The sequence below is a fragment of the Pezoporus wallicus genome, unplaced genomic scaffold (genome assembly GCF_028554395.1).
Source record: "Pezoporus wallicus isolate ANWC-B61680 ecotype Strahan unplaced genomic scaffold, APGP_CSIRO_Pwel_v1 scaffold_7392, whole genome shotgun sequence".
NCBI classification, from domain to species: Eukaryota; Metazoa; Chordata; class Aves; order Psittaciformes; family Psittacidae; genus Pezoporus; species Pezoporus wallicus.
The window spans coordinates 1,495,018-1,637,824 of record NW_026639923.1 but is presented as its reverse complement, the minus strand read 5'-3'; the positions used below and the strand labels follow the sequence as shown (position 1 = coordinate 1,637,824).

General features: G+C 48.5%; 2 protein-coding genes and 2 long non-coding RNA genes across 6 annotated transcripts; 1 reads left to right on the top strand and 3 right to left on the bottom strand.

Annotated features, from left to right (window-relative positions):
* Positions 1–11,883: 11,883 nt before the first annotated feature.
* LOC130603321 (uncharacterized) lies at positions 11,884–13,980 on the bottom strand. Its single transcript, XR_008973127.1, has 3 exons — positions 13,778–13,980; positions 12,781–12,841; positions 11,884–12,076 (listed from the first exon to the last, which is right to left on the bottom strand). It is a non-coding gene; the product is annotated as an uncharacterized LOC130603321 (long non-coding RNA).
* Positions 13,981–45,169: 31,189 nt separating this feature from the next.
* On the top strand, positions 45,170–55,967 carry LFNG (LFNG O-fucosylpeptide 3-beta-N-acetylglucosaminyltransferase). The gene is made up of 8 exons (XM_057416974.1): positions 45,170–45,666; positions 52,600–52,648; positions 53,497–53,596; positions 53,738–53,891; positions 53,983–54,068; positions 54,303–54,468; positions 54,693–54,778; positions 54,867–55,967. Exons 1-8 carry the CDS (start codon positions 45,280–45,282, stop codon positions 54,931–54,933), a joined length of 1,095 nt encoding a protein of 364 aa, XP_057272957.1. The 5' UTR covers positions 45,170–45,279; the 3' UTR covers positions 54,934–55,967.
* Positions 55,968–63,186: 7,219 nt separating this feature from the next.
* LOC130603318 (uncharacterized) lies at positions 63,187–67,181 on the bottom strand. Its single transcript, XR_008973125.1, has 2 exons — positions 65,439–67,181; positions 63,187–65,297 (listed from the first exon to the last, which is right to left on the bottom strand). It is a non-coding gene; the product is annotated as an uncharacterized LOC130603318 (long non-coding RNA).
* A 1,495-nt stretch (positions 67,182–68,676) lies between these two features.
* TTYH3 (tweety family member 3) lies at positions 68,677–141,722 on the bottom strand. Of its 3 annotated transcripts, XM_057416964.1 has the most exons (15): positions 141,439–141,720; positions 102,071–102,240; positions 94,850–94,961; positions 93,982–94,202; positions 93,097–93,192; positions 90,509–90,581; positions 90,085–90,160; positions 81,972–82,027; positions 80,649–80,741; positions 80,436–80,528; positions 79,511–79,647; positions 77,334–77,510; positions 76,321–76,396; positions 74,142–74,243; positions 68,677–68,769 (listed from the first exon to the last, which is right to left on the bottom strand). In XM_057416964.1, the coding sequence occupies exons 1-14, from the start codon at positions 141,559–141,561 to the stop codon at positions 74,163–74,165; spliced, it is 1,584 nt and encodes a 527-aa protein (XP_057272947.1). In that variant the 5' UTR covers positions 141,562–141,720; the 3' UTR covers positions 68,677–68,769; positions 74,142–74,162. The 3 variants fall into 3 exon arrangements, with proteins under 3 accessions (XP_057272947.1, XP_057272948.1, XP_057272950.1); XM_057416965.1 differs by lacking the exon at positions 74,142–74,243 and having other exon boundaries at positions 141,439–141,716; XM_057416967.1 differs by lacking the exons at positions 74,142–74,243; positions 76,321–76,396; positions 77,334–77,510 and having other exon boundaries at positions 141,439–141,722.
* Positions 141,723–142,807: the final 1,085 nt, after the last annotated feature.

Sequence of the window (142,807 nt, the reverse complement as noted above, 5' to 3'; positions counted from 1 at the left end):
TACCTCACTCGGGGCACGGAGCAAAGAAGGCGTTCCGGGAAAATCTGGGCTGTCGGATGAAAGGCAAGCGGTTAACTCAGTGCCTTTTCTGTGCTGGCTTTCCAGTCCCGGCTTGCACGGGCTTCCTTGCGGACATCTGGCAGATGGGCTGAGCGAGGAATGTAATGAGTTGTGCAGATGGGAGGTACCGCGCTCAGGTTGCAGCCCGTGGGGCAGGGAGTCAGTGTTTTGTTTATAAACACAGGCGGGATGATAAAGATAAGAAGGGGATGGTAATTAAATTAAATTAAGGTTCTGGAAGTCGTTAGATGAGCCTGAAAGCATCACCAGTCACTTTAATTCCTACTTCTGCAGGACAGGGGCTCACTGTGATGGGGAATTGGAGGGTGACGGGGGGACCAGGAGACCCTTTCATCAGCTCAGTGGGGGAGAGATGGGAGGGAGTCAGGTGAAAGGAAAGCACCAGGGCATCAGGGGATGGAGGGAAAGTCCTCAAAGGTTTCCCCCGTGACCCTGGGAACAGTGTTCCTGGAGCATGAATGGGGAACTGAGGCACGGTGGGATGAACAGCCAAGGTTCCCACCAGGATTGCTGATGGTACAAAGAGGAGTGTCGTGATGTTTGCAGATGTGGAGACCTCAAAGCAGCCTTCCAGTATCTGAAGGGGGCTTATAAGGATGCTGGGGAGGGACTCTTCATTAGGGACTGTAGTGACAGGACAAGGGATGATGCGTTCAAACTTAAACAGGGGAAGTTTAGATTGGATATAAGGAGGGTCCTGATACACTGTAAGGGTCCTGAGTCACTGGAATGGGTTGCCCAGGGAAGTTGTGAATGCTCCATCCCTGGCAGTGTTGAAGGGCAGGTTGGACAGAGCCTTGGGTGCCATGGTTTAGTGTGAGGTGTCCCTGCCCATGGGAGGGGGGTTGGAACTGGATGATCTTAAGGTCCTTTCCAACCCTAACTATTCTATGATTCTATGAATCTATGTTAGTTAGGTTGGAAATTCCCATGCACATCCAGAACATCTCAGCAGGTGCTTGGGAGCATGTTCATGAGCACCAGGATGAGTAGGGACAGCAGGATCAGGAAAGGCATCCCCAGCCTAAACTGTCTTGGGTGGCAAAGCCAGTTGCCCACTGAGTGAGGGGCAGGACAAGCTTGGAGATAAAAGGGTTAGGAAACATGACAGCTGATGTGCAGGTTCTGGATGTGGTTATGTATCCAGCATGGACACTGCAGCTGTACGTGTGCCAGCTTGAAGCAAATGATGGCAACACACCCAAAGCCTAACAAACCCATCCTCCTGGGGCACCAAGGGCTGGTGGCTCTTCTCAGGGCTGCTGGTTTGCTGACATCCTGTCCTTGCTTGTTTTTCTTTCCTGCTTGCAGTGGCCCTGATACACCTCTAGGCCTTAAATGCTTTCCCTGGTGCACAGGATGGGGTAAATTGGTCCTGGGAGCTTTAGTACCATTTTGGGATGAGGGAATGGGGTGAGAAGGACCGGATGCTGCTGGGCAGGCTGGGTAGGGGGCTGGAGCAGCTATCACTTGGGTAAAGGATGCTTCATTGACTGCTCGTGACCCAGAGACTTAGATCAACTGCTGTTCCAGCTTGGGAACCTGGCCCAGGAGTGCACATATGCTTTTGAGCTTAGGAGATCTTCAGCTTCGTCTTCTGGTGTCAGTCATTGCAAAGGGCGATTGGGAAGTACGGAGGAAATTATCAACAACCTTTGCAGCAGTAATCACGGCCAGGATGGTGAAGACAAATAAAAGGACCCTTGGCTGGATCCTTGGAGATGGGAAAGACCCTTTTCCCACCAAGTGTTCGCAGGGTGGTGACTGATGAAGGCTGGGCTGGGGAAAGGTTTGTCTCACAGGTGTGGAGGGAAGAGCAGGTAATTGGTGGCTATTGTTTCTGATTAGGGGAGAATAAAAGCCATCAGGCTGAGCATCCTGCTGATGTTCCTTAAGGTAGAGGTGAGTATGGGTCTCTAATCCTAGTTTAAGACCTTGGGAAATCACTGAAATGGCTTGCACCCATTTTGGAGGCTGGCTGTGCATTGGGAACTGGAGGAAGGTGACATTTTGGAGGGATGCTGATGGAACAGGAGGGACCACACCAGTGAAGAGGCCAATGTGGCTGGAAGGATACACAGGAGGTTCTTACGGATGGGGCTGCTGTGATTCCCCCAGCAGTGCAGGCAGGTACACACCACAGGGCAACCAATTCACTTCCAAAGCGGCTTCTTCAACACCTATTAAACACAGCAGCTGACTTGCTTGCACTGATGGATCTTCTCCTCTTTGCCTGCCAGCCTTGTGAAGCCCTTTTCCTTCCCCTGGGCTGTGGGGCTGAAGGCAGCAGGCTGGTGATGGGGAGAGCACGGGAGCCACCAGCCCTGCAGCGTGCCGGGCTTGGGGCCAGCATTCCTGCTGCTGCTCTGCAAACAGCCTGCATTTGTTCAGGCTGCTCACAGCTATGAGGCATGAGTGTGCCAGGGCTTAAAGCTGCACAGCTGAGGTCTGGATCAGGCTCCTGGCACGGGCTGAGTGCGTGGTGGGAGCTCAGCACCCCCGGAGATGCAGGAGGTGCAGATCTGCAGCTCCAGGTGTGCACTGGACTACAACCCTTGGTCCTTGTCACCCCATCCTGGCCACTGGGACACTTGTTCTGCCTGCTGTGGCCCTAGGGACAGGCTGAGCTCCTTATGGAGATTCCCTGAGCTCTCCAAGGGAGAAGCTGATTCCCCAAACGCTGGCTGGGGCTCTGGTGGGGAGTACATGCTGGCCTTCGTCCTGCTGATCTCCCCAATTAGTTTCCCATCTCCTTTTTCTCCTCTTCAAAGCCCTAAGCGTCATTAATCTGCTAGGGGGATTAATGCTAGGCTGAGCCGGGGAGGATGGTGCCTCCCCGACCCTCTTGCCTGCACAGCCATGCACACTAAGAGTTTTTGGCCGTGCCGTCACAGCTGTTAGGGCTACAAAAGCCCTGAGAAATGTGATCTCTCGTGGCCCTTGTCTGCTAGGCCCAGGCACCCCAGACCCTTTTGAAGGCAGGAATGAAGCTGAGCATGACCAAGTTTGCCCCAGCGATGGCCCTGTGCTCTGCTCTCTGACCATCCCAAGGGGGAGTTAACAATGCCTGAAGAATCAGATCAGCCCTTGGGACCTTCAACCCCCAGTGCCCCACTTCCATCCTCCATCTCCTGCGACCACAGAGGATGACAGATCCCAAAGGTCAGGGATGGGTGGCACAAGACCCAGAAAGTTGTGCTGGAGGCCACAAAAGGGATAAAACCCTGATATAGGGCAATAAGCTTGGCAAAAGCATAATTATTGTAGACCTTTGCCCACTATTGCTTTCTCTCAGGGGACAATGGGTTGAATGTACACTGGAGGAGAGGTTTTGCACAATAACTGGTGAGGGACATGCAAAAGGGACCAGGGTGCATGGGAATGCAAGAAAGCGTCCCTGTGCATCACTCACCAGGACTCAGGGTCTTTTCTGGTCCCTTAAGGGAGATGGGTAATGGCCATGAATGATGCAGGAGGGTGCCGGTTGCTCTGGGGAGCTGTGGGAGCCCTGCTCCATATCCAAATGCCTTTTTCCCTTATGCCAGGGAGCTCCAAGCCCATGGTCCCCTCCCTGGTACCCAGGGTGCTGTGTCCCAGGAGGCAGGAGCCCAGCTGTTGTTTTAAGCACTGCCTGCTGGAGACACTCCAGTCTAGATTTCAAAGCAGTTGCCGATTCTTTCCTTGGATCTGAGGTGGCTCAGTGGGATCGGGGCAGCTTTGTAATCTGAAACAATGGGGTTAGGGGGGATTGTGCTGCCGGCAGCCCTGGCCATACAAGGAAAGAGGATCTCACTGTTTGTGCAGCCCTGCATTCCCCATCCTCCCCTGCCCCAGCCTGGGATAAGCAGCCCCCAGCGCCCACTGACATCCAGGATTGCCCCTGTAGCACCGGATAGCAGAGGATAGATGAATAACACTGTGATAGGGACCAGGCACAAGCTGGCTCCTGTCTGTCCCCATGCTGCTGCAGGTTGGGTTTGGGTTTCTCTTCCTCTTGTTTTCTTCCCAGGGCTGAAACTCTATGCCGGGGTGGGAGATGCTCAGGGGAATTTGCAATGGCAGATGGTGGGGAAAAGAGAAAAGGATGGAGCACGCTGCCTGGAGGCACAGGAATACAACACCCTGGGAGGGAGTGCGGAGTGAACAGCCAAAGGTGACCAGCCTGAAATGCTTTTAATGTCACAAATGTATGGTGCTGCCCTGTCCTACACACTCACACACCTGCAGGCAACAATCCCACTCCGGATGCCTTTTTCCTCTCTTTCTTTCTTCTTTCTTTTTTCTCCCTTTTGCTCTCTTCCCCCTCTAAAACAAAGATGTTTCCCCAGATGCACTGGTCCCCATCCAACAGATCCCTTTGTCTTGTCTCTTTGAATTATTTTTCTTTGTACGCATTCACCATCTTCCCAGGCTCAGCACTGGATGTCTCATTATAAGGGACATGCTGGTGTGCAGTGCCAAAACTCTTCATGATGCTGACACAGAGAGATCCTTCCTAGGGTGAAGATTCTAAAAGCTAAATCTCAGCCAAGGGAAGGCTGTAACATCAAGTCAAAGAGGAGGGATACCCAAAGGGGAACCAGAAATATTGGAGTGATTTTAGGGTTATAAGGAGTAAAATGGATGAAGGGAAATGGCAGAAGCAGTGCCAGAAGACTTCCCAACCCAAGTGTATCTTTTCCCAAGCCAAATGTGGTATTGTCCCCTGGGTCTGTGGCGCCAGGTTTGCTTTCCGTGGATGCTGTACGCTGGGGAGGAGTGCAAGAGCTGCTCTAGCATGGACCACACACAGCCTTGCATGATGACAGTCCTGTTGTCCCTTGCTCAAGGGTGTGATCATAGAATGGTCTGGGTTAGAAGGGACCTTAAAGACCACCTATTTCCAACCCCCTCCCATGGGCAGGGACACCTTCCACTACACCAGGTTGCTCCAAGCCCTGTCCAACCTGGCCTTGATCACTGCCAGGGAGGAAGCATCCTCAACGATGCTCCATCATTGTGATGTCCTGGGCTGCCCATGTCTCCCAGGGAGGCAGGTCCTGCTGAGCAGCCCGGCTGCTTGACCAAAACCACTGTGCAGTGATTGAGGACTGGCTCTGTGCTGGACCATGGCTATCCTATTCCAGTAACACCCTTTGCTTTTGCAAACTTGCCACTGGCTTTGACCCACCTCCAGCCACGCTCAGTCTTGTAGATGTTTGGGCTCCTGCTGTTTCCTGCCCCTTTACTCCAGCCCTGAAAGAATACCTGGGTGCTCAAACCCAGACCCGTTTCTCTCAGCTGGCTTGAGCTGGTCTAGGAAAAGAAATGAGCTCTCCCTGCAGGCCTGCCCTCACTTAACTTTGCAAGAGGAAATTTTCTCCCGAGCTCCAGGGATTGCAGGACATTTTTGATGTGAGGGAGATATGGAAAGCAAACCTGACCTTTTCAACCACAGAAAGGCTGCTTCCCCACAAGTCTGTGTTGCAAAAAAATGTTGGGTTTTATTTTCCTCCCAGTGCAGCACTGAAAACAAACATCCAAACCTCAAGCTTTGCTACAAAGCACAATTGTCTCTCCAGACCAGCTCTTACACACTTCTATCCGGCCCTGCTTCCCTGTGCTGCTCCCTGCCTCTCTGCAGGCTCAGGGAGTGTGGTAGGATCAGCCTGGGAAGTTATTTTGTTCCCACCAAACACCTTGGCTAGCAGTGGAGTCCTTTTATTGCTGGGATGTCATTCACACTGTGCTTGTTTAACACACATACCAGCTGCCTCTTTTCATGCTACTGCTCTGAGAGCGGAGATTCACGAGGGCTGAGCTCATCCGAAGTTCACAGGAAGATGGGCTCAGATGGGGATGTGGGATGTAAATCCCCTCGAACACTGCATATATTTGCATCTGCATCTGAATGTACATCCTCTCATGGAAAGAGTCCCTCGTCGTGGTGCGTTGGGGAGATGCAATGCGTCCCTCATAGGTTGAGTTGTAGAATCATAGAATAGATAGGGTTAGAAAGGACCTTAAGATCATCCAGTTCCAACCCCCTGCCATGGGCAGGGACACCTCACACTAAACCATGGCACCCAAGGCTCTGTCCAACCTGGCCTTGAACACCACCAGGGATGGAGCATTCACAGCTTCCATGGGCAACCCATTCCAGTGCCTCACCACCCTTACAGTAAAGAATTTCTTCCTTATACCCAATCTAAACTTCCCCTGTTTAAGTTTGAACCCGTTACCCCTTGTCCTATCATCACTACAGTCCCTAATGAAGAGTCCCTCCCCAGCAATTGGTTTTCACTGTTGGTGACTGGTTTACTTTGCACTGATGTGCTTTTTTTTTGTTTTAGGGTCATACAATGACCAAACACGGACTTTTTTCAAACAAAGAAACTGCTGCTCAACCACCACGTGGCCCCCAAACCTGCAGCATCTGGAGTGTCACCATCTCCTCGGGCAGCCACAACGTGGCACATGCATGGAGCAAGCTCTTCCTCAGTCGCTGTGACTGTTTTCCCACTTTGGGACATAACAGAAGATCCTTTCAACAACATTTCCTTTGAAAAATAATCCATCTAACTCTGTTTTTGGAAAGTGCTCCATGCTCTGCACAGGAAGAAGTTAATTACTGTCCGGGGGGTGAGGGCGTGTGTTCTCAAATGTTTTAAATGTTTAATTTTCTTGAAAGAAAAACCAGCTCTGATCTCTGTTGGATCCTCTCCCTGTTTATACAGAGGGTTTCTATTAGCAGGGCCAACAGTACATCCCTGACAGCCACGTCCGTGGCCTTTTCTTCTTCCCTCAAAACAGGAACTCCTCCCAAGGGGTGTGTGTCCCACCTCTCCGTGCACCTCTCTCCAGGGAGCAGAGGTGGCTTGAGCCCTCCTGATGGTCTCTGCCTCCAAGAGCTGCTCTATCCAGACCCCGAGCTGGGCTGAAGCTATCCCTGACTGCTGCAATTGTTCCTTTTCTGCCCGTTTTCTAGGCAGATGAGGAAGGAGGGGTGGGTTATTCCCATTCACAGCCCCTTTTGGTGCTGAGCAAAACATCACTGAGACCTTTGCTGATGGGTTCAAGTCAATTCCTGCTCACATCAGCTGGAGATGGGCCGTGATGCTGAGGCATCCTCAGCTATTTCAGCTGAGGTTTCCAGGCAGAGGTTTTCCTGCAGACATCTCTGTCTTGCTGTCACAGGGGAAAGTGCTTGCTGTAAGGACATCATTAGCTTTGCTTAGTCCCAGCCTCTTCTAATGGGCATTGGAGTCTCTCCTCCATCCCGTTGGCACCATGGAGGAGCACAGGCACGCAGGACCACCCAGGGGATCCCAGGTGCTTGCCTTCAGCTTTCTGGGGTCCTTTCTGGGGTGCTGAGCATCTCTGGTGTAGAGACCATGAGGAGATGGGCTAATTGGTGGGGTTTCCTTGAGTGCCTGGCCCTGCATTCTCTGCCAGGATACCCCAAGCCCTGTGGGCTGCCATAGAGGATTGATTTCCCTTTGTTATTGTTGCTTATCTCAGCCCTACTGGTGCCTCTATCAGGGCATTGTTGGGTTGGCTAATTTAATGCTGATGAGAGGATAATGAGCCATAATACCCATTTGATTTTTAATTTATTATGGTAAGGAAGAGGTGACTAAGAGGAAGGGCTGGGGAGCAGCGATCAGGGTGAGCTGAGTGTGCCGGCTGCATGCTGCGGCATTTCCAGACTGTGCTGGAGGTGGGCAAACCATGCTGGGGCCTCCTGATTTCAGAGGTTGTTCCATGAAGAGCTCAGGGCTCAAGGGGGTCTTGTATGACACCACTGCATCGGGGTGGTTGATGGTCTCAGGATCCTATCCACTTCCAGGACATCGTGGGCTAGTGTTGAATGGGGTCCCATGGGAGAGCAGATGGACAGGGGTTCCTCTTTATCAATGAGTGTGGAGATGGAGAGGATTTGATGTGGGGCTGCTGAAGCGTGGAGAGGGGCTTTGGCACTTGGTTGTGGGGCTGGAGCAGGGGGGCTGTTGGATGGGTTGAGGAGCAAGGAGGACTTTGAAGGCTCTGCAGGCTGGCCCTCATGGCTTTTTCTCCTGGTGTGGCTTCAAACCTCTCCCAGCCTTAACTCTCAACTATCAAGTTCCATTGGAGCCCTTTCCCAGCACAACTGGTATCTCACACCATGGCCTGTGTGCTCAAAAGTGAGAAAGCCCACATACCCCATGCTCCAACAAGGTGTGATATACTGTGTAGTGCTGCGAGCTGAGGAGCAGCCTCAAAACCAACCTTCAAGCTGCCCTTCTAGGCCAGCCATATTTTGGACCCAAAGCATCCATCCTGTGCTCAGGATGCTCCAGCGTGTCCGGCTGAGCCCATGTGCTTGCTGCTGCTTGAAACCTGCTGTGGCTGAAGAAAGGGGCTGCCTGGGGAGCACTTAAATGTGCCTCTGCTGGGTCAGGGCTCCTCACAGCTTTATTTTGGCCGTGGGGGCAGCAGCGATGCTTTGCAGCAGGCTGTCGGGTGGCTGGAGGAGCACCAGGATGACTTGACTTCAGAAATATGTCCCTGCGGAGCACTCAGTGTCCCTCGGTCATCCTAGCCCAGAGCTGGTGAAGCCGCTGGGACCTGCTCTGCTTCTGATTGCACTCGCCCTGTCTCTTATCGCTCAGCTGGGAAAAGAGCTGGCGAGAAAGTGAGCCAAAGCACACGCACTGTCGCTCCCTTTGGCGCGCTCGAGCCAAAGGCTGGTTTCTTACGCCCTTTCTTTTTCCTTTCTTTCTTCTTTCTTTCCCAGGCACTTCTATCACGATGAAGAGAGTGATAATGTGGTAGGGCCTTGGCCAGGAGTGCCAAGGGGGGGACAATGTCATGATGTTTGGCAGGACCATCTCTGCCGTCGAGCCAGCCGGGTGCCAGGCAGGAAAGGGCGTCCCCAGCCCCGCATGGAGTGGGACGGGGAGGAAAGGAAAGGGATGGGGACAGGAAGGGCAAAGTGGCGCCTGGGGCGGGGGGGGGTCAGACCAGGTGGGGAGAGCACACTCAGACCTCCCCCAGGCAGGTTGTGCCCTTCAGCCTTCTCATGGGCCAGGGCTTGGGGTTGGGGTGGACAAGGCGCTGTTGAATCTGGCCCAGAATAAACAGCCTCCTGCCGCTGGAGAGAACAGCCGGCCTGTTTTCCAGGCGGACAGGGAAGTGGTGGAGCCTTTTTCCTCTGGCCCCATTCCAGCAGGGAGGCGCAGCCACATTAACCCACTCAGCCCGGCTCAGAGCTCGTCCCAGGGCTGCCACTTGCTCCCCTGGGGATGGGGCTTCTCCCATTTGATTTAGCAATGTTTGCCATTGCCACAGGGTTTCCTGCTCTTACCGTGTTGATCATAAATCCTCTTGGATGCTATGGATTAGAGACCTGCTGCCTCAAGTCATGTTGTTCCCATGGTGGTGGTCGTGACCTGCTGGGAGGATGGAGGAAGCCAAAGTTGGGTCAGGCTGGATGTTCTTATCTCAGGGATGAGATGGCACCACCTTCCATGGGGGGGGGAAGGACAGCAAAGAGCAACTCCCATCTTCCCGAAGGACTTGAGCTTTAAGTAAGACACCCAAAGAACTATGAAGTCCATCATCTAATAGTATTATTGGTGCCAAAACCAGATCCTTCCTTCTTATGGGACATGGCAGCCCCATGAAGTCCCCATGTGTTTGCACTCTGGAGCAGAGCAGAGCTGAGCACAGGCATGTGAGCGAGTTGGCTGCAGATCCCCAGGAGCCGGCGATAGGATGCCTCCCCACGGGAGGAGCAGCTTAGCATAAATATTTAATAGCTTCAGTAAATATTTAACTTCTCCAACATGAGTGAGGATGGAAAAAATAGACCCTGGCGGGCAACCTCTCAAAGCCCCTGGGTGAGACGCTTCTGAGCTCTCCTTCCAACTCTCAGCCTGTTGTATGGGCTTCTAAGCAGGACCTGGCTCTCATTAGGTGTATGTGCAGAGCCCAACATAAGGAGGCTGTGATCTGAAATCAGCTCATTATAAAAATAGCATGCCCTTTGCATGAGTCAAAAAACACCCGCTCCCAATTAAACAGGAACATCATCCATCTGAAGTTTAGACCGGCACTTTTGCTGGCTTGTGCTTGGCATTACAATCGCCTCTTTGGGCATTTCTGTCTTGAGAGAGTGCTCCTGGGAGAGAGGCTTTTTAGAGGATGGGCACAAACTATTGCAGCAGAGCAAATTCTGCTCTTCTTTGTTCTTGAGGCTGCTTAATGCTGATGCTGACATTAACAGAGGGGTTTCTGCCCTCCCCAGCTATGGACAGCACACGGCAGATTGCGGTCAATTCAAAATGCCTCCTCTCTGCGGAGGGATCAGGTACGCCTGAAGCAGACCTGAATGGCTGTGCTGTGAACCCAACCCTCTTGTCTGGCATATTGAGCCTCAAAATTTGCTTGTCAGCATCATTTCCTCTCTTTTTAGATGAAACGCCGCTTCCTGAAGGGATGTCCCACATATGCAAGATGCTAGAAAGCCCTTGTCCCATGTGTCCTACTGCCTCGGCGCAGCAGTCTGGGATCGCAGGGAGCAGCGGGCAATCCCGGAGCTCCATCCCAGCCTATTTTATTCCTAAGAGCCAGTTTTGCACAGCAAGATCTAGAAACTTTGCCATCTGTTTGGATGTTCCTGTGCTAATAATAGTGCGGCTAAATATTTGCATGTGGGCCTCTTTTAGCACTGCGGCTCCCAGAGGAATATGGGCCATGTCTCTGGGGTTTTTAATAGAAAGCAAGCAAGACCATGAAGCCAGAGGAAGGAAAGGTGTCAGAAAACACCAGGTCAATGGGACAGGGCAACAAGGGGATTCCAGCATGAAGATCAGTCCTCCAAAGGCTCTGCATGACCAGCTCCAGGAGATGGTATGGGACTGGTGTGGTGCCATGTGGGTCTGAGCTTGGGTGAAGCTCTGCCTCGTGCGAGGGAGGAAGCCTTACAGGTCAGCAAGCTAAAACCACTCAGACTCATCCTTCCTGAGACACACTGCCCGATACTGGTTCTCTGAACTGTGGTTTCCTGATGCAGCTCTTTGATAAATATTTATCTCTGCTCGATTGCAAAGCAATTAGAGCAGCCTCAGAAGTGGGTTTACTCAAGAGGCACCACAAAAATAAGACAATTTGGATAATGAATATATCCATTTATTTTGCACTCATGAGGACTCTCCTGAAAGCTCCTGCGGAAGCAGGCATTTCCCAAAGCTTCGAGTATATGTCCGGAGCTTAAAATTCACATCTAGAACAATCCTATGATTCTATGGTCTCTGTTCTCACTCACCTCGTACCGGTTCTACCCCAGTGTCCACCCACTGAAGCTGCCAGCTTGCACTAGTATAAGGCAGATCTGGATGGACTTTAATCAGGCCACTGGCTGTGATTTAGGAGGATCATCCTTTAGTGTCCACGCATCCTCGCATCTTCAGCCTGAGAAGGGAGGACCTTCTCCTGGTGCACGTTGTTTGGTATCACTGTAGGTAAACACCCAGTAAGAGCAATTAGGCTGCAAGGGATTGGTTTTACTGCCTGATAGGGGCATGGTCCCAGGCTGGGATCTCATACAAGGTGCTTGGTCATGGGGAGGACAATGAAGGAATTTAGTCTTCAAGCTGTGAGATCATGAGAGAGATGGGGTTTAGCTTTCTACCTTTAGCTTTGACCTGGACAGAAAATGTTCTGGGGCCGTTCCCAGGCTGCAAACCCTATGGTACAGGGTGGATGCAGGCAGGTTATTCTGACTGATCAGGAGTCAAGCCCTGATTTCCTGCTCTTGCCTGCAAGGAGCCTGATCTCTTTCCAGCCCCAGGCCACCACTGCTAGGTTCCACCATGGCATTCCTCATGTCCTGATGTCAAACGTGCTTGCATTGTGCGCGTCCTTGGGGATCAGCCTCAATGTCCCATCTTTGGAAGAGGTGTGGAAAGAGTCTGCACACCCTTTGTGGAGGGCCTGAAGAGTCTGCACACATTACATGGAGGACTCAAGAGTGCTGCTTGCAGAAAAAGGAGCTCTTTTTATGGACTGGCAGCACAAACCAAGCGAATCCTCCATTTGTTGTGTCCGGAAGATTAACTGGGACCCATTCCTGGGAGGGGATGAGCATTCTTCGTGAAATTTGGGAAGAGCTAAACCCTGCACTCTATGGCACTGCTGCCTCTTGGATGGCTTTCCTCCCCAATCCCTCCAACTGCTTGCTCAACACAAGCCTCCCCAGCATTCGGGGCCATCCCACCCCCTCCTGATGCCCATCACCATCTGCTCACCACAGCCCAGCCTTGATCCCTCGTCCACCACAGCTCCAGCCACCCTTTGTGCCATTTTATCCCCTCGCTGTAACTCTGCCTCTCGCTCCCTCCTCCTCGGCTGGAAAGGCGAGAGGTGGGGAAGGGAAAGGTTTCCCCAGCTCTGTGCAGCAATGTTCAAGTGTGTCAAAAGACAAAGCCTGTCCCCTTTGCAACCCACCAGCTGCTGCTGCCACAAAAGCAGGGAAAGAAGGGGGGGGCCGGGAGCGTGGGGGGCACTTTGTGACCCGAAAGGAAAAACCTTGAGAAAAGAACAGAATAAATATCCCCTCCTTCCGCCCCTTCTTAACAAGAGGGGACAGAATTAAACACTTTTGTTAAGTGAGGGGCTGTCCCCCACACCAGTTAACACGGCTCCTGCGCCCTGTCCTGGTGTCGGACTTTAACTCACTCTGTGTCGTGTCTTTCTCTTCACAGGCAGAAAATTCAATTAGTCTCGAGCAAATGCCTTCCTAAAGGACACAGAAAACGAAAATAAAGAGGAGAAATCTGCTTTCATCCTGTACAGAAAGAGGCTTTGGGGGGGAAATACAGATTAGGGAGATAAAGAGGCAGGTTTAAGGCTTTCAAAAGGGGTTCTTTTTCCCCTCTCTCTGTCTCCTTTTCTCTTTTCTTTTCTTTTCTTTTCTTTTCTTTTCTTTTCTTTTCTTTTCTTTTCTTTTCTTTTCTTTTCTTTTCTCCCTTCCCTTCCCTTCCCTTCCCTTCCCTTCCCTTCCCTTCCCTTCCTTTCCCTTCCCTTCCTTTTCTCCTCCCCTCCCCTCTCCTTTTCTCCCTTCCTTTCTTTTAGTTTCCTTCCTTTTCCTTTCATCTCCTTTCTTACCTTTTTCTTTTCCCACTCCTCTCTTCACTCTCCTCTTTCTCTCCTGCAGCCATCTGATGGCCAAAGCCTATTCCCACACACACAAACCACCACTGAATCAATCCAGACCCCTACGTAAGCGGAGCTGTGTTTGACTCGCAGTGAGTAAGCCTCCAAACGAACCCCAGTGGTTTTGCCTGTCTATACAGCTCCTCCACCCAGGTATACACCATCCAGGTACAACCATACCTGGGAAGATGCTGCCAGTGGCTCAGTGGCCAGGACCTGCTCCCTGTGTGCGCAGGCCTCGGGTGCTGCCTACCGGGCGCCCTGCCAGGGGGGCACGGAAGGGCTGGGTGCCTCCTCCGTGGGGCACTCGGCACCTTATCACACAGGGTAAGAGGCGAGCATTTCCTGAAGATCATGCTTCCTGCCTCTTGATTGCAGACGCTGGTGTCTAATCACCGCTTCCTCCCCTGCCTCTCACCCTTGCGCTGGGGCTTGGGGCTCCCTTGCAGCCCAGGGCAGGTTGGCATCATCCCATCCTCCAGGTTCACCTCCCACAACTGGTTTTCCCCACGTTGTTTACCTCCTCCTCTTCCAACTAGTTCATCTTCGTGTGCTGGGCTGCTCCTTGGCTGCCAACGCTTTGGAGAGAGGGCTGGTGCCTGATATTGCTGCCTGCCAGAGATAAGAGCTAATCTCTGTTTATGGTCACAAATACAACTTGCAGATCAGAGTCTCTGTACAGAAATCAGGACCATACAAACACTCGCTGGAGAAGGGAGGGGGCTGGCAGCACATCCCTTCTATTGAAGATGTTTGTTTGTTGTTTTCTTGCGGGCCTGCCCCTACAAAGTACCAGGCTTTATTAGCAGGGAGGTACAGATTCAGCAAGCACTGGGTAAGAGGGACCAAACACATTGGTGGGGCAGAAGGCTTTGGTTTTTGACTCATCAGAGCCTGAGCATGAGGAGTTCATCCACAAGCTTCCCCTGAACACAGCCTTCTCAAAGGTACCAGGGGGAGAAGGAGCTGTAGCAAGTGATAACCTGATTGCATGATGAAATAGCTTGCAGGAGTCCTGCACTGAGATTTTAAGGCATTTATAGTGTCTCTCAAGGTCAAGCCTTAGAAGAAAAGAGACTCACAAACAACATAGGAATTGCCTGAAAGGGAGAAAAGCTGTCTTTCCTTCCAGCATCAGCCACTGCCATCTCTTTATGTGCCCCCAACATCTGGCAGGAGACTTTGGGGTTTAACTTTCATCCTTCTCCCCCAGCATCTCTCTCTCTCGCAAGCTCCCTGCCACACAAGCAATGGGTATACTTGCTTTTTCTGCTGGCACTGGCTCCATTGCCCAGACCACAGAGGATGATGGACTGGACCATTTTCAGGTTGCTTTTGGAGATGAACGTGTAACTGTGGCCTCCCAACATTTCCCAGTCAGAAGGAGGGTGAGCCAAGTCTCTAAAGTGCCAAAGGACAAGACCACAAGGGATGGAGCGAGGAGATGGAGGAGTCCCAAAGGAAAAGAATGGAAGAAAAGGAAGTAGAAAAAGAGACAGACTGAAGATCTGGAGGGAAAAAATCAGCTTGAAGACAGGGGTTTGTGTCTTGGCTTTTCCTGATGTGCAGGTCCCCCCAGTCTTGTCTTGCTCTGGCTGAAAGCTAAAGAGGGAAAGAGCTATGCAGAACCAGCTCAGTGGCTCTCACAGCGTCTGCAGTATCTGCAGCACTGGTTAATCAGTTACTCGCTCATAGCTCCAAGCTCCTGTGAGCTGCTTTCATCTCTGAGCCAAAGGAAAGGACGGATCATCCTTCAGCAGCTTCCTCTGCAGCATCTGGGCTCTGCGAGAACTAGCTTTGCCTCACCAGGAATAGCACAGTCACCGCAGCCCCCCCGGGGACAGGATGCTCCTGCCTTCCAGTGACATGGGTGCATCCAAGAGGGCTGCTCCATCCTTGGCATAGTCTTGGTACCACCAAGCCAACTATGGTGCCAACAGCCATTGCTCTGGCTCTGGCTCTGATTCAAGCTGTGGGTCTCTCCAGTGTGGACAACCCGGTGGACTCCATCCTTCTACCCTCCTGCTGAGGTCTTGGGCCATGCACTACCTGCAGCTTAAATAGTCCAAAGGGGATGGCAGACTCTACCTCATGGCATCTTCCTCATGGCCTCCTTGACCATTGCCCTGGACTCTTGTTCTCCTGAAGTCTTTGTCTTCCTCCCCTTTAAATAATGCTTCCTTTCCTGCTCTTCATCCCATAAACAGGGCTACCAGGCTCCATGCTCCCAGGAAAAAATCCCACTCCTGTTCCCCTTATGGTCTGATGAGACAAAGTAAGAAAAAATGATCAGAGGGCAGAAGAAAGGAGCTGGTTTTGAAATGAATAGAAGCTGCTGGTCAGGCTGCCACCGAACAGACAAAGGCTTTCCAGCGTGTAACTGCTTGTCTATGCAGGGAAATTAATTGGAACAGCTTTTCCAAATTAGCTGCATCTGATGATGATAAAAATAATAAAAACAAATAGTGGATTAAGTTAAATTAGGAAAAAGCAGCTTTATTCTGGAATAGGCGTGTCTGCATTCCAGCATATTTTATTCCACAATAGCAGCTTTGCTATGCTCCTCTGTGCCGACAAGCCCTGACACCGGCCCTGTGCACGCTCCTGTTCCTCCTCTGCAGGGCAATCCTGCCTGCTTGCCCTCCCCTCCTGCTTCCAGAGGCTCCTCCAGACTTTTTTCCTTCAGGCTGCCATTTTCCAGCACCTCTCCTTGCTTGAAAATCCTCTAGGAACCTGGCCCAGAATGTCTTGTGGCGTTTGGTGTGTGTCATCCCAGCGAAAGCTGCCCCCAGCCCTTCCCAAGCGCGTGTATGACCCTGATCTCCTGCTGCCCGTGCTCCCTGCCACAGCTTCCCAGCCTAATTCAATGGTATTCCCACTTGGAAAATTCATGTGTGTCCTCCTTTTAGCACCCAGTGCTTTCTGCTTTGCCTGCAGTCCTGAAAGCTGGCTCCCCTGTCGCACAGGCAGCTTGTCTGCCCTCAGCTTAGCTCCCAGATGACATTTGCACACACATACAAAAATCCCGGATTTATTTTGGATGGGGAAATATGAGAATCTGGCACGTCCAACCAAACAGCGACCTCTCTGACCACACTGCAGAGCCCGGTTGCTGGATCCCATTTCCCTGCTGACAATTCCGTGGGCTCAGTCTCCAGTGGGGCAAGCAGGAGTGACTCCACTGACCGTACTGAGCTACAACAGCTTGTATCAGATGAGGATCTTGCCCTTTACTGTTAGAAGAAAGCCATAATTTTAATTATCTGGACATGTTTATCTCTGTGAGCCCGGGCCCGTTATCTCCATGGGTTCATTCTCAAACATGCAGAGCCAGAAGAACACGATTGTCTTTCATTAAAATCCCGTTTGAGGTATTCCTGCAGCTGCACTTTGTGTCAGAGGATAAAGAATGAGCAGAGTGATTTTCCTCGCATTGTTAACCGGGAGTAGCTGTTGTGTGCTGTGAGCCATTGCCTACACAATGGGGCTTCAGCTACTGCAGCTAATTTATGGGTCTTCATGTGTTTTCCTTGTCAAACCTTCTTGCAGGGAGGGTTTTAAAGCCATTAAAAAGTGGTTTGTGTTGGTTTGCGCAGACTGAAACAGAAGAGCTACTGCTTTGCTCTGCATCATGTTGACTCCTGACCCATACAGCAAAGCTGGGAAGCATCCTGGGGGCTGGCTATGGCCTGTGAGAAGGGCAGCATTGCTTTGCCCCCCCCCCCCCATCCACCCGTGGGAGCACGTGTGATTTAATGAGTTGCCCACTGTCACCCAAACCCAGTTCCCCTATCTCCCTCTCTAGTATGCCCATAACAAGATGCTATCCCTTCTTCTTCTTCTTTGACCTTCATTTCATTTCCACAAAGGTTGGGTTGTTTTCTCACTGACATTATCCATGCATATTTGGAATAGACTTTAAACATCTGCCTTGTTGTCTGATGAGTTACTGGCACAGTTCTGCATCCATCTCGCACTCAGACTGACCAAAGTCATCCCTGCAGATTTCCTTCTCCCTGTTTGAACAGCTGGAGAGTTTGTATCAGACATAGTAAATTCCTGGTGAATCGTTATTTGTATTTATTCTTTCCTACACCAAAGAGCTCAGGCATCCTAGGCATGGGGTCCTTGACCAACGCACAGGAATGAGCCTCACTCTCCCACCAAGTTTTACGATCGAAGGACAAAACACAAGATAACTGGGGCTTGTCAAAGCGCCCCAGACCACAGTGTCAGCCAGCCCCTAAATAGTCTCAGCATCATCAGCAGGGCTAAAAATAAGTTTAGTGGGGTTTATTTTCAGTATTATTCTGCCAGAATATGCCTCCTCCAGCTCACAGCCTCAGGCCAGCCCTGCTCCAAAGCTGCCAGGAGCAGCTTTCCCTCCTTCTCTTCTTCCTCATCCCTGTCCCCTTAGGGACACCCACTGCATCCCAGAGGTTGCAGTGGCAGATGGCAGCCGTGAGGGCCTGATGACCTGTCAAACCACCACCGGCCACTGCCCATGAGCTCCTGTCATCCCCAGCTCTATGTTTGTTTGTCTAACGTGGCCGAGAGCACTGGTCCTGCCTGGATCGTGCTGCCGATCCCCAGGGATGGGAACTTGCTTTCCCTGGATGGCAGCTTTCTCCACATTCTTCTGCCAAGGGTCTGTGTAGTGCAATGCAAGGCTGCCAAGGCAAAGCCTTGTCAAACCCAGCTCCAGCAACTTGGAATAAAGGACTAAAGCAGCAGTAACACACCCAGAATTATAACTCTGCTCCTCGATGAGCCTGGGAGAGCATCGTATAGAAGTGGCTTTATTCAGCAACGTGGGCATACGTTACTGCCCCATGTTGGTCCATGGGGACCCATCTTGGCCTCCCAGAGAAGCATGGGGGGAATGAAGGACCGTTTCTCAGCAGGGTGGGCAAATTGCTACCATGAAATAGTGGAGTGAAAAGGGAGGGTGGCAATGAGAAAGAGCCCATGGTGACAGAGGACATGCAGGACTGTAAAAGCACAGTGCAACGTGTAATTATCAGAAGGAGGTTGGGGAATCAAATACAGCAAGTGGGTTATGAGAAGGTGAAAAGGAACAATGATGTGGCCAACAATTTTAATTATTCCTACAACAATAAGGGGAAACTAATCTCCAGGCTCAGGGTGCAAATTTAATTTTCCCCTTTGCTCCCCTTCCCATCATTCAGCTGAGCACAATGGCACAGATGCAGCCTGGGAATGTTTCTCCTTCCCAGAGGGATGCCTGCCTGCTCTGGTGTGGCAGAGCCCATATCCTGGGATAAATGCCCTAATCCCAAAGCTAGAAGAGGAGATTCCCTTGGTTGGCTCCTGCCTCATGTACCTTTCAATTCACTGTTACAAATTTAAGGGGGAGTACCGCAAATCTCACCAGCACACTATCGTGCTAAGCACTGTACAGAGCTGCTCTGGCAAAAAACTCTTTAGGGTTTATATACACCCTTTAAGGTGTATATATGAGAAATGCCTATTTCTCAGGCATAAGGCAGAGAGAAAACTAAGGCACAAAGCAGGGACATAACGTGGCCAAATCCCCTTGGCAAGGGGGGGGGGGCAGAGGCTTGGTATCAGCTATAACTCACTTTGCAGTGGTGCCAAACCCTATGGCAGCACTGAAGCTGAGCTCAGTCCACTCACATCACAAAGGATCCTCATCAGAGGGAGTATGGGGGATGCCATGGGGGGCACAGAACAATCAGCCCCAGGACTCATCCCATAGGCCATGCAAAGCACGACATCGTGTGAAGAGAAGCCTTCAAGAAGCAAACCCCTTTTCCCTTTGGAGCAGGATTGCTTTCATAGCTGTACCCCAGCACATCCCAGACTCTCTGTCCTTTGCTTAATTAACTCCAGAGCTTGCATGGTTTTCTTTTTGAGGAGGGGGGCGGGAAATAGAAAGCAAAGCAGAGAAGAATGCGATGTTTGAAACGCCTCCGCAGGGCAGCGATGGGTCTGCAGCCCCGCGTTCCTCCACCGCCCATCCCCGCAGGACACCGGCGCTGGCCCGGCTCCCGCACACAGATGTGGGCTTCCCCCAGGCCCCCGGTGCTGTGCTGGGAAAGGCCAACCCTGCCACGGCCCATTCACAGCTCTGCCAAGAGCATCAGCCCCCTCCTCACCAGGGCATCCCTCGCACACCGCATGGTCCCCAGAGTGGCAGCCTGAGGGGGTGGGAAGTGCTTTTTCCCCCCACTAAATCTTTCCTCGGTAGGAAGTATCCCGGGTAAATAAACAGCAGCTGCTGGTGAACTGAATCTGATGGCGTTTTCCCATTCTCCGTCCGGCTCTGTGATTGCGTCCAGGTGCAGGGAGCCGAGGCTGGATGCTGAGTGTTGAGATGCTGGGATAGATTTGGCATCGTTCTGCTTGAACATGTTGGATGCAGTGGGATGACTCTGGGATGACCCTCAACACATATATTGAAAGACAAGACACTGTGGGGTGAGAGCGGCCATGCTTTGAGCCCATGGACTGTCTGCAGTAGGGGATCTCACGAGGCTTCTCACCATCCCCAGTGCCCCCTCCTCTCACTGACCCAGTCCTCACAGCCCTCCCCATGGAGGTGGTTCCTGTCACATCAGGCTGTGCCGAAACCAGAGGTGGCCCTCAAGCTTGGTGAAAAGTTGGTTTGAGACAAAGGAAACCAAATTCAGTTTCACTTTGGGTTGTGTTTTATTTTTAAGCACTGAGTTAGACCTACAGACCTGAGAGCAACCCAGGTTCAAGGACCTTTGTGGCCTGGTCTCCATCCGTGCCTGGGGAGCACCCAAGGGAGCCTTGGTGTTGCCTCCCAGTGTTGGTGGCTGTGCTGGCCCCTCAGAGCCACAGGGAGCTGACTGAAATGAGGAGTGAAAAGGCTCATCATGGCTCACCCTGTGGGCAGTAGCTATGTGCTGTCCTGCAGGTACCAACATCAACCCATGGGTGAGAGTGCGTTTTCACTCACTAAGCTCAGTCACAGATGAAAGGAGTTGGGGTGGCCCAGGAGGTACATGTCCCATGACTGAGAAAGTTGGGGCTGTTCAGCCTGGAGAAGGCTGTGTGAAGACCTCATAGCAGCCTTCCAGTATCTGAAGGGGGCCTATAGGGATGCTGGAGAGGGACTCTTCATTAGGGACTGCAGTGATAGGACAACAGGTAACGGGTTCAGATTTAAACAGGGGAAGTTCAGACTGGATATAAGGAAGAAGTTCTTTACTGTGAGGGTGGTGAGTCACTGGAATGGGTTGCCCAGGGAGGTTGTGAATGCTCCATCCCTGGCAGTGTTCAAGGCCAGGTTGGACAGAGCCTTGGGTGCCATGGTTTAGTGTGAGGTGTCCCTGCCCATGGCAGGGGGGTTGGAACTGGATGATCTTAAGGTCCTTTCCAACCCTAACTATTCTATGATTCTATGGCTGTGCCTGATGCCACCTCCTCTCCTGACACCCACAAACCACCCGCCTTCATCATGATGACTCCTGCAGCAGGGACTTTCCCACGCTGGGTGCAAACCACAGCCGTTCTCTGCTATGGAGCCAGACCCAGACAAAACCCAAAGCATCCCCATGCCTGCTGTCCTCCCGCCATCCAGGGGACACTTTGGCGCCTTCTCTCTGCGCCTGCCCTAGGAATGGCATGGTGCCTCTGGGCAATGAATCACTGTCTGTCGTGGACAGCATCCCTCTCCATACCACACCTGCCACGCTTTGGTTTGCCCTTCCCCTAGACAAGTTTTTCCCCCTCCCTTTGAGAGTGGCTCTTTTCAGCTTCCCATGGAAGGAGCCTGTTCATCCCATGATGGATTGCACCTGATTTCAATATCAATGAGGGCATTGGCTCTGCCTGCACAGCCCCAAGCAGCTTATTTAGCCAAGGTTTGTTAACTGGGTAGCTTTCCTCCTCCTTTCCTTCTCTGCTGCATTGAGGAGCTGAGGCAGTTGGATGATCCCATCCTTGGGAATGGATTCTTCTATCAGCCAGGTGGGCAGCACTGGCAGTGGGTGCATGGGGCAATGAAGTCAGGGGTTTGCTGTGGGGTATATGGTCAGAGAAAGGTGGTTAGCCTGGGGCCTCCACTGCAAGCATCCTGCCCAAGGAGTTTGACGTTGCCATGGTGCCTCCTCTCCCTTTGCTTTAAAGGCAAAAATGAAAGAGGAGAAAAAAAGATGGTCTTTTCTTTTCTCCCAGCCTTTTATCTCCCCTCTAAGGCTGTTGCTTTGAGTCTTCTGTCAAAAGCATCCATTGCTAAAGGAGCCAGAGGGTGCCATAAATTCAGGCAGCCCCAAGCGATGCTTTTTGCCCCCCACCCCATCCAATGAAGTGCCTTTGTTCTTCCCCTGGGTGTGATTTATGGCCTTAAAGCCAAGGCTGTTCTTAAGAGTGCTGCCTGCCTTGTCCCCAGACTGGCAGATGAGCCATTGAGGAGGCACTGGGTGAGCTTTGGCAGTGCAATACTTGCCCCCCAAACCTCAGCCATGCTACCTGCTAAACCCAGCCTGATAGATGCCTGTTGCTCTGCATGTTACATGTCATGTGGGGATGAGAGTCATGATGACAGCTCCCTGCTAACCAGCTTTTTAAAGCTATTCTGTGTTTTGGAGGTCCTCAGCTTAATTCCCATCACATATCCCAAATGGGTGCCGGTTTCCTGGAGAGCTGAAGGGTACAGGCTGAGAACAGGCTTCCTAACTGCAAAGCAGCAGTTCACTGAGAGCATCTTATAGGTTTCTTTAGAAATCAAAATCCCCCGCTATACTAATATCTTACTTGAGAGGGCAGAAAAGGATGAAACTGTTGATACACAACCTCCTGCGCTGAGCAAGTGCAACTGCAGCTATCAGAGAGAAATACACCCTTCCAGGCCATCCTGGCTGCTGTGCATGGCCAGATCAGAGCTCAGATGAAGAGACTGGAAAGTCCCATGGAAAAGATGAAGAAGAGCAATGGGAATTACTCACCCAGCTCTGGCTGGCCTGGAGGGTAATCCCCTGGCTCTCCCTCTGCCTGCACCCTGCAGGGCTCTTAAAACCATGCCTGATTCCCTGGGGATCTCACAGAAACACTGAGCCTCTCTGGACTTTGGTTAAGCTTCATGTCATGGAGAAGAGGAAAAGGAAAGCAGAGGGCAGTGGGAAGCAGTGCAAACTGTAAAAACAGAGAAGGACTCCTCTAGCACCCCAGGGAGCTCGGGAATGGAAATGAGGGTCTAAATTTTCCAGCCGGGAAAACAAACCCTCCCGATGAGCCGGAGAGGTGAGTCCCTCCAGAGGAGGTCAAGATGATCTGAATGTCTGGAGCAGCCAGATGGCTCGTCCTCCTCTCCAGTCCCCCAAATTTGTCCTGTTGGGGCCTGGGCTTGTGTCTCCCGTGTCTTTGGCTGAGTTTTGGGTTTCTGTGGTGGTTTCTGGCTAATGCTGCTCGCAGGGCTGCAAGCAAGAGCCACTGTAGCAGATGTGGATACTACTGCTGAGGTAACATTCCGTACCAGCTCTCACTAGAACATGGTTGGTACAATATGATCCCATAAACACCCTGCCTACTGCCCTACTTTTTTTATTAACTGGTATCTGTTGTCACACACCACACAACGTGGCGGCACAGTTGATTGCGTTGCCTCCAAGCCCTGTAGTGACGCCCCATGACGGCACCCTACGTGATGAGGGCAAAGGCATGAAGAAGGGTCTTTAGTATTCATCCATCTTCTTGATTGACCAAGTCAAGCTTTACCCCTGCTCTTCTCTCCCTGAGGCAGGAGAAGGCTTTTTCTGGCTTTTGTTGAGATTCACTTTCAAGGCTGGGGCTGAGCAAACATCTGGGGTGGTGCCAAAGCCCCTATTTCGGAGACCCATCCTCCTTTGGAGCCGCGGGGGCTGTTGGCAGCGGGGCGAGCAGCTGCGCAGCAAGACGTTGCATCACGGAGGTGGATCTAGGTGTGGGCCCGGTGGCGGGCTGTTCGTGCCCTCCGGCTCCTCTTTACTGCGGTGTCTGACAGATGCTGGCAGGTAAGGGCTGGCCGGCAGGATCCGCGCTGTCTGAAACACAAACGCACACCAGAAAAAGGTGCCGGGAGGCAGGGATGGGTGAGCGCGCTGGAGTCGTCTTGACAGCTGGATTTCCTGTGCCTACGCCAGCTCCCTGCCGCAGGTCTCTCCCCAGTCCCCAGTCCAGCTCCTCCTCCCCTGGAGGTGAGAAGCTGGAGAAATCCAGGGTGCAGTGAGGGGTCTGCAAATCTCCTGCCACCCGGATGGATCTTTCCTGATGGATTTGCACCGGTGCAGGGGCTTGGAGCAGAGCTTCAGCCCTCGACTAGAAACTGGGTGTGATGGAAACACTCTAGCAGGTCTCTGGTAGGAAGGAATGCCCCTTCCAAGCCCAGCTCCTTGCAAAGGCTGTATCAGGAGCTAGCCTTGCTTGAGACCTTCTGCACCAGCACCATTGTCTCCCACCAAGCTGCAGTCCACAAGAGGCAGAAGGAATAGGTATCATATAACCCTATCTCAGTGGGTTTTCTGAGCAAAGTCCTGGGAAGACTAAACAGGTTGATTTCTCCCTTTTCTTGTCTGGAAATTCCCTATGTGTATGGGATTTTCCATCCAGGCTGCACATAGAATCATAGAATAGTTAGGGTTGGAAGGGACCTTAAGATCATCCAGTTCTAACCCCCGTGCCATGGGCAGGGACACCTCACATCGTAGCCAGGAATCTGGTTTTGGTAGCTCCTGCCCTTCTGGCCCATCTCTTGTGGGAAGTGAGAGCTTAGCTCATACAATGACACCAGGTTGCACCGTGTGCCCATCACGCACTTTTGGCACGATCTGGAAGTGAGTAAAACCAAGAAACGGGCGTAGGGCTGACACATAGGGAGATATCCGTAATATTTTCCTGGGCAGCTTTGTGGCATGCAGGGCATCAGCGTTGTGGTTAATTAAACTGTGGTCTCCATAGCAACTGGGCAGGAATAGGAGGAATTATATATTTACTTTCATTTATAGTGGCAGCCTTCATCCTGAGATTAAATGGGAACCAGCCCCTCTCCCTTCACACACAGCAGCTCCAGGGCAGCTCCGGCAGCAGGAAAGGGAAGAAAAGGCTGCTTGTTTCTCAAGACGCCCTTTACTATTCAAGCTCCTTCTACATGGTTTTATTCAGCTGCATCTTACACCAGGCATCAAACAAGCCCCAGACTATTATGTGCTGAAAGCTTTCCCCATGGAGAAAGCTGCTTGGATGTGCCTTGTATTTTCCAGTCCATCTCCCCAGTGAGACATACAGACAAGTTAAAACAGGCAGATTTCGACAGGGCCCAGAAGGAGGACGATGGAGGATCTGCCAGGCATGGAAAGGCTGCCTCCCCTTGCTCCCCGCCCTTCCCAGACATCGGGAAGGTCGTTGCTTTCCCAGCTTCTGGAATAGGAGGTTTCTTCCTCATCAGCACCCATCAGCTTGCTGTGAAGGAGCCAGTCCTTGGCAAGGAGGAGGAAACTCATCCCGCTGGCGGTGGAGTGGGGAGGTGACAGGGCTCCACGCAAGGGTGGGAACTGCTAATGTGAGCTGAGGGCTGATTAGGGGAGGGCTGCTCATAACATCCCCATGTGAGTGAGTCTGCCTGCCCCACTGCTCCCTTGCACCCAGCCTTAAGCCATCCACAGGGCTCAGGGAGTGGGGACATAGTTGGGACACCTCTTTTCCAAGGGAAAACTTTCCCTTATCCAGGGCTGGAGAGTATTTTCAGTGGCTGAGAATGGTCCTTATGCGGAGATTACTCCATCCTTGGGCTTTATGGTTTCCAGGCTCTCCAGGGCTCCAAGAATTTGCATCCAAGCCTGGCAGCAGCATTTATTCACTAAATGACAGATGTTTAGGTGAGGGGCTGGCCTAAGCATCGAGGCAAAAAGAGAAGAGATAGTGCAAGAAAAAGGGGGACAGGAATGGGGAACTTTGTGGTCAAAGTGGGGCATTTTGAGGTCCTTTGAGAAGAGGATCTTCACCTTTGTCCAGACCAACCCCTTAGCCTGTCGTTCTGAAAGTTTCTGCTTACAGAAGCTTGGCCCCAGAGCTGAGCTGAGCTGCTTTTTTGGTGAACGGGGCTGAGTTCACTGAAAAATGTGCCCTTTTGTGGGGAACCAACAATGTGCAAATCCAGGTCAAATGCAAATGCAGGGCTTCAGCCAAAACAAGTGAGGGAGATCATTTGGAAGATGTCGAAACGTCTTGTTTCAACACTTTTCAAAGCAAAACATATTCTTTTGCCTTATTTCGAAAGAGCTTTTCCTCTTTGAGCTGTGCTGCGAGCCCAAAGGAGAAGGGTTAAAAAGGTGCAGAAAAGGAAGACCCCAAAAAGGGAAGAAAACCTTGTGGGTTTGGTTGGAGGATTGTTTCAGGTTGAGCTGAACTGACTTTTGTTGATGTCTTGCCAACATTTTTTTTCCCCTTGGTGCAGAGAATGAGCAGAGAAACCCCATCCCATAGAGCACCCTTACGAACCAGGGATGGACTTTGCCATGCAGCCACCCCAAAATACCCCTCTACTGCTTAGAAAACCCCGGTTTTCCCTTCTCTCTGCCAACCTTTCAGACCTACAAATGCAGCATCACACAGTCCTCTCTGCCTGGTGGGGATGGACGCACATCGGGTGCAGAGCGAACCCTCCCGAGGTCAGAATTCCCCCTGCATCCCTAGGGGAGCCAGCTGCTCCATCTCAACGGTCTCCCCTCATCCCTCACCGCGCTCTGTTTTTCCACTCGAGCACGCGAAGCTGGAGCGGGGTAAGGAAGAATACGGCCCTTTGTGTGAGCTGAATACAGGCCATGTGTTGCGCTAATGCTGCCGGTGAGCCCACCCCGAGCTGCACATTCAGCCCTAGATTAGCGCAGCTATCAGGACACATTTAGATATGGACGATTTCCTCCGCCGTCGCCGGCGACGGGGGGACGGAGTGTGGGAAAGCTCTTCTCCGGGCACGGGGCCCTTCTCTCGCCCATCGCTGCCCAATCCCAGAGCCGGGGGCCGGTTGTTAATCGGATTCCCACCGCACTGAGTGAGATACAGCAGCGGCGTGTGACCTTCCCAGAGGTGCGGGGTGGCTGAGGAGCCCTGTGGGAACCAGGGCGAGGAAGGCTCTGGTGGAAAGGAGGAGATTTTTCAGGGTTCAATAGTCAAGGTCTTTTCCAGCAGCCTGCCATGCCTTGCAAGCTGAGTCCCACCTGTGATGTCCCCAGCGCTGTGACAGCCCACCAGAGAAGGGTGGAATTAACCCTTGGTGGCCTGGGGGGCTGGAAGTGAGTTTAGAGGGGCAGAAAACATGTGCAGGAAGGACGTGAGAGGCAGATGCAGCACTGTGGTAGAAGCTACATCACTCTGTGTCTCTTAATAGGTTGAAAGACTCTCGGTCCAGGCAGGAAGGTTGGATCCAGCCCACAGAAGCGGCTGCTTACCTATGCTGTGGGCTTTGCCGTGCTGAGCAGTACTCAGGTAGTACATCCCCATAGACCAGATGCTTGTCAGTCCTGCTCCAAACCAGGGTGCTGCATGAGAGCACCCTGCCAGGGGAGACTGATACCTGCTTTCTGTCACTGGAAGGAATAGGAGTGATATAGGAGTTATGTGGTGTATTCCCAATTAGCAGCATGACAGGAAATACCCGTCATGTAGGTAAGACAGGTAGGACTTCTGGGTCCCTCTCCCTGCTAAAACCCTGCTGTTTGGTGCAAATGTGTGCTATTGCCGTGGGGTGACTAGTACAGGGATGGGCTGTGATGGGGACCGCAGCCACAGTCTCTCCTGTCCTCTCCATCAGAGCAAGGTGCCTTCATTGCTGCCCTAAGGATGGGGACCATCAGGATGGTTCACGGAAACCTTGGGCCAGGCTTTGGGGGATGGGGCTCGGTCTGCTCGTGGGAATCGGCTGCGATGGAGAGCAAACCCCTGCAGGGACACTTCCAAAGCGAGTGCCAATCCTGCCACCTCCTCCTCCCACCCCTGCGGTGCTTCCACACCCGCTCCCGTGCTGCCTGCGGCCTCCCCGCTGGGAACGGCCTCTCATTCCCCGTCTTCCCAAAGAGGGGAGGAAGGACGGCAAACTTCACATCAGTGTGTCAGGCAAGCTCCCAGCACACCTCTGCAGCATCCTGCCCTGCGGCCCCCGTGCCTTCTCGCCCGCCTCCTTCTCCTCCCTCAGATGTTGCTGTAAAGACATCAGTGGCAGTAAAGAGGTTAATGTGTGTGGGAAGAGGAGGAGGGGGAGAGCGAAGCGGTTCCCATGAACCGGGTCCAAGGCTTTTACAGCCTTCTTAGCGAAGCAGAGCATCTGGCCATGGGGTTCATTTGCCCTGGAGCAGATGGTCCTGCCCTCCATCCATAAGGCTGGGCAGGCGGGTGATGAGCTGTGGATGATGCTGAGCCCCAAAGATCCTTTTGTCACTTAGAGAGTTTGCAGGAGTTGGGGCTGAGCGGCAAAGGGGAGAAGGGCAGGAATGGGGTCCCTGGGAGAGCTCTGAAACACTCAGTTTGAACAGACTCCTATAGGTGTTTTTATAGGTGATAAAAAGCCTACAGAGCTCCCATCTTTAGCAGTGTCCCACCAGCTTATTTCTCTCTCAAGGACCAGGGTGCCAGCCACAGAGCAGCACTGGGACCTCCTGGCTCTCATGCTTGGGCATCAGTGTGGGGAGAAGAGACTGTTCTGGCTTTGGTCAGCCTGCCTGGGCACGTCATCTGGCTGGAAGACCGGTTGGCACCTCCAGTGTCCAGCACTGTCTGCCTCGTCACGCTGCCCAGAGAGATTTAGCTGGGAGAGGCCTTGGGAAGACTGGAAAAGTCACATCTGTCACCTCTCCAGGGCCACCATGCTGGGCTCCCGAGGCCTGAGCATGCCTCGGGGGCTACTTTGAGGCTGCCCTTCCCATAGCAGAGAGATACAGCCCCAAAACCACACTGGCCACGCTGCTGAGCAAGGCGTTTGGTGGAGAGCACCCTTGCCAAGGATGCTGCAAGTAAGATTTATGACATGATGGTTTAAGGCTGTAACCAGAGCTGAACTTAGCAGGTTCCTGGTTTCCTAAGAGGAGCCTGCTTCCAGTATGCAGGAGGTTTTCGTGCCTGGGGCTACTGACCACAGTCCTGGAGTGGGACCTCAGCATCACATTCAGTGTGCCATGAATCATGCCTCTGGTTTGTTTTCTTTCATGTGTGACATCTATCTGCGGTGCCTGAAGGGAGCACAGGGCTCTACGTCCATCTACACTGGAGAACAACCGAGCAGCCTCCTTACTTATCCCCCTCTGAAGAGAGACTTGAGCTTCCTCATTTACCCATATCTGGGCTTACAATCTCTAACAAAATAGCTCTGGGCCCTCTCCTCAGCAGCTGTGACATAATTATTGTTACAAGAGATTTAAGCAAAGCCTCTGTTTGCTCTCTAAGCACTGCAGCACTTTCTCACCACTTCTCCCTATGCTGGAGGGAGCCCCTTCCCAATCTCTGCTCCAGGGCTGAGGACCTGAGGTTATTCTCTTGGATCCTTCCCCTTCCTTAGAGGACATCATAGCATGACACCACTTCTTTTCTCTTCTCACCAGCCACTTTAAGCAATAACCCATCCTCAGTGGTACCAGATGATGTGCAGTGATTTTTAAAGCTACCTCATCACTGAGGGTCCCTGAGACCTCTTTGCTGAGGAGGAGGAGGAATAACAGCTGTATTGGTTCCTCCAGGCTTTCCCCTGAGCCTGACCCATAGACCCACCTACACTGCTGCTCCTCTGGGTCTAGAGAGGTGGGAGAAAAGGCTGAACTCAGCAGGGACTCCAGATGGATCTCCATCATCGCTGCTGTACAGCGGAAACCGTGTCTTCCCCTGGTCCTTTGCCAAGAATAGAGAAAATTGATGAAATCTGTAACTTTGCCCACATGTTTCTCAGCCCTCCAGGTCTCTGAGCTTCCAGGACAGCTGTAAGTTATTCTAGGAGAGCCTATATCCTCCCATCCCGCTGGATTTTCCTACCTTGGCTCCACCACATCCCAAAGGGAGGACAACACTAGCACAGATCTTCCTCTGGAAGCCTGTTTACAGGGAGATGGGAGCAATTTTCCAGATGTGCTGGAGGGAAGTGGCTTCATCCAGGGACCTGCCCATCGTGCGTTTGTATCCCTGCTAAGACATCTCTTCCTTGCACGGAGGATGCATGCATTCGGCAGCCAGCCCGACTCGCGTAAGCCTGGACCTGCTCCCAGACACCTCGGCCGGGGCTACATCTGATGGGCTGCACGCTCGTGCATGCTGCAGTGGCTCTGCAGCTGCAGGCAGCTGGCCCCATACAGCACCAGGGAGAGATCAGCTCCTGAGTGGACACTTCTACCCATCCAAGAACATCCCTCCGCGTCCAGAGAGAGCAGGCCATGTCCCTTCCCCAGCCAGCCATCCTTAGCAGCATCTCCCACCTGCCTGGCCCATCATCCCTAGAAATGCTCATGATTCCCAGCAAAACTCGATGTGCTCAATCACACTGAGCTACTGAGGGCTGCTCCGTAGCCTGGCAGAGGATTGCCCTTCCCAGAAGCACGAAGCCAGCCTGGTTTAGAGAACTGAGAATATTAAAAGGAAACACAACGAGCCCAAGTGCAATAGGAAGTGAGTGGCTCGGTGCTAAAGACAACAGGGGAAAGTCAATGGCAAACAGCTGTGGTGCAGATGCTGCGCAGAACCAAAAGCCTTGGGCTCTGAGGGCAGTCTGTGACTAACCAGCAGATGCAGCCTGGGATGAGAAAATTGGTTTATCATGGAGGGAGGAGGTCATTTGTCACCTTAGGCAAAACCAGAGTGTCACAAATGGGAAACTGCAAATTCTCCATGACATTGCACCGCAGTGGAGAGAAACCGCAGACGATGCTGAGCAGAGCAGCCCGGACCCTGGAGGAGGAAGCATTGGGCAGGATGAGAAAGGTCTTGATCCAACTACATCCCATGTTTAGGTTTAAGCAAGTAAACAGACCCATTCGGATTCAAGTGCTTTAATGTTTTATTGGGCCAGGATTTTAAAAGTGATGAAAAGTCTGCATGGGTCTGGAGCAGAGGCTCGGCTGAGAGAAGAGGGAGGAACAGATCAGTCAGCGGCAGAAGGCTGGAGATAAGGGATCAGTCAGTGACTGCTTTCTATCAGCAAGGCTTCACCAGGCTTACACAGCTCCTCAGCAGAGAGGAGCCAGAAGTGGCTTTACATGGTCTAAATGCAGTTAGAATCTGTACTAAATCAGGCATTTTAATGGGACTGGGGAGGGGTGAGTGCTGATTTCTTTGGGAAGAAGAGACACTGCAGCCTCCTTAGACCTGTCTGTGCTCTAGATGTCATCCTGTCCCGAGGCGGGCAAGGTCATGCAGCTGCCAGGCTCTGTCTATGCTCTCTGGGGATCAACATGCTCAGATGGAACACACAGCAGCATGAGCCTGTGCTTGAGGACCAATATCCCTCCTAACATCTCTGGGATGTGTTTAGCATCCCTGCAAATGCCTGAGTGTAAAAGATAATCAGAGACAGGCAAGCAAGCATCTCTCACTTTTTGTAAGAGGCTGTAGGTGCTTTGTGCTCAGGACCAGCTCTGCCTGCCCGTGCCAAAGGTGTATGGGAGGAAATGGAGATAGTCCTGGGCTTTCCTTTGCACTTTGCCACTTGTTGCTGAGTTTTTGAGGTGATTGCTGCTTCCCCAGCCGAGAGCCAGGGATAATAAGATGGTTTCCTTGTGTTGCCTTCTCCTTGCACATCCAAGGCACAAACCCACATTTTGGGAGGTTAGAACTAGAACTCTTTTGGGGAATTTTGCGGGGCTGGAACTAGACGATCTTAAGGTCCTTTCCAACCCAAACCATTCATGATTTATGCATGGGGTACCAGTCACATCCGTGTGCATGCGTATTTGTGTATCTCACCCTCTCTATCTCCATGCATGTCTCAGGGTTGCTTGCCAAGGGCTCAGGGCTTCCATCCATACCTGCTCTTTTGTGGCTATCTGAATACAGAAGAGAAAGAGCCAGGAGGCAGATGTCGACACAACCTTCTCGTTAGAGATCGGTCCCTCTGGACAGCAGGAAGAGCCGCCCATTGGATGGGTCAGGAGCACCGGTGCCTTTCGGCATTGTCCTAGTGCTCCAGTGCCGAGCTGCGCCGTGGGTTCCCACAGCTGCTCTACAATGGAGACGCAACGGGCTCCTCTGGGGACAAAACCTAATCTGAGAGATACCGAGGCTGAGAAAGCTCTTCCTAAAAAAGACACAGTCAAAAGGCTCTTGGATGCCCTGTGTCCGCGGACACCCGATACACCCGCCTGCGGTATGATTACCTCCAAGCAGGCTTTGTCTGCTCCAGCTCCCCTGAATGTCACACTTGTTCCAGAATACCAGTGGGGAACAATGTGGGGGCAACACAAGGAAAAGCCTCCTCTGTCCTTCCCAAGCCTGAAAGTAAATATCAAATGCTGGTGCTGAAGGGGAGGGAGGAGAATGATGAGAGAGGAGACAAAAAGAAAAAAGCCTGTGGTAGGGAAATGCCTCAGTGAAACTGGGTCATGGCTATAGGGTGACAGGCAGAAAAGGGTGCCTGTTCCTAGTGAGGGTCAGCAGACACTTCTGCCCAGTGGATCCTTACTGCTCTTGGCCTCGTGAGCAGACACAGCTGGAAGGTGCCCAAGGAGAAGGGGAAATGTGCAGTCATTTCTGTGCGTCTCCCCAGCTATCCTCAATGGTATTTCATAGGGGGTGAGGTGCTTCAATGCTCCCCATCAAATCCTTTCTGCCCTCTAAGAAGTGCAGCAGTGATGAGATCCAGCAAAGGCTGGAGGGCAGTAGGTGATGGTGGGGTTGGCTTCCCTTGTCCACATTCAGACCTTCCTTGTGCCACTGCCATTGTGGCAAGAGACATCACCTTCCTGGGAACAAAGAGGCTTCACAGGGTCTCCTGGAAACTCTCCAACATTCCCGCAACTTCCAGGCCCTGCACACCACACATGGATCCAATAGCCTCTTCCCCACGGACTGCCCGGACGTGAGTTGGAAACAATCTGATTTTCCCCCCTTATCCTCCCTCCCTGATGCTGGTGAAGTCAAGTCCTCTTCAGCCCCCTCCTTCCTGTAGGCCACACATGGTTTCTTCCTCCCTCAACGAGTCCCTTTGTCCCTTGAAGGGGATGTATGTCCAGCTGAATGTGCCGCTGGGCCAGTGGGATGGTTGCTGGCTTTCCCGTGTTCTGTCCCAGATGGGGAGATGGTCCTCCCGGCATTCCCATGGTCCCTGGAGTTTGGGCAGCGCAGGCAGGAGCAGAGATTTATCAAAGGCTTGCTGGAAATGCAAATAAACACTGCCTCGAATGTAGTCGCTATCAGCTGTGCATCCTCTTCAAACAGCCACAGAACATCCCTGTCCTCTTCCCTGCCTGAGGGTGGACGGGAACATCAGCTAAAAACACGTGCTCATGTCAGCATGGCTGCCCTTGACCCCGGCAGGAGGTCCAGCACAGACAGGGCAATGGGGCAGGAAAATAGGGTTTTCTATGAATTGAAGCTCAAGGTCTGCTCCAAACTCATTGATGTTAGAGGCTTTGGTGCGATGTTTTAACATCACTGTGAACATGGGAGAAGGCAGAGTAGCAGATAAGCTAGAGAAATCACTTTGACAGAGCACAAGGGTCTGCAGTGCTCAGCCTTCTCCTGAAAGTGATCCTTCTTTCTGCAGGTAACTGAAAAAAAACAGCTGTATTTCAAAGGAACGGGAGAAGTTACTCAATGCTTCATAGGATCCTAATGGGAGATCCCTTGGTAAGATACTGGGGGCAAGGCTGAAAGCATGATGTATCCCTGAAGCAGGATGGATTGATAAGATGGACCATAATGGAAAGTTATCCGGTTTGAGCAGTAACTCGTCAAACAAGCCACAGCAGGGACAACTGCTGAAACTGCATTTTGCAGACATATAGAGGTTCATGCTTTGCAAGAGTTGATGGAAGACTTCCTGCAAAGAGAAGACAACCCAAGGAGCAACCCCATCTGTTGCCAGATGGCCACACAGGCAGTGTGACTTCATCTCACCGGGTAATGAGATTTATTCTGTTCATTTTGATAGGACACTGATTAAGGTTTCCATACTTGTAAGGGCATCAGGGGTTCAAAGGACTGAGGGGACAGCATGGAGCAACACAAGACTTGCTCGGCTTCAACCAGAGATTTATGGATGCTGTTTGTCTTAGAGCAAGATCCAATTGCTTGTGACCAGACCAGAAAGGCAGAATCCATCAAAAGAGCCAAACTGAGATGAACTCAAAACAAGCCTTAAGACCCCTGGCATATCAGGAACCCAAACAAACCATGCTGCCAGTGCTTACAGAGCCACAGGTCAGCTGGCTGCTCTCCCAACAGTGTGCCTTGCTGTCCAGAAGAGATGAGCTCACCATACAACGGGGCTGGAGATCAAACCCAAGCCGGGAGGGCAGTCTGTCTGTCTTGTGCTCGCTCTGACAGAGAGCTGGGGCCAGCTTTATACTCATTCAAGAAATATGGTTGGTTTGAGTGGATGCAGCCGCTCATTCCCGACGCTTTTTTTGGGTGACAGCCTCAGCTAGGGCAAGCTCAACAGGACTCTGCCGATGGAGCTGCGTCAATCTGGAAGTACTCCCTTGGAAATAACGCTCAGCTGCAGGTGCTCTAAAGTGGGGTTTGCTGCTTAGGAGCCTTTGATGGACTGGACTCATTGCCACGGAGTGATTTTAGCCCAATATTGGTCTAGTAAGACCTTGGCACCTGAATATCTAAGGCAGGAGGAGCCAGGGGGCACGTGGCTCTGCCTCCAGGAAGCCTTCCCATGCTATTTTAGCAGCGCTGACCTCATTGCTCATATCAGCCTGCCCTTTTCCAGCTTCCTCTCCCTGATATCTGGCTTTTGCCCCGTATTTCCTTGTGCGTTGAGCAATCACCTTAAGCCTCTCTCCACATTTCTAGGATTCTTGTTTATCTCCCCATGTAACAGGGGGCTTTGCCTTCCTGTCCTGCCCTGGCCAGTTCCTCTGTTTACCTATAACACAAATTGTATTTGTTTGCCTTTCATTTTGATGCAGAGCAACAACTTGGCATTAGAAGAGATGTTTTCTTCTCTCCTTTCCACTCATTTCTTCATGGTCTACACCTTCTCCACTTCTTATCACCTGCAAAAAGCTTTTCTTCTGGCCTCACCGTGGGCAATGTCTAAACTCGTTGCTGCAAACAGAAATTCCCACCTCTGGGGAGCATGGAGACTCCTATATAGTCCCATACTGGCCACTATTGTTTGCAGGGAGGTAAAAGCTTCAATCCCAATGGGACACAGAGGGGAAATGAAAATCTCTTTGCCACCCCCCCCACTCCCCGCGCTCCCCCACTGACCCCTCTCCCCTCCGTGATCCCACACTCTTCCCTCACAAAGCAAATTCTTCCTGGATTATGGTTTAATATCTGCAAAGCCTCAAGTTTGAAAGAAAAACAAATGCGAAACCAGCTCATGAATTTTCTTGATGTGAAAAAACAGAGAAACGGCCTCTGTCGCTCCTGGGAGCCCGTATAGGAGCCACATGAGTGGATTAGGCTGGGCAGAGCTGACAGCCAGGCACTCTGTTAGACCCGGGGATTGAGACATCAGGAGCTTAAACCGCAAAGAGACAGGACTGTTGCACAGCACAAGGGGAGAGCATGAGGGCAACTATCTTGGGAGCTTAGTCTCTTTCCTCACACATTTCTGATTCATATCCCTGAGTATTTATAATGTATGCTCCTGGTAAAACTGATCAGGCGGCACAGCAGTCTTGAGGATGGGGATAGTGCACCATGGGGATAATGGAGAAATAATGGAGTTTTGGGGAGAAAACCTGTCTGCAACAGCATCCCACCCTGCAGAGGCTGCGATGGAGCTGGGAAACAAAGTCTTGCTGTTCTCTGAGCTTTTCTCTTTTGCATTTGACCCAGATTGAGGGACTGATAGCTTGTGTGTGCATGGCCCTCTGCAAGGGAAGCTCCAGCCCTGGCCCCAGCTCAGTGAGGGGGCTCCAGCAGCCCCAGTGTGTTTTTCTGTTTTGCACAGGGATGGGGTTGTTATGAAAGGGAAGCAAGGTGAGAGATAACGATATAATATGGTTTCCTCTTCCCTCTCAGCTGCCAGTTTGAATCCAGCCCAGGTCGGTAGTGGAGGATGCTGCTGGGTGCCTGTCCAGCGGTGTGTGCAAACCACGGCGCCTGGCTGGAGTCCCACTTCCTATGGGGCAGGTGGCTGCATCCCCTCCATAGGCTTGGCACGCTCCCTGCGCCCTGTTCCAGAGGAGCAGCCAGAGTAAAAGTCATGTTGTTTTGAGTCTAAATCCCAGGATAACTACCCTTCCATCATGTCCTTTCTCCACCAGAGTGGACAACTCGCACCCAGGATGCTATTCCAAGGTGGAGGTTGCAGTTAATTCTCTAATCCGGCAACACTTGAAATAAAACCCAAAGCAATGCCATTGGCACCCTTAGATGTGTTCCTTCAAGGTCAGGGAATGGGGGACAAAGGGGACCCTCATGGGACAAAGGACAGAGGCTGTTCTGCAGCAACAAGAGGAGCAATTGCTTTGTCGAGGACGCCTCGTCCCTTCCAAGAGTACAAAACACGTCGCCTCCACCCTTCCTGATGCAAGCCTCCCTGAGCCATGGGGAGCAGGAATAAGGAGTTTCCTCATTTGTTGCTAGCAGGTTTAGACGATGATCCCTGACCTAAGTTTTTCCCAGGTGGTATGCAGACAGACTGCACAGTTCTCTGCTACATCTTGGGTTTCCAGCCCGCAGTACACTTGCTCGCTTCTTGGCTCATCTCATAAAGAGATATGCTCATCTTATCACAGGATAAGAGCTTGCCCAGGAGTCCCAGGGTACCTCATAGACTGGTAGAGCTGCTCCCAGAGCACCCAGTGCAATGGCTAGGCTGGGTTACTATCTCCCATCCCAGATAGGAAAATTAATTCCCAGTATTTTGACTGTTTTGTGTAAATAAAGCCAGGTCTTAAGGAAGGCTTCTTGGGTACCGGGAGCATCTTTCCACATCCCTTGGCTGGGGACTTCCCCTCTGTGTCCCATTGGCACAGGGGGCTGGGGCAGGAGCACTGGCTTGCAGTACACATGGACTGTACCCAGCCAGGAGGTCCTCACATCGCCTGTGTGTCCCTGCTCACACATACATGACAGTAACTTCAAGGGGACTGCTCAAAACCTCAAACAAGTGAGCAGATGGGGGCATCTTGATGCGATGTTCCAGCACATGGAGGGAGCTCGAAACATGCATGGAGTGGGGGGGTTAGTCCTGGACTAAATATAATCTGGGGGTTTGTCCATCACCCACTGGTCTAGGAAGAAATATTCTCAGCTCTCTTCTTGTCACATGAATCTGTTCTGACTTGTCTACATTTTGGGGTTGTAAATACTCTCATCCCAAAGGGACCATCTGTTCCTGGTTAGCTAGCATGAGGCCACCCCATGGCGCTGATGGATTTCAACGGCTAGAAGGACTCGTCATAAAAGGCTTTTAGCTCCCCGAAGGCTTTAAAAAAACACATTTTTAATGAAGTTTAAGAAGTGGATCTGAATGTTTCTGAACAACACCATCCTGGAGCAGCTGGGCTGAAACCTATTCATGTTGGAAAACCGTTTCTGCGTGTGCCAATATTGCAAGAGCAAATATTGACTTACAAGTATTGCATTTGCATCTATGAAGAATTCTTCCTCTCTTGTTTAAGTATCAGTCCTTATCACCTGCAGCCTTTCTCCTGAATAAATTGCTGTTGTAAATTCCAGTGTTTGTTGACATCCTTGTCCTCAGGGCGTGGGTGTGCTCCTATGGGCTTTTATGGAAACACAAAGAGAAGATCACCCTTGTTATACTGGGACAGAGAATTGCACATTTTCTGGGGAGTGTTTGAAGTTTGGGTTCCGTATCTGCTCATGGTTGAGCTCTGTGTGGCTAATTCCTCCTCCGCCTGCATCTGGGCATAATGTGACCTTCTTTGAAGTGACCTGAAAGCCCAGAACCTTGGGGTGGGAGGGATGCGGAGTCCAAGCACATCCCTCACCATTGGGACAGATGGACAAAAATGCCTCCAGCTGTAGATATCACAGCTCCTCTGCACACCAGGGTGTGAGAGCCCATCAGCAAAGCTCCTGGGGCTCTTCTGCAGCACTAATGGAGGCTGGAGCCAGATTCACTTTGAGATTTGCACTTTGAATTGTGCTACAATCTTTCCACACTGATCTGATAGTGCTGAGAGCCCAAACACACCAGGAGTATTGCTTATAAGGCCAAGAGTTCTGACATGGAGGCCACTGAGCAATTAAACCTGCCAAGTGCAAATTGTACTGCAGTGATCCCAAGCGCTGGGAGCACTCATGCAGGGATGAGGAACGGTGCAGGCTTGTGTGAGACCAGTGAACCAAACAAGCAAGTGCCTTCTTGCTGTTTGCTGTCACCAGAGGAAGAGGTGTAGATGAGCAATGAAAGATGCATTACAGGGAGATGAAATACTTCTGGGAGTTACAGATCAGCTCCATCAGGGTCCACCCTAGAAGATGCTGCACTTTAGTATCAGATCACATATATGAAGTAGCCTATGAGACTGTGCAGCCTGGATGAAGGCTTCCCAGAGGATGCTGTGGAGATGTACAGTGGATGTGGAGAAAGAGAAGGAAGTGCTGCTATTAAACCCTGCGCACCCAGCCCTGTTTGCAGCGTGGGGATTGGCATAACCTGCAGCACAGCAGTGGGGTGAAAGCAGAGATGTTGTGCTGTGCCTTCGAGGGGACAGTGGCACCTGTAAGCAAAACCTTCTCCCCCAGAGGGGATGTGCTGGGCCCCTGCAGTTTTTCTGGGTCGCTGCAGTCTCAGAGGAGCTATTCAAGGGGAAAACCACATGCACATTCCTCAGTACAATGGAGCCCAGCGCCAGACGATGCTGTGGTCCAGGAGCATCCTCCGAGGACTGGAGCTTTACAGGAATACCTGAAAGAGGAAGACTATAGTTAAACTTCCCGTTCCCCCAGAAGGTGGAAGACAATAAATGGTCATCAAAAGGCATTTCCTGCCCATCTATTGTTTCCCTCTCTTAGTTCTGACGAAGCTTTGCACATGGTCTACAAGTGGACAGACCTTCTAATTACTGCACTAGGTGAAGAGCTACACACATCCTTGTGTCCATGAGCCTTGAAGCAGTCACTGAGCAGCTGGATGAAAGTGTTCTATGCAAGTATTTGCTGCTGGCAGCATTTCTCCATCTCACAGCTGGTCTCTCCAACCTCAAAAGCTGTCTGTCCCATACTCCTGCTCCTATCCTGGGTGCCTGCACAGCTTCAACCCCACTGGAAGCCGGGATGGAGCAGGGTCTGTTCCCTGCCCGCTCTCCTGCCGGAGCGCACATAGCACATCACCCGTCCAGGTTAGAGCACCCGACCTGTCCCCCATCTCTGCCTGCCTTTATCTCATCCCGTTTCCTGGCCCCAGCTTTTCTCCCCTAATTAAATGGTAAAAACACGTGGGACCCAGGCCAGGCACGAATGGCTTCAGCGAAGCAATTAGCCCGACGTGAGCGAGGAACAATTAGCGCTGCTCTCTGGAATTCGGCCATTGTGCAGCTCATTGTATGTTTTTGCCTTAAAAGGGGGCCAGCGTGTTGGGAGGAGAGCGAGGGCCCCCGTTCGCAGCGCCGGGCTGACATTTGCACTATGTTAGTCATGCTACATGTCAACATTTTTGTGAGCTTTCCAAAAACAGAAATTCTAATGGGATGTTTTAATCCCGTTCTTCACCCCCGCATATCCCCCTCCTCCCGCCTTTCCCTCTTTCAACTCCCACCTCCCTCCTCCTCCTTCTCCCTGCACAGTGCTAATGCCAACCTCTCTCGGCTCCCGGAAACCAGAGCAGTGAAATTCCTATTTAAACTAACATCACATGAAAAATGAACTGTTGCTTTTAATCCCTTTTGCAGGGGGAATGAGAAAGGAGCGAACGATTTCCCAGGGTGGGCGGTGGGGAACTGGAGACCACCAATGCAAGCTGGGGGAAGCGGTGGGTGAATCCTGACTCACTTCATCTACCTTTGAAATGGCACTCAGCAGCTCCATCAGGATACCCCAGGGGCAAGGGAGAAGCCAAGAAGCTCTGGAGGCCCAGAAAGAAGCCAAATTCCCTTTGGAAATAGCCTTGGCAGGAACGTATTGAGGCTGGGGTGACACAGGTATCAGATATGGGCTGGATGCAGAGGGTGTGCTCAGGCAGCTGTGGGAGCTATTGCTGCTCCAGGGTGAGCTGGGGGCACTGAGGTGCACAGGTCCAGGCAGGGAACTAACATGCATCCCAATCCTCTCGTCCCCAGCAGGTTTTGGAAACCTGCTGCGTAGAATGTGGACCTTAAAGCAGGAGATTAAGGGAGTTATTAAGGCAGGTGCTGGGCTGGAGGGGAGCCTTAGGGAACAAGCAGCCACCTGGGCTCATCTTGGCTCCCCTATGCTGTCCCCAGCAAGAAGGGTCCTCTCACTGCTTTTGCCCATGGCTGCTGGCACATCTGGGCACATCTGGGCTCTGGTAAGCAGCATTTCAGGGCCAGAGCTCACCTGCTCCTGCTTGCAGCTTTCTTGGTTCTTGCCTCTGCTCCCTTCGCACAGGACCCATAGCAATTGTTAAATAGAGAGCAGGGCTTGGCTGGGATGGGGTCTGGGAGCAGCCTCCTTCACTTGCTGTTCCTTATACTTCAGTTCTGCTGTTGCTGGAGGTTGGACACTGGGTTCACTGGGCCTTCATCCAGTCCAGCCCAGCATGAGACTTGATTCCTGCCTTCTCCTTGGGGTAATATCTGAATGCTTCCCTGACATCAGTTTCTGGCCCATCTTCAGAAAGGCAGCAGGGAGAGGGACAACTCAGGACGGGAATGTGAAAACATTGGGGCCAGAAAGCATGAGAGGCCAGGAATTAAAGGCCAGGAGCTGCAGTCTTCTCCGACCCCACCTCTGGAAGGTGCCTGGGACAGTCTGGCCCTCATGTCCAACAAAACATGATAGCTGCTTGTGCTCTTGCCCTGCCTGTACAGATGGACATGTACAGACTCCATGGACTGCCCATAAGGGAATCTCCCAAACAGGCAGCTGCCCATGGGATCTCTACCAGAGGCACATCGCCTCTTGGGAAACTGAGGCACAATGAGATGGGAACAGTCAGTGAGAGCCTGCTGCCCATTCCCTTGTGTGTCTGTCTGTCTGTCCACCTAGCTGGCCACTGCTGAAGGCTCTGGATCCACAGTAGCTCATGCAGTGCAGGGTCACCAGTCACTTAAACTCTGCTTAACTGATTATTTTCTTTTGCCACCCCAAACACACACTTGTCAGTTCAATCCAAGCAGTGTGCAGCAGCCTCCAGCTTCGGACAGCTCTAAAGTTCCCTGGCTTGCTGTCAGGGTCAATGCAGCCAGAGACAGACTGCATCCAGCCCAGCATCCCTGGCCGGCAGCAGTGTCCCCCCCTCCATGGCCCTGTGGGTGTACCTATGAAGAAGGGATGCTCCTGCCCAGCATCGAGGGATTTTGGTGTGGGAGAGACAGGTTGGAGAGGACAGGAGCTGCTGTTGGGAGGAGGGAGATGCACAGGGCATGGGAAAGTGGGGTTGGATCCATCTGATTTCACTAGTTCAGGATCCCTTTCCCTCCTGTTTTTGCCCTCATTCCATGGTTTTAATGTTAGAAACTCTCACCCCAAAGGAAGGAGCAGAAAGTCCCCCTTGCACACCTTACACTGCTGAAACTCCCCCACGATCCACCTCGACCCTGAAGCTCTGACAGAGGCATTAAATCAGCAATGGATGCCCCACCAGCCTCCCTTCTCCCCACATCTACCTCCCCTCCCCTGGGCTGAATAGGGAGCATGAGAAACCAGGCTGGGCAGGGACGGCCCCATGCCCCTCTCTTTCTTTCAGGATCAGAGCGTTTATACGGGGCCGCTTGTGTTCCCCCAGCCCCTCTCCCCCCCCCCCCAACACTGGGAGCTGTAATCTGGGGGCTGCAGGCTTGGAGATGGAGAAGAATGCGGGAGCAGGGAGGGGGGGACAAGGACCGTCCCCTCCCGTCACCACCACTGCCAAAGCCCCAGATTCTTAGACCTGGAGGAGTCACCACCAAATTCCATTCAACTGACAGAAAAGAAATCAAATCCTTTTAAAGAGAGCCCACTTTCCCCGCAAGAATGCTCCCTCGGCCTTTTGTTGCAGGGCTTTGCTTGCTCCCAGCAGCTCAGAGGAAGCTGCTCCAATACATTAACCAGTTTAACTTGCTCGTGACCCCCTCTGCCCAACGCACAATGAAGCTCTTCGCCCGCTTTTTTCCCCGGCTCCTTTTCAGGAGCTAAATCCCCTGCTGTTCCCCACTCGCTGCCTCTCTCGCTCAACCTTTCTCAGGCCTCTGCTTCAGCCCCGGGAATATAATAACGCTTTGCATTTGTATAGCCCCCTGGCCCCGTGGGATCTCAAAGTGCCCTGCACGGATCACATCGTGTCCCCCCGCCCTCCCTAGTCCCCTAAGGTGGAGGGAGAAAGTGATGTAGGGTCTGAGACCATGGAGGGTAAATGGGGCTTGCAGCGGTGCCAGAGCTGGAGTACCTGGGAGGACTATAGTGATGGGGATGGAGATGCACCATGAGCACCCATTGCTGGAGATTTTGGTGCTGGGCACAGGCACGGATGTGCTCCGCTCTCACAGCCACCCCGATGGCACTGCCAGCTCCTCTGCTGCGAGGGCAGGAAGGTTTTATGTTTCCAGAGTGGTTAAACCCCACCAATAGAGGAAACAAACGGGCCTTCGAGCCCTGAATAGCGGAGCCCATGAGACAATGGGAAGTTAACCAAACCCGGGCCAGGAGCTCAGAAGTCTGCTGCGGGGCGCTGCCGTTTCCCTCCCAGTAATTGATGCAAAGTCTCTTTTGTGCTCTCAGAAAATCCCAGAAAGAAAAAGCAAGGGGGTGAGCGGGGGGACGGACCGCGGGTAGGATCCAGCTCCCGCGCTGCCCTCCTCCGATGTGTCCCCTCGCACACCTCGGCCGTGCGTCGGGGCTGGACCCCGTTAAATACCCGCGACAAAGCGGTGGCGGCGAAGTCGGCTCCCGACAGAGCTTTTAACCCCTGTCCGCCCAAGCGCGTAAATCGCTCCTGGCGGACAATGCAGCTCGGCAGCCCGAGCGCGGCGCTTCCCTCGGATGACCTGAACACTACTGCTGGGGATTTGTTTATTAACCGTTTCGAGCAGCCCTGAGAACCTGGGAGCTTCTTAGGGGACCACCTATCGAGCGCCGGGGTCAGGCAGCGAGCGGGGACGATGAGGAGGCTTTAAACCAATTTAAACCGACCTAATACCACCGGGAGGCTGAAAGGGAGATAGCCTCAGCCCTGGGTTGGTGTGGGGCTGAATCCAGCCAGTTCCACGGGAAAAACAGTACGGGGTTTGAGTGAGGTTAATTTGCAGTGGGGGTGAGCTCTGCAAAGGGCATATCCCTGAGATATGGGGGATTTGGGCAGTTGGTTCTGGCTTGGACCCATCCATGTGGAGCTGGGCAGAGCAGGGAGCTCACCAGCACCCCGCAGCCACAGCCTGTGACATGTGAGTGGAACGAGTTGTGGGCCATTGTCCAAAATGGGATCCTTTTTGGAGGAGGAAGCGAGATGTGCATCCTGGTCCAGTCCAGCATCCTTCCTGCACAGCAGTCATGACACCGTTCCTGTCCCCTGGTCCTTGTATTTATGTGCCACCCTAATCTGCCTGGGCCATTCAGGTAGGGGTTAGGCGCCTTGTAGCCAGAAGAGTGGCTGAATTCCAACAAACTGGGCACAGGGCGTTCCTGAGGGCATCCTCCCCCTGCAGTCTCCTGCTCCCGACCCCTTTGGGTACCATCCTGTGCCCACCGAGGGGTAAGCAGTGCAACCACTTACCCCATCACCATTTCCTCACGGGGGACAGTGGCTCACTAGGGGACATCCACGTGGCAGGTGAGGGCTGAGCCAGGAGGCCAGGCGCCTGGAGAGGAAGCCTGTGGGGACATAGCCAGCAGCTGGACAATCCCACGGGAGTCTCGCTCCGGACGGACAATGCCACCAAAAGAATAGCTTCCCTTTGCTGCCGTGCCTCACTGACCCTGGGCAGCTGGGCTGAGCCGAAGAAGGGGGTTACAAGCAGTGACATGGGGCCAGGAGAGCCCTTGCTGGAAAGGGCACAGCAGTTCCACAGACCTCACTGCATCGCTCAGGGCACACAGAGCCTGTATTGTCACTTGTCCTGCGGCGCCAGCCAGGACCCCAACATCTGGCCACGGCGCGTGTCCCCAGCCTGCAGGAGCGGGAGAGCAGCTGGTCGGGGGAAAAGTGCCTTTCCTCCCCTTTTGGCTGCTGGAGAAAGGGGCTCTTTCTTCATTCAGGGTTCTGCTGATCGGGCTTTTCAGCTGCCTCTCAAGCCGCGGTTGCTGTGCCATCAGTTAGAGACAAAGGGCGCCCGAAAAGAAAGCAAATTGAGCCTGGAAGGCTGGGTTTTGCAGCAATAGCGGGAAGTGGGGAGTGTGGGATTCGGTTCCTGTGTTTGTACAGTCTAGCTCCTTTTTTCCCCCCTTTTATTATGGAGGGCTTCTTGGGCAGCACATGTCTCTCCCCAGACACCGTGCAAAGCCAAACCCCACAGCCTCCACAAGCATTTCTAGCCTGGAGCTATGGTTCAAGGGCTGACCAGGGGAATGTATAGCCTAAAAGCAGAAGGCAAATGCTGGGGCTTGCCTGAGGAAGCAGCTTCCCTGCTTCGTCCTGCCTGGTATTATGGTATTGTTTATCCAGTGCCAGAGATGAATGGAGCACGTGACTGCAGGAAAAATGCAAGTTGGACAAGGTCCCTGCCCCAAAAACGCAGCAGCCCCTGATTATGGCATTACATTGCAGCCCAGGCCCAAACCCAAATCTGCCTCCGCATAACAGCACACATGCCTGGAGAGAAAACCCCAAGAGCTCCCTCCCTGCAGCGACAGGGAGTAAGAGGGAAAAGAGGCCCGGGGCGGTTGGCGTCAGTTAAATAGCAGGTTGGTGGCACATGCAGGACCAGATTTCAACCCAGTTTTCCCTTGCACCCACCACTTCTCCCACTGCCTGTCTGGAAGAACAGGGTCTCATTTAACAAGGCGTCGTTTTAATGGTTAGCCATCACTGGGGGGAGGTCTTGTTTGGCATCTAGGTAGCATTTGGTTTTGAATGCCTGTGCACCTTGGGGCTTCTGCATTGCAGGATGGGGTTAGTCAGGTCTGGAGTGCCTCTGGGTCTCCCTGAGCAGGGATGGGAACAGACCTCCCCCCAGCGCCCCATTCCCAGATTTACCCACCAGGCTGGCGCCTGGTGGAAGCAAGAGCAGTGCTGTGGGTTGAGGATTTCGGTTGTTTTATTCAATTACGCTTGGCCTCAGAGCAGGCTGATGGGAAACTGCAACAGTTTGGTCAGGCTGGTCGCTTTTCTGGTAACCTCTTGGACACAGCTGTGAGAAAACCTCGGTGCAGGCTCTGGGAAACGACAGCTTGGGATGAGCTGAAGGGATAACATACACTTTACAACGAAGGAGCAGCGAGTGATGCTCCCACCAGGCACCAGAGTACCCCAAACCTGCACCCTCCTTACCGTCGACGGGAGGCAAGGAGGAACGGGCAGCCTGCCTGCACCCTGCCATGGGAAAAGCAGAGACAGAGGGGGTAGGACTCATGGAGGGCTGGCGGGGAAGATGCGGAGGGACGGAGCGGGTGCGGGCAGGACCGGGCCCCCGCTGCTCACGCCCCGCATGAGGGCGGCCCCTGGGACGTCCCACCCCGGGCGGGGCGGGGACGGTTTAAAAGCGGCGGCTCGGCGGGGGCTGGAAGCGGCGTGGGGCGGAGGAGAGGAGGAGAGCGGAGGAGCGGGGAATACAGCACAGCAAAGCAGAGCCTCAGGCGGCCGCGCGGCGAGAGGAGGCGATGCTGAAGAGCTGCGGGAGGAAGCTGCTCCTGTCCCTCGTGGGCTCCATGTTCACCTGCCTCCTGGTGCTCATGGTGGAGCCGCCGGGGCGGCCGGGGCTGGCCCGCGGGGAGGCCGGCGGGGCGCAGAGGGCACTGCAGAGCCTGGGGGCTGCGGCTTCCCCCGCGGCACAGGGTCCCCCCGCTCTCCGCAGCTTCGCCGACTACTTCGGGCGGCTGAGCCGAGCCCGACGGGAGGTCCCCGCCGCCCCACCGAGCCCCCCGCGGCCGCCGGCCGAGGACATCTCCCCCCGCGATGTCTTCATCGCCGTCAAGACCACCAAGAAGTTTCACAAGGCGCGGCTGGAGCTGCTGCTCGACACATGGATCTCCCGCAACCGCGACATGGTAAGGGCATGGGGACGGGGATAGGATCGGGGACGGTCCCTGCCGCTGGCCGGGATGAAGCGGCGCGGCCGGATTCCAGCCCACGGGGGTCAGCCGCTGCTCCGACCCTTCGCCCTGCGGGGTCCGGCGGTGCTGTGACCGGCAAGTGCCACCTCCTCTTTCCGCTCCACCTGTATCTCCTAGCAGGGGGGTATTGCGAGGCTGTTTGGGCTGTTCTGGAGCTTGCCGTGTGTTCGGGAGGGTGAATGAAGCGTTGCAGGGTGAGTTTGGGATGGGGAAGTGATGGAGAGAGCATGGACGCGGCTTCTCGCACTCAGCAGGCCACCCGTCCCCAAACTCTGCTCCTCCTGAGCGGCTCCCAACGCAGAGCTTGCCCTGATTTGCTTCCCACTGGGGAAACTGAGGCACGGCACAGGGATGCAACCAGGACCACTGATGCTGCAGTCAAGGTCAGGTCCCTGTGGATGCTCTCCTGGGCTGCAGTGAGGTTTAGCAAGGGGCTATGAGGTATCTGCAGCTGGGTTGCTCAAAGGGCACCCAGTTTATCAGCCCAAGGCTGGGAGAGCACTGGGATGTTCTGATGCTCTCGGTCCCCTTGCCAGGAACTGGGCAAGACTGGAGTGCTGGGAGCCCTTGCAGGTCTGCCCTGGCTCATTTGCACCAGGGCAGTTCCTGTTAGTCCCATTCCTGACCCCACTGATATCCTCCCCAGGGCCCTGGCAGTCCCTTACTTTGTGCTTCAAGAACTGAAGCTAAATTCAGAAGGAAAACAAAAAACTGTTTCCTTAGGAAATGTGCTTTGCCATCTGCTATTAAGACTTTTTCTATCCTTAGACAACTTTCCAAGTAAGTTATGCCTGGTCCTAACCTTTCCATCCTACTGTCTTCACGTGTTTCCTCCTGGCCTGGAATCGTGTTTCTTGCTTGCAAACTGTTGGCTTTTTTTTTTCCCTTTGGCAATCTGGAGTGGCTGAAGGAGGAGTTGTGGGGGAGTCAGTGATGGGAATATCAACCTGCCCCTGCCTCCTGCACCCGGCTCTGCTGGACCCTATGGGCTCTTGGCTCCTACAGCTTACCCCAAGCATTATCTTACTATTTTCTTTTTCCCATGTGAATCTTGTCCCTCTTTTTACTTAGGTCTCCTGGGCTTGGCAGTGGCTCTGCTGTCTCTCCCTGGTACAGTTATTTAATGGAAACCTCTTTTATGCTCTGCTGTCACTGCGAGGGGGTGGCGAGTGCTGGTTGAGGGGGAAACGCTCTTTGAGCACCTACAGATGATCCTGGGAATGGCTGCTCTTTCCCCCCCCACCTCCCTCCGGCTTTCTTTTAGGGCTTTTTTTGTTGTTGTGCTCCGTTTGTCCGTTCGGATTCCCAGAGACCCGAGGCTCGGCTCTCACGCTGTCCCCCTGGGCAAGCTAACAAAGCCCCTTTTCTCCTGGCGCAGAGAAAAGGCTTCGCAGCCTCTTGTGTGGCACTTTCCATGGGAACGGGGGAGCCGGAGCCGGCCGTGTCCAGGTCAGGTTGCCTAGAGATGAGGGCCATGAAGCCAGGGGGGCCGCAGCCCGGCGAGGTGCCCGCCTGACAAGCCAAGCTGCTGAGTGACGGCTCTTGTACAGCACTTGAGGACAAGGAGCTGCCGAGAGAGATGGAGGTGGCAAAAGCCCCTGTGGAGCAAAGCGAGGGCTGGGAGGACACATGGGTTCATCCCTCTGCCTCCATGCTGCTGTTAGTGATCAGCTCCGGTCTTCCCATGCAAGCTGCTGTCTCTTTGGGGCACCCTGGGCTCCTCCGAACTTTGCATTAAGTTGGGTTTTCTTTGGCCTGCGGAGTGCAGGATTGGTGCCATGGGGCTCCTCTCCCTTACTTCCCTGTTCTGAGGAGACTGTGTAGTTCCTGTATCCCCTCCTCGCCTGGCCCCATGGTTTCTGCTTTAGGAGGGTGGTTTGGTGATGGCGAGTTGCTGCCTCTGCTTAACGTCTCTCTTGGTCTTAGTCAGGCCTACAGCTGCTCATCCTGTCCCTGTCTCACTCCTGTGTCTCTAATGGTGCTTGGGTACCTGTGCTGCCTCACCAACATAGGGTAGTTGATTCTATGATTCTGTGCCTGATGCCAGGTCTCTCTTTCCCCTGATCCTCCTCTTGCACCAAACCCCAACCTCCCCCTTGGCTCTTCATTAGCCAGGCTGCTCTCTGGGCAGGAGGGATGCAGGCACTGTGAGAAGGGGTTAAACCCAGCAGGTAACTCAAGGCTGGAGCCTGGCAGATAGGGGGAATAGCTATTGTGTCCTTCCTTGGCTGCTCTTTGTTCTGCCCACAATAGTCCCTGTTTCCTGCCCTCTGGCCCCTCCAAGACACTGCAAAGGGCACCCTCTTCTCCTTCCTGCTTTTCTCTTCACAGGGAGGGCAGATCCTTATTCCTTTCTAAATCTGCTCCTCAGCTTGCACAACCCAGGCTGGACAAGCTGCTCTTTGGAGGAGAGTTATGCTCTCTGCTTTGGGGTGAGTTTCCAGCTGTATCCTTAAGGATGCTGGAGTGCAGTCTGGGGGAACTTTGCACTGGAAAGAAAAGGGAAGGGGGGGGGGGGGGAGGGAAGTGGCCGTTAGGCAGAAATCCTGGACAGGAGCAAGTCCAAACCCACTGCTTTCCTGCTGAGTCGAGTGATTTGCAGTGGCAGAGTTGCACAAGAAGCATCCCCTGCCCCTGGGGCATCCCGAAGGCGGATGGGTGGCTCGGCACACGCCGCGATACCATACCCGTGAGGGCCCTGGGCTGGGCTCCCATCCCGCCAGCGTGGGATCTGCTGGCTTCCTCCGCTCGGCGTGGTAATTGCAGGCTTTGAAAAATTCCTGCTCTCGGGGCAGAGGGAACGGGTTTGCCTTCCGGAGAGCACGCTGCTCCGCTGGCAGCGCCCACGGCCCCCTAGCACCTTGGCCAGGGTCCCCATCCTTGCGGTGGCCATGGTGCCAGCATGAGTGTCCCGCTTGGGTTGGGACCTGGGGGCTGCTCATCCCAGCCCAGCTCTGTGGTGCAGCCCGCTCTCCTGGGGCCTGCTAAGCAATGAGAGTCCCTCCTTGATGTCCCCTCTTGGGCAGCCTGTGTGGTTTTTTGGGGGTGGAGGGGCCCCTTAATCGCCTACCCCAAGTGATGCTGCTGTCCTTGTCCGTAAAAGCCCTGGAGCCGGTGAGGAGCGCATGGAGGGAGGGTGTGGGACCCTCACTGCACAATGAGCTCATTGTTTGCGAGGAGGTTATTAAAAATTATAGCATTTAAAATTACAGAGGAGGATTCTTCCCCTTGCCCAAGGCAGCGGGGGGGAGGAAGGGCCCTGCGGCCTTGCAAGCCCCTTTCCTGCCTCTGCAGGTCCCAGCTCTGGGATTCCTGTGCCAGCAAAGACCCCGTTCCCCAGCGCTGGGGAAAGCCATCACTGTGGAGTGAGGACGCTGCTATCACAGGGATGCTGCTATTGCACTACTCCCAGTGGGCTGAAGCAGGGTGGGGATTTTCCCTCCTTAATCCTGCAGGCCAAAGGGAAAACATCTGCTGTGGGGGACACAAAGCCAGGCAAGGACCTGCTCCTGCAGCCCTTTTGCCTACCCTGGAGCCCATTGCCCAGCTGGAGGCTGATCTCTTGTCCCCAGAACCTCTCTGCTGTCTCCTGCATCCCACTGAGGTGGCAGCTTCCCCTTTGGGGATAGGGAAGGGGTTGCGTAGGTGGGTGCTGCGGTGCTCCATCCTCTCCCATCGTGGGGAAGTGAGACATGGCACAGGGACAGGATCTGTGCACCGCAGGGTCACGGGGGTGCCTGCCTGGCTGTGGTTCCCCTTTTTGACGGGTGTGCTGCTGTGGGTGGTGGGGACATGAAGCAGGCATGGGGTCTGCTGAGTGCATCACCCCATCTGGACCACTCATCCAGGCAGTGCAGGGGGGAGCAGGGTGACCCTGGGGTGGTCCTAGGTGCTGGGATGCCTTGTGCAGCAGCCAGCCATGTGCGCCCCATGAGCTCGGTTGGTGCAGGGGGAAATGAGTCACTGTGAAAGGAGAAATGATGGGGAGGGCAACAAAGACAAGAAGAAATGGGCCCTCCCCAAGGGTGAGGAGGAGGTGAGGGGCTGCTGGCGGCTGCCTGGCTCCTTGTAGGCAACTTGGGAAGGGGGGGGGGGGTTGACCCCATTCCGGCCATAGGGATCCCTGGTGCCTCTCGGTCCCTGTACATGGAGGCTGAGTATTGTACGGGGCTGTATGGAGTGGTGGCAGCTATTGTTTGGGAGGGATTTGGCATCCTGTGTTTCTTGAAGCTGCAGTTTTGAGAACAATGAGGTTTCCTGCAGGGCTGGGGGGGCAGCGGGCTCTTCCTCTCCTGCACCCTGCAGGAAAAGTTACTGTGGGGGGGCCCAAGAGGTTCCTCGTGCCATGGTTGGCATGGGAGCCAAATGGGAGAGAGGTGGGTATAAGAACTTTGGGTGCTTGGGGGGCTGGTCCATCTGGAGATGGTGGCTTGGTAGGTGGCAGCTCAGGGATGCTGCCTGTGGTATCTCCGTCCCATTTGTGCCACCATAAACTGGGCACTGTGCTGATGCCCAGCACCACAAACTGGGGATTCCAAAGGCTGATCTGTGGTATTTCATTGTCTCACAAACATGGTGCTTTCTTGTCCCACTCATCTCCTATCCTGACACCTCTCATGCTCAGCTGGCACCTCTGCTCCTTTCCCCTGCAGCCCTGGGCGAGCGGGTTGTGCAGGAAAGGTGCAGCTCCCCTCTAAGAGATACACCCAAATGAATTGAAAAGTAAAGGCTTTAGTTCTTTAAGTTTTACTTGAATATTATGGCAAGGATGAGAGGGAGATGAACCTGTGGGGTGACCTGCAGGGCTCCGTGCCCCTATCCTGGTCCCCAAGGTGCCACCAGGTCCACCTGCCGTAGCAAAGTGATGGAAGTGTATACGCGGAGAGGCCGGGGGGAAGATGCCTCATTCGGATGGAGCTTTGGTGCGGGCCAGTAACAAACAATTGTCCCCGTGCTCTATTTATAGCGGCTGAGCCGGAGGATTACTTGTGGGGTTATTTTTGGAGCAGCTGAAGGCAGTTGCTGGACGGCATTTCTGAGCTAATCAAGCAAACATCTTCTGTCTCGCCTGTGCCGAGGTTGCGTGTCCTCTGCATCCGCCATCACCCCCCCCCGGCGCTGCTGGGGCTTAAGGGGTGCTTGGGCACCATGTGTCGGGGTGGATGAGAAAGGGCTTGTGATGGGGTTGTCTTGGGCATCCTTGGATGGTCTCCTGTGGTTCCGGTTCAGGTCACAGCCCCAGCAGCTGGCTGTCCCCTCCCTGAGCACGTGGGGAAATGGGGACCAGCAGCAAGATGCGCTGGTTGGGGAGAAATCCTCATTCTCCACGCACAGCACTGATGTCAGCCCAGCAATGATGTGTCCCTGGGGCTGCAATGACCACAGGCAGCCTTGGCCCTGTGCTAATGGGCTAAGGCCCCATCCATACCCAAGCTGTTCCCTCCTCTTCAGCAGGTCCCCCATCCCCTAATCAGTTGCTCAAGGCCTTCCTGACCCCGTAAGGACCCTGTCCCTCCCCAGATGCTAGGCTGCAGAGCACTTGTGAGAACTTGCCTTCCCACCTCCTCCAGCCTTTTTCTTTCTTGTTCTTTTCTCTTTACCAAGCCCCAAAGGTCACTTGTAGCCCCATCCCCAGGAGCACATCCTCCTCCCCTCCCATTCAGCCTTCCTGCAGATCTGGGCTCTCCCCACCAGCCTCCCCTCGGGCCCTGAGCAAACACTCTGGGTTAACCAGTGCAGCTGTATGCTAATGACCACCACTGCCCGCTTAACTCTCCTCCACTGAGTAAAGTCACCCTCCTATTGTACCCACCTCCTCAAACACACCACAAAACCCCAGCCAGCGCCGTCACAGGGCCGGCCTGCACCCAATTTCCAGCTCACTTGTAATTCATCATCCCCAGTGCTCAGGCTCCATCATCCCCACTCTGCTGCCTCCTGCCTTCCCCCCCCCATCCCTTTTGTCTTTATTCCTTTGCCCTTTTGTGCACGTCTGGTTTTTAATAGCGCTTGGCAGCTGGTTGTGGTTTCTCTCCTCCAGCTTTGTTTGCTGCCCACTGATTGATGGCGGTGCCTTTCCCACCCCCTGCTCTCTCCTCCTGCTTCCCCAAATCCCAGATCCCCCCTCCCCAGTCCTCCTTCCCGGACAGCATATGCTGGGGCTTAGCTGTGTAAATAGGGGAGTGCAGCTGGGGTGCCTGGGGAAGAGGTTGGGTGCTGCTTGGCTTGGTGCTCGGGTGGGCCGTGAGCGACCATCACCTCCTTGGGGCTGGTAAGAGGCACCCAGCTCAGGACAGGGAGCAGAGAGGATCCATAGGGGTATGGTGCAAGTGTCCCGGCACAGCACGTGCTGTTGACACAGGTGGGGATGCGGTTGGCAGCCGGTGCCGTGGGCAAACACACCTGCCTGGGTTGGGAATGCTGAGGGGCGGCTGCTCCGGCATCCCCGGCCGCACGTGCCGGATAAAGTCTGAAGTCTCTGCTTAGATCAAGCCGTGCTCTGTGCCTAATCCCTGCTCCTCACCATGCACTCACCTCGGGCTGGAATGGTCCTTATGTCAGCCCAAATCTCCATGCCCGCTGCTTCTGCCCTGGGGGAAAGGTGACAGAATGGGGATGCTTAGTGCAGGTGCTGGGATTTGTACCCCAGTGAGTGCCAGCTTAGCACCTTTCTTGGTCTGAAGCCAAGTGTGTTGTGGGGACGTCCAGCTCTCTGGTGCTGCTTTGGGTTTTGGCGAGGGGGAAGAAGTCATCGCCAGCATTCCGGAGGGATTGATCCCTGGTGTTGCACAGAGGTGCTGTTATCGCTTCCAGAGCCACGTGGCCTCAGCCCCTTGGTCCTCAGAGGTGCCTTGTCTTCTCTTTCAGACCTTCATCTTCACGGATGGGGAGGATGAGGAGCTGAAGAAGCAAGCACGTGAGTCTGTGGCTCTTGTCCTTTTGTGTGCGTGACCTGGGCAGGTGCCCTGAGGAGCCCTAGCCTGGGGAGCAAGGCTGGCATGGAATTTGACCTAGGCACTGAAAAGAATGGTCAAAATGCCACTGATTAGACAGGAATCTCAGCCTGGGCTGAGAAAGGGGCAACTTGTTTCACTGATCATGCCTAAAGAGCACCCTCTGCCCAGGAGTTTCACATGGATACAGGTTTCCTTCCCAGTCAGCCTATCTTTTGCATGATGCTGCTCAGAAGCATGATTCTATTCTATGCCTTCTGGGTTGCCTTTGCATCAGTTTGTCTCTGGGGTGAGCTGGGATTGATGGGCAATGCAGGCAGGGTTCTATGGGAGCGTTTTCCTGGCAGCCCTTCCCTGGGGCAAGTGTCATCATAGTCTGTTCTCCCCTTGCAAATGACTCCTTTTCACTCTGGGAAGTAGCTGGGTAAGCAAAATAGGGCAGGATTTTAGCTACCATGACCTGAAGGATCATGGATACGCTCTCATTCCCAGGGTGGCTGCTATATGGCACTGGGATGTGCAAGGTGATGCAGGTCGCATCGTGCGTAGCTCAACCCCAGTGCACCTACTGCATCCTTATCCCTTGCTCATCCTTTCATTATCTCACATGGACCCAAAAGCCATGCCCCAAAACCTCATTCTTTGCCCAGAATGATGCGGTACAGAGGCCACTGAGCACCAGAGACATCCATGGGGTTTCCATCCCTTGGCACGCCTGGGATGTGTATGGTGAAACATCACGTTTTGAGCATACGGGGATGTGCAGGATGCCCGACGCCGGGTGTTGACCCTGCTCCATCTCTTCCTATAGGAAATGTCATCAACACCAACTGCTCTGCTGCCCACAGCCGCCAGGCCCTGTCCTGCAAGATGGCTGTGGAGTACGACAAGTTCATTGAGTCCGGCAGAAAGTAAGTAGTGCCTGCGATTGCCATGGGGCACAGCGTGGCTGCAAGGGGGAGGATGGTCCAAGCAGAGGCTATTCCCATTTTGGGGCTGTATCTCAGCATGGGGAGCTGCCCCAGCCCGCTGTGACATTGCTGCCGCCGCAGGTGGTTCTGCCACGTGGATGATGACAACTACGTGAACGTGCGGATGCTGGTGAAGCTGCTCTCCAGTTACCCACACACACAGGACATCTACATCGGGAAGCCCAGCCTGGACCGGCCCATCCAGGCTACGGAGAGGATCAGTGAAAACAAGATGGTGAGGCGGGGGCAAGAGGTTGGGGCTGGCTCAGTCTGGGCTGGGGTTTGCAGGAGGAGGTCTCACTGCTGTTGCTTGCCCTCTCTCGCAGCACCCTGTGCATTTCTGGTTTGCCACGGGCGGAGCGGGGTTTTGTATCAGCCGGGGGCTGGCGCTGAAGATGAGCCCATGGGCCAGGTAAGAGCCTTGGTGTTGCTCTCCCATGGGGACTTGTCATGGTCCTTGCAGGGCTCAGAGCATCCTTGGGGATGGACGCTGGCCTGTATCCCAGGGGGTGTCTGCAGGGGGCTTGGAAACAAGCTGGGAAAGACTTCGGATCCTCTTCTAATTAGAGCTGGGTACCCACTGGCCAAGCCCAGACCTCAGCCCCTGGGCTTTGCTCCTCTGCAGCCCCTTTCTGTCTCCCTGCAGCGGCGGCCACTTCATGAGCACAGCGGAGAAGATCCGCCTGCCCGACGACTGCACCATCGGCTACATCATCGAGTCTGTGCTGGGGGTGAAGCTCATCCGGAGCAACCTCTTCCACTCCCACCTGGAGAACCTGCACCAGGTGCCCAAGACGGAGATCCACAAACAGGTATCCTATGTGGTCACCTGAAATTGGGGCATCACGGCTAAGATACCCATTGGTACGCAACCAGAGCATCAGCAGAAGGGGGAAAACCCCACCAGCCCATCCCTGTGGGGTTGTGCAGAGTGTGGCTTGGAGAAATGGGGTGAACTTTGCAGCCTCCCCCTGTACCTCTGCTTGATCCTCAAGGCCACATCAGCTTCTTGACCCCCCTGTTCTTCCCTCCCCAGGTGACCCTAAGCTACGGCATGTTCGAGAACAAGCGCAACTCCATCCACATGAAGGGAGCCTTCTCCGTCGAGGAGGACCCATCCAGGTGAGATGAGGGGACCCTGTCCCCGCCAAGCCAGGGGGCCGCGGGGCCACCACCTCCCTGTGCTCAGCACCATTCCTCTCCTCCTCAGGTTCCGCTCCGTGCACTGCCTGCTGTACCCCGACACGCCGTGGTGCCCCGCCAACATGGTTTACTAGGAGAGGCGCGTGTCCCCTCCAACCTCGTCCCCGATTTCCCCGGTATCCGACGGGCGTGCGGGACCTGCGTGCGGGTGTTTCGGTCCGGCCTCGCTGCGACGTGCAAGGATGGACGGACGGACGGACGTCGTTGCTGTGGTATTGCACAGTGTGTGTGTACTGAAGGCTGCTGTGCGGCCCCTTGTTCCCTGCCCTGCCTGCCCGGCTGCCCGTGCCCACTGCCTGCTCCGGCCAGGGGGACGGGACCTGAGCACTTAAACACTGGGCATCCCCATGGCACTGGTGGGCCCCACGCCATGCGTGGGGAGCAACCGCAGTGCGGGGCTCTGCCTCCCCGGGCTTGCTTCTTCTTTTGTTGGTTTTCCTTTCAAATGTTAAGTGTTTTTGGTGTGTGCCTCCCCTCCGTGTCCTTCCCTGTTCCCATAACCCCTCATCCACCCCATCCCATCTCCTGAATCTCAGCAGCGAAGCTCCGGCTCCTTATCCAGATGAAAGGTCACCGGTGAGGTTTGCTCCCTGGCTCAACAGGCAGGGGAAGCATCCTGGCCATGGCAAATGATGCCTCAGGGTGCCACAAAGGTGCTGGGTGCTCAATGGCTGCACTGGAGGGAGACAGTGGGGTGGGCTGCCAGCTCATGTTGGTGTTAGCTCTGTTTCCTGGAGCTCCCCTAGGTCTGGCTGCAATGGTGCCAGCAGCATCGATCCATGCGCTGTTAATAGAGACTAATGTAAAGACTTTCTATACATACAGTGGGGGAAAAGGGCTTTTCCGGAGTCACTGGAGCAACGTGGGCACTGTCTGTATTGGGTCTCCCTTCAGTGCCACCTTGGGCAGCCCTGCACCTTTGTACTTTGGGGTCAAGCCAGGGGTTCTATGGGGGTGTGTGTCCCCACCATGGGCCCGGAGCATCCTCCAGCCCTGGCTTGGTGACTGGAGCACCTGGGATGCACCTTGCCATGGGTCAAGAGCGTTTCCCAGCTTGGCCATTGATCTCTTCCTACTGGGGAGGGATTTAGGCAGGGAGGGAGAGGGATCCCACCAGCCCTGTGCCCCTAGGTTATAAGTGGGCTGAGCCAGAGCTGAACATTTCCAACACAAAGCTGAGTGAAAATAGCCCATAATGGGTGCGTTGTAAATATGTTATTGAGCCAGTATTTTTTCACTGTGCCTTTTTTAAAGGGGTAAAAATAATAAAAAAATAACAAAAACAAAAACAAAAAACACCAAACCAACACATGGAGAAATATGTAGATTTTAAAATGCTTTTTATACATTTTCTGTGGATCAGAAAAAGAAAAATCCCCAACCTTTGATAATCTGTTTAAGAAAGAAAAAGAAATAATTGCCATGTCTTTGTAACTGTCACTTACCTTAATTTATATGTTCCAGTATCTGGAGCATCACTCTGTGCTTTTTGTAACTAGGATGTGTTTCAAGCAATAGATGTGGGATGGGGAACCAGCATGGACAGTGTGTTCTCAGGGACTTGAACCCGATCGCTGCCACGGGGTTCCCGTGGGAGCGGTCACCAATAAAGTGGCTTTTTTGCTGACCACAGTCACCTGGTCCTGGCCCCTGGTGTCTCTTTATGGATGAGCTGTGCTGAGCACCCCTTGTTCCCCCGCGGATGTTATCGCCTCTAATGAAGCTCTCAGGGATGCACCGAGGAGGGGTTGCGCCCACATCCTTCTCTTTTTCCCACGGGTACCGGCATCCACCGGCCATTTGCATCCCAGGGTGTGAGGGTCCTCTCCTCATTCCCTACCCCAAAAGGCTCGGGCAGGCCTCAGGGATGGATTTTCCCAGGCTCCGTGATGGGAGCGGAGGTGACAGGGGCGAGGTGAGAGCCGGTTGTTAGCAGGGTGCTGTTAACAGCCGGCGGGCAGGCGTCTGCGTGGGAAGGTTGGGGGCTGCGGGAGCCGAGCTCCTTCCCTGCCAGCCCTCCCTTCTCCACCACCATCATTGCAGCCAACACTCACCTGCCAGCAACAAGCCCCGGCTCTCGTGGGCTGTGGCAACAGCATAAGATCTGCCCCCGTACCCCAAACCCAGCCCTGTTTGTGCATTGCTCGTACCGGCTTTTATCTGCACCATCCTCTCCTTCCCCCGCCTTCCTCCTCTGGGTTTTTTTCTTTTCAAGGCACAATTTCTTACCTCACAGTTTCACTTGAATCTCTTGGGTTATCAGGGGTTGGCCTTGCTAAAAATACAGCCTTAGCAGGAAGTCAGCATGTGCTAAAGCAACAACTCCTCCTTCCAATGCCCGTGTGCTCTTCAGACAGCCCCAACACCCACAGTCCCCCAACAGTCTGCAGCCCTTGAGGTGCTGTGGGATGGGGGGCTCTGGCTTCTGCCCCCAAAGCAATCCCCCACTGGTACCCACAGAGCTCTATGGAGAAATGGGACATGGAGAACAGAGCTGCCTTCCCCTACCAAATGGTGACTGGGGCTGCATGGTGGGTGCAGGATTTGGGGCGCCCATCCCTGCAGCGCGGGGTCAGTTCAGGGGAGCTGTGTAGGGCACAGGAAGCTCTGCCACCCACCCCTGTAGTTTCCTATTGCTCAAGGCTGTGGTTTCAGCAGTGTGGGTGCTTCCCAGCAGCGGCACTGTCACCCTTTCCACAGGCTGGTCCCCAAAGTGGGATGGGGTGATGCAGCCAGGACAGGGCAGCACCCATCTCACACAGGCAGGGCTGGGTGCGGGCTGCCTGTTTACTGCAATACAGCCCAAATCCTGGGTTAAGTGCCCAGGGAGGCACTGAGGAACCAAGGGTTGGGATATGGGCTGGCTGGGATGCTGCTGCAGGGATGCTTTAACGCTTGGCAGGGGTGAAGGCTGGGAGGGTGCTTAATAAATCAAGTTAAATAATGAATTTAAATAGATAAAATGTAATATAATATAGTGTAATATAATAAATATAATATAATACAATATAAAGAAAATCAAATATAAAATAAAATAAAATAAAATAAAAAAATTGGATGCAATAAAACTGACCCCACTGAGCTCTCAGGAGCAGGCAGCACAGCAGTTTCCCCCCCCCCCCCCGCTCCAGTTTGTCCCACCCCATTCTCCCAGCCTCTCCCCCTGCTCCCTCCTCCCCGTGGGCTGAAAAGTCAATAAATAGAGGCATTAATAACCAAAAGGAAAACAAAAGCCAAGCCTGCTCCCGCCAGGCCAGCCTGCTTTCATCTGCACCCCGGCACTGCTCTGCCACGTCCTGTTTACTCTCCAGGCAGCCGATAAGGCAGTTGTACCTTCTGGAGGGAGCTGGTGCGCAGCACTGGGGTGAGGACACTGCTGTTAGTTAGGGACCACTGCTATTGACACCATTGTGCCCGTGGGATGCTCCAGGCCAAAGGCTTTCCCGGTCCCTGGTGGTTGCAGCACTGAAAGAGCAAGACGCTCTTTTAGTGTTTTTTGTTTTGCTTCCTCCACCTCCTTATTTTTGGTTTTAATTGGTATTTGGGTCACCATTACCCTGGGTTTGTGTGAATCATGTTCCCAGCCTCGCAGCTTCAGGACATGGGGAGCATCCCACTGGGGAGCTTGCGTGTGGTGATGGGACGGACACCCAACCTGGCACGGACAGTGGTGAGAAATAGCTGAGACTTGGGATGGGAGAGGGGGTGTCGGGAGCTGACACAACTTGTGTGAATCGGCTCCAAGAGCCACTTCCAGCTGCTCTGGCCCAGCACACTGGAATAGTTGTGGGAAAGGAACATGAAAGCGGGCGGATTGCTGGGTCTGAGCAATGCGCACACAGCTCCAGCTGCAGCTTTGGGACTTGACTGACTCAGATGCTGGGTCCTTGTGAGGGCATGAGCTACACCCCTAAACCTCAGTGAATCTGAAGGCCGCTAAAGCCCCCATTAGCATCATCTCTCTTGGAGCAAGAGGGTGCAGAGCCCTGCAGCACAGAGTGATGGAGCAACGCTGGGGTGCACAAGGCAGCCCCCAGAAGCAGCCCCCAGCCATCACCTACATCCCCTGTAATTCTTTTCTCCTTTCTATTGTTTCCCACACCTGCATCATCTGCAGGTGGTTAAAAGAAACACGACCCCAAAGCCCTCCAGAGTTTATTTTTCTCTTCCTGACTTTTAAGACCGGCTTTGAATCTGTCAAAACCAATTCCCCCTCCCCAGAGCTGCTTCTGGTCTGCCCCAGCCTCCCAGCTCCAGTAGCCATTTGGCAAGCCAAGAATGGGAGGAGGAGATGAACTGAGCATCTTAAAAGCAGCTGGAAACGCTTCCCACGACACTGCCAGATGAGACCTGAAGCTGTGGCATCACTGAACAGCCCCATTCCCAGGGCCTCCTTTCTCCTCCTCCATAGGTGTGTCCCCCTCCATCCCTCCCAAACCAGGAGGGCTTCTCCATGGCCATGGTGCTGGGTTTGTGCCTGTCCCTGCTGAGGCAGGGGACTGAGATTAACAGTAAGGGCACACAGCAATGTGTGCTCATTGGTCAGCATCAAATGATGCTCCAGCCGTGTCCACATCAGCCCAGCGAGCCCTCACTTATTTAGGTGGGCTGTTGAGTTAGAAGCCCCTTGAGGAGCAGGGGTTCACACTGGCTCCCTGCCCAAGCATCCCATCCACTGGCCCCAGAGCAGCCGCATTTGGAGCAGATCCTGAGTGACCGAGTGATTTATGGGGTGCAAGCGCCAGGTCCCACGGTGATCGGTGGTGGGAAGAGGAAGCGGGTGGGAGAAGGGCTCCGGCACCAGCATCTGCAACACCTCGTGGTGAGAATGGAGCTGTGCTTCCTCCCACTCCCCCTCATGGACCAGGGAGGGCTTAAAAAGTCCCTGAGCAGCGATTTTTGCTGAGGTCCTGGTGAGAAACACCTCCTGCCCCAGGAAAAGACGTTTTTGCCTGCACAGTCAAGGCACAGCCCTGCCTGCAGCAATAGAGACATCATCCACGGCAGGAAAAGCCCTTCAGCTCCTGCCAACATCCATCCCCTCTCCACCATGCAATGGCACAAGGGCACAGGCACAGCAGTGTGACCAAGGTGGCCCAGGCCAGGCTGCAGCCATAGGGTGTGGAGGAGCTCTCCCCTCATCTCTCCTGTGTCTGCCTCCACTTGCAAGCCCTTCCCACTGCCAATAGCAGGACTTCAGCATCCCCATGTGGTCAGAGAGATCGGTGTCTCCCTGTTCAGGCATCCTTCCGAGCCGACACGGTTCTCTGTCCTGGCCTCCCTCGCAGTGCAAGGAAAGGCTATGACCGCCTGAATGCAGATGTGGTCCAGCAGAGTGGGATGGGGAGATGGTGTCATTCCTTCCCAAGAAGAGACAAGGATGCTTCAGGAGGGGTTAGAGAAGATGAGATGCAGTGTCAGCTGCCTTCCCGGACACATGGCAAGTCAAAGTCCCAATAGGACCCTCCCGAAGGAGAACCATGAACCCAGTTCTCAGTGGAAGAAGCTGCGCAGACCCAGGCTTCAGCATCATTACCGGATGCTGCATGCAGAGCGCTGCATTCAGCAGGAAGCATGACCTGTAGCATGGGCCATTCCCCACCCCAAGAGGTGACAGGAGCTGGGGACACGTAGTCAATAACTGCATCCCAGCTCTGCTTGCTGCTTTGCAGGCTGCCAACCCACCGGCAGCTCCCGGAGCCAGCGCTCCCGTTGGCACAGCTCAGCACACCGCAGGAACAATTATGTTTGAAAGCACCTCCCCGGGGCATCCCTCCCTGCCTTATCTTTGAGGGCAGAGATCTAAGGGACCACTACTGAAGGCTGATCAGAAGCAAAGGTTTATTCAAACACATACTTCACCCTCCCTTCTGTTTCATCCCTGCTCTGCATAGCCCTGCCCTGCTGGTGCCAGCACAGGAGCAGAGCAATGAGACAAGCAAAGCCTGTGGCTGCTGGGGACAGAAGGCTTGAAAGCACTGGGAAAGGTCACCAGGGAATCGGCCTTTGCATGTTCCCATCCCCACCGTGGGAGTCCATAAACCTGGTAAAATATTTACATGCTGACTGTGATGGGGGCTTTGTTTTCCTTCACGCCATCAGATTCCCTTGTCTGCTCGAGGCTCTTTGCATCAGAGAGCGTGTTTAATCATCCCGGAGCAGGGATGGAGAGGGAGAACGTGGGCTCCTCCTTCGGGGGGAAAAAAAAGAGGGAAGGAAAATCTGTCAATCATTACTGAAGGGAGGAAAACCGGTGTCTGTGGAGACGGTGGTGTCCCTGCCCATGGCAGGGGGGTTGCAACCTTAAGGTCCTTTCCAACCCAAGCCATTCAATGACTCTATGATTCATGAGTGTGAAAGGCAGAGCAGGAAGCCCTCTGTGGTTTACTGATGGGTGTGAGTTTCAGCCATACAAATGCACAAAGCACTTAAAAAACACACAGCATCAACAGAGTTAAATCATTGCCTTCCAAGGAAACAGGCCATACTTGTGCATGTACAATCCCCTGGCACCAGCGGCACCAAGGGTACCCCAGAGCCCAGCTCAGGTCCAGGCCTGAAGGATGTGGTCCCCTCTCAGCAGCCTTCAGACTGGCTCTGCCACTTAGTAGTGACATCCAGGGCCACCAGCGTGGGCCTTAAGGACGGCATCACTGGGTAGTTTGGGAGCTTTCTGTTTTAATGGATCCACAGCGACCAGCACTGCTGGAGCCATCTCCTGGCACCCAAATCTGCCCAGAGGCTTTTCCATACCCACTCCCACCCCACAGTTGTTTCCTCTTCGCCCCAAAATACCCTCTGCTCCCCCCCAGCCTTTATCCTAGAGCTCTACTTCAGGCACAGAGGCAGGAGGTGCTGTTTGGTGATGGGGAGCTTCCCAAAGACACACAACTGGTAAGAGATGGGCTGAGCACAGGGGTAAGAACAATGGAGGCAGGAGAGCAATCCCTTGATTTGACTGGTGTGATCAGGCAGAAAACAGATCAAGAGAAGGTAAGGTTTACAGGCAGGTAGGGGCTTTAGTTCACCACTTGACAGTGGTGCGGCAGAGCGGGCCTGCGATCAGAGAACAGTACAAATGAAGAACTAAAAAGAAACCCACGATAGCCTGGGGCTGAGACGAGAAAGAGGAGCCCGCGCTGAGCTGCGCCAGCTCCCCTGCCTCCTACCAAAGGCACGTACGTACATCTCATCAGCTGGAAGGGGGATGCTTCCGCAGCGGCTGAGCCGGAGCTGTAACTCCCATGGCATTCCATCATTCGATGATCCTCAGCCTGCCAGGCCCCCAGCACAGACCACTCAAGGGGGATACAATCCACAGCGTTTCTGAAGCATGATTAGCGCAGCTTCCCCCAGTGGGCACATCTGCATCGATCATTTCTCTTCAGAGGTTCTGCTGAAGCTGTCCAATTCCATTTTAACAGTCCAGGCTTCAGACTGGATTAGAAATCCCCAAGTCTGGGATTTCTAACAGAAACAAGATAAGGCTGAGACCTAGAAGCAAAGTAAAAGCCAGCCCTGCTAATACCAGTGCACATGCTTCATCTCACAGCGCAGGACTGACACTACTGTTTGATTTTTGTAGTAGGGACATACATACGTATATAAAGATATACTTTTATTCCTTCCACCCTCTAGTAGCTATTAGACTGCATGATTCTTTTATCATAGAATCACAGAATGGTTCGGGTTGGAAAGGACCTTAAGATCATTCAGTTCCAACCCCCCAGCCACGGGCAGGGACACCTCACACTAAACCATGGCACCCAAGGCTCTGTCCAACCTGGCCTTGAACACCACCAGGGATGGAGCATTCACAACTTCCCTGGGCAGCCCATTCCAGTGCCTCACCACCCTGACAGTAAAGAACTTCCTCCTTATATCCAATCTGAACTTCTCCTGTTTAAGTTTGAACCCGTTACCCCTTGTCCTGTCACTGCAGTCCCTAATGAAGAGTCCCTCTCCAGCATCCCTATAGGCCCCCTTCAGATACTGGAAGGCTGCTACGAGAAGCATGCAGCTTCTCTTCTCCAGGCTGAACAGCCCCAGCTTTCTCAGCCTATCTTCATACGGGAGGTGCTCCAGTCCCCTGATCATCCTCGTGGCCTCCTCTGGACTTGTTCCAACAGCTCCATGTCCTTTTTATGTTGAGGACACCAGAACTGCACACAGCGCTCCACGTGGGGTCTCATCTTCTCTTCCTGGCTCTTCCCCAGTATACGGAAGGTAACAACATTCAGGCAGGTTTATGAACAGAAAACAGTCAGGATATAATAACCCATGAATAAAAAAGGGAGAGAAAATAAGAGTCAATCAATAGGAACAGTGGTTTTAAATCGTTTATTTTTAAAACATGAAACCCAAGCTGAATAGAAACCACAGAAATTACATTTAGGTTTTGTTGTTTAGTATTTGCAAACCAAAAAGTTACAGTAAAAAATAGCTACATTACAATCAAGAGAACTACAGAATTCAAAGTAAAGATACAAAAAAGAAAATGGGCTCAATCCTCTTTAATCCTCACAATTTAAAAACGTTTTGGGTAAGTGCAGGAACACTTGAAAGGAACTAGCAGGTCCAAAGTCTTAAAAAAAATTATATATATTTATATATATTATATGTATATAAAGTGGTATGATATACAACCATTATGGTTAAGAAGAACAAACAGAAGAGTTACAAAAAGGCCAGGTACATGTTCACCAGTAGGTTTCTGTGCACAGTGTCCAAGAAAATAAACTTCCCTCTGAATGATGTGAATAGAACTCATGGGGCCTCCCGTTACCAAGGGACCTGAGGCACACGACGTGACGCTGGGCAGCTGGACCCAATGCAGAGGACAATGAAGGGAATGAAGCTTTTCTGGGACTTGAGGGGCCTCCTGGGGAGAGGCCCCTGGAGAAGTCTTGGTGTGAGATCAGAGGAGGAACAGGAAGGAAGGAGTCGGGAATTGCATAGTGAGGAGCAATGTGGTATCAAATATGCAGAGCACCTAAGAGCTTCATGCTACAGTTATCTATCCTCTTTAGGAAAGGAGTGTTTTGAACGTTCTGGTTGTACATCAATTTATGTTCCACTTTGTTCATGCATGCAGCTGCAGGGACTGGGTGAACACCCGGGTGCTCCAGGCCACCAGTAACCCATTCCTTTTCTCTCCCAGCTGGGAAACACCATCAGGAGATCCCCCCTCAAAAAGCACAGATCACTTGCTAGCCACCTAGGAACTGCTACCGAAACATCCCACACGTCCAGGCCTCCTGGGGAAGCCATCCATAGCATGCACACAACAGTATCTAGAAGAGGGGAGCAGGCTGCGATGAAAGAAGCCACCTGGTTTTAAAGGTACAAATGAAGTCTGGTCAGGTCTGTTCTCTCAAGCCATTAGATCTACTCCCTGGAGGGCTTTTCCCCTCCTACCCAGAGATATTCACTGCGTTACACTAACACAGACTTGTTGAGCTGGGGAAAGTCCTTGGCTTCTCCTTGGTCCCCAGATAGGAAGTACTTCAAAGCCAGCTCCTCTCCCTAGCTCCCACCTCATCTACTCCTGAATCAGGTTGGGTGGCTACAAGCAACAAGCCAAGACACCTCTCTTCTTCAAAGGGCTCAGCATGGTATTTCAGTTGCTGCTGGAAGGAAAAGGTGGGACCAGGGGTGAAGCAAGGGTTTATCCACCCTCTCCTGTCTGCTATCACCCTGCAGCACCCTAAGCTCTTGTGAGTAATGGCTACGCAGCCCCCCGAGAAATGGGTTTACTCTCAGGAAGGCCAAACTTTTTCATGTATTTTCAAGGAACAGCTCTGGAAATCCTAACTTAGGATCACTTAAAACCCCATGCACTGTGTCCCCATCAAAGCACTCAAATGAACACCCTTGCATCTTGGCTGAGATGACTGTACACGGAAAATTAACAGCTATCAAATGGAGAAAACTGAAAAAGGACAGGAGGGGAAGGGAGCACTCCATCCTTCACATTTGGGTACATGGATGCACGCTAAAAACCTTAGCTTGAACCCTTTTATCAGCACATAAAATGAACTCAGTTTAATAATACATACAGGATACAAACACTACAGTTATATTCCCAAGACAGCACAAGAAATTCACAGCCAAGTCTTGATTCGATTTCCTTTACAATTACAATGCAGTCTTGAACACTGGACATGAGAGTCCAACATGCTATTTACATTTCACATTGTGGAGATGTTTGTGTGCTTGGAAGAGTTCTCAGTTCCAAAAGAAAGTGTCATTCACACATGATGATGCAGTGGAAATAAACCAAGCCAACCAGACAAGCCAATGGCCACATTTGTGCTTCTGAAAAAGTAACATGAAGTGTCTTCACCGATGGAGTCACCTTCAACCGGACAAGCTGCCTTCCACGTTGCAGTCAGTGAAGTGTCCAGAGGCCAATCTCATCTCCCCTGAATTCTGGACCCTTTTGATAGCAACCAGTAACATTAAGAGTAATGTTCCAATAAGGTCAGCTGGGATACACCAAGTGATATGGCCTTGGTGTTTTGTCACATTAAAAACAAGAGAGACACAATGGAAGAGAGAGGAGTCTCTACAGCTTTACCTCCTACAGCTTGAAGAGTTTGGACTCCCTCAACCATGAATGCCATCTAGAACAGATGAGTCTTCGCCAGATAGCACCTGCTGTTCACCCGAGAGGGAGGCACAGAGCCTGGGAGACCTTGGCTTTGGAAAGTCTGCTCCTCAGACAGAATGTGACCATATGGATGAGACCGACTGTGTCGCAGCCATAAGAATAGGCAAAGGCCATCTGTTCTTCAGCAGATCCGTTCAGACCAGCCCGCAGGAATGCCACACTGTTGCTCAAGGTTCCAGTAAAAACAAAAAAAAAGAGAAGAAAAAATAAAAGTAGTAATAATAATAAACCCAAAAGAAACCCATTTGTCTGTGTTTCCTATCCAGCGCTCTGCACAGCATGCAGCGGGGCAGCAGAGTTCCAGGATGCTTTACAAAAGTGCAATATCCATGTCAAGTAAAGGAAGTGCTGGCTGGACAAAGGTACACAGCTCACACTGCAGTCACGTTATGCTGGCCTCTAGAGAGCAAAATGTTATTTCCGGAACATTCTTTCCAGTTATGTTTTGAAGTCACAGAGCACGTATCTCCACATCTGTGCCTTGCTGCAAGCCCCAGACTTCGTCACAAGTTGTTCTGGGTGTTACAAGTGGCTATGCCAAACCTTGGAAGGAAGCAAGTCGAGGTGGCTGCTCCATTAGATGCTGCAAACACAAAGGCATAGGCTCGCTCCCTTGGTAGCCCTGCTGGCACAGACAATACCAGCGTGGCAATTTAGATCCAACCCAAAGTGCAGTCACACGCATGTTCAGGATGCATTCTGTATACAGAAAATTCAATATACAGAAGCACTTGTTTACACAGGGTTCCCCACACCCTCCAGCCTTCAAAACACTTGCCTTCAATGAGCAGGATAGGGCCACAGATTTTAGGGCAGCTCCCCTAGAACTGACAGTGCAAGTAGTGATCCAAACACATCCTTGCAAAGAGAGATGATGGCAGAACAGCTCAGTCTTGATAAGGATTATATGGCTCTTGCTTCTTTCTTCAAAGCAAGGGGAATGTTCAGCTCCCCCCACATAGCAGTTGTGCGCTTTGAGCCCTGCAAAGCTGACCACACCACATGCTTGCACACCAGCTCTTCTGGTAGGCTTTTAGACAGGGTGGAAATGGTGCTCATGAGCCACAGTGTCTCTCCATACCACTTGTGACTACATTTCCCTGCCCTTGTTGTTTGATAACACAGAGGTATGTTTCAGTGTGAAGCCCATGTCTGAAAGGGCAAACTCAGTCCTGAGCAAGAAAATTCTGTTTAAAGAGTGTTAGGGTGAAGTTTTCTCCAAAACCTTCTATTCCTGTCTGCATGGTGGTACCTCTTTCCCGTTTCCCTCACTCCATTGCATGGTAACAGCTTTTGCAGTCTATTAGTGGTTTCTATCTAAGTAAGAGTCTCAAAGCTTGCTCTTCCACAGAACTGGTACCATTCTACAGCAGAATCCATCATCTGCATTAGCTACCTGCTAGGAGCAATTCCTACTCACTGCAAGAAGGCAACTGACTTGAGTAAAGGCAGATTGGTAGATTCTGTGCCTCACAGAGCAAAAACATGGGGTAAACAGACATAGAGTCTGAACATCACTGAGGTGGAGACCAACTGCCTCTGCCAATGGCTCAACTCCAGTTTGAGAGACATTTCCCACTTTATTTCCTCTGCCAATTCTTTAATGCAATGCTCAGCAGCTACACTAAGATGCCCATGCTCAGAGGTAAAAAGGAACATCATCACTACCTTACTGAAAGGGCAGTACTCCACAGCACCTCCCAAGAGGCAGTCTCCTCTTCCAGTAGGAAGCTGTCAGTGCCCTTTGGAGCCCTGCTCTTCAATGGGAAGTACAGCACCAATGGAGAATGTTGCCCTCTTCCAGGCACCCCAACTGCCCCTTTGCAAGCCTCACGTCTAGGAAAAATGCCCTACATGTGCCTTAAGACGGTCAGATAGTGGTCAGCAATGTGCCTTGAGAAACAAAATGAAATGAAATAGAATAACATAACTTGTTCTGACAGCCACAATGTTCTCCAGATGTCATTCGGGTTTCTGACCCTGGAACACAGAAGATATACTGACAACGGTGTGACTTTGTTAGGACTGAGGCTCCAAAAACCTCCTTCAATGCCAGTTCAGCAACTCTGTGCTGTAAATCATGATTTTTAATTGTTTTTTTTTCTTAGGAAAATAGAAAGTCCAGCAGAGTTCACAGGTTACCGCTGCAGGGAGAGCTTGCATTTGCTATGAATCCATTGCTGCTTCCAGCCTCTCTCGCTTTTGCAAGCTGGCTGTCCCGTAAGACCTAGCATCAGAGAGCTGAAACTCTTCAGTGCAAAAATATTCCCCATAAAGTCTTACAAGTCTTTTCCTGGAAAAATTTGGCACCAAGAGGGTGGCTGGCTCCTGCTTGATCTGTGTGGCGGCCTCAGAAAGGCAGCACCCAGAATGCCACCTGCAAATACCTGGGCTTCCCTGGTGGAGCAGAGAGGTCAGGTTCAGAGCAATGGACAGGGTAGTTCACTGGTGCTGGGACCCCTTGCTCCTCCTCAAGAATTCACAAGCCAGATACAGTGGGAATGAAAAAGGCATTTTCTTAATGTTTCTTTTTAAAGTTAACCAGGGCAGAGGACTGGGTTGCTCTGGAAGAGCCCCAGACTCCCAAACAACAGTGGATATGCAGTAACACCATAAGGCAGGAGTTTCCCTCCTCCCTCACACCGGGTACTAGACCGAGGACTCCCACCACAATGCTGCATTGTGCATTGACTCAGCATTCCCTCGCTGCATGCTAGTCACAGGCTTCTTCAGTGTATGACAGACTGCTGATGCCACTGCAGAAGTGAAGATCACGACCATCTTTCACTGAGCCCCTCTGGGGAACAGAAGGGGAGCAAAATAAAGGGGGAACAGAAGATATTCACCAACTCTTTCAGATAGGCTACTCTAATCAGTGGTGGACCCAGTTTCTTGCCTGGGGGCTCTCAGTGGCTTGCCTGCACGTGCTTGCTCTCTTGCACATCAGGCAGGTACAACAAGGTGAAGGCTTAAATTCAAAAGGAGCTTCCACTCCAGTGGACAGGTACCAGGTTGGAGGGGTGGTCTGGACTGGAGAGACAGGAGGAGCTGCACTGGATTTTGGGCAGAACAGCAGGATTGTTCTACGAGGACAGCACAGGGGCACAGCAGTTGGCACATTGTTTAGTCTGACTGCACGTGTGGGTTTTGTTTTTGCTTTTTCATTTTAATGCACACTGCCAGCATCTGGACGAGGTTGGTTGGTGGCGAGGTATTTGGCTCTCATGCTGGAGGTGTACTGGAGGAAGACAAGACAAAAAGAAACAAAACAGAACAGAAAAGTAAGTCAGAATGACTTAATGTAAGCACAGAACCACAGGTTACGACCACCTCCCTGCATTAAAAGGTCTGTATTTACAGCAAGCATACCAAGGAGCATAACAAGGAAAGTTTCACAAGTCCACTCTGAGTAACACACTGTCAGCCTGCTGCTAGGTCAGAGCAGATGGGCTTGTTTTACCCAAGCCCTCTACACAGAAGGAAATCCAATAGCTATTGAGTTGAAATATGCCATACTTTGCTAGGGAGAAGAGAGGGAAATGGAAATGATGTAGACGTAAAAACCCACCTCACACCTTCATCCTCTCTTAATCATGTTCTTGCTTTCAACCACGCCACAAAAGGAGGTTGAAAAGAAACTGAGTGTGCAACTGCCTTTTCACATTGCATTTTATAGCAATGAGGTCATCAGAAGACCACAGATGGGCAGTTTGAAAGAAAAGTGTGGAAGAATGAATCTCTGAACAATTTATGCCCAAGAAAGAACAGACCCTGCCAGGCTGGAAACAGGCTGCCATCAAACAAGATGATATTAGCTAACAGTCATCAGATGGGTAATAATCCATTGTGACTTGGGATCCAACCTGCATACCATTCACTGATGGACATGACTACAGACCGGGGGTGAGAAGAGAAGGCCAGCAAGATGAAAGGTTGATTTGTTTGGGGGGTATAAGGGGTGTTTTATTCTTATTTTCATTTTTATTCTAAGAAAAGTAATCCAAAAGAGCTCCCAGAAGCTCCGGAGGTAACGTATGTCATTCAGCTCTGAATAATGAGCTAAAAAAGGCATGTAAATACCACCCAGCAGTAAGAACAAAAGGCTTTGCCTCTTTATGCCAGTGTGTTCAATGCCTTCATCGTGACCACATTACTGCTTCTGGGATTCTGCTACCATGATACTAATAACCAAGCAATGAGGACAGATATTTTATTCCTCTTTTTATACCCAGTGGAGCTTGAATAATTCTACAATGCCCACATCTTACTTCCCAAGAGTGCCCTTCAGCATCCTGACTTTTTATCACCTTTAAAACTGAACCACATAAAACAGCCGGTTAAGCGGGTAAAGAGACAACTGAAAGGCAGTTCCACACCAGGAGTTATGATTTATCTTGCCCACTGGGAAAGAACATTATGAGGCATCTTTAAGCTCTCAAAAGCTCAGCAGTCCAAAGGCATTTTCAGAGTATTAACAGCATTTTATCAGTTTTCTTTCAAAGGCTGACCCAGGCTGAATCTCTGCACAATAGAAGCAAGAAACTGCTCCTTTGGCAGAGCTGACCCCATCAGCATAAGATGAAGACACCTGCGGCTTTATTTGCACATTCATCTTTCAGTGTCTTCCATAATTGGAAAAACTTTCTGCAGAACAGAGATCTTAATATGAAACTCTGGCCCAGAAACGGCATCTATATTTAGAAGACAAAGGGTACATCTGTTCTTTCTGGGTTTAAGATGTACTTTTTTTTGTCAGCGAGAAGGCAAAAGGTAGAAAATTCCAAGCTGAGCCAGTTTAAGGACTATATATGCTGTACAGTTTATTAAATGTGATTTCTGGTTCAGAAATAAAGGTAAGGCCGTTATTAAAACATATGAGACTAACCCAACGGGCTCAGAGAGGCTTAGAAGTCAAGGAACTTTCTCACAGAACAAGTAAGGCATGTTTCAGGTAGAGCAGTGCTGAAATTACCAGCTAAACATCATGCTAAGAGGGTCTTGGAAAGAAAACTGAGTGAGCTCATTTTCCATTTGTATTCTCTATGGTGACATGGGATAGGAGATGAGTATGAACAGAGAATTCCAGGTGCTAAGGTTTTGGAAAAGGTATTTAGGAAAAAAAATAAATCTCAGATCATGGAAGGTGATCGTGCGTCTTCCTGGACAAGTCATATAGGCTCAGCACACAACATGCAACATCAACTTTCTTTAGAGCATTAAAATCAATAAGGGTCACTTGAGGAACTGCGTTTCAAGGATGTACAAAGTACACCGCATGGAGGAAGGAGTTGTAAAGAGTTCACTCCTTCCTCCACCAAGAAAACAGCCCACAGTTCTTTAAGTGTCACTAAAACAAAGTAATCAGGAACATGAGATTTGGACAGTCAAGCAGAGGGCATTTTACATTCAAACCTACCTGCAATCCACCACAAGGAACAAATCAAGACTCAGAGTAGTCAGAGTTAGGGCTGATGTTCTCTCCTTAACTCAGGATTTTTGCTCCTTTGTACCTTTTCCCATTACCATTTGAACCAGTTACTCCTTCTGTTAAAGTGTATTTTTAATGACCATGGTAAGTACCATTGAAACCTGGGAGCAGAGAGCTAACACTTCACTGGCCACCTCTCACGACCAGCCCAGCTCTATCAGCATGCACTGGATCTTCAGTCACTGCATTAGACCCCATGTATGAGTGCTCTGCTCCACATGCTGTTGACAGTAGTTCCTCATCCAAGTCCTTCAGTGCTTCCTCTCCCGGGAAGCAGAGGAAAAATGCTGTGGAATACACAGATTCCAACATCTGGACAGAGCAGCAGATGAAGACGTATCAGCAGACACTTGCCAGTCACACTGATAAGAAACCAAACTGTATTACTGGTAGTTAAAACAAGTCTTTAGCTCCTTTATAAAGTAATTCTAAAGACTTAACAGCCTGAGCACAGTTCAGAGCTAAGGAGGCCATTGACTCTACTCTGAGGTGACCTGGATACAGTGTCTGACACAGATGTAAGGTGTACAGTTGCATTTAGTTTCCTTTAAAGAGGAGCTTTCATAGAAGGTTAAAGAACATACACAATGCAGTCATTCTTCCAGTACTCTTGCTGGAAGTACCCATGTGCCTATACACCCTCATTGACCCTTTCAAAAACAGCACAGAGGACAAGTTTCAACCCGTAGCTTCACCACACTGCCAGCTACCTTAAAAAGCATACCTAAAAAGGCTTCTTGTTACCATTTCTGCTGGTGGCTTGTGCTATTGAACACAGCACACCTCCCAGCCACTTACCAGTCAGCTAGGACAAACACAGCTGATTGCACACAGCTTTATTTTTGCATTAGTCCAAAGAAAAAGTCTCTCCTTCACATTCAGCCTTGTTGAGGGTATAAACTTTCATAGGTATGGTTTGCCAGCAAACACTAGTTGGGTACTTAACACATACAGCCTGTGTACAAAGGAATCTTTAGTTGCAAATAAAATTAATGGGTATAATCAGTTAATTTTAGAGATCATAAATTCTACCAACTCCTGTGACCTCTGCAGCCCATGAGTACTTCACAGCTAAGCAAGCTATGCTGGAAGGCCACTTACCATATGAAACCATGACTGAGAGTATAAACCATTTACTATTTGTGGTTAAAAAACCCACACATACTCTCTTCAGCTACCCTGACTGATTTCCTGCCAGAGCTACTCAGGTAATTCAATAAAGACCAAAGCTTCTGGATTCAAGTTCTTAAAAGTTGATCTACCCCTTAAATAGAGCACAGTAAACACAGAGGGTTTGGTATCATGTATGGGAGGTACAAGATGCAGGGAAACAGGCAATTCCAGCCAGCGGGTTCTCAATTCAAAGGGACTGAAGTTTTCCAAGTTAAAAAGAACAGAGCTTCTGTTTGCTTTGTTTGTTTTTAAAGTCTTGGAAAGAATGCAATGTTTTTTTCTTAGCCCTGCAGACAGCCACATTAAACTCTGGGTGTGACCTTAGATAAATAGAAGACAGTGCAGAATGAGATCAGGTGATGTTTCAGCCCAGAGGAGATTTAGTCCAGAATGAGGACACCAGAATGTTCCCCACTCCAAGCAATCCTTTATTTCATGGGATAGACCCATCTAGCATCACTACAATACCACCTGCAGGAACCAAAAAGCAGAAAACACCACCATGAGCTGATGCCCAAGAGCAGTCTTTTCAAGACTTAAGACTGAAGGAAGTTGTGACCCTTTCAAGGGGGCTAGCACCATGCTTCAGGACAAGTTTGTTTGCATTCATGCACCATGGCAGAGGGCATCAAGGACACTTCCCAGCATGTCACAAGGCAGGCAGACAAACAGCAAGAGGCAGCAAGAATGCAGACCAAGCAGCAACATGATGGAAAGCAATCCAATGTAAGGCTGACAGAAGTCCCACCAGGAATGGCAGAAAGGAAGGAACAGCAGCTTCATGGACATATATTTCCAGGAACAGAATGTAAGATAGGGGTCACTGATTGCATGAGCCAAAAGCAATTCTGTTCCAGCTGGAACCAACACCTTCCAGTTACTGTGTGACTGCAGCTCCCTTGAAGATGCACTGTCCTTCATGCACAGGTAAGTTGCCTGGTAGCTCTAATTACACCCTGTATTCAACCAAGCTCAAAAACTACAAAGCCTAATGCAGACCAGTCTACTCTTTCTGTAGGCACGTGGCTTTGTCATGGACAACTGCAAGGGAGGAAACATTGGCTATCTTGGACAACATCAGCAACTACAGCCCATTAGGAATTCAGACAGCGAAATGGTACTAGGGGGGCCCTGTCCACAGAGCCTGTGGGACATGGATGGGATGATATGGACACACAGAGAACAAAAAACAGTAAAAGGTTTCGAAGCAGAATGAAACAGATCTTAGTGCTTGTGTCTGGAGCCTTAGGGAAGCTCTTTTTTAAACTTGCTCCTTCCTGACTTTAAATGCAAGGATAAAAGGAGAAGCTGCACACAGATCTAACAGGCACTGAAGTAATTCTTCAGGACAGGCTACCATTACCAGCTAGGATCTTTTAGCTAATTAAAAACCCTACTGAGAGGCTAAAAGCCTGTGGCACGTACCTGTTTCAGGCACGTGCTGTTATGACCAATCAAGGCAAAACAGAACAGCAGTGGGGCTCAAGGGAAGACACAAGCTGAATTAAGAAAACCAGTCCCAAATGGAAAGCTACTATAATGGTTCTCTACTAGAAAATGCCTTCTTGTGATGGGAGAACTTCTGTTCTGCATTTGAAGTGCAAGGTTAGTTCTACATTCGAGTAGCACTCTGTATTTAGTGTTCAAGCTGTTGAGTGTGGACTCTTGAGTTGAAGCTGCTGTGAGTTAGCTATTATGAGGCATGGGTGCCTACAGCCCTCACAACGTGCACCAGAAGCCTTCCCAACGTTGATACTGCTCCTTGAGTCTGCACCAGAGCAAAAACTGGTTTTAATTTTCACCCTTGGCGGGAGGGAATGGGGTGGGAGGTGCAGAGGGAAGGAATGTGAAGAAATAAAAGGCACTGGTCCGGGATAAACAGTGCAGGGATGAAGGGAGTGGTTGGGAGTGGAGTAGGGGTTGAGCAAGAAGGACCTTTTTTCCAGTACCTGTTCCATTTGCGGGCGCTGTTACCAGTATGTCCGTGCACTGTCCGAGGGCTTAAGCTGCCAGCTCATATGGCTGCTACTGTCCATGGCAGCCAAATACAACTGTGATGACGCAAGAAAGAGAGAAAAAGAGAGTGCAGCCTCAACGTGCATGAAAAACACAGTGCAAGCAAGTGAAACGCTGTGGTGAGTGTCAGCGACAAGGTGGGCTCTACAACCCTAAGGGAATAGCCCTGTGGCAAGAAGGAGAAAACAGAAGGAATGAGAGAAGGGAAAAAAACAAACCAAACAAACAAAAAGCCAGGAGAAAGTAACGGACAAACAATGCAGCAGGATCATCACATCTTAGTTTTCACCATCTGTTCACAGAAAGCTAAATGGAATATAGCAGCTCTTTCCACACACTGGACAGAACATATCTGGATGGTTATCCCCCTTCTCGTCCCTCTCAAAAAGAGGCAGGGACACGTGCATTGGTATTCCCTTTTCATCTCACTCTTCCCACAGACGGTTTGCTATGAAAAGCTACAATTTCTTCTGCCTTGGTATGGTCTCAGCCACCTGCTACAGAGAGCTGCAAATACAAAGATCCCAGAAATGCCCCCTTCCCTGCTGCCATGAGAGCAGACAGTATTTTTCTTCTCCCCACTGCCTGTCTACTACATCCCTGCAGAAAACACATTAATCCTTTAGCTACCTCCTTGCCTCATCTAGGGAGAGCTTCTCTTGTCTATAGGTGCAGCACTGTGCTCTCCTCCTCCCCCAGCTCCTGCACTTCCCTATAGCCCATATTGTTGGCTGCCAAGTATCATCTTTATCTACTCTCAGAAACCAGCCTAAGGCACCAGGACTCAAATCCCCCCTCAGAGTATTAACACAAACAGTCACTGAAGAACCAGGGAACTTGTTGCACAACTAAAGCCCCTGTGGAAAAGAGTGCTTTCTCTGAAGCAGAAGAGCTGTAGGGTAAGGGTCTACAGACATTGAATGAACATATGCCTTGGCAGTACTAGAGGGGCAGTGCCCTTCCTACAACAGGGAACACCAGCAGTAAAGCATTTGCCATACTGCACTGTGTGTGCAGCATATTGGCTCTTCTCCTGAGGACCACCTTGCTGCTGAAAGCAGATAAGAGAGCTTGTGATCAGAGTACCACCAGGGATCAGGAGAAATGCTTTGTGAAGGTTGAAAGAGGTCTGGCCAAGCACAGAAACAGTATCAACTCTCCACTTTTCACTTTCTCTTACAGCAAGACGAAGCGGTCCTTTTGGAGTGAAAACATGAATGTGATGTCCTCTTTTCCATCACAATTCCTACTCCCTCCTCCTTCAACTTCCTCCTCCTCCCCTTCCCATGAATTTGAACCATGCACCACAGAGTGTGTTTTCTTTACGTATACCTGGAGACTGGTTGATTATTAAGCATGCTACTACTCATCCTCTGTAATCACACCAAGTCAGTGAACGCTGCAATGGCATGTTCTCCAAGTTCTGGTAAGGCTTACAGGATCCAGTGAAGGAGGGCAAGATTCATCTAGTGTTTACACAGACATGAAGGCAAGCCCATGCTTTATCCAGCTTACAGAAATGGCTTTCAGGCCACTCCAAATACCAAAACCTTCCATGAAAGTTTCTTTTTTTTTTCCTTTATAGGAAATTAAATACAAAAAATAGATTCCAAAGAAAGTAAAACACTTGTGAAAGAAAGATTTAAAAAAAACCAAAAATCTCAACAAAAAGAAAAATAATACAGGTTTCATCCTACCATCTCTTTAGGGCAGATTAAGGAGAGAGGTTCAGCGATAACTCTGCATTTACTGTTTTACCAGGCTTCTTTAACTTGAGGAACCAATGCCACAGATAGATAGCAAGTACACTGCATGCAAGTGAATCATCCTGCTGAAGTCACCCACCAGGATACTCATGCAAACTTCAGTGGTGATAGGACTGGGCCCATAGGATTTGAATTGTATTCTTTTTACGTGCAATGTCCAAAGTAGCACGGCAGGGTTTTGTTCTCCATGGCAGGTGAGACATGGCTCGTCTACTCAAACTGCTGCCATTTATGGGCCAGATCCTGTGTTTGGCTGACAATCAGCTCCCTTGAGAGTATACAGGAGTGGTAAACGTGTGTTCCCCAAAGTTGCTGAAGCAGAGAGGAGCAGTAAAGAGAGACTTACTGAGGGAGGTGGGGACTCCCGGCCAATGAGCGGGGTATTCTCGCAACGGGGGTTCTGGAAATTTGCATTCTGGCTCCTAGGAAAGGAAGACACACATGGTAACAGGGGACATGTGCCATGCTTCGCTGGGGGAAGGTCTCTGACAGTGCCATGGGACAGAGCATACACACCCCCAGAACTACTGCATCAGGTCAGTCTCCCTCAAAGCTTTTCCTACGGGGCAGGTGGATCCCCCTTTTCCAGGCAAGGGCACAAAGCTAGCATTATTTCCCTCAGATTAAGCACTTCTCTTACTCAGAAGGGCCCACACTGAATCATGTCAAGTGATTTAAAAATAGATCCACAAGAAAATCTGCCTCCTTACAGCGTCAGAACTGCCAAGCTGCAGAAATGGAGATAAAATGAGGACAAAGTCTAAAGGGAAGAACCAGATGATGTGCCAGCTCAGAAAAAAGATGGGCCCTGAAGCTAGTCCAAGTGTGATCAGGGGCAGGCACTTCTGGAGAAAGCTCTGAAGATCCCACCTGGACTAGGTAGCTCCAGACTGTAACAGATGTCAGAGCTGACTGCAAATATGGTGGAAGGACAGAGCCTGAAGGTTTTGTCTTAAATCTTAGTCTCTAAGGAGGCTTAAAATCTTGCCTCTAAGGAGGCAAGACTGCTCTGTCTGAAGAATTAACTCTTCTGGTGATTAGAATAACTTGGTTATAAATAGCCCAGACAATACTTTCCTACTTCTTTTCTCCAGATAGATTCCTACATCCTGCAGGACAAAGCTGTTCACAGTTTGGAGCATGCTAATACAGCTCTTTCTCTACTGCAGCACTTCTAAGCTATTCCCTTCTCCCAGTAGATACCAACAAGAAGATATGTCTTTTGACACCTGGGACAAAAACCTTCATCACTTCCTACTGCTTGGCCAAAAGTGTGTGCCTTGAGTGCTTGCAACAATAGAAATGAGAGTGAAGCAACCTGGACAAGCTGCAGTACAGCCTTCTTGTCGGGATACTCACATGTACTCTGTGACAGGAGCATTGCTGACTGTGTGTGCTGCTGCTGGAATGCTGGTCTCACTGCCATAACTACTCCCACAGCTATAGAGGCTGGGCATGTGCACTCTGTAAAGATTATCGTGCGTTTGTCTACTCCCTTGAGCAGCTGATTCTTCTTCCCCATCATCATCTGAGCTTCTGCAAGAAGGAGAAAAAGTTCCTAGAACCCTACAATTACCCCACATGTGGGGTTTGCAGGAAACCATGGTAATCCTAGGAACCTCCCAACCATCTTCCACACCTCCACATTCATACCCATTTGGGATGCCTCAGGGTGGCAGTGTCAAACACAGCCTACACCAGAGTGACTCAGACCTCCCACAGATACCATCTGGACTTTTACACTGCGTGATCCCCTACAGTCACCCTACGGTCTTCTCCCAAGGCTTGGCAGACCGCAGAGTTCTGTAACTGCCCAGTCATGCAGCCAAAGGATGGACACACATCCTGAAACACACAGCACTCAGCAAAACAAAACAGAGACAGTGGGGAGGTAGCGCCAAGCATCCCACAGAAAGCATCCTTCAAAACAACAGTCTGTGTCCTTCTGTTTCTTGTAGCCATGTCCAAAGAGCTTGTAAGGATAAGCCTCTGTAGACTCCTCTGAACTCCCATTCTGGTTATGAGTCTGCTTCAGCTTCTAGCACAATCTCAGAAGTCTTCAGAGAGACTAAATTGCAACAGTCATGTCTAAAGCCTTTACTCTCTCAAAAGTGATAGAATTTTAAACCAATTTTAATGCAGAGCAGAGCTGTTTGCCAACTGGTTCATTTCCTCCTTCCCATATTAATCTTTTGTCCCTCCTACGTAATATACGCTGCTATTTTATTTCCCTATAGGATGAAACACCAAGGTTTGACTACACTTTAGTGATGGTTAACAAAGCTAGTAAAGGGTTCTGTAGGAAGCACTTTGTTGCTGGGAGAGACAGCATGGACATCACTAAACATCACCCACAGCTCCTGTACCACAAGGTGGCACTGAAGATTTATTTAGGGAATTGCAGCCTGGAGAGTCTCTTACAGGCAATAAAGGATGACATCCTCCACTTCCCAGAGGGAGGCAGAGGAAGCAGTGATGCTGGAGGGAATGCAAGAGGGAATCCTTCAGTTCACAGCAGCAGTCAGAGCCTGCTGGGGCTGGCAGGGCAGGCAGCAGCCTACATGGAATGCAGCACAAGAGAGATACCACTGCGTAAACCTTTCTCCTTAAACAGACAGACTCCCATTATCTTCTTGGTAACGTCTCTGCAGCTGCATGTGGAAGAGGTAAGGAAACCAGCCATTTTCTCAAGTGCTACTCTAACACACTTCCCAAGGCTTTCTCTGGGCACTGCAGGCCTGGCGGGCTCTGGCTTCCTGCTATTGTTCAGGATGTTCCATTTTATCTTGATCTTTGAACCTTGAGCCTGGGTTTAGACCACGAAAATTGTGTTTCAGGACCACAGAAGAGAGTTTGCTGCACAGACTGCTGCTCTTCAGCAAGAACAGAAAACTCAAAGCTATTTTAATAGCTGCATGTGATGGCAGCAGCCAGTCAGTGAAGCAAAGGTTTGCTCAACACCTCCTGATCAGCCTGAACCATTAATACTAACTCCAAACAACTCTGCTGCTAGATGACTGCCACCAATTTGCAAGTATTTCATCTGCCCATGCTACTGCCACCAAGACAGTTCTGCTTTCTATTAGCTATGCAAGTCAGTCACCTCAGTATAAGCAAAGCCAAAAAGGCAAGTGTGAACTGCTTCTCATTCCTATTCTCTTCCCCGTACTAGAATAAATGCCTCAAAGCAATGCAAAAGAACAGGCATTTTACAGAGATGGCACGTAGTTCAAGCATTACCTCTCTCTACAGCTATAATCATTAATCTCTGTCTTGACTTACAGTCCTACAGTGTACTAAATACTCTGCACACATAGTATTCCAGTGCAATAAGGTTCAGATGTAAGTATTAACCACAGCCAGAACAAAAGCCAACATTTTTGTTGTGTGTTGGACCTGTGCTTATAAAGCCTCATCCCTCACACTCCTGGGATCATATGGGAAAGAGCTCCATATGCTCATGGGCACAAGTCCAATAGCCAGTCTTCATTAGAACAGAGCTCTACAATGCTACAGGATCCAAACCCTCTCTATACCTCTTTTGCTGCCAAGTGTGTGGGACGCTGCACACAATGGAACTGAACATGAGGGCTGTGACAAAGGAGAAGAGAACCAGGTAGATGAGGCCTTCCACTCCATCATAGCAAAAGCCCGTCAAAGCCTGGACGTAATCCTGGAGGGAGAAATGAGCAGAGTTTCCTGATCATTAGAGAGTTAACATTGAGCTCTAATTCAAAAGCCCTTCCCCTGGACTACAGTCTCCGAAACAACTTAAGAGATTGTAGTTTCTTTTCCAGAGCATATTTCTGTTTTAATTTCAGGTATCTCAACTGTTTTTCATAACTGATCTAACCCTTATTTCCTCTCAGAAAGCACATCTCAGATTCATATATGGAAATATTTTCAACCCCACATAGTAAGAATGAGAAGAGGAGGGGAAAAAATGGGGAGTGATGGGGGGGGGGGGGGGTGGTGGTGGTGGTGACAGAAAAGAAAGCAAAGGCTCACGTAAGATAACACATTTTTCTTTAAGCACTTCAGCTCCCTCACTATGTCCTGTGGCCCAGGAACATATCATGGACTATCCGCTTATCTGCTTCCAGCATTTCAGCTAGGGCAACATTTAGTCCATGCTATACTGCAGCTTTAAGGCATTCCACCCCACGGGAAGGTCAATAAGCCATATGCTATGGAAAAAATCCCATCTGAGAGCCCTGAAACCTTAGTGCTGCAGCTTGTAGATGTATAAAGGCGTGTTATCTAGTTTCCTATGTTGATATTTGAACAGAAAGGTAACTTGATCCAAATGCCCATTCTCCTTTCTGCTAGAATCAAACAGTAAAAGCTGTTGCAAACTGCTCTGGCACAGCGGAGATTTGAAACACCAAAATAATCAGTACAGTACAGGCTCTTCATCCCCTTTGTTCTTTCTTAGCTCAAGCCCAGTTACTGAGCACTCACCAAATGCAGACTCCGGCAGTCTACTAAAGCTGTCAGTTGCTGCAAGTTGATCTCTGTTGAATTTAAAACCTCCTGGATCCGAGTAAGATACTCCTGTAAGCAACAAGCTAGCAATTACTACATGGAAATGGCTTAGCAGGAGCTGATGTTAGGCTTTGTACAAGGGTAAGGGAAGGCAGAAAGCACACAGACAGCCAACTTGAGGAGAGTTACCTTGGAGGTTGGGTGCTCTCTGCTCGCTGACCTCATGAGTTCCACAACATCATCCTGCATTTCTACCAGAGCCTTGTGACTTGCTGACAGCTTCTGCTCGACACAAAACATGCAACGTTTCAGCCAGGACACATGCACCAACAGAACTCCTGGGAAAAGACTTAAATCCTACTTCCCAAATATTGAAGCATCATCTGTATGAACGGTACAAGTTAAGATTGTCTCAACTAACATGGGTGCAGCTGCAAGAGGGTTAAGTTTGACTTTTACCAACCTGGAAGAAGTACAGACAGAAAGAATAGGGAAAAGCAAGAACCAAAAGAACAAACAAAAACAAAACACGTACACAAAAACCATACACACAGCTGGAGCTGGCTCCAGGACAGAGGGGAAGGAGAAAGAAAAGACAAAGTACTCATGTTCTCACCAAAGCACAGCTGGATTTTTCTACTAAATCAGATGGCTGAGAGAGACTTAATGTTAACACCAGCAGTTGTTTGTATTAGGGTGCAGCCTTCACATCCCATTAAGGCATCCATGGGAATTTCACATGCACTAGCATGTCAGAGCGTATACTGAACAACCAGAAATGCAACAGATGGCAATGGTGCATCATACCACAGCTTGAAGTGTTCTTACCCCACCCTTTAAAACAGAGGAAGACAAGACTTAAAAAATCCTAAATATAAATGGTGAAGCAGCTGGTGTCTGCCAAATGGTGGGTGGTGTGGGTTCATTCTGGCCTCTGATACATAAGACAAAGTTTGGGATGGACCCAGGTGCTGTTCTTCAGCCCCCACACAAAAGAATAATGACTCACATTTATACTTCAGGGTACAAACCCTTCAACATCCAAAGGATTTAAGAGGCATGTGTGAGAATCACTCCCTCACATTTTGGGAGTGAACCATTGCCACTGTTTAACCTAAAAGAACCTGCAAGAGATTCAAAGCACGATGTAGTTTCCCACTCTGGCATTAATTGTGGGTGCTCTTTCTTCATGTTGCTGCTCTTAGAGTGCCATATAAACAGAGATACCACAAACAGAGTCATGGTCCTCACCACATTACACACCTTCTAAGTGCCCTTCTAAGAGGGCACCTTGGAACTGAAACTATGCAGGTAGTGATGAAGTTGGAAAAAACCACTCACTAAATCACAGTGCCACCTCTTGCACAGCTGGGAAGTAGCTACCAAAGCTTTACCAACAGGTGGAGTGCTCCATAAAGCTAACACCCTGCAACTTGTTGCATGCTGGCATCAAAAGCATTTAACCTATACCCAGCAGGAAGCTGAGAAGGGGTGAAGGATGCTTATACTCACCTGCTGGAAAGGGTTGGGGTATCCAGCACTACAGGTCATGTAATAGCGGAGAGTATCTACAAAGAGAAAAGGACAGTCATTGTTCCATTATACTGGAACACTGTTTCAGCTTTGCAGCATTATACAACTGCCACAAGGGAGGTGTTCAGTTCTGAAAGCAATACACAAAATGAAAATGCAATATAATTGGAATCACTTCCATCTCTCCGTGTAGGATTACAGTGCGTGGATGGCACTAGAGAAAGGGATGTAAGCTGTCTTTGGGGAGAAAACTAAGATTTGTTTTCTTGAAGAGTGAAAGGCAATGGGGTTTTCCCACTTAAATAGCTAGATGAAACATCCAAACAGAAGTCAGCACTATCCACTGTATAAACATAAGACAAGACCTCAGTCTAGGATACATCCAACTGGATGATTAATTTCTGCAGCTTCTGAGTGTCAGAATACCATTCTACAGACACTTAAAGCAACTACAGGCTGCTGTCTAGGGCACATAGCAGAGAGAACTCAACTTTCAGCCCGTTCAGTTCACCAGCAAGGTCACTACACAACCACAAAACACTAGCCCAGGACAGGTAGTAACAGTGACATAAATACAGGCTGCTATCAAAACAGTGTGCTGTTGGGCCAAAGGAGGCGCATACACACATCTGGTATGCTGAATATACCACTTCCCAAACACAAATTCAAGTGTTTGAAAGAAAAAAGGGCAAAAGACACCCACCCAAAATCCATCTTCACAGCTTGGGATTCAAGTTCAAGGACAGACTGGTTTTAGGCAATGCTCTGTAGAAGAACATAAGAATGTCCTCCTAATTCAAGAAAGTCCTAACTTACTAACAGCGCCTCCTAAAAATGGTGTCACTTTGAAAGCAATTGAGGAAATGGATGGGAAAAGCTCTTGTCCTTCTGACACGTATTAGTGATGAACATGTAAAAAGAAGCCTGTTTGCTGATGGATATGTAATTGCACACAAACAGATTTTAATTAGAAGTCTTTAATTAAACTTTAAAAGAGTGCGCATCATTTACTTTGCATTCTTCTTTTGACTTATGTAAAGAAGCCATTTTCAGTATTGAGTCAATAATGCAGGGCTGATCAGGGAAGAAAGCTCTTACCATGCATTAGGGTAACAGCACCATGTTACCTGTTCAAGGAACCTCAGCTCATTTGCAGGTGTCATCCCAAAAGTTAGTCTTAATACTGAGTAGCTCTACCAGTAATCCTAGTACAGTGAAGACATACCGATAAACTTCCAGATATGACCTTACAGTGCTCTGCTACCAGCATCATTTATTTACAGGCTTGAAGACAGTTATATTCCTCCTCATTCAGATATGTATGAAACCAGCCTCATGCCCTCATAAGCCCTCCATAATACTATACCAACTGCCAACATGCCCAGATTACAAATAACAGGCTTTCCCCTGCCGTTCTCAATAATGCCATTGCGGAAGGGAGCTCTGAAAACTTATCATCCAGATGCCTTTAGATTATTTCTTAGACATTTACAGTTCCTCTTTAGACGAATAAAGGCATCAGCAAAATCAGCAGGTTCTTTTAAGTGATGTTGGCTCACTAAAGACTACAAAAGCCCCAAAACACACATATCTTCTGCACTTCTCCCTGCCACTAGCATCCTCTTCCCCATTCTCTTTAATTTTCTGTGACTTTCAGACACAAAAATTGCAAGCTGCAAAGCTATATTCAACAGCCCCAACTCAGAAATCAGCAAATGGCATAACCACAAGAAGCAGAGCTGTGAAGGAAGCAGACCTGATTGTATCCTGACTTCCCATAAATATTGAACACACCTTTGGGCGAGCCAACACACTGGAGACCAAGTGGTACACCACAGCCTGTCAGCTCCTGCACGCTGGCAATGTAACCTGACAGCTGGTATTTATAATTCATTAGCCTACTTTGGGGCAGCTTCTGCCAGCTGCTCCATCTCCCTCCCACTGACTCTTCCTCTGGGATGACCTGCATCTCCCCAGCCAAGCCTCCGACCAGCAATGGGGAGCAGGAACTGCTTTATGTGCCTCACTCTGGCCAGACCACACAAGCAACTGTCCACAACTACTGAGCCAAAGAAAGGACTGCTCCTCCCAGGCTCACAAATCACACTCAATGGTGATGGGAAAATGGATTAAAATGCACCTGTGCTGAGAGAACAGCGCAGCAATCCACAGCATCACACATGGTCTGCACCAAAAGAAGTTTGACCAGCAGTTTGAAGGTGATCCTGCCCCTCTACTCTGCTCTCATGAGACCTCACTTGCGGCACTGTGTACAGTTCTGCTCTCCTCAACATAAAAAGGACATGGAGCTGTTGGAGCAAGTCCAGAGGAGGCCACGAGGATGATCAGGGGACTGGAGCACCTCCTGTATGAAGACAGGCTGAGAAAGTTGGGGCTGTTCAGCCTGAAGAAGAGAAGGCTGCGTGGAGACCTCATAGCAGCCTTCCAGTATCTGAAGGGGGCTACAAGGATGCTGGAGAGGGACTCTTCATTAGGGACTGCAGTGATAGGACAACAGGTAATGGGTTCAGACTTAAACAGGGGAAGTTCAGACTGGATATAAGGACGAAGTTCTTTACTGTGAGGGTGCTGAGGCACTGGAATGGGTTGCCCAGGGAGGTTGTGAATGCTCCATCCCTGGCAGTGTTCAAGGCCAGGTTGGACAGAGCCTTGGGTGCCATGGTTTAGTGTGAGGTGTCCCTGCCCATGGCAGGGGGTTGGAACTGGATGATCTTAAGGTCCTTTCCAACCCTAACTATTCTATCATTCTATGATTTTGCCACCTATTTATTTTAAACCAACAAACCACTCTAAGTTTCTCTTAAGCTTTCACAGTGGTATCAGTTTTACATCACCTTTGTAAGTGCATTCAGTTGCATGACATACTGCTAATAAATAGCTCTAGAAATGTTTTTTGAGGGCCTTTTGGACCACCCCTGCTGAGCAGATTACAGAGAAGAGTTCCCAATATCATCATAGTTTGCAGCTTGTAAGCCCAGGATAAAGATTGCTGGTTACAAGTGAAGCAAAAAGCAGTAAGTGAAGTGTTTCCCTTGCTTGCCCCTGGAAGGCAGGATCAACAAGGCTTCACTGTGGTAGCACTGGCTTTGCAGCTGACAAGTGTGACACCAAACATAAAACGTGCTTCCCAAAATGGCAAAGATAGCAGGAGCAGCTTTCCCCTGCACTGAACCCAGCACACTAATAGCTGTGGTGCTTTAAAGCTAAAGCTACAATAGGCAGTAAAGTGCCTTAAAGTGATCATACACTGCAAAGCTTGGAAATCAAGAGGAATGTGACCCCTGCCTCCATACCACCAGGCTGGGAAAGAGGAAAGAGCAGGAGGCACCTCCACCAGTTTTAAACCTGGTGGAGGCTATCCTGTACACCCCCAAATCTCCCATTTCTGTCCAGAAAACAGCTACATTAACCCATCATTTGCACTCTAACAGCTTCAGGCAATTCCTTGCTATAATTATCTTTCCGATGCATTTTCCTCTCAAGGAAAATTCCTGAAGGTTGGATCTGATTTTTGAAGCCAGCCTTTAGGGAAACTAGTTCACAGGAGAAGGGTTAGGCAGGGTCACGTTTGCAGCTGCCTATGCCTGCAGCAATCCTCCTGACCCACTCGTTTAGTGCACAGGCAGTGAGGGAGCAGAAGGCAGGGAAGGGAACTACCCAAAATGCTTTATTTTTGCAAAATCTGGGTTTCCTAGAAAGGAAAGTAGAGCTGCCTGCTAAAGACAGCTTCAGCCGCTAGAGCTACTTATTGCTTTGCAACCATGGAGACTTACTATTCACTTCAAAGCCCAGCTGAAATGCAAAAATGGCATTATGCACCTGCCAAAAGGCAGTGAGAAGGTCTGTAGGGTAATGAGCAGATCCTAGCTGGAAAAACTCCTCACACCTAGAACAGCTTTTCCCAGCCCTACTTGAGCATTCTCTAAGCATCTCACATTTTACATATACACCCGGATGAGACTGTCTCTGTGGGTTCAACCAGCAGAGAAAGCTGAAGTCTATCACCTGTGATAGACAAAGGAAGATGTGCCTTTTGGCCAGGTTTTCCTGCCCAGGTAAGATGTTCTCCACCAGGAATTTCATTTCCCTAAGGCAACATTCTGACAGCAAAGGGGCAGATCTGCATAGCATTTATATGAGAAAGCTCTGCCTGTTGCTCAGACAGATTGTGCCTTCTTATTTAATTGTATGCAATAAGTCATCTGATAATAACACAACAACAGTGAAAAAGGATGAAACTAGAAGATGGCCTCCTGCTTTGAAAATAAACATCTTGGCCACACCAAGTCTTTTGACTAACAGCAGGAACCGATTATACAGACACTGTTCAACTCCATTGGCTTTATCTCAATTAATGAATACTGGATGAGTTAGGCACATATATCAGCCTCTTCTGCAAAATGATTTAAGGCTTTCCTTCTCCAGGAAACCTGCATTAAGGCTCTCTGCTCCCTGTTCTCCTCCCTCCCTCCCTTTTCTTAATGCAGCACATTTTATCTACAAAACAAGGAGATCAGCTAAAAACATGACAACAATAATAATGCACTTGATCAGATTAGTCTGAGCTCCATTAATTCTATTTAGGCTTGCAAACAGCATTTAATAGACAAACAGGAATATTAACATACTAGTTGCCCAGTATCCAACTGTGCTGGTTTTGGCTGGGGTAGAGTTAATTTTCTTTATAGTTGCTGATATGGGGCTGTGATTTGCATTTGTGCTGGAAACAGGGGTGTTTTAGTGACTGCTGAGCAGTGCTTACACAGAGCCAAAGCCTCTTCTGCTCCTCACCAGTGAGGAGGCTGGGGACGCACAAGGAGTTGGGAGAGGACACAGCCAGGACAGCTGACCCCAGATGACTGAAGGGATGTCCCAGACTATACAATGTCATGCTCAGCATATAGAGCTGGGGATGAAGGAGGAAGTGGGGACATTGGGAGTGATGGCATTTATCACCATCCCAAGCCATCATTACCTGTGATGGAGCCCTGCTGTCCTGGAGATGGCTGAACACCTGCCTGACCTGACCTGGCAAGTGGTGAATTGAGTCTTGCTTTGCTTTGCTTGCCTGTGTAGCTTTTGCTTTACTTATTGAATTGTCTTTATCTCAACCCACAAGTTTTCTCACTTTCACCCTTCCCATTCTCTCCCATCCCACCAGGGGGAAGTGAACAAGTGGCTGTGTGGGGCTGAGCTGTTGCCTGGGGTTAAATCATGACAGCACCACAGTTATTTTTCTGTGAAAACCACTATAACTATCACCAACATAAAAGCACTGCAAATATACCAATCTCCCATCTCACCAAGGGGAAGTGAGCAGCGTTCATCTCTGTTTGAATGCCAGAGCAGAGGGTTGGGAATATTACAACACGCTATATTTAAAAACAACAACTAAGAATAGTGATTAAAGGGAAAAATTGACCCAGCACTACAAAGCTTCTTAAGGTTACTTGTTGGTTCTTCTATCCTTAAAAATATATAGCAGCACGTAGCCCAGTATGCGACATGCCAAAAGCAGGTACCTAGGCAAGACTTGAGTGCCCTCAGGGCATGAGTGCCTTCTCAGCCCAACTTCAGCAGAAGTGATTCCCAAGGCAAATGTGATTACTAAATGTGATATATATATTCTAATTCCCAATGGATTCTTCTTCCATGGGTGACCTGAGCCCTTCCATCCACTCACACTCTTACTCAGCTCTTTTCTGAGCTGAAAAATCCGTGGTCAGCTACACTCTGGTTTCACTCTGATGGAACTAGCTGGAACAACTTTTGTTTCTGCCTCATCTGTCTGTACTGTTGTTAATGTTGGAGAGCATCATCCAAAGAGCAGAGACAGCAAACCAGAGAGTGTGAAGATTCCATGCACTAGAATAACGACCCTTCAAACAGGGCATCTTCCCGCAAGAGGACCACACTTGATGCTGGCTCCCAGCTGCCTGCCCTGCCTCTTCAAGCTCACCGCTCTTGGTGTATATATGGCTCAGCTGATGACAAAGCAGCTGCTACAATTTACAGACAAGCATGTTAAGGGATACCAACACTTTTAAAGATGTTTCTAAGGAGTGTCACTGAGCAGTCCCACACTGCATCGTGACTTTCCTTCCTGCTCAGGTGCACGCGAGTGTCCCGACTTTGGGGACCGTGAGCTATTTTCGTAGCTTCCTGATCATAAACTATGACACAGCAGTGAAAATCCACATGGGAAAGGCAGAACATTGGATCATCTCCCAGCCAGCTGCCTAGTGCAATGGCAGGCTCAGAAGTTAGACTGATTTCCCTCTGAAAAAAAGGAGAAGGCGCTGAGGAACACGCAGCGGCTGCCTGACAGCAGGGAGCTGACACACCAGCCTCCCACAGAAGGGGCCACCCTTCCGACTCAAGCCTGTGACAACACCTGCTCTTCCTCCTCTTCAGCGTTTCGCTTGGACCCATTCACTGTTATTTATGGAGCCTTAACAACTGTTAAAGGTGGTGGTGCTGTCAGAACAGCCTGATTTCACCCGGGGGAGTTGGCTGTCCCTGCCCAGGGAAGCAGGAGGAGGGACAGAATGTCAGTCCTACACTCACTGTTAGGAGCCAAGCAGACAAGGGCAACTGAAACAGAGAAATTGCACAAAGGGGTGCTTCTTCAGTTTCCCAGGGTCGATCTAATTGTTACCAAACATGCTCCAGAACTGATTTGGGCTACCAAATTAGAGCCAAGTATTTCCCCTTGGCCTCACTGATCCGTTTGCCTCCTTGAGCAACTAGAAGACTAGCTTGGTACCTTGGTGCCACTTTGTCACCTTCACAGCCAAGAGAGGATTTTCATTTTGTGTGGTGATAAACACTCATTCTCCTCCCTTATTGCATTTCTTTGTTACAAAGAACGCTGCCTGGCTCTCTTCTCTCCTTCTCAGGAAATCAATAAATAAGGCATTCCAAAAATAAGCTGTAGAGTGATAATATCAACTTGTACATACTCTTTTATACTGCAGTCTGCCTCCAGACAAACAGTTCTTATTGCTTCCAATCCCTGCATCCTCAGCCATAGCTACCTACCTAATTTCTGATCAGTTGCACAGTGAGAGGCAGCATTTGGCTAAGCACCCAGCCATACACTAGACCTTCTGTACACAAGGCAAAGATTCTCTGATTCCACTAAATAAGAACTAGGGAAAACACAGATGGCTCCTTTTGCATATCAGCGTCATTGCTTATTTGTGTTTTATCATACAGAGGAACTATCAGGGGAGAGAAGGTAGGAGAAAAGTTAATTTTTATCTAAGCAGCAAATTCAGTCCTGAAAAATCCTTTTCATTTCTAGCACTTACAGTGTCTTTGCTGGCACTTTCTTGTTAAACCACAGTTCTAAATGCCACTTTTGCCCCCCACCGAGGTCCCAACTGGAGGCACCCCACATCTCACCAATCACTTCAGTCTAAATTAGGCACCACAAACCCAAAACCCATTAGTACTTCAGCTGGATGCCACTGTGATGGAAGCATCTAGCTTTAAATGGAACAGGATAAACAAAAATACTGCATTTATAACGGAAAGGGAAAAATCATACTTATTTGTGGCACTTTCCATTCATTTACCCTTTAAATTAAAGAAACTACTATTTATAGCCCCCATGAAGAAAAAAATATAGATATTTGTTGATAAGAGATGTAAAAATGACTATTCTGGATTCAAGAACATAAGAGCAAGTTTTAAAAATGACAACTCAAACTGTACATTACTATTGCCACACTTCTGCCACTTAGAGAGGAGAACAAGATTCAAGAGTGCTATACTTAGAGCAGAATAATCCAGAGACTTCTGGTTTTCCATTTTATGAGTTATTTCCAAGACAGAAGAAAGGTTCTGAAGGCTCTTCTGACAAAACTGTACATGTACACTTCTGATCAGGGTATAAATGCTTCCTCGGGAAGACATTGGTTTTCCAGAGCTCCACAAACATATGCTTTTCCCACTGTGTGCAAGCTCCTCTGTTCCAAACACAGCCTTAAATTCTCAGCCCCTACCATGCTCCTATGTGACAGCTGGAGCCACAGTACCCCGTGCCAAAGCCAGTCCCAGCACTTACCAGCACTAAGCACTGCATTCTCTTCAACCACTTTGGAGACATAAGCATCGGGGTTAATACAGAAGTCACTGGAGCCCTAGATAGATGCAAGACAAAAGGGAAAAAGAATATCAAAGAACACCAGTATCAAAGACCAATTGAGCCAGGTTAACATCAGGGAACTCTCTACTATGGTCATGTTTCAGATGCTGAAGTCTCTCATCGTCACCCCCACTAGCACTGCCTTACACAAGCACAGCAGTGCTGGAGTACCAGCTAGTGCATCACACCACAGAGAAAGGAGGAGCTCTCCACTTTTCATAGATGGAAATTGCTAGGACAGCTACTTACAACAAGATGTGCTATAAAACACAGTGCAACATTAATCTCATGACTGATAAACCTGCAGCAAAGGGTGAACGGGACTTGGATCAGAGCCACTTACCACAGCGACAGCCAACTCCAGACCCAGGGATCCCCAGCTGACAATCAGGGCAAACACCCCAAGCAAGCACACCCTGTGGGAGACAGACAGATGGCAGATGTAGCAGCTCTGATTTCAAGCAGATCCTTCCACAAGATGTATTATTTGGAGTCCAAACCAATTGCCAAACCCAAAGTTATCTTCAGATAAACCATCCCCTTTCATATGAACAGCAGCAGAGAAGTTTATATCCAACTCTTGGTTCCCATGTTACCTGGCCCTGGGCCTGCAGGGAAGGAAGAAGAGGGTGGAAGCAAAGTCTTACCCTGCTTCTAGCAGGGAAGCCAAGGCACAAAGACACAGGGGTGGCTGTAAGGAAGGCAGATCAGCAGATGGATCCCACTGTTTTCAGTCCCACTGCTTTCACTATTCCCATTCTGGACTTTACTTTCCAGGTCCAAAGACATTCAAAGAAAAAAAACCCAAAACATCCTGATCCAAAATTGGACAAATCCCTCCTGTTTCTAGAATAAACAGGTGGTTGTTAGGTGTAAGCACTGCATGGCTAAGACAGTGGGAGGGAACACTCAGTCTCTGTTAGGACATCTCCTTTGGTTCCAAGCAGCACCTAAGCATCCCACAAAGCCCCAGGAGACACAGTCACCTGCAGGCAAACAGTTCAGAGCAACAGCTGAAGTGCCTAGCACTGTCATGTGAGTCCATCTCTTCACAGGTTTCAAAGTTCTCTTCCGAGAGCTGGACCTCATTACCAACAGAAACAGTGGGAAGTGGCTGCTATCAAGGAGAGAGAAGGCAGAGGGGTGGCAGAGCAGTGGTCTCAGTGATGTTGAGCTACCACACACCAGTGGAAAAGGGCTTTGCACTTCCCCAAATGGTGCATTAGCTCTTCACCTTTGCTGTCAGAATGAGTGCTAGAGATGCTTAGGCAAAAGTGCTCCTCAACTCCCTCAGGTCCAGCGATAGAGGCTAACAAGCAGTTTCATTTTATGTATCCCTATCTTCAAAGCCAAGGGACTTTGGGTTGCTCTCTCAGGGATACCTTTTCCTTCAGGCTTGGAAACATAAAAGCAGGTTCCCTCCCACCCACACCCTGAAGAAAACAAAGCAAAACCTGTTCATAACCAAGATATTTTTTATTCAAACCTAGTGCTAGCATCTCTGTAAGGAAAGGACATCTCTTTTTTTCTGTTGTATTTGTCTCATTGAAGAGTAGAGCTGTAAAAAATAAATCTATAGGTCTCCATTAAAAAGAAATCTACCCTTCAGTCTACTGGTTTATTTTGATTTTGAGTAATCCCTATTCTGTGAATGGATTCTGCTCGCCTTGCAGAAGTAATGGAGCTTCACCAGACTGACCCCTGTGCAGCACTGTGGAGTGAGACACTAAAGACTTTATTGTACTTTTTCCAAATGGATGGAAAAAATATTATCCAGGGATCAGCAAGGTTCTGTGGTTTTATGACAACAGACAACACAGCTTGGTGCCTCAGCTGAGCAAGGGTAATCAATAAGACATATTTGTTGTTTTATCTTAAATGAAGATGACTGGGTCAGTAACTGATTGTTTGGCTGAAAGATCTAAAACTGGCATTTCACCATCTTGCTTGGCTGTGATACATTTGCTTCTTTATGCCATGTGCTCCCTTTGGGGAATGCCTTAATACGAACTTTTGGCTAACGGGGAATGAGATTCTAATTTAAACCCTGGGTTTACCATCTGTGCATACACACTTGGACTTTTGTCTGTATAACCTGCCAGGTATGAAGTCACCTGGCAAATAATAAATCTGAATATGCATTCAAGTTATTAAAATGGCATCACCATGTACCAGGATAAACTCTTGGCCACGGCAGTTGTCGAACTGTCGCTGGGTTTATGATACCAGATCCTTTGCCAAACGTGCCAAGCTAAACCAAGCTACACAACAGGGAGAGGAATACTTGCTCTTGTAATGGGGCCTGAGCATGGCAGCATTTGCAGTGCCTTTTAGAAATAGGCATGCATTAATATTGCAGTACCATGGCAACAAGACTCCTCCTCATAACTGTACAAACCATTGCTTGTTCTCAGTTTAACACTGCTTGTTCTTCAGGTATGACAGCCAAAGGTAAACAAGAGCAGAGCATGACACAAAAGGCATGCTACCAGGTTGTGCAGATATATGCAATGCTTAACAGCACTTAACAAATGCCTTCACAACTGTAGAGGATTAAAGGGAGATTTTAAAATCCCATAAATTTAAAGGGAGGATATTCACATTGCCATCTTCCAGCAAATGGAGGCTACCAAAGCTACCCACTGGAAGGTAGACTGCCCACATGAGTTCCTCATCTTGCACGAGAGGGCAATGGACACCAGCACTATTGCAGTTTATAGCTCAAGAACCTTCCTGCAAAGATCTCTAACTTAGCCCCAATCCTACCCACGGAGCTATGCTCTACAAAGTGTCTTTACATCAAGAAGCTCATTTAAGATGTTCAGTCTCAGAAGTCCTTGATATCAACTAACAACAGCCTAAAGCTTTAAACTAGCAGGCACTCGGATTCAGATGGCCTTCCTTATCCTCTGTGCCTGGGTCAGAACTTACCCCATAAGAATGGCCCTGGAGTTTCTAATGAGCCCAAAGAGCACCAGCAAACATATCAGGACATGGAAGAGGAGCAGGCCCAGGTATCCCAGCCACCTGCAGCAAACAGAATACACAGTCTGTAAAGGAAAACTGGTGGACAAAAGGCACAGATCAATAAGCTAGTGTGACTCATGGGAAAAACATAGCCCTTTTATTTAAGTAAAAGCCACCACTAATGATTAATGTCCAGGGAGCTCTGGATACTTGCTGGGTCTAGAGTCAAAAGAGGTAAAAACATTTACACAGCATGGCCAGCATGCACAGTTGCTGAGAAATGAGACTGCTAATCTTGTTCTTGTGTAAAGTTATATGCAACTAGACACCATCAGGTGAAGAAGAGGCATTGCATCTTCTTGAATTCCCTAGACGTCTGTTAGAAAATGCTTATTTATTCCACCTGTGTGGACTGAGGTTTTATTTCATGGAAAACCACTGATGCAATCTTTTATTAAACATGTTTAATAAAAGGGAACATTAGGATGTGCTGTTAACTTATGGAACCAGTCCATTTTTCTGCTCTATTTAGCTACTGTGCCATGCAACTACAACACACTGATTAGGACACAACAGTAACTCTCTCTGTGGCTCTTTTTTCCCCAGTGTTAGAATAAGCTACACATTCAGAGTGAGGTTCCCTTCAGCTGGTAATACACACAGTTAAGAAAAAAGTTGTCCCACATTTTGATTTAAATTGAATGCAGTTTTGCTGTAAGAAACAAATGAGCTACGTGAGCCAACAGCACCTGCGGTAATATACAGCGCCTCTGGCTCAGCCATCCAGAAGACACACATCATTCTTGCAAAACAGATGCTACTACATCTACACTACAGCATGCTACACACCTGTACCAGTCATAGAGGTCAATCTGAATTGCCAGCTCCTCCAGAGACAGCTCTTCATTCTTCCAAAAGGGGATCTCGGTTGTTTGCCTGACCAGCTCATCCAAGAGACCTTGCAGTTTCTGGATAACATGCAGGTAGTCGGTCTGCTTTGTGAACATCTCCTCCAGGACAAGCAAGTTTGGTTCTGCTGTTTGGTTCAGGGCCACTGCAGTATCTAGTACCTGTATTATGGGAATGTAAGAGGGAGTTAAAAAAAGGATGGCAAAAGTTAGATAAATAATTAAAGGACAAGAAGTCAAGGAAGTAAAAGAGGATCCATTCTTACAGCAAGTCATGGACATCTACCAGATTACCAGTCCTCTGTCCTAGAGGCTCAGACTGCTTACCCTTCAAAAGCAACTTATAAGCATCTACAAAATAATTTGTTTGAAAGTAGTCCAATAATAGCATCTCAGCTGAACCTTTAACACATGCACACATTTAGCTACCATCAGGGTCACAGAATGATACCATGAAATTAGAGGCAGCACAAGAACAACTGATTGTGCTAAAATGATACATTTTACTAAGAGATTTGTCTGCTTTGGCCTGCCTCCTCTTCCGGGTGTGGAAGGGAGCTGATCAGGAGCTGTTTATAAACCTAGCAAAGGGAAGACTTCATTTAACAAGCTGTGTTTGCTTTGATATTTTTAGAAGAGCTGAAGCAATCACCACTCAGCTAATGGAAATTTTAGCACATCTCTAAACCCAGAGACTAACAAAAAATAGGAAAAGATACAGGCACAGCCAGATTCAAGACAAGAGCTGCTGAGCAAGTCTGCTCATTCCCACACTCTCTCTTTGCTAGCACATCTCTCCTAGTGCTTACCCTGTCCTGGACACCAGCCACAGTGCGGTTTGCATGGCGTAGCGAGTACGTCAGCCGGTGAATGCCGTCACTGGTCTCTCCATTCCCATAGAAGCCTACAGCAATTCCAGCACTGCAGAGAAAGAAAGGGTAGGGTTAGAGCTAAATGGCAAGCTATATAATGCATGGCTTATTAGTACAGCACCCTTGGTAATCACATCAGCACTTGCCACAGAAAGGGAAGACTCGTATCAAAGATTCACAGAACGGTTTGGGTTAGAAGGGACCTTAAAGATCATGTAGTTCCAACCCCCTGCCATAGGCAGGGACAACTGCATGCACCCCTAAGGGAAGCTGGGGTCATGCTCCTCAGCAACCACTAAAAAAATCACCTGTAAATGTTTGCCTGCGTTTTCCACTCAGCCATCAACTCCCTATATAGAATCCATATGATGAACAGAGGCACACCATCCCTTCTCAATGTGTAGATTTCATTTATGGTACAATAATGAAGATCTCTTGCAGAATAAGCCATGGGCAACCACAAATTCAGCCAGCCAAGCAGCTCTCCAGTGGCTCCTCTAGGAGCTACTGTTGCTATGTCAGGCGACACATGCCTTCTCTGGATGTAAAATACAGATTGTTTCATTAAATTTCTTAACAGCAGGACACAAAGAGCTTGCATTGACTGCTGTCCCATGATGGTGGTTCCTCTGTATTTGCCATGCCTTCTACGCTGTGAACTATCTATGAACCTCATCTATCTTGATTTATCTTCCTATTAGAAGCATTTGTGTCACACTGACTTAGAGTACTGGGAAAGAAGGCTTAATAACTTAGTGGGACAAAAGGCTTATTTATTGTTAAAGCAAATGAATTTCAAGCTTGTGGACACAATTCAGCTCCAGCTGCTTAGCAAATTACCACCTATCAGATGATTTGCCATAACTGTCCACACATATCAGCCTGCCCCAATTATGAAGTAAACCATATTAGCTTAAGCCTCACTTAAAGGGGGAGGATCCTGTAAATGAGTTGCAACCAAGAGATAATCTCATGCAAGTCAGTGATACATCTTCTATTAAAGCATCACTGCAGGAACTCGCAGTTCCTCTTCCCAAGCCCATTTTATCTAATAATAGAGGAGGAAAGAGCTTGTGAAGGGGTCACACAACTCAACTCAAGGCAAAAAAAAACACATTACCAAGATACAAAATTTCTATTCTTGTGTCACATTTAGTTTCAGCGCTCCCAGGATCTGTTCTGGGAAGGTTCTCACAATACCAGGGCTGTGTCTGTGGTAGTGGAAAGGAAGGTGTTGGTGGTTTTGGTGTAAATCTGAAGTTATTCTGGACAAAACGGTTTCTTCACAGTTTCTTCTTGTGCTTGAGTTACAGCACTACGCTCACAGAGCTGGTTTGAAGGGGGAATAAAAGAGGAAGGAAACAAGCCAAAACCCAGCTTTCAGAACAAGCAAGCATAGTGCCTTTGTTTAACAGGAAGGGCCACTAAAGGATATTAAGCATTCTTCACCAGCACCACCACCCAGCTGGGAAATGAAGCCAAGCAGGCAAGCCAGAGCGGGCTTTGTCTTGATAACAGACCCTTGCAGATTTGTTCTGGCACACACATCAATCCACAGTCCAAATGACTGTTTCTGCTCTTGCTCCTCTGCTGCAGGAAGACAGCATCCATCCCTCCTTGCCTGGGTTCATCCACTTCAGACAGACCAATATAGTTCACATGGGTGCATTTTCACTTTCTCCTCATAAATACAAGAAATAGAAGCAAAGATCACACATTGGAAGTGGATCCACTGTGAAAATCTGTGTGATGCTTTTTCCAACAACTGACTCTCCACAAATTATAGAGAGCTTGGCCCATAAAAACCTCAGCTGAAGAGCCTTCCAGGGGCATTAGGCAGCCTACATCATATCTAGAAAGGCAGCAAGTATATAACTCTTAGCATTAGTGTTAATACAAGAAATTATCCTCTTTCTTCATGAGCACCATTCCTCAAACATTTTCCTAATGCAAATGATGTTGGTAATTAAAGAGAAAAACCCTTTGCATTCCTCGCTGGCTGCAGCTATTATCGGAGCTGATAACGCATGCCTAGGATGCATGGGGGCAGAGGGGATAAAAAAGACACACACACACTTCTTACACTTAAAGAGATTACAGAGCCAGAGCTATGCCCAGGATAAGGCAACTCAGCATCCCATGGCTTGAATTTCCTCTTGTCTTATCAGAGCAAACATTCAGAAAGACCCTTTCGCTCTCCTGAGCAGCAGCAAACTTTAGTAGTTGTTTCTACTACAGACACACAAATTGCAGAACATTCTTGACATTCAATATGCAGATCTGACCCCTTTAATTAGCGAGCAGTTTTTATTCAGCCTGTTACAGCTACTAGAAGCTTATTCTTTCAGCAAAGGCTTGGTAAGTGCCCAAAACCTGCTGTTTGGCTCTCAGCATTCCCAGCACAGTAGCACTGTTACGGTGGAAAAGACTCAGAAACAGCACTCTGCAGTAGCAGCAGTTATCTTGCCCTTAAAGATGCAGCACAGATAGGTACATCAGTCAGTTTACTCAAAGGGACCATTTTTGAAGTGCTAGCAATGACTGGCAAGTGACTTGAGACTTGTTACCCTATTGAAGGCAGAACTAACCCAGCAGCCATCCCTAGGATTCCTATCCATCCCTGTGCAAACCACTGCTTTGACCTCCCTTAAACCCTCTAGGCAGTCACTATTCCTGAAAGAAAACACTAGAGCAATAGAAATTGGGATAAAAGCCATTTTATTCAAGTAACAAATTCCTCTAGACATGCATCTCTCACATTCACTAGAAACTACACCTAAAGCATTAAGTTTTCCATTACTGCCCAGCAAAAGCCAGCTCCACATTCAACCCCTGTGCTAGCAAGAACCACTTACACTGCCATTCCTTCTCCTAGGAGCAAGCTGCACAGATCTGTGGCAGTTCCCCTTACTATCATCCTAGAGAGGGAAGGAAAACATCCCTGAATCCCAGGCTGGGGGCAGCTGCCGGGACCCACGCTGTGACTGAGGAGGGGGCAGAGCTGAAGGGCAGGCAGTAGGAGAGCTGCCAGTGGGGGAAGAGAACTGTTGCTGCTTAGTTTTCTGTTTGCATTTGGCTTCATCTAAATCCAATAGTTGTTTCAAATCCCTGCCTACACACATGGGTGTAAGTTGCTATTGTTTAAAGCAGATTTAAGGATTTACGCTAGTTTTTAACTACCTTCTATTTGATTAAAGAGAAACAGAGGGGCTTCATCTATTTAAGGGCATTCTTTTAAAGTAAAAATAGATCAACTCATCTTAACCCAACAGTGTAAGTCCTTGAGGTCAGGACAAATCACATGGCTTCTTGTACAAACCCTGGGGGCTCAGTAACCTCAGATACAGCTGATCCATCTCCCACAAGAGGATGACAAAATCCTCACCCAATGGGGAAGGCTGCATTTCTGTCACGCACCGTGGATACAGGAACAGCATTCCTGAATGACACAGCTTTTTTCCACCCTAGCACCCTCTGGAAGATACTCCAACGCATTTTCAACGCTTCTATAGGAAAGTCATCTCCACTTCTGCTATTCTGGCTTCTGTCACACTCCCCTCCCTAGCACACACACACACCTCTCCTGAATTCACGCTGTCCCTTCCTCAATTCCTCCTCCCAAACCTACCTTTGTCATTCTTCCATCACTTCCATTACCCCCACCTCTCTCCTGCTTTCATTCTCACTCATATTTTTAATGAAAATCTCAGAAATCAACCTATCAAGCTCTTACAGGCCGTTTAAGCTGCTCTGCTATTCAATACTGCATTTAAAAAAGCCACTTGGCTACTCAGTCCTTTTGGTATGTTTTAGGAAACCCACTTATTTTAAGTCAAGAAAGCTGCTGAGCTTAACACTGTCATCACTGGAGCACACCCACAGAAACACAGTAGGGAGATAGTAAACTGTACCAGCTCTTCAAAGAGTTATATGACATAAGACAGAAGAGCAGCATGCCATGATTTCCACGTATTCCTGTAGATTCAACAGTACCATTTAATGTACTGCATATTGTGTGCACACACTTCAGCATCACTTTTCAGCAAGACTCAAGAAATTCAAGTCTGCGGAATAGCTTTCTGTTGTTTGTATGCAAAAACCATATGGGCTTAGGACATCCCCTGATAAAGAACAAGAAATATCAAGTGCAATTCCGAATTAGCTTGCAACATGACCTGCAAAAAAATGTTTTGTGGATTGCTCAGGGTATACATGAACAGCAGAATGTTAATCTGATACAGTGAGTATATACATGCCTTCTGGTGGTGAGATCCTCCTGGTTTAATACCCACGCACAAACAGTGAAAACTCCTCCGGGTACCCAGTCACCAGTCTGAAAAGATGAACACTAGCCATTCACATCACATCCTTAGAAATGAATAATCTAACTACACCAAGTCATCTTTAATTACAGGAACTTCATAAGGAGAGCCCTTTTTAGACTTGATCTTCTCAGGAGGAATGTTAATTTGTCTCTCTAATTACCACCTTGCACTTTCGCACCAAGGGAAAGCGCTATTACTGGCACTTTAGACAGCAAGTTTTCACCATCTATTTGTACCCATTTCTTTCACGTACCTTCTCCACAAAGCTTCTTACCCACCTTCAGAGCTGAGCTCCCTCCTGGGAGAATTAGGGTCACCTAAACTAGTGGATGAGATGATTTATAAGACAACTCCCAATACACAGAAACCGATCAAAACTGTCAAGGACTAGAAGTTAAATAAGTATTCAAGGAATAATCTAGGCAAATCATTCTTACTTTGTGGCTAGAGCAACTGGGAACACTCATTAGAGAGACATTTTATTGGAGAGCTCCTGTTAACCAGTTATCCCTTCTGCTGGCTCAGCATTCTCCCTTTTGCTCAGCAGGAAATATCAAATCATTAGGAAACAGTGATCCACAGCACTCAGCAGGATTCACAGTACAAACAGCCCTCTGAGATTATGTACTACGTAAATAAGCATGTACTAGGCACAGCTGGACCTAACCAGAGTTAAGTAGTTCTAGGATAGGAAGACAACATAGGTTAACAACAGATAACCAGAGTTAACTAGTTCTAGGATAGGAAGACAGATCAGCTGCTACTTGGGACCTCTCATTGCTTCAGCATCCATCCTACTTCTCTCCCCTTGCATATGGTGCTACACACTGTCTCCCAGGTCAGCCTACTGTCAGGCAGACATTCAGAATAGCCTTATTCCCCATCACTCTGAGGCATCACAGCATCTGCCCGTCTGGCACTTTTGCTATGTGTAACACACAGCTCGGATAGGATATATCCAGTGGACTAATCTTTAGCTGTTAGTATCTAAATGGGACTTCCTGCTAGCACAGATCAGATTCCTTGCTTGTCAGAAGCCGCATCTACATTCCCAGCCAGGCAATGAGCACACAGTGCCAAGAGGTGCCAGTTTGAGTGCACTGTTGTGCCCAGCTGCTGGAAAAGGTGCAGAAAACTGACCTCAGCTTTGCAGGAGAGCAGCAGCACTTGGACAGCACCTTCACTCACTATGGATGGTACCAACCTGCTATTGCTCAAGTGCCAACAACATCAGAATGGATATTTAAAACTTGATTAAAAGAAGCCAAGACATACTCATTCAATATCACTGTAGATTCAGGTAGAATCTTAGTTGTAAGGATACTCCTATATCTAATACTTGCAAAAACAAATGGTACAACAAGGATGAGAACTACTGGTCTGGATTTTGAGGAAGCTTAAGCAGTTTTCAGGCTTGCAGACTTGACTGGGAGTAACATCAAGTTTACCAGAATTTACATGGTGACCTTCCAACTTCAAGTTGTCTCTCACATGCTGTTCTACACACCTCCTTCTCACCCTTTCCACAATTAAAACCAATCAGCTACTACACTCTGCAGCAGCTGCCCTGGACACACAGGCTACTTTACAATAGCTAACAAGAGCCTGTGGCAGCAGCACAACTATAAATAGCATCAATAAGAAAGGGTTAGGACCACAGCACTTTCAGTGGATTTGAATGGATGCAGCTGAAGCTGCCGAGATCACTAAAAAGAAAGGTGAATGAGGCTGAGATTTCTTTTTTGCAAGTTGTTTTCTGGTTTGCCTTTCCATTCCTATTTGCATTCAGCAAAGTACAGAAGAGCTCCCTGCAAAGATGGCAACATTGGCTAGTGCAGTAGGTCTCCTCCTCAACACTGAGCCCCTGCCTCTACAGGCAAACCCATCCCTAGCCACCAAACAGAATGTCTGCTCTGCAGTGTTTGTTCCAGACTTCAGGGGTTTTCTATTCTCTTAAGTATGTGGCTTGAAAGAACAAATATACAAATGCATTAGTAGCACAATCTAGCTCTTGAACAGCTAAGCCTGGCCTTCACAGAACATTCTCACCTTCAGAAAGATCACATACCAGATCAGCAAGTAAACACAAAAAAACATTGTTATCTCTTTTCTGAATAGAAGGCTGTTCCCAGCCCTGCCAGCCCTGCAGAGGGGCAGTTAAGACCACTTGGAGTCTTGAGAGAGTAGATGATGCATGGGATTGTAAGAAATGCAACGCTCAATCTCAATAGACAGCTCATTTTCAGAAACCCTTCTTTTCACTTCATCTCCACAACCTTCTATTGCTCACTCATAACATGAAATGTTACTGACACTAGCACCATTACTAGCAACCCTTGGAGATGGTACATTAGCGCAGATAACGAAATGCAGCAGTGTCTTACACAGGCTGCAAAACCTGAATGTCCACTCCAGCCAAATACAAAAGAATCCTCTGTGCCTCTTTTGTCCTAATCTACTCCACCACAGTCATTTTTTTTGGACACTGGATTCTAAGAAATCTCCAACCAGACATGATAAATATTTCAACTGTATCCATCCCATTTAAGCGATAAGCTCCCAAGGATGCAGTGTCCTTGATTTACCACTTGCAAAGCATCAAAGAGCAAGACATTAGCTATTCCTTTTCACACTGCTCAAACCATTAGCCAGTTCAGCAAGTGGCAGAAAGGAAGAAAATACATTAGATATGTAAATCATACGTGTATCAAATGGAAAGAGGGATTACTGCCAACATTCACTAACTAGACCCAGCATACCAAGCATGAATATGCACGCACAGGACACACCACCCTAAATGACAAGGAGGATCCCTTTCAGGCCTCGACCGTACCTGCACACCAGGGTTGCAATGATGACACACCATGCTGTACAGCAGCAGTCAGCATTTAGATGTTCTTCACTCTTCCGATGGCGGCAGCACAGCCAAAACGAGTAGAACAAGAGAAAGAGCAGGTCCAGAGCAAGGCAGGAGAGCGCGATGCCACCCAACAGCAACAGGGCCTGTGGAAAACAGAGATAGCATCACATCTGACCGCGGCACAGCCATAGCAAGGGTGTGAATCAGGGCCCAGATGTTTAAGGGCTCTGCAATAAGTCAGTGCCAAGGAACACCTTTAAAATGAGTTGGGGCTTGTGTATTTTTTACATATAAACAGGAGATTTTTAGCCCCACTTTCTTCCCTCTCCGCATCCCACTCAATGAAACCTGGAGAATGGTTGGACTTGATGATCTTAAAGGTCTTTTCCAACCTAGTTGATCCTATGTTCTGTGCCCTAAGCAGTAAATTGCAGACTGGGACAGACAAAATGGCTCAGTTAACAGACTAAGTGAATCAGAGAGGGTTTTCCTCTTTACTCCTGAGCAGAGAGGTCAGCAGATTTAAAGGGGAAAAAAAAGTTCAGCCAGCTGCCTCTATCTGCACAGTTCTTTAATCTTCATGAATAAATATGCAGGCTTATTCATTAGAAATCCAAGTGCATGAGTGGGTTTGAAAGGGGGTGGAATTTATTATACATGCGTGAGATTGATTTAAAAAAATGAATCCCCATGCCATGCTTCTGTTCAAGGCAGATCTAGAATAAATGCTAAATCCCTCCATATACCATTCGCATCTATAGGTACAACAAACATGGATGCTACAGACACATTGGCTTGAGGCCATCCCAAGCTGAGTTACTGTGTTATACCTATTTCTCGTCAGATGTTCCTGGGCAGAAAGGAAGCAGTAAGTGTTTAATTCTATTATAATTTCATTTTGCTCCATTCAAATTTCTCTGTATTTGGAAAAACCTAGATTAAACCCCCAAAATGCAAAATAATTTTGTTAAATATAATGTAAAAAAAAAAAAAAAATCCATTCTAGCCCCAAATCCAGCCACACTTTCCCACATGAATTGATCAAGTAAAAGGATGTTATTTTATCCATATGCTTTTTTGGATAAACCCCTGGAGTGGTGACAAGTGCCAGCTTATTAGAAATGACTTGAATATCTGGAAAGGTCCTAAGTCACCCGCTGTTGTCCCAGTATTGAAAAGGCAGACAGATTTCTATCAGCAAACCTAAACCAAAGCTTTGTTCTTTTAAATCAGTATCTCTTTTCCTCCCCATGAAGAAATTCCTTAAAGACCATTTATATGCTTCCTCCCAATTGAAACAACAACTTCCTCCTGGTCAAAGAAATAAACCAAAGGATGCTGTGATTAAAGTAAGATTCTTAACAAAACTGGTGACTGTTTCTAACAGGGTCTGGTAGTAACTTGCTTTTTGTAGGCTTTTCTTCCCCTTCTTTCCCCCCCAGTTTGCTCCATAGGTACTCCCTGATGAGATATTAACCTGGCAAAATGTACGAGCCACACAACATACTTTCCAGCCAAGCAAACGTCAGAGTATACAGAGTATAGGGCCCATCAGCTGCACATAACGAGATCCACACTAGTTAAACCTAACTGCTGCCTCACAGATACTCCACATAGCCATACATTGTTTTTTTTCCCCAGCCTAAAGGAACCTTTGGGTTCCAAAGCCCACCGAGCGCACTGGGATGGGGGGAACTTGCAGGGGCTGCTTTCCCGAACTGAACAGCAGAAACTCGGTCCCGTTGTAGGAACTGAACTTTGGTATCTTTAACAGAGAAGAGTGGGGGTGGAAGGGAAAAAGCCCTATCCCCCTTTCCCATGATTATGCCAGATGGTGTGCACGCTGTTTGAGTTCCTCAGCAGAAAGGGGCCTTCGAGAGGGAAGCTGCACTCAGAGCCCCACTTTCTCCCACTTCTGAAGGCTTGCCATGTACAAGCACTCAATACTAATTTAACCAACACATTTGGCATACCAAAGCTCCTTGGGGATATTCTTTATTTTCTAAACACATCAGGCTGCTGTAATGCAAAGCTTTCCTGCACTGCTTGCTTGCACTTCTTTCTTCACACCCTCAACCTTCCTGCATTACCACTGGAAAGATGAATTCAGCTGAAAACATCCTTCCAGCAATTCTTTATCAGCAAAAAAAATCACACTGGAGCTCCAGATGTAGGGGAACAGCCCCCATTAAAAGGCAAAGAAGGAAATACTATAAAGAATAAGGAAAGAATAATTGAAGACTGCAACCTGAGGATCTTGCTTTGAAAGGACACTTAATATATGCTTTCATTTATGCATCTGGCCAAAAGGACTTGGCTGGCCACTACACCACGATCTGTGTTTCATTTTCCAGAGTATTTGTTTTCCATTAATGGATATGTGCCATGACAACAAGTGAAATCATCCAACAGAGCAGTTATTAATCTTTCTGACTGATGAGTCAGTTTAGGACCCAGAGACTGGCTGGCAGTGAAAGCCTGGTTGCAACCAAAGGGATGCCTGTGCCTGCTTGTTGGGATTAAATGACAGTATTTAAAAAAGGGGGGTTGAGGCTGGATAAACCCTCAGCCACTCTACCCTGCAACAGTAAATCTGGGACTCGGTTATCCAAGGCCACGTTATCCTGAGTAAATGTGAAATTATGCACTGGGCCTTTTGCCACAAAAGAGCATCAATTCGTCTTCAAACATTTGCTGAGCTATCAGAACCTTTAGAGCAAATGATGCATGAACTGCCCTTACAGGAAAAAGGAGACAACTTGGAGGAGCAACATTTTACCACTGTGCTGACACTAATGGCAGAAGTGGAGACAAGAGCAGTCCCTGAAAATGAGCGTAAATCCAAGTGGTAACAGCCAGACTGGCAGGAGACAAAGCTACACTGCTAGGAAGCACTTTCAAAATAGAAGTTAATAGCAGTACATGAGCTGCATTGCTAGCTTGGAAAGGCACCATGAAACCTGAATACACCGTGTCTTGTGCAGGAATGGGGCTTGACAGCCTGTTAGTGTTCATAGCCTTTCTCAACTCCAGCATCCTTGCCAGGATTCATGGTATTTACACTTACAATGGGAGTAAGAAGCCAAGAAAAGAGAAGAGGCAGAAAACATCTATGTCCCCGTGCACCAGCACAAAAAGAAACACAGCAAAAACATCCCCTCCAAAAATACCTGAGGGCTGGAATGAGGGTACCCGGAGGTGTTGATGTTATACCTAAGGACATATATGTAGATCGGCCTTTAGTTAGGTCTCTGAGACCATGCCTTATGTTACATCAACTATACCAATAGATAGCCTTATCTACTGGATAAAAAGTCTCCATACAAAACAGTCACTTTCAGCTTCAAGTTCCACATCATTACTTACTTGAACGTATTTGTGGACTGCAGTCCAGGAAGGCTAACTTTACCTGCTGAAAAGGCACTTAAGGGGTATATACTCCATCCTACATACATAGTCACAAAGAGAAGCAATCTAAAAAGAGGAGCCACAACACACTGTAATGCAGGAGGTGAATGCTGGGTTACTTTCATGTTAAGTGTCAAGGTTTAACACTGCCTTAAGTGCTCTTTGTTCATCCCTCAACTATACAGAGAAGTATAGGGCTTATGGACCCTTCTGCACACTGCCATGTCCTCTGCCCTGTGAAGGTTACTTGGCACAAGAAGTCCTGACAGCAGAACAGGTTTAGGAAGTTAATTCTCAACACACATTGGCACAAAATATTTCATGTGTTTATTGAGCACAGGTTTTACCAACTCTCAACCTATCCAGTCTCCAATGAACACATTCTTTAGACCTTAACTGTGCTAACAGCAGTATGAGTAGTGAGCAGCTCTTCACGTGGAATAGATGACAGCTATTTCTGGATAGCACTGGTATTTCGCTACTAGGTAGAACACTAAAACCTCATTAAGAAACTTGAGAGCAAAGCTGAAGCCTTCAGATAGTTCCTGAAAAGCATGCAGCTTTGCTTTTAAACTTCCATCAACAGTTCTAAAGGTATTTCATCTTAAAACTTCATCATTTCAACCCACAGGACAAACTAGCTACAGCTTTTGAGTATCTTAACACCACAGCTGTCTTAATCATTGCCAGATAGAGAACTGTTTATAGGTGTACCTTAAAGTTGGCTTTTGCCAAGAGAAAGCTTTCCACTGAATCTGCAAGTAGTGTTCCTTCTGGATTTCCATGCAGTGACTTGAGATTGTGATAATAAAACAGACAGAAGAGGTTAAAGGAGTGTGGGAAGAGAAAAACGTTCACCCAGAAGAATAAATGAAGCAACCTGGGCTGCTGCCAAAGGAGCACTCATCTCTATTTATTCCGTGAAGGACGGAAGTCTTCTTAGCAAGAAAAGAAACTGCTGTGGGATAGTGTCATGCCCACACTACTTCCTACACCATTTGGTTTTGCAGACTTCAGGACATCTCTAAGCAGCTTACGTACTCATGGATAAGTAACTGTGTGCTACCAAAGTGATTCTTTTTTGTGAGACTGGCAACGTGAGGAACACACTCTGACCTCCCCCATCAATTCGTTCTGAACATACTGTGTGTTCAGAGACTCTACTTTCATTTCTGAAAAAGGCTGTACATGGTGTTTGTTGGGATACTAAAGTGTCTCAGGATGTCGTTCATCCCACAGCCTCTGCAGAAGGATGCAGGTTTTGGTAGGGAACGAAGCCAGCCACATATTGGCAAATGTAATATGGGGGGAGGATGTGGAAACCACTGCTGATCTCAGCACTAAACCATCCATATCTCCTCTGCCCGGGGGACAGGCCTCCCAGGCCAATTACTGTACTCAACACAGCAGAGGATCAAGGCTGGGCAGGAAACGTGCTGTGGAAGAGGCTTTTCCCACGGTACCGAGATGTATTCTCCTTCATGAGGGATCCCTCAGCAGCATGGAAGAGCACCATGGAAACAGAGGACAGGCTCTACCATCTCATCTCCTTATACAGACATCTCCCAGAGAAAGCACATTGTTAAGAGAGTGCAGTAGATTATATAGATATTTAGGGCAAGTCCACACTGGAGCAAGCAATATAGGCCAACACCTTGCCTTTAGCTTTTTTTGTACTATTGGCTTGCTTTTCTGGAAAAGAGAAAATGCCAAGGATTATGTTGTGTTTTGTTTGGTTGGTTTATTAATCACCTTAAGACAATACAGCAGACATTAGAACAAAACAGATCTACAGTCGAAACAACTCCGAGTATGACTAAATAGCTCAAACGTATATAACCAAGTTGGTTAAATAAACAAGCTAGCTTTCTCAGTGCTGAGAAGCTATCTACACACAGGCAAGGGCATTCCACAGTTAATTGGTATTAGAGCTATGAACTAAAGCCACTTTAATCACAAATGAGTGTTCACACAGGTTTTTAATGTAGTTTAACTAGAAGGGCCTTAATTCAGTGTAGTTTAATTCACTTTAGTGCATTTAAAGTGGTTTAACTAATCTGCATTGAATTTATTCCTTCAGTTAATTCAGATTAATTTCTCAAGTGCCCTTGTGCAGGCAATGACTGTGAACAAGGCTAGGCTGATGAAAGATTCATCATCATTTCCTCCATACTAACATTCTAACCCTTTATTTCATAATTAAAGACTTTGAACACTGCCTTTATATTTGGTCCAGTTCACAGATGTCACCAGTACAAAGGCTGAAAAGACACAACCTCGTTGATAACTTGGTTTATTGCAGTAACGAACACTCAGTACAATCACCACTGGTGTTTTGAGGGCTGTAGTTAAACAATACATAGCACAGGTACCTTTGCGCGTCTCAGCTTCTACAGGGGCAGGTGCTAGAATTCATCAGAGCATCTCATGTCAAAACTAAAGAGAGATGGAAAGCACTGAGTGGAAAGGATTTGCTTAACAATTGGGTTGGATGTTTTTTTCTGCCCACAAATGCAGATCTAAGCCGTGCTAATCACCAGTGAACACTGGAGTCCTATTGGGTGAAGTCAAACAACAACCCATTTATTCCCCTAGCTGTTACCAACTCAGCAATCTCCACCTTACACAGCAAGGCAGAGTTCCCAGAGGTAAGGGGGTCCTCAAAATTAGGATGTTCTTATCCCTAGTTTCTCCATAATGCTGGCTGAAAGCCTCTATGCACTACAGTGATGAAAAGAATGAGACACTCACCAAACTCAGTTTCCACTGACAGGTCCCCACAGACTAAATCTTTTAAATGAGGCTTAGCTCAGAACTGGCAGCTTGTCAAATGAGCATTCTCACTGAAAAGGCGGATTTCCTTTCTGGGGATTCTGCAGATTCCCTTGCAGGGCTCTATATAATCTACCATGGATGCATCAGTGTTCATGCAGGTCTTTGCCTCGAATCCCAGACCAGCAAACTGTGTAAGGAATCCTCTTGGGAATGAGCCTTCAGCTTTAGAAGTTTACGCCTTCCTAGTATTCCCAGTTGGACAAAGTTAAAAGGATTAGTTAACTTTGTTTAAAGGCAAGAGTCAGATAAATATTTGGAATATTGAGGCAAAGAACACTGAAAGGATAGCTGGAAGAATTCAATGGGCGTCCCGCACTGCTTGTGTCCACACTCAGTTTGCCCAGCTTACCCTGTGCAGACCTACACAGTTTCACCAGACGTTCCTTTCCCACAGATTAGCTCACATATTCCCGCCTAACACTGGCTACTTTACTCAAGGTCCTTCGGAAGGAGCGTTACTTCCTTGGTTAGAAAGCTGTATCATCCATTAAAGCCTTAGAACACAATCTCCTTGCAAGGTAGTTTTCCAGAAAACTGGACAGCAGAAAAGCCCTATGCTATAAAGGAAGTATGAATATAGTGCTCCTACAACTCCGGGATAAGCAAGCGCTGCCTGCATTACCTGGCTTAAACCCAAATGCTGTATAAATTCCCATGCCAAGACAATTCCCCATCCTCAGTTCTGCAGCGGGAGCTCAGCTATGCTCCTGCAGGCCTGGAACTCCCTGAAGGCAAAACATGGCACTGCCAAGCTGCCTGTTGCGTGCACGCAGGGACCAGGGCACACTTGCACAAGCCAGCACATGAGTTAGGCAGCACTGGTGTATTAAAAACGAAAAAGGCAGGAAATGCTTAGGCCTGAAGCCCAGTGACTTAATCTAATTTCCATCCTTTTTCCCTTCCCCCTCCTACAATATGGGCTCTCAGAGACAATGCATTTCATTTAGAGGGAAAAAGTCTCTCTCCTATGTGCCTATCCTTACACATCATCAAGCAAGCACTGGGACACTGCATTTGTTTATCTGTATGTGCTGACCATGCGTGCTCTGGAGTGCACGCCAACCTCAAGGGTTTATTTTCAAGACCCCAGCTGTAAGACATCCGTGCTTTATTTCAGGCTAGCTGCTCTTTCATTGAGCTGTTTCTCATTAGACATGGTTTGAAAACCAAGTATTCATACTGCTCCTGTGAATTTCAAGTGCTCTCTACAGATAGGGTCTTTCAGTAGAGATGATTACACACATCTCCAAGTCTCCTGTTCCTCCGTAGGACCTAAACCCTGTACCTTACAGGGCCAGATAGGCACTGGTTAAGATTAAATGCCATATCCAGGCTCACAGCAGCTTCTTGATCTTCTTAATCATCTCCTCTTAAGCCAGCCAACCAAATGAGAAGAGATCAGCCACCACAGAGTTTGAAGACACTGAGCTCAAACCCTCAGCTCCAAAGCCCAGACTAGGAAAGGCCTGGCAGGGTGGTCACTGCAAGCAGTATACACCACACAGTACCCCCTGAGCAGGCAGCCATCAGTCTGCTTTGAGACAAGACTTTTGCATGCCACTTCTATTTGAAAGAGGATAAACGAGGCATTAGGGAGGGAGGGGAACACAAACGGAAATGAGCAGAACCACCCCTGACTGGAACAGAAAACAAAAACCTGACCCAGTTGTGGAAACTTCCCCACAGGAACATCATCAACAAGATTAGCCCATCCCATCATCAGGGATGGCAGTGTTTCCATAAGCAGCATGATAAGCACTGTAGATAACGGGGTTCTGCTATTACTTTGTGTTAATTTGAACTTGCTGGTTTGTCTTCAGTGACACAGTATCACACCACTGATACTGTGATGTGATGATCGCATTACATGTGTGTAAAATATGTATAACTGACCAGATTTATACAACCTAGTTACTTAAGAAGTCTTGCTGGGCAAAGAAATTGTTTCCATTTCTTAGCAGTGTGTATGTTCAGTTGCATAGGACACAAGCACAGATGTCCAGCGCAAGCATTCCTCCTCTCACTGCACTTCTCTGGCATCTTCCCTATGCAGCTCATGAGTTGCAGCCATACCAAAGCAGCTGAGAGGGGAAGAGTCTGTTTATGCCCACTTGCCATCTACCCTAATGTCATTGCGTAACCCCCACATAGCAGCTCAGCCCCACAAAGCCACCACTTGTTCACACACACACACACACACCCCGGTGGGATGGGGAGAGAATTGGAATAATAAGAGAGAGAAAACTCATGGGTCGAGATAAAGACACTTTAATAGGTAAAGCAAAAGCTGCATACACAAGCAAAGCAAAATAGGGTCTCCATTCACCACTTCCCATGGTCAGGCAGGTGTTCGGCCATGTCCAGAACTGCAGCGCTCCATCATGTTACTTGGGAAGACACCATTACTCCAAACATCTTCCCTTCCTTCTTCTTTCTCCAGCTCTGTATGCTGAGCATGACATTGTATGGTCTGGAATATCCACCCTTTGGGTCAGTTGTTGTCCCAGCTGTGTCCCCTCCCAACTGCTTGTACACCCCCAGCCCCCTTGCTGGTGGGATGAGCAGAAAAGGGCTTGGCTTTGTATAAGCACTGCTTAGTGATAATGAAAACATCCCTGGGTTATCAACACTCTTTCCAGCATAAAACCAAAACAGAGCCCCATACCAGCTACTATGAAGAAAAATAACTACCCCAGCCAAAACCAGAGCACCCAAGTGATAAAAAACCCACAGTGAGCTTCTAAATTTGTCTCCCAAACTTCCCCATGAAAGAAGCTCGCTTTAAGAGAAGATATTTTTAACCATCACACTTGGACTGAAGTGATTCTGGAAAGCCATGGCAGGCTGCCTTTCACGAGTTTCTACTATGGGACCATGCATGGGGCCTCATTCCCTTCACAGCATCACTGCAACATTCCACTGCCAAGGAATTTTGCGGGGACTGTAACCAGGATTTAGTAAGGCTCACTGACTGGTCCCAAGCAGACAGGGAAGCTCATTCACTCTGGGAGAAGTGCAACAAGAGAATTAACAGAAGTGCCAACTTTACCTTGGTTCCCACTTGGTTCCCATGTGTACTGTGTGCAAATATCATAAGACAATGTCTATTCAGACCTACCAAGCTCATTTTTAAGGAGACTATTTAGGACAGAGCAAGGATTTATGCCAAGGCGCATAGCTGATCTGCAAAGAACATTAAACACTTGCCTTTTTTAAAATCAGCTATACCTGGAAACAAGGAATTAGGACTCCCTGCAATCAGGATTATGAAAGTATCCCTGACTGTGCCACAGGAACACAGAAAGTGTGAAGAAATGCAGCAGAGATGGAAGAAGATTAAGACAAATATAGGAACCATGATCATTGCTGGGCTAACGGGGTTGTGTCCTTCAGTTATCTGCAGAATGATCTCTTGCCCAAGAAATTCTCAATGGCAGCATCTCTGCAGGCACCATTTTAATCCCATTTATGGTTTAGGAGTTTTTGTGCCATGCATCTACTGCTGTACGCGACAAACTCAAGTACAGCATTTGTTGCACTGAACCACAAAAGGGATGCAGGATAATTTGAGAGAGTCCAAATTGGAATGGAAACCCCAACATGACATTGCTACTAATGTTAGACCTGAAAAGCATCTTAAGGTGCCTGCTAACATTTATACAACTTGTTTCATACCGTTAGCAACATGACGAGGTCGTTTTCTAAACTGTGGCTATCAGGAAAGCGTTTAAGCCACAGCTCTAGCACACACTTTGGCATCTGGAGGCACCTGAGTTTAATAAACTAAACATTAATTAGGAGGAAAAGACATACTTTCCTGCCAAGACAACAAATTCACTGCAAATGGTTTCATAAACCACTCCTATGAGCACTAAATGGACGGGAAGGTAAGTTGCTATAACTGGTCTTCTGCATTTATCTCAGTGATGGGAACGGGTTAGATTGGTGCTCCTCAGGCGTCTTTAACATGGAGATCCATATCCAGTTCATGTTCAGTTTGTAACGCGAAGTCAATCTTCAGAATCAAGAGTGAGAAGTTTGGAACAACAAGAAAAACAACAACAAAAGTGGGGCATTGTATTTCCATTTGTATTTACCCCATTCAGCTTCACTGGCATTTGTCTAACGCAACTGAAGCAGGTCAAACAACTGTTTACACAGCAAAAACTTGGTGTAGCTCATAATACACGTTAAGCCTACTCTCAATTACATTAGCAAATGACACTGGTCTAGCTGCCCTGAGGGCTGACCTCTGGGAGGGGATGAAGAGCAAAATCAAAGGCAAAGTGCTGTACATCTCTAAGGAGTCACGTCTCATTGTGCTACAGCAAGCAGTCCACAGGACATGCTCCTTAAAATAATTTGTATTTGAAGTCAGTTTTAATGCAGTATGTCAGTCATGTGGAGAGGCCACAAAGAACTGGAAAGGGGCAATATCCCATAGGGATATCTTCTGTTAAGTAAGGGAAGGGGGAACACAGACCTCTGAGCCATCTATTGACTGAGGACCTGAACTGACCTCCTTGCACAGACAATGCAAACATGCCATTTAAATGTCAGAGACAAACAAGTGTCATACTTCTTACCATAAATTCTCTCCAAACTTCCTCTTTGAAGACTACCACAGTCAGGGTTAAATAAGAAAAAGGGGAAAAAGAGGAAATCAACTTCCTTTGACTTAAATTTCCTTCCTCCAAAAGAGGCTCATTCATATGCAGCAAGCATTTCCACATTGAGACTTCCTTGGTTTTATTTGGGTTTTTTTTTGAGTTGGGTTTTTGCTTTCCTCTGCTTTCTTTCAAGAAAAAACTCTCAAAAAAAAAACCAAACCCATCAGGGACAAAGCCAACCAATATTCACTATTGAGAACCTTCAAACCCAGGAAAAAGAAATACCATAGAGAGACTAACAGAGGAAGCAGATCAAAAAACTACCCAAGCCAGCCAAGACCCACCACAGTCACAGCTGGAGCCTGTGTTTCTGCACCACTGACAAGACTGGGAGTGTCATTAACCACTTCTCTGCTCAGCACTGCAGCCTGCGCAAGGGAAACTATGGAGCTGAGGCCTCATGCAGGCTCCCTGCCAAGCCCCAAGAAGGGATCAGGGCCTCCAGCAGCTATACTGAAGGGAAATGCAGTTTGAATAGAGATGATTTCTTTATAGCTTTCCCCATTAAGCTGCAGATGGCCCTCTCAGCAACCAGGGAAAGTCAGATGCTGCCCCCTCAAGAGCAGCATTGTGGCAAGCCGTCACAGCCTTACCCCTCCACTTCTGCTGCCCCATCATCACACTGATAAAAAGGGGAGCACTCAATTTAAATTTACCTCTCCTGAATGCCATTCCTGAGAATAGGCAAACAACTAACACTAATGCCACATAGAGAGCAAAAAAGCTTTGCGGTTACATGTCAAATACGGTGCCTCAACACGTATATAGAGAGGACATCCCACTTTGTGGCTTCAGTTCTGAGCCGCTCTTTGCACAGCTCCTTCATTTCCCCACAGGGTCATGGGAAGGTGGAAACTGAGTCCTTTCCACTCAGCATAGCTGTTCAGCTCTTAGTGCTTGTCTGCCTGCAAAGCTGGAAGTTGTCATGGACCACTGGCCTAAAAAATTTTAAAGCACTGGGTTTATATCAGCTGTTTAAACACAGATACACCTCTCTTTTAGCTTCCTTTACCACCAAGTTTTAGGAATATGCATCACATGGGGCTGTTTTGCTGCAATAGCAGTTGCATCAGTTAAAAGAAACAGAGTTTGCCCCACTGTGTCCTAACAAGACTTTTCATTAGCTGCTCCATTTTCTCTAGACAGATGGATCACTTCCATTAGAAATCAATGCACTCTATAGGCAAACTAATACTCTCCTTCAGAGATCCTTCTATCCTGCTTGCGAGATGAGTGCTGGTAGGAGTCCTCAAGCTCCTGCACAGGTATTTGTTCTTCATCAATTCTTCTGGACTGCATCTTGGGATTGATTTTTCAGGAAGGTTCCCAGAGCTCTCAGGGGTTCTGCTTACACTGATGTCATGGCTGTATTTAAAGAAGGAATCCCACTAAAGTGGTTTATAACATGCTCTGGCAAGACACTGTAGACAGAGCTAAATCCTGTTAAGCTACTTAAGTTGCCTTCCCCCCTCTAAAGTCATCTGTCAAATGCCAGCCCTACATATACCAGCTTGCTACCCAATTAGCTTATCAAGAGTCATGCTTAAAACACCAAACAGAAACACAATTCAGTCATCACACACATGAGGAAAAGAAACTGGGGCAGTGTGCTGCTCCAGTAACCTCCTGGGATCCCACAGGGTGGAAAAGGCTGGTGATTAGCTTTTTATTACAGCTAGATTGTAACCCACTGGACTTTAATGAAGATGAAATAAGAATGCCTTTCTTTACATGTTAGTCTGGACTATTCTGAAAGGACTATATGGAAAATATGTGAGTGTAAGGCATCGTTTCTAAAGAGAGATCACAACACTAATGGAGGGGAGGGAGGTGTAACTGGGAAAAGAAAGCTCTGTTCAATCTGAACTCAGCACCCAATGGAGAAGGATAAAGCAGCATAGTCATCTCCTTTCCCAGTAATCTGAGAATAGGCATAGACCTGAAAGATTAATTCCCATAAATGTTAAATGTCCACATTCAAAGCTCCAGTTTTATAGCATTCACTCCACTAAGTCAGCATGCTACATCCATGAGACTGAGACAAACCTCAATTTCACAGATTCCACAAAATAATAGAAAACAATAGGCTGGAAAAGACCTCTGGAGGTCACTGTAGTGCAACCTGCTGCTAAAACCAGGGCTAACTTAATAGATGGGTTTGCTCAAAGCCTTGCCCCGGCAAGTTTTGAGTGTCTCAGTTTCCAAACCTTCCTTCAGCACTACAAAGGAAAACGTTCCTAAGTTTCCCATTTCCCATCACAACTTGTTGCTTGCCCTTCTGCTGGGCACCTCTGAAAAGACCCTGGTGCTGTCTTCTCCAAGTCTCTCCTTCAGGTATCCAAAGGCTGCTCACAGGATCTGCCCATTTGCCTTCTCCTCACCAGGCTGAAGTGTCCTGATCCTCCCAGCCTCTCTTCACAGCTCAGGCTCCAACCCATCTCAGTGGTGGTATGCTCCAGTTAGGCAAGAGCTCTCCTGCACTGAGGGCCCCAAATCATTATGCAGTTATACAGCATTTATGCTGGTATGCATAACTGGAAGAGAGCCCGCGCATGTGAAACGGCTGATGACCCCATTTTAGGGCTATTTCCAGCTTGCTTAGAAGGCTAGGCAAAGCACAAGCCTTCAGAGCTCAGGTTTACCCCACCTGACACAGTCATGAAGCACCAAAAGGTGACAGATCTCCCCTCGCAAGGAACATCACAGACAGTCACTCTGTGAGTGCGAAATGCAGCAAGTACCATTTGAGACCAAGCGAGAGACTCAACAGCATGCATGTTATTCCTCAAAAAACCAAAATGAGGCAGCTGAAGGGGGAGGAAAGGAGAGCTAGGGAAGGAAAAAAAGCAGCAATAGAGAAGTTACAGGCTTCAGACTGAAAACAAGGCACCTTGGGAGTTATTCAGTGAGCCCAACTGCATGGATACTCGTGCATCCCATTGGCTGCTGCCTTCCAGAGCTGCACAGCAACGAGCCCGGGAGGTGGGAAGCTGCCAGCATGCATGACAGCTCCCTGCTCAACCCTCCTCTGCAGCCCCACAGCCCAGCCTGCCAAACACCACTGCTGCTCCAGCTCTTCAGCTAATCACAGTATTGACTGCTCTTCCCCCATCAGAGGTCAATCAGGGAGACACAGCCAAAGGATCCAGACCTTTGGTTAAATGAATGACAGGGTGAATGCAGAGCAGCCACACGAGGTTATTGCAACAAAAACAATACAGGATAATCCTGTGTTCTACCTCAGTCCACAGCTCAGGTTTCCCTTGGCGAGTGAAGACAGAAAGAAGGATGGGGTAGAGAGGAAGAGGTAAGATATACAGTTGTGCTCATGTCTGACAGGTCAGAGAAGTGCTGACACCTGAAAGGTATTAATACTCTTCAAAGGCAGCACTGTGCAGCATGAGTGATGCTCTTGAAGGTGTTTCACTCCATTAATTTAGGAAAGTGAGGGAGGAAATGGTCACAACAGGGAAAGCCAAGCAGCTTCAGCTTCCCTACAAGAAGGCTCCAATCCCAGGGTCCTAGACCACACTTACACAAGAAGATCAGAACCTCTTGCAGAAGGATAAGCAGGAGAGAGTACAGAAATAGGCATAATGTGGAAGAGCAACTGATCCACCTGTTGGGCTCACCACCATCACAGCCACAAAACAGACGATGAATTGTGCTATGCATGTGGAGGAGGAAAACTAGTTCTAGTGCCTGAGCTTGACAGCTCACAGCAGGGGAGCTGTTACAGCTTTCCTCTAGCACAACCACCTAAACTAAATCACCATTAAATGCAAGCAAAAAGTAATCCAAGACACAAATACACAAAACAAGCTGCAATTGGACAAAGAACTCAAATCCAATGGTTTGCAAACTCTAGCACAAGAAAGGTCTGGAATTCTTTCCATACAGACCCCAAATCCCTGACTCCCAAAGCATTCAGAGCCAAAGGAAGGATACCCTGAAACCCTCTGCCCCCACTTCTTAGTATGTTTAGGAGAAGCTCATCTTCTAAAGCAGTCATTTCTGAGGAGCTGCATCCTCAAAGATCATCTGGTTGCACAGTGGAAAAGCAGAAACGGAAGAAGGCTGAAAACTGAAGAGCGAAAGAAACTTCTACCATTTTTGAAAGAAAACAAATCAAAAATTCTCTGTTACATTCTTGAGTTGACCACTGAAAACAAAACCAAAGACCATGGCAAGGGCTTTGGGCAGCAGAGAGAACACACACTGTCAAAGAAAAGCACGCTGAGGTTGTAAAGAAGCATTAGCATCTCTCCCTTTTGCCATCACACAACTGTAATTACAGCAATTGTTTGTGCAGGCTGTAACAGCTACCTGCTTCCACCTATTTAGAAACCAACAGTCAAACCCTTGCAGAAACAACCGTGTTTTATGTCACTGCCTTCCCTAAATTGCCTACCCCTCCACTGATCAAGCTGCACTGAAGCAGATGAGAGGCACTAGCATGAAGTCAAACAGATAAGCTTGGCTCCTGACAACCAAACTCCGCACTGAAATGGGAGGCCCTGAAGCAATCCGCGCTGCCAGCTCCGTTGGGGATAAAGCAAAGAGCAGATTTAATATCTTAAAGACAAACCCCACAGATTCCTTGCACGCACACGCAGACATGCCCATTTCTGATATGGTCATCTCAAAAGGAGAAAAATCTCCAAGAAATATAGCACCTTCCCCATACACTTTCTTGTCAGACAGACGTATCCTGCCAGTATACCCAGTGGAAAAACATATTTATTAAGTTTTTAGGGACCAAGTACAAATTAATTTTCAAATCTGTCACATCTTTTGTTAGTTCCCTAGAGTAACAGTAAAACTGTTGTAAAGACATTTGATAAGTAGACAGCTAAATATTAGATTTCTTCATTATTTGGCAGTAGCCAAAAAGACTTGTAATCACTTATACAGGCATAGTTCTCAAGCTTATAAATTACTGTTATTTCTGCACCAACTTGCTTTTATTTCAACAAGAAAAAAACAACCAAGGTAAAAAGCATAGTTTCAACAAGTGAGATCTCCCCAGTACTGACAAAGTACTACTTTCCTCATTAGCAGCTGCCACTGTATATGAAGGTAGAGGCTTTTTTCTCTCTAGCATCACCTCATAACATTTAGCAACAGGAGAAAAACAAGAACACAAGAGCATGAAAAGTCGTGACTATTCAGCACTGTGACGGGTAGGCTGATTCTCAACAGGCTCAAGCAATCACTCAGCACACCACTGGAGTGGTCTCTGAGCTGCAGAACAATGCCACACTTACTAAAACAGAGGAGGAAAAGAAAGAAACAGTAGGCAACAAAGTGCTTCTAAAACGTGTCATTTACCCCATCCACAGGGGGAAGGTATCAAGTTTTTCCTCCATTTTCCTCTCATCTTACAAAAAGGCTATAAAATCCTTATGTCCTCAAATGAGAGTCTGCCTTTGATATCCACTCCACAGACATTAAGCCGTGGTGTTTAAGTAAGTTATCCAGAGGTCATCATCTAGCCAGCCTGACCTGCTAGAGCAATGATGCACAGCGGACACAACTCCACCCTAACAAGCAAGGCTATTTTTGCTGCTGAAGATCAAAGCTTTTCCCTCAACAGCTCTGATCCCAGGGGCTAAGGCCACTTCGGTAATAGCTAAGATGGGAAGAAAGTCCTCCACTTGCAGGATAATTAAGATTCAAGCAAACACCAAGTTCAGGGTAACAAGTACCACGCAAGCTATGTGTTAAGCTAGTATCACTGACAGCACAGCAGCAAGAATGCCTGTAACTAAATCAAGTAATTCTCATATTCATAACTGAAAAGCTCTACCCTCTGGGATACTAGAGTTTCTCCTCAAAGACTGCTCACCTCATTGACAGTCATGTTGCTTGTCATAATCTTGTCCACAAATTCAATCAAGCTCCAGATAAAATCTAATCAAGTTGGACAAGCTGAATTGCAAGGGCTGTCTTTTCGAGTCCTTTAATGGGAGGTCAGCTCAAATTAAGCCTCTGATGTCCCAGGACTCGAGCAGGCTTATTTCATGTAGTTGATTGCTGCAGGCACCAAAAACCATCTTGGTTCCCCAAACCATTTTCAATACTCACTCCAGTGGAGCATTTGATCTCTGGACAAGACAGGTTTAGTCTTCTGTGCTTTTTGCTCATATCCTTAGTGACTTCTCCAGGCACAAAAATGGCTCTCCTAGGTATAGGAAAGACCAGCTCTTCACAGAACTCCATTACTATAATCATTCCTCAACTTAAGCTTGTCTCTCTGGAAAATATAACCATCCCTGAGAACTACTGCTAGTCTGAAGATAGTGACCATCCTAAAGCAAATACAAAAACACCCACAGGTTGCCAGGCCAAAGCATTTACACTTAGGAAGACCTCATCATTCGCATTCAAGACACGTTGGTTGCTTCAGTATGTACTTCAGAGACACCCTTTTTCTTTTCTTCTCTCCTCCTGCCAACTGAAAAGTTAAACTTTAAACCATAGCCAAGATCTAAATCCTTTGGCAACTCCCTAGAAAACAGGCATTAGGAAAAAATTACACCCGTAACAATTAAACAAGAGGCCCTTTGATATTTATGCACTTTAGACTACATCAGTCAGAAGTATCAACATAAGCTATCTCTAAAAATAAAGTAACTCTTTTGAATACTGACCTGGATGCTGACATTGTAAGAAAAAACTATTCAAGAGGTTCTTGGTTCAAGGCAACTCTATGAACGTGGTGTCAGCAGGGAAAAACAATTTTGTAACTGTGTTAGTCCCAAATTTTAGTATAACTAAAATCTCACAAGGAGAATACCACTTTTTCCCAGCATCACACATAGATAAGACAGTGAACGCTCCCACTAGCCAAATTCCTACCATTTCAAAAGTCGTTATTTCTAAGCTACTGAACAGATAAACAGAACAATTTCCAGCCATAAGCCACTCCCCATCTTCCTCTTGTTGAGCGTGTGTAGCTCAGGTCATTTCCGATCTTGATTCCTGCAGGAAAAGCTATTTCAACCAGTGCACAGAAATAAGATGCCCAGACTCTCTGACTCTGCACTGCATTAATAAAAGCACTCGGAAAAAAGGCTGCTGATTAAAGGAAGGGTGCTGTTATCTGCAACACACCAAGCGTTTGAAAGGATGTTCCCTCCCAGACACTTCAATGCATGAAGTTTGGGTCCCTTCCATATTTTTCTTTATTATTATTAAACCAAATCTTTATAAAACGAAAGGAAGTGTTTGCTCCTTTCACTGTTTATCCAAGCTTCAAAATTAAAGTATTCCTGCCTTGTCTCCACTCCAGGTTAGTCCCTGGTGAGCATCTCCCAATATTCTACATATCAATATTTCTTTCTTGAAACTAAGCTCTAGGGAGAATGAAGAAGTGAAGAAGCTTAAGCACATTTATCAGGCCTGACACCTTCTATCAGTATGCAGCACTAGAAAACAATTTCCCTGACAAATGGATGAGCCTGAAGTAGTCACGCAGCCCTGTGTCGTGCCTTCAACCTCATTCTGTTAAAGAGGTACAACTCTATAAAGGGTTTCAAAATACAGACTTGCAACAGAGGAACTTGAATGGAAGGTGGGGACTGTAGCTATGTTACAGACACAGAGCTGAAATCCAGGGGTCTAGTGAAGACAATTGTTTTACTGCTTGTCCACTGTTAAGTGGCATCACGCCACCAACTTAGACACTCAGTGTCAATACAGTATGGCTGTGATTTCACAGGTCATGTCCAAAGCTTTAACACACTTTGGTGAGGAGGAGATGCACCCACACTGCCCAATGAGAACATCATATCACACAATCTACTGATGTAGAAGTGAAAAATTGATCAACTGCTCACATGGCAACAATGCAGCTCGAGACTTTTAAAGTGATGGAGAATGTAGTATTCAGGGCAGAGAAACAAAGAAAAGGCTATGAAAAGGACGGGTTGATGCTAGCACTTCAACACGAATAGTCCCTGCTCAACTACAGTTCTGCAAGTCACAAGGTAGCCATAAATAAAATACTATTACCAACCCCTTTCAATAGTGGTACCGTGGTTTGTTCTATCAGGTTTCACCATTGTTTCTGACTCCAAACCAGAAACCAGCCATAACTGGCAGGAAACAGCTAATCTATAAGCCAAACCCAGAAGCGTGTTCTTTCTGTGCTGGTCTAAAAAAAGCTATGGTTTAGCAAAACCTATGTGGTCACATGAAGACAGAATGAGCCAGGAACCCTTTATTTGGCTCCTGAATTCTGCTTATTGATTCAACACCCCAAAATATTCCAAAAGCGAGGTTCAATACAAAGCCTTGTGTGTCCTGCATTCCACACACCCCCCACACCCCATTCTCCTAGTGCTGAAGTACTTCTTGGTACTTAGGTACTTCATTCCCACTCCCAGCTCATGCCAGACCAGGGTTACAACTCATCCAACAAGAAGAAACCATGTTTTATGCCTGGATCAGGCGCTCAGTCTGAGTCACAGGGCAGCAGTTCAAATACCCTGGCCTCCAGTGAGCAGGACTACTGCTTTTTAGCACCAGGGCTGGTTACACTATAACCTGAATCAGAAATACCTGTGCTGGTGTTGAAACCTGTTTTCAGCCACATCAGTTCTTGATCTCATCACTGAGCAGCTCCAGAGTGCAAAGTGTTTCAGCCACTCGCCTGGACCATGACCTCAGGAACCACAAACTTCCACTTTCAGACAGGTGTAATTAAAGGGTCTGAAGCTGCAAATGTTATTAGGGATCAAAGAATCACATCTACATCAACTTTAGGATTCCCCATGCAGGCCCTTGGGTTTCAGTCCCATTCACCCAAAGGTACAATGTTGAAACCACAATTTTGCACTATTTCTCCACTGAGTTCTTGCCTGAAGAGGCCTAGCACAGACAAACATTCATGTTCTCAGCCCAAATCTTACTTTAAATCATGCTCAGAATGTCAGAGTATAGTACTATCAATTTTTTTCTCCCATACAGAAATATCATCCAATAAGGAAAATACACATTTACTCCAAATGGAATACCAAACGGTGTAGGTTCACCAACGCACACAGGTCCCAGCACTGCAGCAGTGATGGAGCAGTGCCATTCCATGGGAATTCGGGAGCAAAAATATCTTTGATGCCATTAAAAAAAAAACCAACCCTGCTTTCCAAGGCTGCAGCTCAGTGCCAATTTTGTGCAAAAGACTTCGACTGAGAAGAAAAAGCTTTGAGCTTACATAGTGCCAGAAAGCACTAATGAGAACCTTGCTCCCATAAACCACACCTCCCTGTAAACACAGTAGAGGACACTCCTGAACAGCATTCACCACAGCCTTCTTTGGAGGTTTGTACTAGCTTTTATTTACTTCTTTGCTTTACTTACAATTTCACCAGCAAATAATTGAGTACATACTACCTTAGACTTGCAGGTGGTGTAGGAATTGCCAGCAGGAGCACACTCTATCCTTGCTGTTTGCAGCTCAGCCAGTTTCCAGAGCATTTAAGCTGAGCATACAGTTACAGAACCTGGACATCACAGAACCTGGACATCCAGGTCAGCCACAAGCAGAGGTTACCTGTGCACAGTGCATTATTACTGTCTCAAGTCAGATTTCCAGAATGCATTTTCAAATCAGCCATGGCCTGCCTAGCAGAAGCAATTTGGGGATGCTTAAGAAGAGATCTGCCACCCTAGAGAAATGAACTCATTCTTCAAACATCCACATAGCAAGGGCAAACCATGCAGCAAAGTTTGGACCGCACATGACTACGGTATTTCCTGGGTTTTCAGCGTATAAACAGGCAAACCTAAAGTCAATTTGGTTGCATGGACTTCTACAAAACCTCTGGTTTTAAAACAGCTTCAAAACTTCCCTCAAACTTTAAGTGACGATGTGTTCTATTGCACCCTTTGAGCATATCCAAGCACCTCCATGTTGCAAAAAACCCAAAAGAATAGCCTTTCCAAACACAGCACAAGGGAGGAAACATTCTGTAATGCTCCACAGTTCCCAGAACAGAGTGACCTCTTCCAGCACTAACCCCAGTATGGGTGCTACAGGCTTGGACACCATCAAATCCTTCTGCAATTTACTGATACACAAGAGGAAGTGGTGACACTTCAGGCAGCCAAAGCTTTCCTGCTAAGTCAGAGACTGAAAAACGTACAAGGCAGCAGAATTATAAGTCACTCGGTTATAATTTCAGCAGGAAACACTCCGTTCTTATCAGCACTGCTTCAAGCCACCCCTGTTATGCTAATCCAGTAACTTGCGAGCACTGAAGCGCCCTTGATAGAGAGCCATTGTGAAAAAAATCAGCCCTTCTCCATTTGTTTTTATAGCAGCTACATCTGGGGAAGAAATTACTGCAAAGCATCTACCTCTCAGCGGGTCACTACTTGGATCAGTTTTAGAGGCAGAAATGCAAATACCATATGCTCTGCTGAAGCTCTAGCTGCTTAGAGCTTCATAGATCCATGCCTTGTCAATATGTGCCACCCCAGCCCTCTGGGTTAACTGAACCATGTGCATGTCACTTGGACACAGCCATTGAGCGTGCTTCCTTAGTTGGGATTGCTGCTCCAAAACTGAGCCTGGAGTATCAGTTACCACCCAGACAACAACAGCAAGTGACAATGGCAGAGAGGCAAGCTATCATCCTGACATGCCTTCATCTGGCAACGCTGTTCTTTTTGGACCATTCAAAGCATGACTTGCATACTGCTACTACTGATGCAGAGGTGCATTAAATGCCAACTTTTGTCTAGGAAAAAAGTGATCCCCACAAGCTATAGTAAAATTTGTACCTTTTATACAGGTTCTGACTGCAAATTGGTTTCCCCACTTGCGATCAAGTCGCCCTTTGCAATCTTTCACCTTGCATTTCATTGGGAAGTTTAAACCACTTTGGACACTTGCTGTTGATATGGAAACTCTCCACCCACTAAAAGGCTATTTTTCTCACCACTTAAGTTCTGCATTTTGAAAGTATCACATCCTCTCGCTAGCGGTCAGTCTCCCTAGTCAGCAGCCTTGTGCCTTTGACCTTGAGAACTTTAAACACGCTGAAGCCCTCTTTCAGATGGCATCAGGAACACTACTCACAGCAGACCAAACTATAAAGAAGCAGAATAAGGAAGCACATTTTTCTTTCACATCCTAAATTGGCTGACAGTTCCCCCCCCCCTTATACTGTAATCCTGAGCTATGCTTCCCACCAACCCCTTTCTCTTTTGTCTCTAGGTAGGTATACTGTAATTACTGTACATTTCTGTGTCTTCTCAATGCTACCTGTAGATTAATAACCTGTGCTTTAGATGAACTCTTTCCGTCCACGAAGAATCACAAGCCAGAAGCACTACAGCTGAAGAGTTGAGCAGGTCAAGTCCAACGTGCTGCAGAGCAACCCAATAAACCTCAAGGGAAAGGCTTCTTCACTCAAAACAACCCTGTGAACACATCCTGGTCACAGCATCAGCATCTTACATGGGTAAGAGCAGTCACCAGAGCAGGAGTCAAAGAGTGGTCACACCAGCACCAGCTGAAGAACCAGGCTGCAGTGCTCCCTACCCACTGGGTCCTTGTGTGAGAGTGCGAGGGACTTTTAACTTCTAACCACAAACCAGGCTCATCTTCACAACTACTGACTGGCAGAAGAATGGCAGGTTTTGGATTACAGTGTTTTTCATACAGAAAAACCCTAGAGCATAGACTCTTCACTCCACTGGTTTGTTTTTAACCTCACATTTGGGATTAGAAACACAGCCCTGATATTCAAACTGCAAGTATGAGGAGGGATCCAGCAAAGGAAGAAGAAATCCAATGGACAACAGCCAGCTGCCTCATCCACTTACCATTACACACTCATGTAGTGCAGCACTTCAAAGCAACATGAAGCCAGGATATTCCTAGCCTAAAAACTCTTGGAAAGGATTATTTAATCCAGCCTCCCAGACTACATTCAGGCCACAGCCACTGTCAGCTGAGCAGCGGGCCATTCCTGCTATGAACCATCCTTGTGGTCTCTCTGACCTTTGGCTTGGCAATCCATCCAAGATACACCTTGTGGTGCTTTGCAATGACTTCAGGATGTTTGCAACCTCACCAAGGTTGGCCACTTCCACTAAAAAAACCTGGCATTTACCAGTCCTCCAGGAAATGATTACAGAAACTTAACATAATTGGGCTATTTAAAACCAGCTGTTAGGCCTGCCACCAGATCAGCATTCTCAAGTTAGAGGCTCCCCCAACGCTGCATATGGGTGCACATGACCTCACCTTTTCTGACTGTTGTGGTTCCTGAAACACCTTTTCATCACATCTACACCAGGAAGTGGTGTTTAGTTACTTATTTGCTATTTGCCAACCACCTCCTGCTTTGTTTATTTTTAATCCAGTGTCTTTCAGGCCACCACCATGGCTGGATGGACTTTCAAGCCTGCTATCTCGACGGGTGAATCACATTCCTCACCTTTATAACAACCTTCCATGTTAATACCCACACTTAGCTTCACAGTTAACTTCGCATTTGAAAACAGCTCTTCTGAAGCACCAAGTACCTTATTACCTGTGCAGATCTGCAATTTGCCTGCCTGGAATATTATCACAAAGCAGGACTCAGCAGTGTGTAAGCAGAAATCCTCCAGGCTGTTTATGAACTCTCCCATTAAAGATGCCACAGAAGGGAGCCAGGTGGATCTTTTTGCATTTGAGTAGTTTTATATGTATTTTTAAGCCAGGTTGCAGCAGACGTTCAACTTGCACCTGAAATACCTCAAACTTAAGATCTACCCTTCCCTACATGGATTTTTTCTTTCTATTCTTCATAGACAGGTATTTAAGCCTCATTTGTGAACTTGCTTTCAGAGAACATCCTAATCAGGAACAAACAGAAGAAAAAACTATAAGCTCCAGTGTAGTATCTCTTACTAAAGCTTATCCTCTGATCACGTGGGGCTGGCAGACCTGACTAACTACAGGGCCAGCAGCAAAAATACATCCACTGCAGACTCCCTGAAGCTAAAAAGAAGAGAGCCGTGTCCTCCTTAGCTCTATCACGTCTTTTGTATCACGACTAGAGTTCATGATCCCCTGCCACATACTCAGTTCAGCTCACTAAAAGCGCCATCAACAAGAAAAATAGTTTGGGCAACAATACAGAGCTAGATCCATTCTGACCAACCGCATTAGTGGAGAACATTATCTGACTCCCAACCTACACAGAAAACTGGATCTTTGACAAGAGACTTTTCACAGCACTTAAGGGCTGGCAACAGTTGCCTGGAATTCTTCACCCTTTGAGCAGGTGTTAAAGCTTCTGGGGAAGAGCCAAGCAGTCCTTTTGACTCACTGAAGCAATCGAACCATTTGTTGCATCACCCCAAACACTGCAAATAGTGAGAGCAATTCACTAGAAAAGTTTTGAGCAGCCCCAAGATACGATACCCTGAAGCCACAAAGCAAATATGTGCAATAACTCCCATGTCTTCATGTTGCTTTTTATTGAATGAAAGCAAGCGGTGCATAAACTGCAGAACAAAGTAGAGCAGAGCATCTGCTCAAAGACTTCTACAAAGCATTCAGAAACTGTTCTCACTTAAATCTATGCAGCATAAAATCAACCACGATACCTCTGGCAGTAACTGTATGCAAGTAAAGTGGCTCTCTTTCCTTTATGGGTCTGTAAAAGAACTATCGCAAGACACCATTAGTCTTCACTGCAGAAGCAGCTAAAGAGAGATGCTTTGGATTTTGCTGGTTCTTCCCATCATCTTTAACAATAAAGCAGCCAGCTCAAATTTTCACTAAAAAGAAAAAGCAAGCTTGAATATGTATTGAAAAAGCGTTTTAATTTAACTCTACAGACATTACCAGCGCGAAAAATGCAGTACCTTGTAGCAGACCAACCTTACCCTCTCCAGACTGGAGAGTAAAGGCAGCTCTTGATGGGGGAGTGGAAAGAAGGAAGGTAGAAAAAGAGATAGGTAAGGAAGTCCCTGGTGCCTTCAGGGTTTTAATCACACTAGCTGAGCCAAGGCAGCCTGCCACACTCGCACCTTGAGATCAGTAACAGGCTCTCTACAGGGTTTACCTTGGCTTGCTAATGACACAGATTCACCTTCTTAAGGCCTTGTTGCATTAGTTTAAGGACACACCACACACACGCAAGTGTACCCTTTCCCCTCACCCTCATTCTCCCAGTGACATGGCCCCTAGGTGCCACGCAGCATGCGAAGCAGGATACTGCCCTCTGCACGTATGGCATTGTATTTACCCTTCTTTGCTCCAGATTAGTGAGGGTATTTACATGAGGCGATACTTACTTCCTAAATTCTTTGTACCCTGCATCGTTACTAGGAATCATAATCCTGTTTATGACATGCTGGTTACTCTGGAAGTTATTATAGGGTCATTAGATTATACCTTCAGGTAGAAAATATGTAAGTGAAGCAACACGTGCAGGTTTTTGCATACATGGTAGTGCAATCCAACATGTAATGACTAGGAGCTTTAACAGTAGCTTGTGGACACAGAATATGACCACAAGGAATAGCATGGCACTGTGTTTTCATTTGGTTTTCTCCTTTTTCTTGTCACTCGCTCCCACTACTTAATTTTAGACGCTGCCCTACAGTTGAACAGTACAATCCCAGCCACTTTCCCAAGGACCCTGCACTGAAAACACTGCCTCCTTAGTCCACAGATCAGGATGAAAGAAGTGACAAGATCATATAACCAAGCTCCACAACTCTAACTGCCCTTTTGTTGATCACTGTCTTTTATAGAGCAAGGATTCAGAGAACAGAAGCAAAAGAGACAGACTGTCTCAGATCTGACACGCTTGGTGAGGCGCATGACTAACCCAGCTCGAGCTAGCAGGGCAGGACAGTGTACGTGCCTGGAATGTGTAACCCCACTTGGAAATCTACTTACCACAGGCATGGGGGGTTATCTGCGTGCTGCCACAAAGTTAAATACATGACAGCTAAGACTGCAACATAAATAGCCTAAAGACCCCAGTCCTTGCAAGCAGCTGGGAATCAAACAAGACACTTTGCCAAGACCCCACTCAGTAGCACTGGAGGAGCTTTAGATCCTTAAAACCAGGACTGTACAAGGAGGAGCACCCTGAGTACAAGCACTGATGCTCACATGCAGTGGCTGCCAGCGTTCCCTACTGATGGTATATATGTACACCTGCTTCTAAACTCTTCCTGGCCTATAGCACAGTTTCAGCCATCAGGACATTTATCTAGATCAGGCGATACAGAAATACTGTAGTAGAACCCAAAGAGCCATTGCACAATCCAAGCCACAGCTGCACCAAGAACAAGATTCTTATCCTGGTATAGTTAATGTTTTCACTACAAGACAAGTATGTAGCTTTCAGTTAACATCAAGCTTTGCACCATGTAATACTTCCTTTACTGCAGCATCAGAACAATGCTGCAGTTCTGTTCCACATGTGTCCTCTTCTAACAAAAAATGTTCCTCACTGAGCCAAGGACCACATTACAGTTTCCTGAAGCTCTCAGGCCTGTTCAGTTAGCCTCTGTTCACAGCACATGGGAGAAACCATACACTGACCAAGGTCCAAGTGCAGCTACACAGAAAATACTCAGGATCTCTGTTTTCCCAGAAGTGACTGTTGGAAGGCAACAGTATCCCAAAGCCTCACTGAGTACATCCCCATGGATGAAAATCTTGTAGGACTAATTTCAGGCTCAAAGAAGTAGCAGTGTATGTGTTTGTGAGTAGGAAGTAAAGAGCTAAACTGCTTGTGGATCCCATCTGAAGGCATGGGTGTGAGAAAGCTCAGCAGTCACTACACCAGACGCCAAGCAGCAAATTTCACTTTGGAAAAGAGATAGAGATGTGCCTGCTTTGAATTTGAACCTTGAGCATTCAAGGCCTATCCATTCTTTCTTAGGAACCTTGCATTTCATTTATTGCATCAAAAAATCAAGACCCCTCTTACTGAAGCCAGCGCAAGTAAACCAAACCTAACAATTTAGTGCTGAAAGTCCTGCCCACAGGTTATACTTGCAGAACTGCATTTCACCTGTTGGATATGCCACTGCTGTGGTACAAGAGGTACATCTCCTCCCAGGACAAAGCGTAGCTGACAACAGCAGCAGATGATTCAGATCTACCCACCAAACTTGGAACTGCAGTCCTGTTCAGCTCTGAGAGCACATTAAGAGGTGAGTCAATTGCAGGCAGAAGACAATAGCTAGCAAATAGCTATTAAATGCATTTAGGAGCAGTAATAAGACACGCAGCAGTCTCTCAGAGCGTTTCACCGAGAACAAAATTAACAGCAATGAAATACTGTAACAGCAAACTGAATTTTAATAGCTGCAACAAAACCCACACAAACACTAGAAAGGTTGAAAGGGCATTCAAGTGAGACACACATGTGACCCAGCAAGCAGATGCCTCAGTAAGAATTTTGGACTTAAGATACAAGTACACAGACAAGAAGAATTAACACGCCAAGGGGGGGATTAGGGTAACAAGATCCTCATACCTTATCATCATCATCTGCTGGGAGAGGAGGCAAGTTCACAGCTTGTCCCTTCCTCCTTCTCCCATAACCTCCACATCACCCAAAGCAAAAGCTAAGCTGCGCTAATAAAAACAGCAGAGCTAGCATCAACTGTCCAACCTTGTTATTTACACCTCAGCAGAACGCTCCCAGCATCTACTATCACTCACACGGCTTCTCCAAGAGCCGCCTGCTAACACACAGGCATCGGAAGCAAGTCCTAAAGTACCATTTGTCTACATGGAGAATTTTGTCAGCAGCACTGGGCATGTTTTATAAGCAACACCTTTAATGTACCACTTATTATTAAAGTGCTTAAAATGCAGAAGAGATTGGGTTTGAAGAGAATTTAACTTGCAGTAGGTCAAGGCAAAAACAGCTCAAAAAACCTTTGAGCTTTGAGACAATCCCCGCAGTGATCAAGAGGTTCAACTGTTAGAGCACTTCAACCTGCCCCAGAACATGGTCTCCAAGACAAGGATCTTCACTTGGTTGCACTGATGAGAATGAAAGGCTATTTTAACCTTGTAATTTTGTTGCTCCCACTAATTTGTCTACTCAGGCTGATTCAACATCTGTTGTCTAAATGCATATATTTATACATGTCTTGGATATATACATATATGAGGAATGGCCAGTGATCCAGTGGCCTCAGAGACCAAGGATGCACTATGCTCGATGCACTACCCAGTCTCATAAGCCAACAATAACTCAGACTGCATGGGGAGAGGACGAGAAGGGCAAACAGAAGAAATCAGTCACATTCTGAAATAACTAAAAAACAGACAGGAAGCATTGTACAGTGCTTTTAAAATAGCACTTTCATCTGAAGTAAAGGCTTCTGTTTAGCTACAGTAGTGTCAAGCAAATCATTCCATCTTCACTGGATGTGCTATCTGTGATTTCCACTAAACCCAGACAGAAAAAGACCCAAAACACAGCTGATCCATTTTTTCCTGCCACCTACTACAACTGAAGCAATTTCCCTCTTAAGGGAGCATGAACATTAATACTTGCCATTGACTAGAAGTACTTCTAGTCTTGTGCAACAGCTAGCACTTACTCAAGTCTGAGGCGTTCAAACCTTAAGGGGAAAAAAAGCAAACCTATCTGCCAGACATGTTTTCAGGGTCTACCACTGCGTTCACAGTGACTGTAGCTACAAGTGGAGTTGCAATAAGGTAGAAATAACAAGTCCTTCCCTGAAGTCCTCTCAGCCTTCCCTGTAGTTCTCCTCCTGAAAACAAATTAAAAAACACAGGGCACAAGTATTTCAAAGTTACCAGAAGTAGAGCAAACTTCTCTCAGAAGACCCTGGGCATCTGCTGCCAGCGGTCACCCACAGAGATTAGTTCTGAAAATTACCTTCCTTCATATTTCAGAACCAAGAAGAGATCACAAAATAATGGAAGTTCACCGTTTACTTTTTCCCCTCAGAAGACTCAAGAAAAGCACCTGGTACTTTTTGTTGTCAAACACTGAGCCATTCCCTACCAAAACAGCAAAGCCAGCACTGTTTGCAAAGCCTGTAACTAACTGCTCCTTTACACTCTTATTCCTAAAGAGAAACTCCTTCAGGTGCTAAAGTTTGCTAAAGATGCCTGTGTAATTTCTCATTAGATTCTCCTTCCTCTTTTCTTTCCTTGCAATATTACACTCCCCAAGGAAAAATATACCTATAAGCAGGACAAGTCCACCCTTTCCTCTTAGTTAACACCAGGAGGCAAGATTCAGCCAGCGGTCAGCTGCTACACACTCTCAACTTCTTCCTTCATTTCTCTGCCCTTCCATGTTCCTCACCAAACACCAAACCGAGGAAGAGCTCCCCACATCTGCATTTGCCAAAACCCCATGGTTTCTGCTATCGATGCAGCACAGCTTATTACAGCTGCTAACTGTTCCTAGGCACTGATAATTATAAGCCCATGGCTGGGTGTCTAATTAAAGGAGGAATGAATTAATGAGTTTTACCAAAGGCTTTTGAGTCACCATTATAATTCTCACCCTTAATCAGCAGCAGGACACTCAAAGGACAGCGTGAGCAGGATCAAGAGTGGAGAAGGGGGGAAATAAACCACCCCCCAGCTGATGCTTCCCCGATCACGTTCCTCGCCAACATGTCACTGTCATTCAGACCCGGACAGCCAGATCAAACCCAGCAGGAAAACGCCTGGGCCATTTGGACAGCTGAATACAAAAACGCTTCCTGAAGCCGCCACAAAGCACACACCAGCCTGTGAATGCCGAGCAGCAGCGAGATGCCAGGCGAGAGGCTCTGCAGAGCGCTGACTCCACTGCTTTCATTCATCCCCAGCCCCAGCCCCCACCCAGAGCCAACAATTACAGTTCAGTCTCAGGCTCCCAAGGAGGCAGAAATTGAAAACACGTTTTCATTGAAGCACAGCTTGAATTTCATGAATTCCATTACTCTCAGCTTTCTCAGCATTTCCTGGAGTGAATACTGTAAAACAAGGGAGAAAAGGGGTAGCGGGAGCTGTATGCAAGGTGGGAATCATTTGCCACCCCTCTGACCATGCCAGTCCATGAAGGGACTACAGAGGCACTTGCAGCAAGGAAGCAACATGAAGAGCTATTCCTAAGCAGAAGAAAGGAAGTATCTGCTAAACCTAAGTTTAGGAAGGAAGGAAGCAAAGCAAACTGCCAGAGGCCTCAGAACAGTAACATCATCCGTTACAAGGAGTGCTTAAATGGCAACGCTACAGGCACAGCCCGCGTGCAAAGCACTACAACTTCAGCAACGCAACAGAAAACGTCTCTTTAGTAGGCTGCAGAAAAGTAATGCAGCAAGTATCAAACCCACCAGTTTACCTGCTACGGGAACTTGAGCACAATGTTAAACTGCAAGAAAGTGCACGAAATACAGTGGGGTCATACTCTGCCCACCACATTATTCAAAACCCTTCTATTCAGCACTACAGCAATCATCATCAGAGAAAACAGGTACCACCAAACAACGGGTCACTTTCCACATGTACAGCTGTAACCCAGTCAACCTGGGGATTATTCAAGTTTGCTAATTAACACCCTATGGAGAACTTTGATGCCATCAGCAATACTCTCAAGGGTTCCTTCACCAACACCCTTTTCTTTCTCCTCTCCCCCCCCACCAGCTTGGGCCTTATCTTAGGGAGCATTACATCATCTGCTGCACCAAGACCTCCTTGTAATAGACACCATTATGCAACTGAAGTGCCTCCATTTGGATTTTGGTGTTATTTTGGATTTCAGTGTTGAATAGAAGGCTTGTTTAAATTCCCTGCATGAACAGCAGCATTTCATAGCCTGAAAAGGGTGTCCATGCACAGACACCAACACTGCCATAACAACGCATCTGAATGTGTGGTACATTTGTGAAACATTCATTCCCCACATTCCCATTTCCCCTTGTCCAGGAATAAGTCTGGCATTGTTAGGACTGATTAGCAATATCTTTCATCCTTAATTTCACACTACAAAGGACTTTCACGCATATGCACATGTGGCACCATTCGGAGACGTATCAGCCAGAAAAAGCATTTAGCAGTGACAGAGGAAATCATAATCCAAGGGTACAGCTCCAGTTTAACTGAGGGCAAAGGGGAGTGTCAGCTCTTTCCCCTGGCTGGTTTCAATGCTGCTTTTACTATTGACCAAAAAAAAAATGCTCGTTTGTTAAAATAGGGACTTAGAAGTCTGGCACACATCACATCTGCTGAAGCAAGCAACCTGATAACCATGTGAAAGCACACATTATGGTGTTACCCTCATATTCAAGTGCCTAGGGAAGGGAATTTGTACAAGTATCCTGACTGAGTTATACCAACTGCTGTGTCCATGTATTGCACACTAACCTACTCCACCAACCCCCCGCCCCCAGAGAATACCCTTGCAGCTTTAAGCAAAAATGACTACTTTGCAAGAACATGCACATTTGTGGCTTACTAAACCCTAAAGCTGAAAATTATAAGATCAGACACAAAACCTACAAGTGGCTCATTACCCAGAAATCTAAAAAAACCCAAAACAATGCAAGAATAAGTCTGAAACAAAGCCTTTGCAGCATGAAAGTGAACTTCCTAAGTTCACCTGAGGAGAAAATGAGGAAGAGCGAGCATCAGCCTGGCACTGCCTCACAGTGACTATTCACTAGATACCTGCAGACCTTTTCATTATGCAGGAAAAGTCATTTCTTATCTGGGGATAAACCCAACGAATCCATAGCTTTTCACCACTGCAATACAAGCAACCGCCTCGGCCACTCCTTGAAGTGGAAGGAAAGAGAAGGATTTCTAACAGTGATGGCTTTTTTCTTTTGGACTGTCATCTGAGTGCATTCCCAGCACTACAAATCTTTCATGAACTTGATCCTCCTTGATTTTAGCTTGCCTGCCATCCTCATCATCATCTTAAAGAACTGGTAGGATGACATGCCCAGAAACTACAGCCAGCCTTGCTGAAAGAAGAGCACGTTCACTGGGGTTTGGTTTTGTTATTAGAATTCTTAAGAGGCAATTCTCCAGCAGACATCTATATGTCATTGAGTCTTACCCATGTCTTAAAAGTGAGAATTAAAGTTCACTACAGAAGCTAACCCTGTTGTACTCTGAAGTTACTCGTCTCGCCTGAACCTTAGAGCAAGAATTCCCAGATATCATGTCCCTTTCCCCAGCTATGGGAATTACATTCAGTTGAAAACAAGCCAAGTTCTCCTACCCACTCAAGGGGAATGGGAAATCTCAACGTAACTGGTAGAAAGTTTACTACTAAAACAGAAGCAAGAGGAGAACTGACAGCTGCAAACAACATGCTGACTCCCCTCCATCTCAAGAAAATTAAGAGCAAGCACCATCTTACTCAGCGCTTGCTTGCAGCCACCAAAGTGTATTCACCCGACATCAAAGAACCTAAAAGAATGGCTTCAAAAGCATTAATCACCACTGCTTAGTCTTCAGCGTACTGATCCTTACAGGTACAGAAGTGTCCCCACAAAGGAGTCACACAGACCTCACCAGGCAAGCTCTGCCACACCACAGTCTTGCCACATCAACACAAATAGCATGAACCATCAGTTCTGCTCTTCACCCTTTCCATCAGCAATTGTGCTGGTGGGAGTAAGCAGTGAGGGTGAAGAGGTGTAAAATCAGCCAAATCCTAGAAGAAAAAGGAGGAAAAAACAGGAGAGAGGGAGAGAAAAAATAGAGAAATGCCAAGGGACTGCTTGTCCCTCCAACTGATAATCTTGAAGACACGTATGACAAGAAACCTGATGTGACAAAGGGCCACAACTTTTGTCTATCTCATTTTCAATAGATAGATTTTTGTTTACAGGTTCAAAAATGTACCCATCCCCAAAACACAAGTAAAAGATAGAGACTTCTGGCACAGCCCCTTAATCCACATTCAAAGCTTTGGGATTAAGTCAGAGGAAAGCACCTGACTTCCCACCCTTAATCTCCAGAGTCATGCCTAATGGGATGTGTTCTTCTGGGTGTGAATTTCTCACTTTCCCTAATAATGAAAAATAAGGACCACTGAAAATCCACACTGACACCTGCTTGAAGCACTGCTTGTTTTATTGGATAACCATTGAAACAAAGGCTTTTTGTTAACCTGAAGAGTGTGGATTTTCCTCTGCTGACAAAAGGCATTAAGAATTGAGAGGAATTAAAATCAAAAAGGGAAGAGGCAGCTAAGACTGAACCGATTTTGATTAGTCCTTTCTTCAGGATGCAAGCGACCAGGCTTCGCAGCTGGACACCAAGATAAGCTTACAAAGTAGCCGTTTCATTTTGGTGGCAAATGGGTGGTTAGAGACCCCCATCTGTATTTTCAGTTCCTGTTTAGAGTCTTGTTTTTCCAAAGCAAATGCAAAATGTAAGGTTCTTAAATGTCAGCTCCTTCAAACTGAGAATCACTTGCGTGCATACAGGTAACTATAATATATAGGCAGCACTCGGAGGTGGATGCTTTACCCAAGATTTAATTCACAAGCACTTAAATGCAGACCAGAAGACATAAGCTGGTACACTTGCGTAGAAAAAAAGATAAAAATAGAGGATTTTCAAGAGGACAAATGTCATCTTGGTGCAGAAGCATCAAGGTGTCAGTGGATGGTCCCCACCTGACCAGACTAATGCTTTTTAACTCTAGTTCTACTCTTCCAACTAAGACCAGCATGATAGCTTCAGAGCACCACATGCTGCACAGAGGTCTCATAAGAGTGGGAAGCTCACCAGGCCTGGCAAAAGCATCTTCTCTGCACAGGATTAATACTTGCAGGAGTCTACCCAGATGAAGCAAGCATGGTTTACATCTCTGCACATTTGCTTGCATTGCTTTCCCTCCGCCCTTCAAGTTTCACATTTCTCCAAGTCACTTTTTACCCCTCTCTACTTACTCTGGTCTGCTAAAACCATACATTCAGAACAGTTGTTGACTAGAGTAAGGTAATCTACAGTCAGGGCTTCCAGAAACTGTCAGTCCTCAGGAGACCATCTGAAAACGTAGCAGCACAGCATGGGTCAGCAAAAAAAAAAAGTAAAGCTACAGACAGAAAGCTGGCAAAGGCTGACTTTTTTTCCTGTCTGTGTACCATATGTTGCTGCATGATTGGATGTATGGTCAGCAGAAACCATTGTTGTGTAACTTTGGTAAAAATCAGCCATCAAAAAAGGTCTTGATTCTGTATTTTTGGTTATTCATTATGCTACAGTTGCCTAGTAAAGGCAGAATAAAGGAGTCAGCCTAAAGCAGCAATTTGCTGATAAGAGATATTACTGCATGGTTACTCATGCAACTGGGATTGATGACTAAAGGGAAGAGGGGATTTACCATCATTTCTTAGAAACCTAAGAACAACTTCAATTTCATTAGAAATCATTGGATTCTACTAACCAGTGTCACCTAACCTTTTTGGAAATATGAGCAAACTAGTGCAATAGCAGGATCAGATCTTGGAAATGGCCCATCTATTCTTGAAAGAAAGAAACCTTCAGTCTAACCCCTTTAAGAAAGGCACATTACCCTTTGACTCTGAGCCAACTAGACAAAAACACGTCATCCAACTTGACTAATACACATGTTTCTAATTTACAGAAAGACTCTCGGTTTCAGAATCGAAATAAGATGCCAGTACAGTAGAGGAAGTTCTAACACAATCTCTATAACCCAAGTTTTTTGGCAGTTTAGGCTCCATCACATTTCTCCAGCCAAGGAATACTTCCAAAGATGACATTAGTTGTTATGTGTAAGGAAACAGTCTCACAAAGCCAGAGAGTACCTGACACAATTAATTCCTTGCTGAATCTTTGGCTACAGGTTCAAATACACATGCCTTGGATTAGAGTCTGCAAGCCACAAAAAAGGGAAGCATCGTTGGGTTTACCCAGTACCTTTCACTGCTGGATCCACCCTGAACACAGTGGCAGAAAAAGAACACAAAAGCACTAACAGATGTATGATAGGAAACTCCTGGGTGACAACACTAAAAAGACCAAGGGCTAAAGCATACGCCTGTTCTTACCAATCCTTCTTTTAGCATGGTTCTGCATCTTAATTGGTATGAATCAATCATCCAATCTTTTTTCCCAAAGCACATACAGTTGCCATTACACCTACTACCCATGCATTTGCAGTTCTGACTCTCACAGAAAAAGCACGAGAGTGGTATAAGGCAAGAGTTTCAAAAATGCTGGAGAATTTTGCTGTATTCCAGCCTGATTCACACATAAGCCATGCATTTACACAGATTCAGGTCAACATTGCCATCTCCCAGCTATTAAGGAAAAGCACAAATTCAAGTCAATGTGCTCTGCAGCTTAGCTTTTACAGCCTCTTTTCTTCACTGTCATATGCTTCTTGGCACACTGGGACTTAAGAGCTACAATAAAGTGTTGCAGGCTCCTTTTCTGTCACTACCAAAGACACCCTGTCTCAAGCACGTAACCCATTACCTGTTGTTGTGCTGTATTAAAAAGCTATTCAGCTTTTCTACTTCTTTGCAGCCTGTAACCTCCATGCTATCTCAAGGCACTTAACCAACACTACCCTGAGAAATAAAGTGAATTCAATGCCATGCAACTGAGTCACAAGTAGAAGTACTTCGATTACTAAAGAGATTAAACTAATGACAGCTGCTGTCTCAGGACCATCTTACTGGTGTGATTAACTGAACTGCAAAGGAAGTGGACAGTAGTGGCAAGATCACCATCATTTGTTCAGCAGCAAAAGGCACAGAGACCAGAACTGGCATTAGCATGGTGCTGTCAGAAGGAACACAAGCTTTGCTCCATTTTTACATTCCCTTCACTCCAGAGTTTGTGACTCACTACACAATCAAAAGGCTTTGCAGAGCACTGCAGTATGACTCAGATGAGAGTACAGCCAGAACAAAACTGTTCATATCAAGATATCTTCAACCCCAGTGATCCATGGGAGGGTTAGGAAACAAACTGGTCTGATAAGATCCTCTATGGGGATGATTCTATGGGGATGACTCCATGGAGCAAGTCCTGCAAGCAGCACATAAAGACAACTCTGACAGGACTCAGAAACATGCCAAACCCCCTGGAGAAAAAGGATCACAACCGCATTCTACACTGAAGCTCAGCTCCATTACCCCAGAAAAGGAAAGAACTAGTTATACTGCTGTCCACAGCTTGTCATGATGGAAGCATCTGAAGGACACACATACATTTTTAAAGAATCCAGTCCAGAGGGGAAAGGATCTCTACACTTGCACACATTGTTCTAACCCAGTGCAACATGATACGCGGTGGGAGAAGATAAGAAGTAATACTAATGAGAGAGCATTGTAGAGACTGATTCAGGTGACAGAGGTACACAGCCAAAACCTGCAGCTGCATTGATCTCAGCCCTTGGCAGCAACATTGCCCTAAGTATTTCTCAAGCTCTCAGACAAAAGGAGGAAGCCCCTGTAGGTTGGTACACAATAGACACAGCTGCCTTGAGACAGGCCGGTGCACAGTGGGTGTCCCTCCTGCTCTGAGAAAAGGGACTACATGGGACAGAACGGAATAACTAGTCATTAGATCTACATCATCTAGATAACCCCCATCATCCAGAGTCCCAAAAGACATAACAAAGACCTAGACTTCAAAGACCAGCAGTACACACTTATCTGTGAGCTACATGTGCTCCAGAGAGGGCTCAGGGGACAATAACCTGTCTGCTGCTTCAGTGGAATAGCAGCTTGTGCATTACAGTAATCCTTGCTAGGTAGAGGTGGAAAGCCTGTTAAATGAGCAGCCTCCTCACCTGCAAGAAACACGTGGCACTGCAACAAGTGCCATGACAACATTCAAATCCAAGCCACTGTGTTTCACTTTTGGTTGAAGTGAGATGCTCAGCTGATGCACAAGTTCAAAGCCTATCATCAAAACAAGAGTACAAAGAAAAAGGTAGGTCTTTACCAAGAGGTTACTAAAGAAAACAGGTTTAGAAGGAAAACAATGTTTTCCCTTGGTCAGGCGTTGGGAAATCTTTTCTAGACGAGCAGTGGAAAATCAGAATGGGTACATTACTTATTTCCTTATAAAAAGTCAGAATGAGAACAGACACTGAGCCTTGCCATATGCTTATTTATGACAAGAGCCCAGCTACCCGATGACTTGAAGTCATGGAAACTTAAAGGTATTTTCAGTTTAGCAAAGGTAATCTTTCCTTACCAGGAACACAGAGCTAGGACACTCTGCCCTTTCCCATCCCCATGAACTCCCAGCTAGCATCCCCCAACCTCTCCAGCCACTGGAGACCTCAAGTGCAGCATGCAGTTTAACAGCCTATACTTAAGAACAGGGGTATCAACCACTAATGGAATAGAAAACAAAAACACCCACACATTTTGTGCCAATTTTCTTACAAATAGAATAAAGAAGAAAAATATTCAGAATTTAAATTAAAAAATTGACAATCTCACCTGCTTAATATAAAAGGTTCCTAAAGAAAAGGGAAAACTATACCAGCACAAGCTGCAAACAGAGAAATCCATAACAAAGCTAACAGAAAATGCTCAAACCCAAAAGGCCTTCAGAAAAATTTAAAGCATGAGAGAGCCTTTAGCATTAGAGTTCCCACTCCAGGATTAAGTTTCCTTGTTTCACTGCATTAGAATTAATCTACATGGCTATGAACTCTGGAGTCAACTTGCAGAGCCACAGCAGCTTCGTTATGCAACCAGCGACACTGATCACCCAGGCTGTGTTACTGGAGCCTGCTTGCTATCCTTCACCAACCCCCAAACCAGCAAAGCTGCTGCTGCTGCTCCTCAAATCGTTTTCTTGACAACAGATGCTTCTGTAATCTAGACATTCAGGTTTGGATATGATAAGATGTTTTCTTGTGAGCTGATGGTTAAGACTTAAAAGGCCATTTACTGCTGTGCAAGAAGTCCTTAATATCATCAAGGGAGGGGAGGCAGCTACACAGGAGAAGAGCAGCAGAAGGCTTTAAGTCAGAATATGATTACTGTAGAAAAATTATCTGACAAATGAACACAGCCCCAGACTGTTGCAAGGAATGCTTTTAAGCAATTTAAGCAAAACCAATACATCTGCTGTCTATTCAAAGGTCAATGAGTGCTTGTTTCATGATAACACACTCCCAAGAACATCCTTCCATGAACTCTTTAACTTTTGATCTTCAGCATCTCATATCCCTTGTTGTAACGGCAGCTACCCTCTGAGGTCAGGGCAATGCAGTTAAGCTGCCGTGCAGCATTACATCTGTGTGTGGCCATCTTGAACTCTGCTAAGCCAAAGGAACTAAAACAAATTAACAAATTGAAGCCCCAAACACAAAAGTTAGGTCAAAAGTCTGCTTTGTTTACTGGTTTAAGGGTGTTTCTCTGTATCTACCCATTGCTCTTTAAATTAACCTCTCACATTTTGCCCTAGCTTCAGCCCACAGATCTGTTCCTCTGTTTAAAACAAAAAGGCAAACCATACTGCTTTCTAAAGTATTTCTAATACCTTTTACTCCTAGGACAAACGGGAACTGTTTAGATGCTCCAGCCTTTCTGCCTGTGTGCGTGTCAGCTTGCGGTGTATATAGGACACTGCGAGTATGTTCAGAAAAGCAAAATGGTGTTTTCAAAACCAGAGACCGTGGCAAAACAAGGCAGCAGAGCCACTGCAGCTCTGTTCCAAGATGACAGCAGAGAACACAGATGTTAGAGCACACAGATTCACTCCACAATCATTTTAATTACATGCCTAGCCAACCAAGCACTGCCTAAGCAGCATTAATGGAAAAAAGGCAGCGCACGAGTATTCTGAGCGCATCTTCCTGTGCACTTGATGCTAACGCCGCTCTCTCTCGTGCATTAAGTCATCTGTTTTCCAGCAGGCAGGCAGTCGGTTTTGGAACGCGCTGCTGGCCTCTCCGTAGGTCGTGGCAGCGCGGAGCTGGCTGAAGAGCGGTCACTGCAGCTGCATGGGGCAGAGCGGCTATCCTCAGCGATGATGGGTTATGATCCAGCCAGCGGGATGTGGCCGGGAGAGTGGCTTCGCCTGGACACCATGGCTTGGCAGCAGCGCAGAAACCCGGAGGGGGCACTTGGCCAGGGCTGCCCCCCGCTTCCCCTTCCAGGGGATCCTTTCACCACCTCCCAAGAACAACTTGGGTTTCCAGCACGCTGGAAGCTGCGCGGGGCTCCTGCCCACCCCGCTGCGGGGTCACAGCTTCCTGCCCCCGGCCCAGGCCAGCAAGACCCTGACCCCCAGCCCAGCGGGGAGGCAGCCGCCCCGTGAGGTGGCCGCGCACCACACGGAACAGTGCGGGCCGGCACCCACCCGGGCACCCCGAACCCCCTCCACAGCCCAGCGGGCCGAGTCCCCTGCCCTGCACAGCGAACACCCCCCCATCCCGTATGGGGACCTACCTGCTGGTACTCGGCGTCGTGCGGTCGGAAGTCGGCGGAGGTGAGCTCCCAGCGCAGGCTGAGGTGCGGCAGGCGGTGCAGCAGGCTCACCCACCAGGGCGGCGAGTAGCTGACGCCCGCCATGCCCGCCGCGCCTGGCCTCGCCTCACCTCACCCCGACCCGCCGGCCATGGAGCGCCGCTGCCCGCCTGGCTCCCTCCTCACCGGCGGCCCCTCATGGCCGGCACCCCCCGCCTCCTGCCTGCCTCCTCCCTCCCGCCGCGCCGCTCGCTCCCTCTTTGTTCGCGGAGAGGCTCCACCGCCTCCGCGCCCAGCACCGCCCGCCCGCTCCCATTGGCGCCGCCGGGGCTCGCCCCGCCCACCCTCCGCGGCCCCGGGCCCACGGCTCAGGTGGCCTTGGGAGCAGCCGCGGCGGGTTCGGGCCCTGGCGCGCCGGGGTCGCCACCGGGACTCGTGCCGTAACATGGCGCCTTGGCGCATGGGGGTGCGTTGCAGAGGCCCCCACGGCATCAAACCTACAGCAGCATCAAAGGACGTCCCCTTTCGCTCAGACCAGCACCTTCCCCTCCAAAATAACCCCAAAATGGATCCAGTCACTTAGAATCACAGAATCATCTGTGTTGGGAAAAACCTTTGAGATCATCCACTGCATCCATTACCCCAGCACTGCCAAGGCCACCACTAACCCATGCCACTAAAGGCCTTGTCTACTCGGTGTCTGAACGCTTGCAGGGACAATGATTCCACCTGGGCAGTCTGTTCCAATCCCTCTCAGTGAAGACATTGTCCCTTGTATCCAGTCTAAACCTCCCCTGGCGCAGGCTGATTCCTCTTATCACTGGTTACTTGGGAGAAGAGACCGACCCCACCTCACTACAACCTCCTTTCAAGTAGTTGTGTAGAGTGATGAGGTCCCCCCTGAGCCTCCTCTTCTCCAGACTAATCCCCCCTAGGTCCCTCAGCTGTTCCCCATCACACTTGTGCTCCAGGCCCTGCACCAGCTCCACTGCCCTTCTCTGGCCCTGCTCCAGCACCTCAGTATCTCTCCTGTAGTGATGGGCCCAGGCTTGGCACCTTGATGCCCTTGGTGCTGTTCCTGGCGCATTCTATCCTCATCCCAGATTTTGGGAACACCTCATATATGCTTAAGATCAGCAGCAAATACAACTTGCTTTGCTCCCAATCTCTCATTGTTTTTATATTTGCCAGAAAAGGGCTGCAAGGAAGAAAGTTTGAATGCTTATGGCTCTCTATCCTTTCTGGTATAAATTCTTCCAGAACTACTTCACTTACCAAGAAGTCATCACAATCTGCAATAAAGTTCAGCTTTAGAGACTTCATAGCTAGACAGTGACTGTGATGTATGAGT

Coding starts and splice junctions, on each gene's coding strand:
- LFNG (XM_057416974.1), top strand. CDS start 45,280: ATGCTGAAGAGCTGCGGGAGGAAGCTGCTCCTGTCCCTCGTGGGCTCC. Junction 53,597..53,737: donor TTCATTGAGTCCGGCAGAAA/GTAAGTAGTGCC, acceptor CTGCCGCCGCAG/GTGGTTCTGCCACGTGGATG. Junction 53,892..53,982: donor GGATCAGTGAAAACAAGATG/GTGAGGCGGGGG, acceptor CCTCTCTCGCAG/CACCCTGTGCATTTCTGGTT.
- TTYH3 (XM_057416964.1), bottom strand. CDS start 141,561: ATGGCGGGCGTCAGCTACTCGCCGCCCTGGTGGGTGAGCCTGCTGCAC. Junction 90,161..90,508: donor TGGAGTTGGCTGTCGCTGTG/GTAAGTGGCTCT, acceptor GCATCTATCTAG/GGCTCCAGTGACTTCTGTAT. Junction 76,397..77,333: donor GCTCCTGTCACAGAGTACAT/GTGAGTATCCCG, acceptor TTCCTTTCCTAG/GAGCCAGAATGCAAATTTCC.